Source organism: Conger conger, chromosome 2, assembly GCF_963514075.1.
Source record: "Conger conger chromosome 2, fConCon1.1, whole genome shotgun sequence".
Classification (NCBI taxonomy): domain Eukaryota; kingdom Metazoa; phylum Chordata; class Actinopteri; order Anguilliformes; family Congridae; genus Conger; species Conger conger.
In genome coordinates this window covers 29,311,914-29,432,510 of record NC_083761.1, presented here as the reverse complement: position 1 = coordinate 29,432,510, position 120,597 = coordinate 29,311,914, and the positions used below count along the sequence as shown (strand labels likewise).

Here is a 120,597-nt window from a genome sequence, read left to right as displayed (position 1 = left end):
ACAAATTTGGAATGATGGGATTGCAAAATAATTGTGTTCAATACATGGCACTATTAAAAAATCAATACAAATTTGAATCAAACTGTTTTCAAGAAGCACCAATAAAGTATTGAAGAGGACCATGCCAGGTATACACTCCGTGAGCACTTTATTAGAATGTTTTAGAATTATTGGTCTTCTGCTGTTGTACCCTGTCCACTTAAAGGTTTGACGTTGTGTGTTCAGAGATGCTCTTCTGCATAATGTGTGGTTATTTGCGTTACTGTCACCTTCCTGTCCACTTTGACCAGTCTGGCCCTTCTTCTCTGATCTCTCTCATTAACAACACGCTTCAGATTTTTGCACCATTCTGACTAAACTCTAGAGAATGTTATGCATGAAAATCCCAAGAGATCAGCAGTTTCTGACATACTCAAACCACCCTGTCTGATACTAATAATCATTCCACGGTCAAGGCACTTAGATACAATTTTCTTCCCATTCTCATGGTGGATGTGAACATTAACTGTAGCCCCTGACCCATATCGGCATAATTTTATGAACTGTACCGCTGCCGCACGATTGGCTGACTAGATATTCACATGAATAAGTAGGTGTACAGGTGTTCCTTATAAAGTTCTCAATGAGTGTTATGTCATTGATTGTGTAACTTTTTACTGTACAAATTTTGAATTAAGGGATTAAAAAATCCTTCAAAATGGCAATTGTGTTCAATACATGGCACGATTTAAAAATCCATGAAAAAAATTAATCAAACTGTTTTAAAGAATCACCGCTACAGACTTGAAGAGCACCAGGCCAGGTACATTTCCCTCCAAAAGTATTGGAACAACAAGGCCTATTCCTTTATTTTTCCAATACTTTGAATACATTTGGGGTTGAGATAAAAAGATGAACATGAGACAAGAGTTCAGAATTTCAGCTTTTATTTACTGGTATTTACACCTAGATGTGTTAGAACATAGCACATCTGCTATCAGACCAAACCTTTAGGTGAGCAAAAATATTGGAAAAGAGAATATTTAAATAAATTAAAGTAATTTCATATTTGGTAGCATAAACCTTGCTTGCAATAACCACATCAAGCCTGTGACCCATTGACATCAACAAACTGTTGCATTCTTCTTTAGTGATGCAGCTTCTTTCAGTTGTTGTTTCTTTTGGCTGGGTTTTCCCCTCAATCTCCTCTTCAGGAGGCACAAAATGCATGCTCAATTGCATTAAGGTTTTCTCCCTAATAAAGTCCTTTGTTGTGTTGCCAGTGTGTTTTGGGTCATTGCCTTGCTGCATGATGAAGTTCCTCCCAATTAGTTTGGACGCATGTGTCTGTAAGTTGGCAGACAGAATGTTTTTGTAGACTTTTAATTCATCCTGCTGCTACCATTATGAGTTAAATCATCAATAAAGATTAGTGAGGCCACTCCAGAAGCAGCCATGCAAGCCCAATTCATGACACTTCCTCCACCGTGCTTTGCAGATGAACTCATGTTTTGGATAATCAGTAGATCCCTTCTTTCTCCAAATTTGGGAATTTCCATCATTTTTTATAATCTTGGTCTCATCAGTCCATAAAACTTTGTTCCAAAACTTATGTGGCTCATCTCTGTACTTTTTGCAAATTGTAATCTCACATTCTGATTCTTACTACTGATGAGTGGTTTGCATTTTGTGGCATAGCCTCTATATTGCTGCTCTCTAAGTCTGAATGGTTGATTGAGATACCTTCACCTCTACCCTGCCACAATGTTTTGGGGGTTTTCTTCACACCTCTCACTATGTTTCTGTCATGAACTGCTGTTGTTTTCCTTGTTCAGCCTGTTTTAGGAAGACCAAGGCCATCTTCCACTTGTCACCCTAGCGGACACGCACAAAACCACAGGAACAAGGGGTGGCTTCATGACATAGAAGGCGACCTCTTCCTGGTAGTTCCCTGAGATCAGTAGGCTGACAAGTGAAGTGATGGTGTCGACTTCGGCCAAAGGAGCACCCGTGAGAGCGTTAGTTCATAGGGCTTATGTCAGGGAAGAAGTGGGTACTCCGAGACAACAGACCAGATTAGGGCACATGAAACTGGCGTCAGCTCCAGTATGGATGAGGGCTTGTACTCCCTTCCAGGAAACTGTGGGAAACAGGGTGGATTGGGAAGTTGAGGGGATGGCTCAATAGTGGTGCCTGCCAGAACCCCCTCGCCTACCAATGAGCGCTTTCTTTTACTGGAGAGTTGCAGACACGGTGACAAGGTCCAGCACAGTACAGACACAGTCGCTTTAACAACCGTCTCTCTCGTTCTTGGGGCGTCAGCCTGGTTTGGCCGACTTGCATGGGCTCAGGTTCAGGGTCTTACACCGGGAGCAGTCTGCTGGGATGTGGGGTGAGAGTTGTTCTGGGGTAACTGGATTCCCTCACTCGCCTCGCAGCTTGTCTCTCCATCAGGCCTGAGGTTGATAAGTCCATCAAGGGTGGCGGGCAGATCACAGTTTCTCAGTTCATCCAGGATCTAGTTTGACAGTGCATTGTAGAAGGCGCTGTGCAGCGCAAAATTGCCCATTGCTGCCATCCGGAATTCAATAGCGTAGTCCGTAACAGGTGGGCCTGATGGATCCAGAAGAGCTGATAACTGCTGGTCCGGAGGCGGAGCCGTCTAAGACCCTCTTCATGGCTCCAGCGATGAGGGCAAAACTGTGACACACAGGGGCGTCCAACTCCCACACTGCCATGCCGCACTCATTCAGCCCTCCCAGCCAGCAGAGTGATGTCGTAGGCTACCCTAGAGCATTTGGTAGGGAAAGAGGATGGTTGGAGCTTGAAAATCAAGAAGAACTGTGTCAGGAAGGATCTGCAGGACCCGTGTTCTCCAGCATAGCTTTCAGGTCGTGGCAGACTGGGTTCTGAAGAAGCTAGCCAGGCAGTCTCTGGACCAGGGGTCATCGTGGGGTGAGTGGTCTAGGAGTTCATCGCGGAGTCAGAGAGGTTAGTCAGGTGGACACGCAGACTTTCATTACATTACATTATATTAATGGCATTTGGCAGACGCTCTTATTCAGAGCAATGTACGACAAAGTGCAAATTCCATAACCAGGGATAAAAATGCTGAAAGACCCTTGAGTGAAGTACAATTTCAACTGCTAACAGTACCGCAAAGATAAGGGCTAGGGCCTATTTTTTACTTTCCATACACTGAGTTAGATGGCAAAGTTCAGACTTGTGTTGGCCCAGCCGTTGCCCCTGGAGTTGGAGGGCCTCTTGGGTCAGGGTCAGGTTTGGGTTTGCTGGTTTCATACCTGGCAAGATGCAGAACCCAGGAAGCAATTGCAAACTCAAAGATCTTTCAATAAAAGTCTTTATTGAATGACTTGCATGTCAAACAGGCAATGTGGAGAGAACAATGTAGAACAATGTAGAAGACAATGCATTTCATATTTGGTAATCCAGGCAGGGGTTTGGTAACCAAGCAAACAGGTACAACAGAGGTAATCCAAAACATGGCCATGGTCACATGCAAAAGTTCTTAAACAGGAAGGCTGTCAGAAACCACAAATCATGATATTAACATGGCGAGACACAATACTAACTTGAATGAAGCTAATTCAAAGTTCTAAATGAAAGTTCTAAACGTACTGTTAACATGAGACTGTTATGTTCAGCAAAGTTATTGTGTGCAGGTTGTCACTAGATGACATTACATAGCTCACAGATTGAAATACCCAAGTGGTAAGCAAGCACTCAATTTGTGAAAATGTCTCGGATACAGTAAAGCAAGGGCAGCCGCTCTGATGCCCCGATTATGCGTGATGTGGCCTGCCTCATGAAGGAGAAAGCAGCGATCATGATGTCTTGGGCCAGGAGGTGGCCATGAAGCTAACTCGCCACTGGCAAGGCAACAAAACCATCGCAGGGTTTTCTATCGCCTTTCGGGCCTTGGTAGGTGAGACGGGGTGGCCTGAGGGACCCCTAATGTCCCTATTCCGTAATGCTCTCGCAGAGTCGGTCAAAGATGTTTTAGGGCCTCTCGAACTGCCCACAACACTTGCCACTGTGATGTCCACTGCCATACATATCGGAATTGGCTTTGGGAGAGAGAGAGAGAGAAGTAGTAGGAGAGATTGCCCATCCCGGGTCCACTCTCCCATTTTAACCTCCCCACGCAACTGCACTACCCATGCGCAGCTCTTTGGCCTACGTGGAGCCCATGTACAGTACTGTGCAAAGGTCTTAGGCACCTGTATAACATTCTGTTCAGATAAGATTCTTTCAAAAGTAATTCAATGAAAGGTCCTAAATAAACATACCATACATTTTACATTACATTTTAGTAATTTGGCAGAATAGTTAAAAACTGAATCAAATCAATATTTTTTGTGACCGCTCCTCGGCATTAACACTGCATCACTGCTCTGAGATAGCCAACGCTGTCCTGCCGTTCTATAAGACAATCAGCAGGGAGGTTGTTCCAACCATGTTGGAGAACTTGCCACAGTTCTTCTGCAGACTTTGGTTGGCTCCTTGCTTCTGATCTCAGACAGCCTTGATCAAGTTTTTATGTAAAAAGCAGTCAATTGCGGCGGCACGGATGGTGCAGTGGGTAGCACTGCTGCCTCACAGCAAGGGGGTCCTGGGTTCGAATCCCCGTCGGCCGGGGCCTCTCTGTGCGGAGTTTCCCACAGTCCAAAGACATGCAGGTTAGGCTGATTGGAGAGTCTAAATTGCCCATAGGTATGGGTGTGTGTGTGCCCTGTGATGGACTGGCGACCTGTCCAGGGTGTATTCCTGCCTTTCGCCCAATGTATGCTGGCATAGGCTCCAGCCCCCCTGTGACCCTGTTCAGGATAAGTGGGTTAAGATAATGGATGGATGGATGGATGGATGGAAGTAGTCAATTGCTTACAGTAATATGTTACTTTTTTTAAATGAAATACAAAAATGTCTCTGTAAAATTAAATCTTTTGGAAAATTAATATTTGGAAATCTCAAACACACACAAAAAAATAAACATGTACTGTATATAATACAATACAATACATATAATAAAGTCTAGGGTGCCTCAGACTTCTGCACAGTACTGTAGGTGGACGGCTCGTGGCTGCACAGCCAACCCATTGATACTTGCATTGATTGTGAGAAGGAGGAACCGGATCAGGGGGGGTCACCTCCGTTCTCTGAGGGGCGAGAGGAGAGTTTGGCCTGGGATTCACTAGCGGACTGGGACCCTGGGACGACTGGGACCGTGGGACGTTTAATTAGAAAATTAATTCATTCTGTGAAAAAAACAAGTGTCATTAATTGTCCTTTATTAAGGAAGAAGGGAAGCAAATGTTTCACATTTTGTTATAAAATATATTTCCTTTTGAATTGCTAAGTAAAATGGGCCATTCCAAACATTGTTTGGAGTTTGAATACATCAAAATACTTGAAGAGATTAATTTGCCGTGTGCCGAAGAGGAAATGCCCCTGAAATGGGTGTTTCAACAAGACAATTACCCCAAACACACAAGTAAGCAAGGAACACCTTGGTTCCAGACAAAAAGGATTGAGGTAATGGCGTGGCCTGCTCAATCCCCTAACCTCAACCCCATTGAAAACTTGTGGGGTGACTTTAAAAATGCAGTTTCTAAAGAAAAGCCTAAAAATTCACAGGAACTGTGGAATGTAGTTAGTTCATCCTGGGCTGAAATACCTAGGTGCCAGAAGTTGGTTGACTCGATGCAACGCAGATGCGCAGCAGTTATCAAAAACAATGGTTATGCAACTAAAATCAACTTAAATCTTGTATTCAGTTTATACAGGTTGAAGAGAGTTTGAAGAGAAAAATGTCGACACTGCCATTTTTTTGAACAGATTAATATTCCTTTTCTTTGCTTTCTGTAAAAGAATAATGCAGACTTGATCAAATTTGCTAATGCTTTGATTTGGAATTGAATGTGTCATGTTTCCACTACATTTGAAATATTGAACTAAAAGCTATTAAAAAATATTTGCACTTTTTGTATGTGTGGTAGCTAGTTGTAACATAAAATGTACATGGAAATTGCTTGATGTATGGTTATTCAGGTAACAAAGTGCCAATGTCCTTCTGTTTTTTCCTTCATATAAAAATATACACAGATTTGAGAGATAGTTTACCTATGGCACAAAAATATCCATTTCAAGATTACATTTGCACATAATTTTCAATCAAGTAATATGACTTTTTTATTGAGTATCTTATTCTGTTTTAAACATATATTTTTATATATTTTATATACAATTTCACCACTCCATTGAATATAGCATCTATCAGAGTTAAAGCCTTTTTCTATAATGAGGCCCTGATAGTAAAGAATAATGCTTGCATTAATGACCTATGAGCCTACAGAAAACATGTATTTCTTTACTCTATAAAGTGCAAACACAGGGACAAGTGCAATGAAGACCCTAGAAGAAAGTATGGTATGGCGTGACCGCACAGATACAATTTGAACCCTTGAAGAATATATCAACTTGCTAACTACCATACCACGCTTGGCAGCTAGAATACCCCGAGTACAACAATAGTTCAGAGGCTGGGACACACATAAGTAGAGATAAACGGGAAGTCCCTGCTTCTTCATTATGGACATTCTTTTCCTAGAGGTAAAACAATGCCTTTAACTATGTGTATTTATCTATGAAGGGAACATTGAAGGACATTGGCACTTTGTACACAAAATGGCCATAGATTAAGCAATTTCCATGTACATTTTTATGTTTTATGTTTTATTATTATTAGCTACCCCACATACCATGTTGGTCCTATGACCAAAATATGCTTCTATGTCTTGTTTCATTCTTAATATATTCATGTCCAGTAGAAGGGTTACAGCTAGGCTATCTGTCCTGTCTGTAAGCACTGCTCAATATACTATAAATACCACAAAAAAATCAAACGTTACAAATTCCATGGTTCTAACTTTATCCAGTTATTTCTGTGTTTGGTCTAATCTTCTCGTCTTTAGTAACCATACCAACCTGTCTGTTTTATTTTTTCCACAGGTGAGTTCCTGAAACGGACTGAAACAGCGCAACAAAGTGAACCATTTAGAGGCCAGTAAAGGACAGTCTTGACCAATCAGTGTACAATATTAGCCTTGGAGGCGGGCGTGTGCGTCAGACAGTTTCAATTCTGTGAGGGACTTGAAGAATGTTTTAAAACAGCGTGATCAGATACTTGTGCCGGAACTTACACTGACCTCCAACTGTCATAGCTGAACTATCTATAAAGGTAACAAAACATTTTTATTTAAAAACAATCCTTTAATCGAATTGACCAATTGAGGGTAGCGACGGGTTGATGGCTTTGAATATGTGTTTTGAGGTTGGCGTTCCATGTAACCATAGCAATCGTATTTCACTTGACAACCGAAATACTGGCTAACACATTAGCTAGCTAGGGTCGATGGGCAACGTTACCTAACAAACTTGTTCTTGAACAATTGTCAGATATGTTGTATGCGAGCTTGGCAGTTGGACAAGTAACCATTAATCAAAATAGGCAAATTATTAACGCACTGTATTTCTAATTTACTGTTAGATACGTTAGCTAATATAACTTCGCTTTAGACTTGCTGCGCTATAGCTAACGTTACCTAATAACGCTTTGTTGTTGTGAAATGTATTCATGAACAATCCTTGACTTGTTTACATTTTGGGCACATGTGCCTGCAAAGCGAATCTACAGATGTTTTCGTCGCAGAACTTTGCTGGAAGCATTTAATTTAGCTACAGGTATTTATTTAGATGACGCCTTTTATCCAACACGATTTAACGTTACAGCTGATTAGACCAGGGGCTCTCAACCTTTTTGTCTCTGGGGACCGGCATGCAAGTTAGAATTTCTTTCGACGACCAGGACAGGAGGCAATAGGCTACAAGAGCAGTTTCACTGACAGACAGACCCCATCAAGTTATCAAATTCTAAATATTAAAATATTATATTGTCAAATATAGGCATGTTCTTGACTGAGATATGCACATCTTCTTTCAAAGTGACTTGCTGATATGGTAATAACAACCTTGCATTTGTGAACTTTGTACAAATAAAACAAACTGACGTGTCAATAACAAACAGTAAAACACAACCAAACATGAATTATCTTTATACCCTAATAATGTACTGTAGGCCTCAATGTGTATGACAATAAAAAGGAAAACCTCACCCCTCCCACACCTAGTTCTGCTTACAAAGAAGGCACACTCACTGAGCACTTTATTAGGTTCACCTGCTTAATCATGCGATTATCTAATCAGCCAATCGTGTGGCAGCAGTGCAATGTATAAAATCATGCAGACACAGGTCCGGAACATCAGTCAATATTCACATCAACCATCAGAACAGGGAAGAAATGTGATCTCAGTGATTTCAACCGTGGCATGACTGTTAGAGCCAGACAGGCTGGTTTGAGTATTTCTGTAACTCCTGGGATTTTCACACACAACAGTCTCTAGATTTTACTCAGAATGGTGCAAAAAAAAAAAAAAACATCAAATGAGCGGCAGTTCTGCAGACGGAAATGCCTTGCTGATGAGAGGGGTCAGAGGAGAATGTCCAGACTGGTCAAAGCTGACAGGAATAACCACCACAATTGTGGTGAGCAGAAAAGCATCTCAGAATGCACAACACTTCGAGCCTTGAGGCAGAGGGGCTACAACAGCAGAAGACCATGTCAGGTTCCATTTCTGTCAGCCAAGAACATAAAGCAGAGGCTGCAGTGGGCACAGGCTCACCTGGATATTTGAAGACTGGAAAAACGTAGCCTGGTCTGATGAATCTCGATTTCTGCTGAGGCATAAAGATGGTAGGGTCAGAATTTGGCGGCAACAGCATTAATCCATGGACCCAACCTGCCTTGTGTCAACAGTCCAGGCTGGTGGTGGTGTAATGGTGTGGGGAATGTTTTCTTGGCACACTTTTGGCCTGTTAATACCAATCAAGCATCGCTTGAATGCCACAGCCGATCGTGGTATAATGTTTTTTTTTGTAAGCGCAGTAACAGCTATCTACAGTATGCTGTGTTTGATTTTTTCAGTCTTTTTGGTGGTACTTCCGTTTTTTCCTTCATATAAAAATAGACACAGATTTGAGAGATAGTTTACCTATGGCATAAAAATGTCCATTTCAGGATTACATTTGCACATAATTTTCATTCAAGTTATATGACTTTTTTATTGAGTATCTTATTCTGTTTTAAACATATATTTTTATATATTTTATATATTTCACCACTCCATTGAATATAGCATCTATCAGAGTTAAAGCCTTTTTCTATAATGAGGCCCTGATAGTAAAGAATAATGCTTGCATTAATGACCTATGAGCCTACAGAAAACATGTATTTCTTTACTCATTACATTAAGGCATTTAGCAGACACTCTTATCCAGAGCGACATACAATAAAGTGCAAATCAAACACAGAGACAAGTGCGATGAAGACCCTAGAGGAAAGTATGAGACATAAAGATGGTAGGGTCAGAATTTGGCAGCAACAGCATTAATCCATGGACCCAACCTGCCTTGTGTCAACAGCCGATCGTGGTATAATGTTTTTTTTTTTGTAAACGCAGTAACAGCTATCTACAGTATGCTGTGTTTGATTTCTTTCAGTCTTTTTTCTAATGGTTTCTATCAGTCTCAATTTTCTGAACCAATGTGAAAGCCTTCCTGGGGAAAAAAACGTCACTTGTATGTTTTCAATGTTGATATGTCAGCAACAGGGCCATGCTGCTTGCTTGTGATAGATAAAAAACCTTTAGATTGGGGGAGACAGGATTAACAGGGTTGGTCCAGAATGCTGCAGCCCGCCTGATCACCAGTCAGCCCAGGTCGGCTCATGTCACCACGCTCCTCATTGGCCTCCACTGGCTTCCTATTGCTGCATGCATCCGATTCAAGGCCCTAGTGTTGGCATTTCAGGCTGCTAAGGGGACTGCCCCACCTTACATACAATCCTTAATCACTCCGGTCTGCCAGCTCTGGTCGCCTTATGGTTCCCTCTCTACGAGCACCTGGCGGTCGAGCTGCAGGGTTCACGCCTGTTTTCCGCTCTGGTTCCTCAGTGGTGGAATGACTTGCCTACCACTGTCAGGACAGCAGAATCCCTCCCCCTATTTCGACGCAGACTAAAAACACGCCTTTTCAAACTGTACCTTAGTCCTCCCTCCTGATTTCCCCTGCCCCCTTTCTGATATCCCTATCCCTCTTGTCTAACTAAAATACTTAGACAATACTTACGATGACTATATGTTTAGAACAACACTTCATGTGTATTTTACTAGTTATGGATGTGATGCTTTAACTTGTGGAAGAACCTATGCACTTGTAAGTCACTTTGGATTAAAAGCATCTGCTAAATGACAAAAATGTAAATGTAAAATGTACTAGTGGTAACTGTAAAATTAGACATTCGACCACTTTTGGGCAGTCAGCAATTTCAATAAAGGGTTTCTCACCTCCTCCTCCTTGCCAATAGAAATAAAAGCAATCAATAGCCTAATATAAAGGATTTTAGTATGAAGGTGAAATGTTGGCTGAAACTACCTTTTATTTGTAATATATAACACGCATGTATCATTTTTGTAACAATGTGATATGCGCGTTCCAAATTATTATGCAAATTGTATTTAAGTGTCATAAAGATTCAATTTTTTGTTTTTCAATTAAACTCATGGATGGTATTGTGTCTCAGGGCTCTTTGGATCACTGAAATCAATCTCAGACACCTGTGATAATTAGTTTGCCAGGTGAGCCCAATTAAAGGAAAAACTACTTAAGGACGTTCCACATTATTAAGCAGACCACCATTTTCAAGTAATATGGGAAAGAAAAAGGATCTCTGCTGCCGAAAAGCGTGAAATAGTTCAATGCCTTGGACAAGGTATGAAAACCTTAGATATTTCACGAAAACTTAAGCGTGATCATCGTACTGTTAAGAAATTTGTGGCTGATTCAGAGCACACACGGGTTTGTGCAGATAAAGGCACAATGAGGAAGGTTTCTGCCAGACAAAAACATTGGATTAAGAGAGCAGCTGCTAAAATGCCATTACAAAGCAACAAACAGGTATTTGAAGCTGCTGGTGCCTCTGGAGTCCCCCGAACATCAAGGTGTAGTTTCCTCCAGAGGCTTGCAGTTATGAATAAACCTTATATTCGGCCACCCCTAACCAATGCTCACAAGCAGAAACGGCTGCAGTGGGCCCAGAAATACATGAAGACTAATTTTCAAGTCTTGTTCACTGATGAGTGCCGTGCAACCCTGGATGGTCCAGATGGATGGAGTAGTGGATGGTTGGTGGACGGCCACCATGTCCCATGTGCTGTGACGTCAGGAAGGAGGTGGCGGAGTCATGTTTTGGGCCGGAATCATGGGGAGAGAGCTGGACGGCCCCTTTAGGGTCCCTGAAGGTGTGAAAATGACCTCTGAAAAGTATGTGGAGTTTCTGACTGACCACTTTTTTCCATGGTACAAAAAGAAGAACCGTGCTTTCCGTAACAAAATCATCTTCATGCATGACAACGCACCATCTCATGCTGCAAGGAATACCTCTGCATCATTGGCTGCTATGGGCATAAAAGGAGAGAAACTCATGGTGTGGCCCCCATCCTCCCCTGACCTCAACCCTATTGAGACCCTTTGGAGCATCCTCAAGCAAAAGATCTATGAGGGTGGGAGGCAGTTCACATCCAAACAGCAGCTCTGGGGGGCTATTCTGACATCCTGCAAAGAAATTAAAGCAGAAACTCTCCAAAAACTCACAAGTTCAATGGATGCAAGAATTGTGAAGCTGCTATCAAATAAGGGGTCCTATGTTAAAATGTAACTTGACCTGTTAAGATGTTTTTGATTGAAATAGCTTTTGATTTCAGTAAATATGACTTCCGAATGCTGCAAATTCAACAAATGACCATTTTCAGTTCATTACAACCTATAAAATGTTTTGAAACTCTGTTGTGCGTAATAATTTGGAACAGTGCATTTTAAGTTTTTATTTTTGAAAAAAATACTGTTATCATTGGGAGGTTTGTTCAATAACATTCAAATTATACCCTAACAGTTGATGACTTGAAAATTATGCTGACTGTCATTTGCATGGACTATTTAGGAAAATCAGAGAAAAATATCATTTGCATAATAATTTGGAACGCAGTGTATATATTCAAAATCTGTTGAAGGTTTGTATTTTATGTGTGTATATTTCTTAACATCTTCCATTTAAAACTTTGTCTTATTTTTAATATTTTTTCTTTTCATAAAAAAGCCTTGGGACGGGAGTTGGAAACTAGCAATAGCTATAATCTCTGAATGCAGCTACATGAACCTGGTGTGAACTGGCAGTAATGATCCTACTCAAATAAACATTAAATAAAATAAATAAAACATTACAAGGATAAAGAATGAAAAATATAAGCAATGTGTTTCTCAAAACTGATCGCTAAGTTAACCAACATTGAATAGATACAAGTGATGTTTTTACTCCCCCGGAAGCATTTCACTGAAGTTTGGAGATGTGTCAAGTATGAATAAAGATGAAAAGAAGGAGTGAAACCTACCGCCACCTGCCAGAGATAGTTCTTATTATGCAAAAAAAAACTATTCAATGTGGCGGCACGGTTGGTGCAGTGGGTAGCACTGCCGCCTCACAGCAAGGAGGTCCTGGGTTTGAAGCCCCGTCGGCCGGGGCCTCTCTGTGTGGAGTTTGCATGTTCTCCCTGTGTTTGCGTGGATTTCCTCTGGGTACTCCGGTTTCCTCCCACAGTCCGAAGACATGCAGGTTAGGCTGATTGGAGAGTCTAAATTGCCTATAGGTATGAGTGTGTGAGTGAATGGTGTGTGTGCCCTGCGATGGACTGGCGACCTGTCCAGGGTGTATTCCTGCCTTTCGCCCAATGTATGCTGGGATAGGCTCCAGCCCCCCTGCGACCCTGTTCAGGATAAGCGGGTTAGGATAATGAATTAATGAACTATTTGATGTACCGCGTGTAAGGAGGCGAGCGGGGCGGAGAGCCAGGGGTGACCAATGCTAGAACCGTTCTAGACTAGTAGACAGAGATAGGGGTACACAGCCACGGGAAGGACTTCTCCCGGAAAAGAAATTAACAACACAAATCTTATAAAAGGAAAACAGAAATAGCCCAAAAACGGTTATGGGAAACAGAAAACAACCCTTAACAAACAGGGCGAACCAATAACTCAGGATATGTGCCAATAGCTGGGCACAAATGGTCACAGACCGAGAAACAAAAATAAAATACAACCTGGCGAGAAAAATACCAGGCACGAAAATAGAAACCTCGAGGCGCAGCTCGGGACAAAACGCAAACCAAAATACATGTACCGGGGACACCGTCCCTCTACCGCCGACTCACACGAGTCCAAAGAAAAACAAAACCCTTAAGGAAGGTGACAGCACATACACACTCTCAGCTGAACGCCTTCCTTACCTTTTCTCATAAATTCTTTAAGTGAATAACCCACCAGCACCGAACCTGACTCGTATTAGTGCAGAGTCTACCAGGTGCTTTACCGGCTTTGTGTCAAGGGCGTACGGTTGAACACAAAAGCACTGAAAGATAGTGCCTGCTGGTCTTAAATACTCTCAGGGAGGTAATTCCCCTGCTGCTAACGAGGAACAGGTGGAACCAATGATCCTTGGCCCTCTCGTGGCAACAGCGGGAATAACCTCCCACCATGACAGGACCACCCTACTAAGGAGCGGCCCCAGACGCTCCTTCAGCCCCTTGCCTGTGAAACTCACAAATCAATTTGGGATCTAAAATATCCCTAGCGGGGACCCAACAGCGTTCCTCAGGCCCAAAGCCCTCCCAGTCTATGAGGTATTGTCTCCCTCTGCCCACGCAGCGTTCCGCCAGGATGCGACGTACGGTGTAGACCGGGCCCCCGTCAACCAATCGCGGAGATGGTGGAGGGACCTCCGCAGGTGCCAGTATGCTCATCGACACGGGCTTGAGACGTGGAATGTTGGGTGGATCCTCATAGAGCGGGGCAGCTGGAGGCGCACCGTGACGGGGTTGATCTTCCAAATGATTTTAAATGGTCCCACGTAACGAGGGGCGAGCTTACGTGACTCAACCCTCAATGGCAGGTCCCGCGTGGACAGCCATACCCGCTGCCCCACCCTATAGCAGGGCGCTGACCGGCGACGCCTATCGGCCAGCCTTTTCTGTTTAGCTATAGCCTTTAAAAGAGTCACTCGCACCTTCCTCCACGTGGCCCGACACCACCAAACAAAGGCCTCGGCAGAGGGCACCTCGCCCCTTTTCTCTAGCTCCGGGAACAGTGGCGGGGGGTAGCCAAACTGTACCTCGAACGGCGAGAGGCCTGTGGACGCATTCTGTAACGTATTGTGGGCGTACTCCGCCCACGTGAGCTGATGGCTCTATGACGTGGGGTTGTCACGTGACGAATGTGCTCAGAGATAGTGGCGGAGAAGATCAGGATATTGTCCAGGTAGACGAATACAAACTCTCTCTCTAGAGTCTCTAGCATCTCCCTGAGCACATCGTTGACTAATGCCTGAAACACCGCGGGAGCGTTGGTAAGGCCGAATGGCATGACTAGATACTCATAATGGCCAGAGTGCGTGTTAAATGCGGTTTTCCATTCGTCGTCCTCCCTTATGCGTACCAAATTGTACGCATTACGGAGATCTAGCTTTGTGAATACCGACGCCATCTGCAGGCGCTCGAACGCACAGTTCATCAGTGGCAATGGATATCTGTTTCTAACCGTGATAGAATTTAGTCCCCGGTAATCAATGCATGGCCTTAGACTTCCGTCTTTCTTTTTAACCAAAAAAAATCCCGCTCCAGCCGGAGACGAAGACGGTCTGATAAAACCATTCGCTAAGGCGTCGCAGATATATTCCTTCATTGCCTTGCTCTCAGGCACTGACAGAGAATAGAGTGCGCCCCGGGGTGGAACTGTACCTGGGTGTAAATCGATTGCACAATCGTACGGTCGAAGCGGAGGTAGCGTGGTCGCACGCTGCTTGCAGAATACTTCTGCCAACTCGCCATATACCCTAGGTGATAGGTAGCGAAAATTCAATAGTCCCTACTATCTGCTCTTCACCCCCACTCCCTGTGGTCATAAAAAGGCTCTCAGTGTCCCAATCAGAGCCCTCGCTGCCCTCCCCCTCGTCAATAGGACGATTCCAGTCATACACAGAGTCCCACTCTAGACTCCCCTCCTGCTCCTCCTCCTCCGGTGCCCTGACACTAGAATCAAGGGGCTCCCTAACCTCCTCCTCGTCCAATTTGGACCCTATGTCAGTTTCAAAAGGAGGCATCGAGGAGTTATATGTATGATCGGAGTGAGCAGCACATTTCGGACCCCACCGGGACACCGGGTTGCTCCGGTTACCCCAGTTTATTTGTGGCTGATGTTTTACTAACCATACATGTCGTAAGACTATCGGATAAACCGGGGATTCCACCAAATAAAAGTATATACGCTCCCGGTGCCCCTGAAATGGGATACGCATAACCACTCGCTCAGTCTTATGACGTACTACCCCGGACCCCAGTGGGCGGCCGTCAAGCGCCGTGATGGCTTGAGGCTGCGGAATCGACCGAACCGGCAGATGGTTTTGCTCAGCCCACTGACGGTCAATAAAGTTGGCCCCCTTCCACGTCAATTCGATTTCAGTTTCTTATTGAGTGCCCTGGCCGCTTACAAAAGAAGCACAGCCATTCTCTCCTGGGTCGCCCTCTAGGACGCACTAGAGTGGTAGTATCTAACTGCATAGGTTCCTCCTTGCTATGTACCCCCATCTTCCCCCAGTCTCCGTACCCTGACCTGGGGAGGGCGGAACTGGCCAATTAAAACCACCTATCCTGCCGGCTCTCTCTCACTCACATTCCCGAACCCGGTTGTCGATACGAATAGCCGTAGATATTAGCAAACCCAAATCCCCCGGTGGCTCCACTGTGGCCAGCGCGTCCCTGACCAGGTCTGACAACGCGCATGTAAATAATGTCATGAGTGGTTCGTCAGCCCACCCAGTCTCCCCTGCCAGAGCCTGAAATGCCACTGAGAACTCGGCCACACTCTGATCTCCCTGCCTCATCCACGTCAAGCGGGCTGCTGCCTTTTTGCCCGTGACGCTGTGGTCAAATACCCGTGTCATCTCCTGCATAAGGAGCTGGGAGTTGCTCATTAACGGGGATTGTGCCCTGATCAGCGGATCCGCCCAGGCCAGCGCGGCCCCGGTCAATAGGGATAAAATAAACGCTATTCGTGAATCTTCCATTGAGAACCGTAAGGGTTGGGCTTTAAAAAAAATTAGGCATTGGGAAAGAAACCCCCTACATTTACCCGCCTCTCCCCCATACCGCAACGGCAACTGTAATTTGGGTTCCCTTATTAGTTGTGTAATGGGCTGGGAAGCGGATCCCGTATGTGGGGAAGAAGGGAGTGGTTGGGGGTTGTCGGGGGTTGGCGCCTGTGCCTGCGCTGAGCGGAACTCGCTTGCCAGTTGCCGAAAACTATCGGTGAGCCCCATCAGCACATCTTGCTGCCTACCTAGCCTGGCCAGGATTTCATCCTGACGCTGAAATACCACCGTTTGCTGCTCTACAGTAGCAGCCTGCTGTGCGTGCAGCGCCTGCTCCTGCCTCGCTAAAGCAGCCTGTTGGGCGGCTATTACTGCTTCAAGCGGGGAACTTCCTATCTCGACCCCTGAACCGGTCGCTGGTCTCTCCATGGTGGCTTTTGTGTTCTGTAAGGAGGCGAGTGGGGCGGAGAGCCAGGGGCGACCAATGCTAGAACCCACCGCAACAACTACACTGCTCAAAAAAATTAAGGGAACACTTAAGGGACGCATCAGATCTTGATGAACGATTTATTCAAGTTGACTGATGTACATTGTATAATTTGTTGAGAAGAAAATTACATAACAGCGGTCAAAGAAAACCAAAAGCATCAACCCATTGAGGGCTGGATTCAAAACCACACTCAGTAGTGTGTATGGCCCCCACATGCCTGTATGCACTCCCGACAACGTCTGGACATGCTCCTGATGAGTCGGCGGATGGTGTCCTGGAGGATCTCGTAATGTATGCCACGTAATGTAATGTAATGTAATGTAATCTCCTCCCAGACCTGGATCAGGGCATCAGTGAGCTCCTGGACAGTCTGTGGCGGTACTTGGCGGCGTCGGACGCACAATACATAACGTCCCATAGGGGCTCAATTGGATTTAGGTCAGGGGAACGTGAGGGCCAGTCAATGTCATCATTGCCTTCCTCATACAGGAACTGCCTACACACTCTGGCCACATGAGTCCGGGCATTGTCCTCCACCAGGAGGAGCCCAGGGCCCACTGCACCAGCGTACGGTCTGACAATCGGTCTGATGATTTCATCCCGGTACCTAACGGCAGTCAGGATACTGTTGGCTATGACATGCAGGTCTGTGCGACCCTCCAAGGATATGCCTCCCCAGACCATCACTGACCCACCACCAAACCAGTCATGCTGGATGATGTTACAGGCAGCATAACAGTCACCACGGCGTCTCCAGACTCTTTCACGCCTATCACATGTGCTCAGTGTGAACCTGCTCTCATCTGTGAAGAGAACAGGGCGCCAATGGTGACCTGCCAATTCTGGCCAGTCTCTCGCGAATGCCAATCGAGCTGCACGGTGCAGGGCTGTGAGCACAGGTCCCACTAGAGGACGTCGGCCCTCATGCCACCCTCTTGGAGTCTGTTTATGACAGTTTGGTCAGAAACAGTAGCCTGCCGGAGGTCATTTTGTAGGGCCCTGGCAGTGCTCCTCCTGTTCCTTCTCGCACAAAGGAGCAGATACCGGTACTGCTGCTGGGTTGATGCCGTTCTACGGCCCTGTCCAGCTCTCCTTGTGTAATGGCTAGTCTCCTGGTATCTTCTCCATGCTCTTGGGACTGTGCTGGGAGACACAGCAAACCTTCTTGCGACCGCACGTATGGATGTGCCATCCTGGAGGAGCTGGAATACCTGTGCAACCTGATTGGCCTGCAGGTACCGCCTCATGTTACCAGTAGTGACAGGGACACTAGCAGAACACAAAACTATAGAAGAATCAGTCAAGAAGGATAAGGAGAGAGCAATTGTCTGTGGCCACCACATGCAAAACCATTACCTTTTTGGGGGTTATCTTGCTTTTGCATCTCCAATGCACCTGTTGTCACTTTCATTTGCATCAAAGCAGGTGAAATTGATTCACAATCACTTGTGCTTCGTAAATGGGCAGATTGATATCCCTGAAGTTTAACTCACTTGTTGTTACACTGTGATGATTAAGTGTTCCCTTCATTTTTTTTAGCAGTGTATATCCCGCTGCCCTAGTGCATCCCTTCATGGCGGCAATGTACCCATCTTCTAATGGCTGCTTCCAGCATCATAATGCATCATGTCACAAAGCAAACGTTGTCTCAAACTGATTTCATGAACATGACAATGAGTTCAATGTTCTTCAGTGGCCTTCCCAGTCACCGGATCTGAATCTAATAGAACCTTTGGGATGTGGTAGAATGGGAGATTCACAGCATGAATGTGCAATTGACAAATAAAAATAGCGTGATTCAATCATGTGAACATGGAACAGAATCTTAAAGAAATGTTTTCAACATCCATGCTCCATGCCACAAAGAATTGAGGCTGTTTTGAGAGCAAAGGAAGGCCCTGCCCAGTATTAGTATGATCCTTCTAATTGTGCTCATTGAGTGTATAAGAATAAGTTGTAACACTTTACTTGAATCCCTTGCCATAAGGCTGACATAACTCTGTCATACACATGACATTACAGCTGTCCCAAGATGACATAACAGATTATGTCAGTTGATGTCAAATTATATAAAACTGTCAGACATTTATTGGTATATTATGTCATGAAATGTACTGGTAAATTGGATGAGAGATGAATGGTACAGAATACTGCCCAGATCACCTAATTTGATGAAGATTATATTCTTAATAATAGATTTAATAATTTCCTCAAAATTCATGGTTTGCTAGTTGATGAACATAATTGTTTCAGGAAGAGCAGGGCATGTATTTATCATATTTATGCTGTATTATGGGAAGGGAAACCTACATTTGCATTGTTTTGTTGACTTTAAAAGGATCAAAAGAGACTTTTTATTTGATAACATTTTATAATGCCATCAAGGGTTTGTCCTGGCAGCATGTGTGCCAGAAAATAATGTCAGTACAGGTTGGTTCCCTAGATAAGGAGATGTGCTCTCCCCCACTTTATTTGCTCTTTTTGTGAATGCTTCTGGTATGGGCCTTTTTTATTTTTGTACTGTATTGAAAAGCATGTGTCCAATACACTGAACTATGCTCTATGATCCAACAGAAGAAGGGCAGGAGGAGACATGGATTGGCTACTACAGTAGTGAGCTGGGTTTGCGAGAGATTAGCTTTGGTGGCTAACCATTAATCACGTGGCTTGCCAGTGTTTGGTGACATGAATTAGCTGCCGCGTTATAAGCTAACAAGTTTTTGTGTGTCAGCTGGCTGGCCATGATAGCTGGGTCCCACTGCACAGCACTACTGCTTATATTTTCTGAACATTCTACCAGCATACTTCCTCTCCTGGGCAGAGAGCTTATGCCTAAATCCAAAAGACATGCGATGGCTGATAAAAATAAAAGCGATTAATTGATGCGTTTGAGTATGCATGGTTATATTAGAGAATTCCTTCTGCACAGGCTAGAGATCCACTGTTGTTAGCATCAGTGGGCAGTACTGGTTAGATAAAGACTAGCTACTAACTACAACTAAATACAAACACGAGTAATGTCAGTTAAATAGCTTGCTAAATAGTTGTGTAAAGACAGGAGTGAGAAATTGTGCATAGTTTGTTTAATAAAATTAATTAGGCTAGTCATTTTTTTAAAAATTAATTGTGTTCACTCGGGTTCCCTTTATCTAAAAATTATTTTATTGTATTTCAGGCTATAGCACATGAGAGTAGGCTGTAGATTCTGGCCTGTTTAGAATGCTACTGAAATCTCACCCCAGTGTAGACAGTGTGCCTATGTGGCCAAATTTATGTCCAGGATTATCCAGTTCACAGGCTCAGGATACTGTTACCCAAGCCTCCCACAGTCCTCAAGGATAATAATAATAATAATAATAAACTTTATTTATAAAGCACATTTAAAACAACCATGGTTGACCAAAGTGCTGTACAAAACCAGGCAATAAAATTAAAGATAAAATGAAATAAAATGAGATAAAATGAAATGAAATGAAATGAAATGAAATGAAATGAAATAAAATGAAATACATGTACATTATCTGGATTCCCCATTTATGTCTGACATAAAGGCCTCACTAAAAAGGTGGGTTTTTAACAAGGATTTAAAAACATCTATGTTTTGGGCAGATTTAATATGTGGCGGTAGGCTGTTCCACAACTTGGGGCCAGCTACCTCAAAGGCCCGGTCACCCCTCCTAGCTCTCCTCGACATAGGGACATCTAAAAGTACAAGTACGTAGGTGCTAGACCATTCATTGCCTTAAAAACAAATAATAAAATTTTAAAATTTATTCTGTAACGGACAGGAAGCCAATGTAGGGATGACAGTGTTGGTGTAATATGTTCCTGTTTCTTTTTGCCAGTCAGAAGGCGGGCAGCAGCGTTCTGCACTAGCTGCAGACGGCAGAGAGAGGACTGGTCTAAGCCTATATACAGAGAATTGCAGTAGTCCAGCCGAGATGTTATAAAAGCATGGACCACTCTTTCCAAATCTTTTTGAGAAAGATAGGCCTTGACCGTGGCTATTTGTCTTAACTGAAAAAAGGCAGCTTTGACAACAGCACTAATTTGCTTCTCAAGTTTAAAGGCACTGTCAATGGTGAAACCAAGGCTTTTCGCAGCAGGAACATTTTTGGGGGCCAGGGGGCCCAAAGCACCAACAATGTCCTCCAATTGAGCTGGATGTCCAAACATAATGACCTCTGTCTTATTTTCATTTAAATGCAGGAAGTTAGCATCCATCCAGTTTTTTAAGTCTTTAAGACATGCAAGTAAAGGCTGCAGTGATTTCTTGCATCTGTACATCATCAGCATAGCAATGGAAAGAAAGGTTATGCTTCCTGAAAATTGACCCCAGGGGCAGCATATATGAAGAAAATAATATAGGACCTAGAATAGAGCCCTGGGGGACTCCACAAGTGAGTGGGGCTGTATCTGAGGAGTAATCTCCCACATGGACAGAGAAACTCCTGTCCAATAGGTACGACCGAAACCACTCCAAGGCAGCCCCCTTAATACCCACACAGTGTTCAAGGCAAGATAAAAGAATCTCATGATTCACGGTGTCAAATGCCGCTGTCAAGTCTAAGAGCACCAGGATAGCAGGCTAACCAGAGTCTGTAGTTATTATCAGATCGTTAAAAACTCGTAAAAGGGCAGTTTCAGTACTGTGCCGAGGTTTAAAACCAGACTGAAACTTTTCGCAGATGTCATTTTTATCTAAAAATGATTGTAACTGAATAAAAACCGCTTTCTCCAATACTTTAGACAAAAAAGGTAACTTGGAGATAGGCCTAAAGTTAGAGAGAACCGAGGGGTCTTTTTGAGCAGTGGTTGCACTACAGCATGTTTGAATGCAGCTGGGACACATCCTGAACTGAGACAGGTATTGATTAGCAATAATACGCTAGCACCAACTGAATCAAAAACTTCTTTGAGAAGACGAGAGGGGATGCTGTCTGAGGAGCAATATGTAGGCCGCAGATGCTTAATTATATCTGAGAGGGAAGGGAGTGATATAGGCTCAAACTGGTCAAAAATGGCAGAGCACAGAGATGGAGGAGGGTCAATGGTAACACTTGTGTGGGCTAGCCTAAGAGTAGAGACCTTCTCAATGAAAAATTTTAGAAAATTTTCACAGAGTGTGGGTGAAGATATGATGGGGGATACATCACGGGGGTTAATAAGGGAATTAAAAACATTAAAAAGAACCCGAGGCTTGTGGGTGTTTTTGGAGACTAAGGTAGATATATACTCTGTTTTGGCAGTTTTAACAGCTCTCTGGTAGTCTGATAGGCAACTATGCAGGATTTCTAGAGAGACATGGAGTTTATCCTTTTTCCACTTTCTCTCAGCGCGCCTGCAAGCGCGCCTGAGAGAACGAGTGGAATCATTAAGCCACGGCTCTGAAAGTGCTTTGGTGCGTCTAAGCCTAAAAGGAGCAACAGAATCCAGTATTTCAGAACATGTAAAATTATTATTAGAGCCATGCGAAGGTTTACCTGTTGAGTAACAGTCGAATCGACACTGGGGGAGGGAGAATTTAAGATATGTGCAACTGGACAGAGCACTCGCATACCACGACAAGCCTGACTATCACGACGGTAGGGGTCAGACAATCTAGGCCTATTGGTCACACGAGTAAGTAAACATATTAGAACAGAAGGGAGGGATCACATCAATAGGCTGTGTTTTGACCCTGGAAGGGAAAGGATTGTCTCGATTTGATTGTCAGTCACGTGGGGCATAATCATTGGCACAGTGCACAGCATGTAGAATGTTTGCAGCAAGCACACGTGAGCCCAGCTTGTTTGGATAGATTCCGTCCGCCGTAAAAAAGGAGAACCGATTCCAAAATAGGTTAAAATTGTCGATAAAACCTATGTTATTTGTTCTGCAAGCGGACTGGAGCCAGGTATTAAGACCGAGGATTCGGCTGAAACGTTCTGCTCTCCCCCCAGCATAGGCAAAGGACCAGATATAAAGACGGACTTTCCACAGTCATTTAAAAACGTAAAATCTTTTTTCGTTAGCTCTGACTGTTGGCGAGCGGTGTCATTTGTCCCAACGTGTACAATAATCCGGCTAATAGATGACGGGAGCGATAGCATCAGGCCCGGTAGCTTACCCAGGATGATGGGGACCGTTGCTCCAGGAAAGCAGTGTGTAGCTGCATTCGCAAATCGAAGTTTCCGGGTAATCGAATCACCCACTATAAGGGTTGTTGGAGAGAAAAGGGGACGAGGTTGAGAAGGGACAGGCTCCTTCATAGGCCTGCAATGGGAAGTAGAGATCATCTCCCCGGGAGAGGGGCACTGACGAGATGAAGGGGCGAGGGATCTACGCGATCGCATCGGCGACTCTGGGGAGCGTGTCCGGGCAGGCAGAGGCTGCGGCAGGGCCGCAACATCAGACCTGGGAGGACTCCGCATTGGACCAGGGTCAGGAGAACCACCAGAGCGGCTGATCACCGCCTCCCTGAGGATCCTTCGTCGGGAAGCAGAGGTCGCTGCCTGGTGTGAAGACCGCCGGTCTGGTTTCTGAGTGGAGGGGAGTGTCACTTGAGCGGAGCCAGGCTCGCTCAAACCGCGAGCAACATGTAGGTCCGAAGTATTGTTTTCTTGGGGGTCTTCCCAGGGCTGAGTGAGTCCGTCCAGCACTTGGAAGGTGTTCGTCAGCCGCAACTCTTCTGGGACTGGGGGTAAGGAGGTGCGCCTTCCTTGTCGGCTGCCCGTCGGGACAGTAACCCAAGCAGCATTAGCTGTGGAAGCTGGAGTGCTGCAGTTCTTTGGCTTAGCCCCTAGCTGTGACCAATCCTTCGAAGCCGCCCCCGCCACGGGGAGCTCGGCCTCGGGGCGAAGCAGCGAAACAGCAGCATCAGTTCCACGGGGTTCCATAAATGAATCGAGGAACAGCTCGTCCTCTTTAATGGAGTGCAAGACGGAGATCCGTCCTTCCAGAACTGCAATCCTCTCATTTAAACTTTTACAACTTTCGCAGTGTAAAGAGGTCAGGATTGACATTTTATTATTCTGTAATACGGTAATACGTCTCTCGCCGCGGGGCAATCCGCCCGAGCCTCGGACTGGAGTACCGAAGGCCTTTTTGGAGCAAGAAGGTTGGTGGAAAATAAACTTGTGTGTCCGTGCTCTTCTGCTGGTAGTTTCTGCCGGAACTTCTCCGATGTTGTGTTGCCCCTTACAAATTTACTTTGTAATCCTTGTGATTGTGTGAATCATAAAGTCAGGAGAAACACTGACCTGTAGCCAGGAGCTGCTGTCAATAGGTCTAGTCTAGTCGCTACCTCTCTGTGTGTAGATCCGCGCGTTGTTATAGGACTTCAGACGCTGTTCTGCAATGTACAGCTGCCCGGAGGCTTAAGCTAGTGAAGGGTGATGTCCCTCCTCACCACTCCCTCCTGTCATTACTAACTCCTGTTGGTCACAGGGCGGCCTGTAGCGTAGTGGTTAAGGTAAATGACTGGGACAGGCAAGGTCGTTGGTTCTAATCCCAGTGTAGCCACAATAATATCCGCACAGCCGTTGGGCCCTTGAGCAAGGCCTTACATTGCTCCAGGGGAGGATTGTCTCCTGCTTAGTCTAATCAACTGTAGGACGCTCTGGATAAGAGTGTCTGCCAAAATGCCAATAATGTAATTTGTGTGTCTAACTATCTGTCTGTGTGAATATGAATAATTATGATTTGCAAGAAAGTATTTTTCAAAATCTACATTCTAGAAGGCTACAGTACTCTCGCCATATGAAATAGCATGCTGACACAACTTGAAATATACTATTTTATAGTTCAGCATACTCAAACTATGAAATGAAATGTAATATATCATTTTCTCACATGGGATACTCTAGCCAATATCCTGGCCTGACCTTCAAAATGGTGTTAAAATGAAAGTTTTAAGTACACCATGTATTGAGTCGCAGTGTCCTAGACTAAGTCAAATACAAGTTATCAAACACACGTGCCACCCATGTGAAAAGTTAATTGTTCCCCTTTTCACACTACTGTAGTATTTCCAAGACCTGGCCGTGTACAGCTACAGTAGAGATGGCAGTGCTTTTATATACACACAAATTGAACAGTTTTATTTATTGAAGTATTTATTATTTTTTAGACTTAAGTTTTCTGCTGGTGTAGCCTATCCACTTAGAGTTTTGATGTGTTGTGTGTTCTTCTGCATACCACTGTTGTAATGCATGGTTATTTGCTTACTGTCACCTTCCTGTCAGCTTCCACCAGTCTTGCCCTTCTCCTCTGACCTCTCTCATTAACAACACATTTCTGCCTGCAGAACTGCTGCTCAATCAATGTTTTTTGTTTTTCGCACCATTCCCTGCGAACTCTAGAGAATGTTCTATGCGAAAATTCCAGGACATCAGCAGTTTCTGAGATAATCAAACCACCCTATCTGGCACCAACGTCGGTCAAAGTCACTTGGATCACATTTCTTCCCCATTCTCACATTTGGTCTGAAAAACAGCTGAACCTATGGACCACCTCCGCATGCTTTCATGCATTTAGTTGCTGCCAGATGATTGGCTGATTAAGTATATGCATTAACATGCTGGTGTACAGGTCTACCTAATAAAGTAATTACTGAGTATACATAGCACATTTGGTTAACAATCAGGGATACTATTTATAATTACTCTGGTTTTTCAAGTGAACAATAAGTATATGGTTGAACTAAAACAGGAAATGTCATATTTCCTGACATGGTTCAGTCAAAATGTGGTGCAATTTATGTATGAACCTGCCCCTGTATATTGTAATATTTCTGTGCACTGTTTTTCCGAACAGGTCATGATCGTGACGCCCTGAGGGTCTCGTAGGATGGGAACACCCACAGAGATTAATGTCAGTGATTTGGAGGACGAGGCCTTGCAATATAGACATGAGGTTGTGGATGAAGGTGAGGGGTGGGACAGTGAATCCTGCACACCCATTCAGTCCCCGCACACAATAGGAAAGAGGAAGAAGAAGAAGAAGAAAAAGAGGTACTGCAGTTATCTCAATTCCTGACAATCACAACTCATGTGTTTTTGAGTGGGGCTCAGCATCCAGGAATTATTGGTCAAGGGGCTACCCAATCCAATAAAAATCTTGGAAATGCAAGACATACGTGTGAGTCACAAGCAAGGGACGGGTAATCAATCAGCGAATTGCATGACAGATAAAACTAAAGTAAATGCTGTTGCATGCCTGGGAGAATGTGCAGGACTGCTCTGGTGTTGCAGTAGCACAACGTGTTTTCAGGAGAGGTAATTGTGTGGAGAGGGCCATGGGGCTTTGTTGTAAAGACAGTGGGACAATGCTGCTGATGCCAAGCTCACTGTTATCTGTTGCACTAATAAGCAGCCCTTCTCTACCAGATGGATGTGTACAGGCCTACGCTGCACACACTGTAACTGCAATGATTTAACGAAAGCTAGACAGGGCCATACTCCCACAAACTGAGAGGAAATATACATGGGCTGCCTTGAATGTCTGCACTGGCCCATCGTTTACACACTGGTCCCAAAGTTTGGATGGTGGGGCAGTATTTTAGGTGTTACATGGGGGAACTATTGGAATATGCCTTTCCAAACATGTATTTATTTGTTTATTTAGTTGTAGTAGTTGTAGCACTAATAGTGCCAGTATTAATATAATTACTTCTGTTATTTCATATTTCATGTATGTTATTTCATATATTAGTCAGGCCTGCATGATGTGCCCTTGACATTTATTTACTGAAGTACAGGTTTGTCTGGATTTGTGTCAGACGTTCATGGGCAAATGAAAGTTTGAACATGGATTTCTTTGTAAGGGGTGCAATTTCTGTCTCTTTTTCTCAGAATGCGGACAACCCTTGCAAAATCCCACTATGACCAGTTTGAAATTATGAACTATCTGTTTCAAAATATAGCTTGAGCTGGTCAAATCATGTAGAGTATGGAGCTGGGGGTTGTACGAAGCGAGATTACGGGGCTGTTGAGCTAATCTAAGCTTTAACCCTGGGTTTTCTGTACTACGAAGCTTAGTTACTTTAAATCATGGTACATTGCTGGGGCAGTCAATTTTTACTGAACTGCTAACCCGGTCCAGGGCAGTCACCTGGTTCATGGAGGCTTCAAGTAATTCCAAACAAAACCTGGCAGGCCATTGACTGCATGTATTCCTATTAGCAACATAAGATAAAACGGCAATTTATGGTGACTAGTAAACAATATGTATGCATCGATTTGCTGTGTTTGCATTCTGATATACACTCACTGAACACCTGTAAACCTACTTTTGGGTCAATGACAAATAAAGCTTCCAAAAAGGTATTTTTGAAAAGTCTTTTCAAAATGGATGTAATACACATCTGGAACAATGTGTTTAAACAAGTCTCATTTGTTAAATAACATTTCAAAGTGTTTAAATCGATTAACTGTATTTTTACAGTCTTTGGCAAGTATCCTTTAGAGCAGGGGTCACCAACCTTTTTGAAACTGAGAGCTACTTCATGGGTACTGAGTCATACTCAGGGCTACCAGTTTGATACACTCTTCTGAAATAACAAATTTGCTCAGTTTGCCTTTAGTTATACATTATTAATAATTATTAATGATACTCATCTATGTGAAGACACTGATCACGTTAACGATTTCTCACAATAATTACAAGGTGGGAAACAGATATAATATTCAGCACTTTATTTCTATTAATCTCAGTAATTGTTAAATTTTCAGATGATCACTTGCATACTACATTTCATAGGAAAATGTCCCATTTTCACTAGCCACTGACAAACCCTTTTAACAAATCATGAACTATGTTGCACCATGTTTCAAAAAGTCATCAGTTATGTATTGTTAAAGAAAAATCAACTTACATATTTTTAAATAAATCTTGTCACATTTTTAACTAATTACCAAATCTACAGCATTTTTAACATTTTAAAATTATAACTGTTACATGTCATGAACACACTTTTAAATTGAACACAATTCTTCAATATTTTAATTCAACTTTGCCATGGCACTGCCATGTTGCCACTGACAACATCTGGTATCTGTTTCTTTGATCACTTTTGGGTCAATGACATGACGTGCAAATTTCTGTGTCCGAGTGCATTATTTCCTTGTAAAATAATGAGATAAATTCATGACATATATCACGTCCTTCTATAAAACATATTTAGTCTGAATACATATCAAATAATTTCATTTTTTTCATGTTTTGGCATCTCAAACCCACAAAATGTCAGGTGGCGCAACTGTCCGAGCAAAGGTACAGACTAAGAAAACTATTAAAAATAGTATTTTAATGATAATAATTTCAAAATAAAATGCTATGGCATGATTTTATGTTTGAAACCTTTCAAATAAACCAGTTTTACAAGTACCAATAGTTTTAAAGCTATTGAGATAATTGGAAAACTTTTGTCCGGCATTTCTTTGTTCTCAAATGTCAGGGTGGCACAACCGTCAATATGGGGCTTTTATTATGAAATGAAGAGGTAATAACAGTGAACAGGATATAGCATCATCAAGAGGACCCCAAATGACAGTTATACCTGAGTGAAAAGGTTTGTAGATCTCTCTCAAATATTGATAAAAATAGCTAGTTTTAATACGTAGGCAGGCTGGCAACACTTTCCATGTCAGGTGGTACAACCAGTGTAAAACTAGGAAAATGTAATTTCATCACAAAACTCTTTATTACATTTTTAAATTATACGTATGAATTTGATAGCAATGGCAAAAGCTAATACAGGCGTCCAAGTAGAAGCCTGTTTAATTTGAAATTAGTTGCAAAAGTCAGGTGGCGCAACCAATAAATCAGGTGGCGCAACCAATAAGTCAGGTGGCGCAACTGCCTGGAATCTCATTATATGAAATAAATAATGTTATTAAAAGCTCTAAGATTATCTATTACATTACTAACAAATGTTTATTAGTTTTTGCAATTGCAATTGCAATTATTGAACATAGTTCCTGTCATTACTAATGTTGTCAGGTGGCACAACTGTTAATCGTCAGGTGGTGTGACCAGGTAAAATATATATTTAAACCAATAAATAATAGGTTAACATGAACAAATGGTTGATAACTATGATGTCAATAGCTATTGTATTTAATGCATTAATTCGTAATTTTAGAAATTATTTTTCTGTCTTTAAATGTAAAATAGGATGCTAAAGATACCAAATACCTGGCTACTAGAATGCAATAGTCTTAAATTATTATAGATACAAAACACAACCACAAAAGAATAATGTGTTCGGCACTGTAGACACTCTAAAGGATACTTGCCAAAGTTTTACTTAAAATAAATAGTGGGAAAATATATTGACAAATATTTGGTTGCGCCACCTGACATTTTTTGGACGGTGAAGTTAAAAATACAGTTAAAAAAATTATTTAAACATTTTGAAATGTTATACAACAAGTGAGACTTGTTTAGACACATTGTTCCAGATTCAAAAATATGCATTACATCCAATTTGAACAAACTTAAAAAAAAAAAACTTTTTAGAAGCTTTATTCGTCATTGACCCACTTGCACATAACGCCTGCTGGTGGTAATGCAGAAATTTTGGGAAGTCTAGGTCACCTTTACAGTGAGCGATGAAACCTGTATGTCGGCCGATCGTAGCAGGAGCCCCGTCTGTAGTCACCGCTACCAGCTTTTCCAATGGTACCTTTTTCTGCACGAAAAACTCCTTCACCGTGTTATAAATGTCAACTCCCCTCGTAGTTGTCTTTAAGGGCAGTAGTATCAGGAGTTCTTCTCTTGTGGAGAAGTCTTCAAACACCATCCAGATAAAAACCAACAGCTGCGCTGTACTGCTGCTGTCCACGGACTCGTCGCACTGGATGCTAAACCACATGCACTTCGCCAGATCCCGGTCCAACTGATCGGCCAAGTTACCGGACATAGCTGACACTCGTCTAGCCATCGTAGATGCCCCCAGTTGGACGTCGGAGAGAGTGGAGATTAGATCGGTTCCATTTTTCTCGTCTTTAAGTACAGTGTTAGCAATTACCATCATTGCTTCTTTGACAACTTCTCCGTCTGAAAATCCCTTCTTCTTCTTGATCAGAAAATGTGTAGCTCTAAACGAGGCTTCAGTTGCTTTTTGTGACTTTTTCGCCGGCCTCGTTAAAAAAAGACTGTTGCTTACCCAAAGCTGCCTTTAGCTCACAGGCTTTTTCTGCCCGTAGTGCGCTTCCCGGTGGGTAGTTAGCATGGTAGCTTTTGTGACACGTCGTGAAGTGTCTCTCCACATTGTGCCGCTTTGCTGTCGCCACAGTCGCCCCGCAAATGAGACACACGCAAGTCGTAAAAAAGAACTCCTCCTCTCATTCGTTGTGAAAGTGATAATTTTTCTTTCTTTTTTCTGCCATGTTTTTGGGGTAAGAAACTGCATTCAGCACCCATCTAAGCTGCGCCCGCTAGCTTACTCTCCACAAGCACTGAAGTTTTGTCACGCGCACAATAGTGACCTTTGAACTAGAGTAGGTCAGAGTTCACCTAAACTTATCTAAACTTCATGTATAATAAACATATTTTTAAGATATTGTAATTTTTAAATCTATATAAATGCAAGTGTGATTAAAAAAAAATAGCAACAGAATAAAATTAAATTTTACTAGTGAGTTGTGCTATTTTTAGAACAGGCCTGCGGGCGACTCATGTGGTCCTTGGGGGCGACCTGGTGCCCGCGGGCACCGTGTTGGTGACCCCTGCTTTAGAGTGTCTACAGTGCCTAACACATTATTATTTTGTGGTTGTGTTTTGTATTTATAATAATTTAAGACTATTGCATTCTAGTGGCCAGGTATTTGGTATCTTTAGCATCCAATTTTACATTTAAAGACTTTCCAAAAATATACGAATGATTGCATTCCATACAATAGCTATTCATAGTTATCAACCATTTGTTCACAATATATATCTTACCTGGTCATGTCATGTTTTAGTTTGATACACTTCAGGGAAGAACCATCATGGATTTTAAAACATGAAATGCATAGCAACTGGAATGAAACACTATATAAGAACTATATACAAAAAAAGGATTGTGATTTAACAACAATGAATTAATGTTTGACAAAATATAAAAAAACATTTCAAAATGTTTGTAAACACTGGCAGAGGGCAAATATCCCATTTTAGGTGTGTACTAAAGCAGTCCCAGTCAGCATGGGTTAGGTGTGTGTGCTGTGATTTAAGAGGCTCTGGCTCTCAGATCACCTTTAGCACATCGGTTGTGTAGTAAAATATGTCAGCAGGATGGGGCCAAGTGAACATATTTTTTTCTCCCAGCAGTTGCATGCAGCTCACCTCAATCTGATCACCAATTACCTGAAGAACCTGTCCCACGAACGGCCAAACTTCATATTTCACTAAGATGAACTTCCCATTCAGATCATTGTCATCATGGGCACTGGCTTGGGCACTGGCTGTTTGCAAGTTCACCATTGTGGTATTGTGGCATAAGCAGATATGAGGTCTGCTGCAGAAGCAGGAGATCTCTCTGTGCATGATTTTCCCTGGTTCAGTGGAGATGACCTGGTGAATCACAGGGGGCACAACCTCAGGGACCACTTCATCAAATTTTCTGATGTCCTCCTCACTCACCCAGAAGAACTTGATGTCAGATTTTCTCTCCATTAGGAGGCTGTAAAAATCTTCTGGGTTCTGGACATCTGCACCCCTTTGGACCGCAGAGTCAGCAGTGCGCTTGACTGCACCACAAACTCCATCAGGGGCGCCTTTTCTGTGGGATTTCTCAGAGAAGATCCAGGTCACCTGCTGGAAGCCTTTGAGGAAGGGGATGGTGCTGAGCAAATAGAAATAGAAAACAGGACTGTCACTCATCACATGTAAAGTTGTGGGAGATGGATTGCAATTCTCCATTACATCCCTAAGCACTGGCTCCAAGTGGGCCCACACAGCTCTCTCATCATGCAGAAGAGATGCGGAGATGGTGGCATAGGACTGTGATCCAGCTGCTGTATAAGCCATACGTGTGGATTGTGGCCTGCTTCTGACTCCCTCCAAAATGAAAAGGTTGCACATCACTATTAAGTTCTCTGAAAAATCCACATGGAGGGCAACTTCATCTTTTCTTAGCCTTTCTTTTAGAGCCCTGCACTCTTTGGCTTGGTACAACCAATTGTAGTGGTGTTTGGCTAGGCTGTCCAGCTTCTGATTTAAATGGTTTAATAGTTCAGCACATGTACCAGTTTGTGCTTCTTTCACAAAATTCCTGTAGGTCTTATGCCCCTCTCACACAGGTTTTCTTATCCATTCATGCCAGGTGACGGTCTCTTCCGCCTGGGGTGTTGCAACTTCTACCTCATTGTAACAGCATTTTACACAGACTCGATACATCGATACATACATGACTTGTTGTTTGGACTGCACACAATTGAGGACAACAGCTGAGATTCTAGCAGTTTTCCGAAGACCTTTCTGCTGCAGTTTTCCAGTCAAGAGTTTGACATTCTCATGGTCTAAGCATGCACACGTGTTCCTGTCTGAAACTTTTGGCTGCGTTACAAAGAAAGGACAATATCGAACATATTGTCTGTAAGACAGCCAGTGGGACTTCAGCATTTCAGAATTATACTGCAGATGGAGTTCAGTCAAGGGTTTAAGTAACACATGCTTGTTGTTTGTTTTTGTTTTTTGTGACCGTATCCTTTCTCCCTGGCAGTAAGCGACTGTTCTCATCTCGACTGAGGAAGTCAACAACTTTTTCTCTGGATGGCCAATTTCTTTTCAAAGCTTCAATTGTTCTCCTTTAGTTGTAGATTTTGCCTTTTGCTTCTCAGACTTTTGTTCCCGTAATCTTTCTAAGCGCTTTTGTAATTTTTCAGAATCTCTTTTGGCAGCTTCCATTTCTTTTTTCATTTTGTGAATTCTACTGCGCAACTTTGCTTTCTCTCTTTGCGCCATTTCATGTTACTGCTTGCTACTCTCTGTGGTGTTGAGGATGCTCTGGGTTGCTGTACATCCACACTGACAATATTGTCTCTATCAATGTTGGGAGAGTTGGGTGGAAGCTCTGCTGGGTGATCTATGGGAGTTCAGGTGTGAAATTCAAAATTTCCACCATAGCCCTTTTCCTTTCCCTATGCTTTCTCTGGTCTTGCTTCCACTGTTGTCTCACTTTTTCCTTTTCTGTTCTAGACAGCTGTCTAATGGGGGGTTTCATAATTTTTCCCTTTCTCTTCCTCCTCTGATAACTATAAAACATGAGAACAAATAAACAGGAATATTCCCCATTTAAAAATCTGAAAAGTCTGACTACTATATAAAAGTAATACCTAAATTAACTGTAATTCAGATTTGCAATATAGTTCATCGATATGTATTACCTCTCTTTTCTTTTTGCAAGATATGCTTCTTCATTTTGAATGCGCTTTCTGTGTCGTCCTGATTTTTCTTTAGTTGATAGTGACATCTAATATTTAAAAAATTAGAATCATGAAAAAGGTTTGAACGTGTATAACATCTTTCATTTAAAATGAATAAACATGTTTTAATGTAATGTAATAGATAATCTTAGAGCTTTAAATAACATTATTTATTTCATATAGTGAGATTCCTTGCAGTTGAGCCACCTGACTTTTGCAACTAATTTCAAATTAAACAGGCTTCTACTTGGATGCCTGTATTAGCTTTTGCCATTGCTATCAAATTCATACATATCATTTAAAAATGTAATAAAGAGTTTTATGATTAAATAACATTTTCCTAGTTTTACACTGGTTGTACCACCTGACATGGAAAGTGTTGCCAGCCTACCTACGAATTAAAAGTAGCTATTTTTATTAATATTTGAGAGAGATCTACAAACCTTTTCACTCAGGTATAACTGTCACTTGGGGTCCTCTTGATGATGCAGTACCCTGCTTACTGTTATTACCTCTTCATTTCATAATAAAAGCTCCATATTGACTGTTGTGCCACCCTGACATTTGAGAACATACAAATGCCAGACAAAAGTTTTTCAATTTTCTCAATAGCTTTAAAACTATTGGTATTTGTAAAATTTGGTTTATTTGAAAGGTTTCAAACATAAAATCCTGACATAGCATTTTATTTTGAATTTATTATCATTAAAATAATATTTTTAATAGTTTTCTCAGTCTGTACCTTTGCTCGAACGGTTGCGCCGCCTGACATTTTGGGGGTTTGAGATGCCAAAACATGAAAAAAAAATATATTATTTGAATGTACTGAATATGTATTCAGAATAAATAGGTTTTATAGAAGGAAGTGATATATGTCATGAATTTATCTAATTATTTTACAAGGAAATAATGCACTCGGACACAGAAATTTGCACGTCATGTCATTGACCCATTTGTAAAATTTGGTTTATTTGAAAGGTTTCAAATATAAAATCATGACATAGCATTTTATTTTGAATTTATTATCATTAAAATACAATTTTTAATAGTTTTCTTAGTTTGTACATTTGCATGGACGGTTGCACCGCCTGACATTTTGGGGGTTTGAGATGCCAAAACATAAAAAAATATATATTATTTGAATGTACTGAATATGTATTCAGACTAAATTCACCATTGTGGTGAATTTTATAGAAGGAAGTGATATATGTCACGAATTTATCGCCTTGGTAGCTAGTTGAAGATGAACTGCCAATGAAACGGCTTATATCCTTAATTTAGTTTTTACCCCTTGGTTTTATTGTGTAAATCTGTCAGTCGGTGAACATCGTATCATGTTTTGGTTGGTCTTGGAAGTGGTGGTCTTGACAATGTGAACTCCATTATCTTACTTTGCAAGCTAGCTAGGTTGTCTTGAATAGTTTAGCTTGAGACCCTCAATCTCTGGTTTGGATATCAAACATGATCTAAAACCTCACTTTGTCCCTCCCGCAAGCTCCCAAGACAGTAAAGCCACAGCCAAAAATGAACATGATCATTGTTTTCTGGTTACCAGATTACCCACTGCAACAGGAAAATGGTCAAAAGGCCAGGGGTTTCTTTCTTTTTTTGCGCTGAGAAACGGAAAAATGAAAGAAAATGGCCCGTTTTTTTATTTTTTATTATTTGTTACCAGCGTAAAAGAAATTGAATGAAAATGAATGATAGGCTACAGGGACCTGTCATACAGCAAAATCTGTTATGGATGTAAATGGATGTCAAACATCTCACCAATGTTGTTAGTTAGCTGGTTAGGGCAAATTGAGAGCTAGATGTGAGCACAGTTAAGAATTAATGTTACTGTTATATTATTTCAAGTGGTAATTTTTCATTAACAATTTTGCAAATCAATGCATAAAACAGATGGAAAATTAAGTCCATCACTCCGGAGTTGTTGGATATATGTTGGATATATAATGTGGAGTAGAGTTCTCACATTATAAACAGGTATGAAAAGAAAAGAGAGAAAGAGCCAAGGGGGGGGGGGGGGGGTACTAAAATGAGCTGATGGCTCTTGTTTGAACCATTGGGTGGCAGCAGAGATGCAGTGTTCTATTCTGCATGGCTCAGTCCCCTTTTCATTGGGCTGTGAATTACATTCAGAGAATGCAGAGACATGCAGAGACAGTCAGTGATTCAACAGCTTGTAGATTATTAGTATTGTATTGGCAATATACTGCTGATGTGTGGTCAAGCTAATTTGAATTGATAGACAATGAGTTACTGAGGCTTTGTTTGCTTATGGAACTGAATGTTGATAAACTATCCTACAATATTTTCTCTAAGGATGGGTGACCAGGAATCATAATAAATTGGCGTCTATCACAGCCACAGTTTTGATGGAGTTAAAATGTATTAGAAAATTAAGTTAATTATTGCTAATTTCAAAGTAATATTTTGCGGAATCTGTCTGAGATTAATTGTAAAATTACCCTGGGGTGTGTAGTTTAATAGCATGCACAGTTTACTGGAAGTCATCTCGGAAGACACAGAAAGTTTTCTTCCAATAGAGCAGAGGCTCAATTCAGTACACGTTCTGTACACAGTTGCATTTGTGATCTTGATGAAATCATTACATGGTTGAATTATTTTACAAGACAAAATTTCTGAAGAACACACATTCATTACATTCAGTACTAACACTGTCATTTAGCATGATAAGCAGTTTGGAACACCATAGAAACTATAAAAGTTATATAATGGACAAGACATAAGATTACATTTTCTTTGTTGTTCCATTGTTGTCTTGTCTCTGGAGTACATTAAAACTTAAAGAATGAGTACGGACCTTGATGCAGGCATCAACTTGTTGCAGTTGCATACAGAAGACCGGGGTTCACGCCTCGGTCCTGCCAAAGCCAATGTTGGTCGGCACATGTGGACGGCAGAATTGGCTTGCCGCTCTGAGTTTGGGGGAAGGGGCTTGGCAGGAGCTGTAGGATCGGCGTATATTCGTCTTGGAGTCACAGTCACGGGAACTTGAGAGATAGATAGACACAGCTTGTAGAAGGTGTATCCTTCTCTTCAAATCCTGAATCTCTGGAATCCCGTGCCGCTGAGCGATGGAGCTGTTGCAGTGTATCCATAGCAACATAGGCAATTGGAACAGATAGGGTACAATTGGCTACCAAATTGGGAGAAAATGGGGGGGAAATCTGAAACGAAAATACAATGTATTTTCTTTTTACTATTATGTTTTATATTTGTATTATTATGTAGGCTACTATTTGGCATAGTATTTTTCAACTACAGTATTGAGACTACTTCCAACTCCCCTCTACACACCCTTTGAGTGGATGAGAAGGTATGATGAATTGACAGGGCATCCCAGCAAGACACACGTCTGTCCCTTTTTTTGTCTTCTTTTTCAGATCACTGTGGATCAACCTCACCAACTGCAAGTATGAGAGCGGTGAGTCTCCCCCATTACCTATTTGTTTGAGTCTTGGCTCAAATAATCTGCTCGAGGGGTGTCTCGGTGGCGCAGCCTGTAGAGCACTGACCGCATGCTCATTGCGAGCCGCGACGTCGACAGTTCGAATCCGACCGTCCGACAATTTGTCGCATGTCTTCCCCTCTCTCTCGCTCCCATTCTTCCTGTCTCTCTGTACTATACTGTCCAATAAAGCTGAAAAAGGCCTAAAAAATATCTTTAAAAAAAAAAATAATAATAATAATCTGCTCGAAAAACACACACACAGACGCATACACAAACATGGAGGAAAAGTCTCATTGTCATCAATAGGCCTTGGAAGTCTGATGTAACCCAGAGCAAAACCTTGTCTTTGTCTATGGATTTCCAGATCAAAGCAAAATTTCTGGGAGTTTCAAATAACCATCTCTGTCACAGTCTTTGATTTAAGCTGCCGCTAAATTTTTGGATGATTTTATCAGGACTGATGGAGCTTTCCAACCAAAATAATTATTTTTCTATCTAAAAGCGAACACTGCTGCCCATGTTATATACATCACCTATATCGGTTCTGTGAGAATGGTTTCCAGGCTAGTCAGAGCTCCTGTTAGCCAGCAAAGAAACTTAAAGAAACCACTCAAATAATGTAAGGCAATTTCTAACGAGAACACCAACAATAACAAAAATAAAATATGTACATCAATATATATTACTGTACGAAGAAGAAACGTGTCATTTATTACAATAACTGATGATAGCCAAAGGCAATGCGCATGAATGGTAACTGAAAATTCAGCTAGATACAGCCCTGTGCATGGTGATGTTATTATGCGACAGGTTGCTAACCACTTAGCCATAGCAATTTGTTTTTTTAGAACATAGCACCTCTGCTATCAGGCCACCCAATTTTTAGGTGACCAAAAGTATTGGAACAGAGAGTATTTAAGTAAATGAAAGTAAATAACACTTAATATTTGGTAGCATATCCCTTGCTTGCAAAAACTGCATTAAGCATTGGATTTAGATCAGGACTTTATGATGGAAAAGTGGCAAAAAAGTGGGTGTGTCAAAACGGTGTGCTCCAGAATTATTGGTACCCTTAATAAAAATTGAGAAAAAAGGCAATAAACAACATGGATAATGATCTTTGGGCCAGATTTACGTACATGAAACTTGCAGTGCAGATTGCCTAGCTCACACACACACTGTGGTTCCAGCCCCGTGTGCCAGTTTGACACATGCAACGCATGTTTACTGGGACAATGCATCATATGTGGGCCTGGAAATCTGGCCCTATGTGTCATGTTCAAACATAAGGGAAAACTATATACTTTGAATTCAATACATTTACTGTCATTTTTCAATGCTTATTTAGTAATATATTTTTTAAGAAAAACACAGATGGCAAAATGATTGGCACCCCTAACAATTATTATCTAATTCAACTTATTTTGTATAGCGCTTTTCACAAAAGACTGTCACAAAGACACTTTACAGAGTGAATTAAACATATCAGCCTCCAATAGCATATGAGGTAAACGACTCCCTTAGGACAAGCCAATTGTCAATTTAGTCAATTTAGAAGACACAGATGCTAATTGACCATCACAAGTCCAGTAATGGGAAAAAAATATATATATATATACAAAAATGGTTAAACATGCCACTTAGCAATTATGAAAAGAGAAGAGCATGAACAAGGCATGTTCTGTAATTTCAAAAAGTGAAACTTTCATATATTCTAGATTCATTACTCATGAAGTGAAATATTTATTGATGATTATGGCTGACAGCTCATGAAAATCAAAAATCCAGTATCTCAAAATATTAGAATATTACATAAGACCAATCAAAAAAAGGATTTCTAATAAGAAATGTCGACCTTCTGAAAAGTATGTTCATTTATGCACTCAATACTTGGTCGGGGCTCTTTTTGCAAAATTACTGCATCAATGCGGTGTGACATGGAGGCAATCAGCCTGTGGCACTTCTGAGGTGTTATGGAAGCCCAGGTTGCTTTGATAGCAGCCTTCAGCTCATCTGTATTGTTGGGTCTGGTGTCTCATCTTCCTCTTGACAATACCCCATAGAGAATCAATGTATTGTAGGTTCAGGTCAGGCGAGTTGGCTGGCCAATCAAGCACAGTAATACCATGGTCAGCAAACCAGTTACTAGTAGTTTTGGCACCGTGGTCAGGTGCCAAGTCCTGCTGGAAAAGGATATCAGCATCTCCATAAAGCTTGTCAGCAGACAAAAGCATGAAGTGCTCTAAAATCTCCTGGTAGACAGCTGCGTTGACTCTGGACTTGATAAAACACAGTGGACAAACATGGCACCCCAAATCATCACTGACTGTGGAAACTTCACCCTGGACTTTAAGCAACTTGGATTCTGTACCTCTCCACTCTTTCTTAAGACTCAGGGACCTTGATTTCCAAATGAAATGCAAAATTTACTTTCATCTGAAAAGAGGACTTTGGACCAGTGAGCAACGGTCCAGTTCTTTTTCTCCTTAGCCCAGGTACGCTTCTGACGTTGTCTCTGGTTCAGGAGTGGCTTGACACTAGGAATGCGACACTTGTAGCCTATTTCCTGGACACACCTGTGCGTGGTGGTTCTTGATGCACTGACTCCAGCCTCAGTCCACTCCTTCTGAAGCTCTCCCAAGTTCTGGAATCGGCTTTGCTTGACAATCCGCTCAAGGCTGCGGTCTTCCCTGTTGCTTGTGAACCTTTTCCTATCACACTTTTCCCTTCCAGTCAACTTTCCATGAATATGCTTTGATACAGCACTCTGCGAACAGCCAGCCCTTTCAGCAATGACCTTCTGTGGCTTACCCTTCTTGTGGAGGGTGTCAAAGAGTCAGCAGTCTTCCCCATGATTGCCCGACCAAGTATTAAGTGCAGTGTTCTGAGGTGCAGCTAGCAGGCACAGCTGGAAACCAGACACCGGCGTCAGATTCCGGGATTTTGGGGTCGCTGGTTTGGATCGGCTCCATTCGATGCGGGGCTGGTTCCTCGCTCTCGCTCTCGCTCGCTCTGGATAGCCACTGCTTGTAGCCGTGACCGCACCTTAAATATCTTCCCCTGCTCATTAGGGAAAAGGGTTGCAGCTGTGTCAGTACTTTTCCACAGGGTTCACTCACGTGTGCTGTCCGGGGTTCTGGACTGCAGGTAGAGGGATTCGGTCTGGCCGGTAGGGTTATCGCTCTCCAGGGTGCTGATCTCTCCATCACCTCTCTGGGGAAGATACACCTTTGCATACCTCTCCCAATGCTTGTGTGGCTGTGTTGCACTCGCCCTTCCGGGGTTTCTCCATCCACGTGGTGCAACATGCAGGAGCAGGGGCGCCACAATATATACACATATATATATATATATATATATATATATATATATAAAAAAAGAGTGCATATTATCCCCACAGACGGTAAGGAAGATGGTGAGGGAGGCCATAAGTAATCCATGGATCGCAGTTTAAGAATTGCAGAGATTGGTTGTGTCTTAAAGTCATCAAGTCTAAATACAAACATAAAATGGCACCTGCATACCAACAAACTCTTTGGGAGGGTGGCACAAAGACAGCCCTTACTGAGCACAATAAACAAAACCAACCATCTGGAGTTTGTCAAACCTCATTGGACTGGAAGAGAGTGCAGTGGTCAGATGAGACCAAAATTATAGAATGTTTTGGCCTTACACACCATTCACATGTTTGGCGGCAAAATGGAATGCATACAAGGAGAAGCACCTCATACCTCCGGTCAAATATGCCAGTGGATCATTGATGTTTTGGAGATGTTTTGCTGCCAGTGGTCCAGGGTTGTAGGTAGACAAAAAGGGGACAATGACTCAAACATACATCAAAATTCATGCATAAATGGTTAAATAAAAACAACCATGTTCTGTAATGGCCATCTCAGTCTCCAGACTTAAATTCCATGAAAAATGGTAAATGGTTGGAATTTATATAGCGCCTTTATCCAAAGCGCTGTACAATTAATGCTTCTCATTCACCCATTCATACACATACTCACACAGCAACGGCGATTGGCTGCCATGCAGGGCGCCGACCAGCTCGTCAGGAGCATTTAGGGGTTAGGTGTCTTACTCAGGGACACTTCGACACAGCCCGGGCGGGGGAATCGAACCGGCAACCCTCCGACTGCCAGACGACTGCTCTTACTGCCTGAGCCATGTCACCCCTATCCCAAGTATATCAATGATTCTGAAAAGTTCTGCATGGAGGAATGGTCAAAAATCCCTCCACATGTGTTCTCAAACCTTATCACAAATTATAGGAAACAACTCATAACTTTTCAAGACTTTGAATGAAAGCATTAACAATTGTTTTCTTATATTTCCAAGAGGTATTTCCAAGAGACAAAAGGTCTCACATTCAGCTTTTGATCTCAAATCTCAAGTATATAGCAGAAATAACCAATTTCACTCTACAGTTCCCATACTTTTGGAGGGTGCTGTTTAGACTGACATTCAATTCAATTGTATTTGCATTGCACTTTTCACGGTAGACTGTCACAAAGACTCTTTACATCGTAAACTGAAGGAAATAAAAATGGGAAATATCAGCCCTAAGCCTCCAAATAGAATATGAGGTAAACGACTCCCTCAGAGGAAAACCCTCAGTGACGAGAAAAAACTCCCCGATGGGAAGAAATCTTGAGAGGAACTCAGCTATAGGGGCATGCCAATCCTCCGCTGGTCTATAGGATAGGTTAAGATGGTAACAGTTCAGGTATTAAGCAAGCAGGTAATCTAGAAAGTCCACAGGATGGATGTGGAGTATGCAGAGTAGAGTAGACATAGTAATTGCTTCAGTGCCCACATGCAGATTGAGGAAGGAATCTAGTCCTCAGGTCTGGTGCATAGTACAGTGTGCTGTAGGGCACATAAAATGAAGGTTCTTGTACAAATAAAGTGCCTCTGTCCATTGATCCAGTGCGACGGGCAGCTCGCAAGTATGGCTTAAGAGAAGCTCCAGAAGGAGAGGAATGGACACTGTACTGGACCGACTGCTCCGTCTCGCTAGACCGCGTCATGGACATGAAGCGCTACCAGGTAGCACAGGAGACCTTCTCTTCTCCACGGCCAGCTAGTGACTTTTCACTGTACGTCTGTAGACTTTGTCAAGGATAGATGTCTGGACCCAGTAGTAGGAGAGACAATGAGATTTTCTTTATATATATATATATATCCCGCTGCAGTTAAATTCAGACTGTATCTACCTTCTAATCTGAAATAAGTAATATGTTATTTGTTAGATGTGAATTCAGTTTTGTGTTCCATGTCCTTTTGAGGTGTTTTAGACTTAATATGTTTTTCCAACAATAGTCTCTGTATTTTCAATAGTTCAAAAGCGATTTTGAATAGCAAACTAAACTAAAAGTGACACAGTAAAGTAAAGGAGATTTATTTAAATGTCATATGCTACCAGGTTTTGCTTTCTGCTTGTAGAAGATCAACCATTTCCCAGGAATGAGTGAGATTTGCAGGAAAGACCTGCTGGCCAGAAACATGAACCGGATGCTAAAGCTGTTTCCAAAGGAGTACAACATCTTCCCCCGGACCTGGTGTCTCCCAGCAGAGTAAGTACAGAGAGAAAGCATAACTACATTGCCCTGCACATCGTGTCCTCACATTAATGTAAGGCCGTAGAAATTTGACTTCACTTTTTTTTTCATGACTCATTAGTGTTCTTTGCTTTTTAGACTGCATATGCCATGCTTTGTGTGGCCATGCAGTGTTTGCTTTCTTGATTACTTGAGTGGGCATGGCAGACCATCCTCCCCTTGTGCAGCTATTTTCAAGATTTGTTGCTTTAAGAACAGCAATATTGCTGAATCCAGTAAAAATTAATAAAATAGGACCCCCCACTGGTGCTCCCACTTTCACTTTTTGTCTTCTTGATTCTTATAAGTTGATGCGATTGACATCAATCAACCATCAAACAGAACTCCTTTTCTAGCTGAATAAAGAGTGCTAAAATCCCAGCCACTGAAAGTGACTGGACCTCGGAGTTTTCTTGAAAGAATGTGTTTTGCATATCTGTTGATTGTAAAAAAAATAATAATAATAAAATGAAATAAAATGTTTTTAAATGTTATCCCCAGATTTATGATATTGTTAAAAGAGAAATTGATGAAGTGTGCTGACATCATCAATCTCTCACTAGCCAACAATGGTTATCTTTCTGTTGTGCTGTTTTGTAACTATATCTTAAATTTGAGGATAACATTTCAAAAATATATACAATCAACTGATGTGTGAAACACGCCGTTTGGAGAAAGTGGTTTGGTTGTGTAATTTCTTGTTCTTGAGAAGATATCATTTTGAAGTTTTTCTCAATGGGAATTCCCATGACTCAATGTTTTGAGCAGGACTTCAACACTTTATTAGTGTTATGCAGGGGTTTTGCTAATTAAAACCAACAGTTCTGAACTCAACCAACAATTTTGAATGTAGCATTTTAAGAATGCACCATACTTTTATTTATTTGTTTTCTGCTTGAAAAATGTAGACTCCTGTGTTAATGCAACCTCTATAGAACAACTTAATTGTCATAATGACTGTTGTTGAAGTAAACATGTCACTTGTCGGCAACTGTCCAATTTCAATTAATGTACTTGACAATTAACCTTTTTGATGAAATTATTTAATGTATTTTTATGGATCCCCATCTGGAGAGGTCCAAAGAGTGGGGCTCTGCTATACCAGAGTATTGGGGTTGCCAGCCATCTAAAACCATATTTTTACAACTGATCTGATTTTTTCCAGCTTGCACACCTCACTTCTGGAAATAAAATACTTTTAACTAGTAATCAAATTTGTATGGCCTAATAATTTTGTAATGTAACTTCAACTTCATTCCTCAATGCTCACTAGGAAATCTTCTGGCCCATCATGGGCCTGTGATCTGCTTCTGACTTCATTTGAGCACTGTTGTCCTCTGAAGCTATACTTTGGGTGGCTTCACTGCCAGTTTGCAGAATGAAAGGCCGTGGTCACACCCGCTAATTTTTGGTCTTCAGAAGGGATAGAAGATCAAAAGGCCAATAATAGGTTGTCCGTATTTACGACTGGGCCTTCAAAATTGGGGAGAGTTATCTACATTATGTTTTGTACCTTGGAACTAATTTCATTTTTCCCCTCAAGGGTTGATGTCATGCAACAGCTCTTCCTATGGTCTATGCTTTTCATGCTATTTTTTAATACTGAAGTATCATTAACATCAGAAAAAGGAGATGCCTGAATGTAATAAGAAGAAATAAGTTGAAATTGCCACCCTTCCCTGTACAATACACAAAGCACCTCTTCTAAATTGAATTTAATCGGTAGAATCGTTCCAGTAAAGTTTGTAAAACATTGTTAACAGAGACTTAACTTTCAAATGAGAGGAAATTTGAATACAAGAGGATCATGCTTTCTCTCCCTTTTTTGTCAGTTATAGTGACTTCCAGACTTATGCCAGGGCCAAAAAACACAAGTCATACATCTGCAAGCCAGACTCTGGCTGCCAGGGCCGTGGCATCTTTATCACCAAGTCCAACAGAGATATTCGGCCTGGAGAGCACATGATCTGTCAAGTGTACATCTCTAGGGTGAGACTCTGCCACATGGCAAGATGCTGTCTGACTGCAACCAGTGTTCCACTCACTCATTCAGTCACTCACTCCCTGACTGACCACTGACATCCTCGTGACACCCATACAAACCAATCTTCTGACATGCACAGTTCTCCATCGACTTACCTCTGGCAGGCCCAACTACATTACATTACATCCCATTACATTTTATTTAGCAGACGCTTTTATCCAAAATGAGGTACAAAATAGTGCATGTCAAGGTCATACAACAAACAGCTGAACATGCCAGATAAGGTACAATTCATATAGGATTGGTTATAAAGCCATGAACATATATCCATAAGGTAGAGAGGCAAAGTCTAACTACCATATCAACTACAACTTGGTACAAAAGTCCTGGATTTAGTTATGAAATACAAGGGTCTTCAGACTGCAGCAGAAAATGGGCCTTTCTTATAAGGATGGGGAGGTCATTTCACCACTGGGGAGCTATGGCAGAGGCCTGTGGTAGCAGAGTGGAGTGGTCAAGTTGGTGTGTAGGGCTGAATTATGTCCTGTTGGTAGGGGGGGCTGTCTTGTTGGTGCAGCATAGGCTAGAGTCAGAACTTTGAATCTGATCCTAGCAGCAACTAGCCGTGGAGTGAGTTGATTCGCAATGTTCTGGATGAGCTGTAGTGGCTGGATGGCGTAGGCTGGCAGATTTGCAAGTAGTGAGTTATAATCTAGTCAAGGGATTACCGTAGATGGATCAAGTATAGATCTAGTCAGGAGATTACCACTTCAACCTTTAGAAAGTAGTGATACTGGTCGATAGTTCCAAACATCATAGGGGTCTAACATCTAAGGATGGTTTCTTAAGGAGTGGGGTAACACCAGTTTGTGTTGCCCCACTGGCAAGGGAGCCATTACCACACAAACCAGTTTGTGTTACCCCACTGGCAAGGGAGCCATTAATAATAGAGGACAGATAAGGATACCAGCCACCTCAAAGTGGGATGCAAGTGACGTGCCACGTACTCACAAATGACAGACTAGTCCTGACACATGCAATATAGCTCCCAGTCATCCATTCACCCACTCATCTAACCCTGATAAATTAAAACTCATGTAGTTATCCACTCACATTTACTGTACCCATACTGTACAATTGCCATGCTTTCACTGACACCACCACTTCCAGTTCCAGTGAGAATACACAAGTGTACTCACCAATTCCAAAGGCATCACATTGAAAATGTATTGTCAAAACGAGAAAAAGGCAAAAAAGAAATTACCCTGCTTCCAGTCAATGCAGTTGAATTCTTGTTGCTATTCCCCCCCATTAAAAACTAACAACTTTATTCCCCAGCCTTTCATCATTGATGGTTTCAAGTTCGACCTGCGAATCTATGTGCTGGTGACATCCTGTGACCCCTTCCGCATCTTCTTGTATGATGAAGGGCTGGCACGGTTCTGCACTACCCAATACAACGAGCCAACGAACAGCAACATGGTGAGGGGGTAGGAAGAAGACCACTTACCCAGAACCAGCACACGCACAGTCATCAAATGCTCACTATAAAGTGTGACACCCTGGCACAGAGTAGGCTGTCAGGAAGTTACAGAAATAAATCAGGAATTTGAAATCTACCAGGTAGCCAGGCTCCTTGATTGCTATTGTGGCTAGACTCAACTGATTAAACCCAGCCTAGCTTATCTGTCAGAACATGTATACACTGCTGTGAAAATAGTATTTTCCCCCTTCCCGATTTCCTCAACTATTTTCGCACTGAATGGTTTCACATCTTTAGAAAAAATAGAATATTGGACAAAGGGAACCTGAGTAAACACAAAACACATTTTTGAAATTATATTTTGATAACTTTATTATTTTATCAAATACCTTATACCTTATATAATTTATACTTTTTAAATTATAGTTTATAGTTACTTCTGACCAGACATGGTTCAGGATAAAAGAACTGTCTAATCTAATGGTCTTCTTATCATAGTTAGAAAGGAAGCTCCACACCTGCAGTTGGTGCCAGAGACCATTGATTAATGCAAAGCCAGTCATCATTTGTAGAATGCAACCGGGAGTGGGCAATGGGCATCCACCACAGACAAAGGTGGCTAAATTCCATTAGCGTCAAGAGCAAACATCTGATTGGCACTGGCAGTTTAGGTTTGTTTGTAATACTGTAAACCTATTCTCTGCTGTCATTTGTTCAATGGTAGAAAAGGTTAAAACTTCTTTAAGTTAAAACATTGCCAGATTCCATTGCAATGAAACAAAAACTTTAAGGAGTGGATTCAGTTAGGCTAATGTAATGTGGGAGACCTCACAACATCTCCAAAGACAATTCTGTTGACTGATAACTATTAATTTAAAAGACTTCTGCCATTTGACAACATTTGCAAAGCATTATTTGATTGTTTTGACTCTCGCTACAGTATAAGCCGACATAAGCTTGTCAGCCTGTTAATGTTGGAGAGACTACATTACATTACATTACATTACAAGGCATTTAGCAGAAGCTCCAGAGCAATGTACAATGAAGTGCAGAACAACAAGATTAGTCATTTGGATGACTTTCTATTGTTTGCATGTTACCGCTGTATTTGCCCAAGCTGATAACTTCCCAGTCTAAAGGTGACACTAGTGACTGGATTGCAAAGATTTGCTCTGTACAGTCCCCCAGACAGGCTAATGACAAGTGTCAATGAAGTATAGTGTTGAAGTAATGTAAACAAAGCTGGCTAATGGCAGCTAACGTTAGATTCAAGAGAAGTCTGAAACTTCATACTACACAATGAGTTAATAGATGAGAGTGAATTTCTGTAATTTTAAGTGATACTCCTTACCAGTAGGTAGCCAGAATCTTGACTTGTCTAGAGAAGTGGACATCTAGATTGAGAGCCATTTTGACATGCACAGATTATATCCCAATAATGTTTGATAATTTTTTTCATGAACACAGTAACCAGAATTCTAAGCAGGTTAGTGATTTTTCACGCCCAGACAGCCTTTTAAATAAACCTGAGTGAAACAACCAATATGTGCGTTGCTGGGGCTTTTCGATGTTATTGACAAATTGAGACATTAAGGGTACAATGTATTCAAAAAGGCTCACTGACGTGTTAACTCACCCTCTGCCTGTGTTTATAGTTCAAAATATACAATTGACTGCCCGACACTCTGTACCAAAACATTGTATAACTGTACAATAATTAAAGCTCATTGGTTAAAAATTGTTTCTAATTGCCACAGCCAATGGCATTTCAACGTCAGCATGTTTACAGAGAAGGGGGAGGGATAAACAGTGTTGTGGTTTGAAGGTGTTTGTTGCTGCTATTCCTCTCTTGACCGTTAGAAGTCAGAAATTACCTATTGTACCTTTAAATCAGTTTACATTAAAGGTTCAATAGGTAATATCAGACATCTAATGGTCAAGAGAGGAATTGCAGCAACAAAAACCCTCAAACCACCATAGAACCAACCAATGAGCTTGAATTATTGCACAACTATACAATGTACAGTGTCTGTCCGTGAACTGCATATTTAAAAACCCAAATTTAAATACAGGAAGAGGGTGAGTCTTTTTCAATGATAGGAACGGATTTACAATGGTCTTGTAACAATGTTTTAACACTTACCTATTGTACCTTTTTCAAACAGTTTTTTTTATGTTTCATTTGTAGTAGCTCACAATCAATTATTTTACGGCATGTACATTAAATGTTATATTTATTTGATCAATTATAAGTTTTAAAACCTTAAAAACATGTATGGGGAAAGATTCCAATGTTTCTCAAAGCTGACTGATTTAACCTGCTTTCACATGATCAGTGTCAAAGCGCTCGACATGGTGTGAAGCCATTAGATTTCTATGGAGGGAGCATTGATGCTCGACTTGGCAGCAACGCTAAGCCTGGCATAGCGCGCAGCTAAAAATAAAGCCAAGTTAAGAACCATCTTGGTTAAAATATTTTAAACATTGACCTTGTTTGAATGCTTTCCTAGCATGTCCTATCACCATCACGGCTTTGTATCAAGCAGGCAGATGTAGGAACACAGAGCCCTGGCAAAACCTAAGGCTTTATAACTCCAAACTGAGCAACACAGAGACTTGAATAATGGATTAAATGAAGCGAGAGCAAGATACTTGTACCATTAACAATACAATCTTAAAGGGTAAGCACCACAAAATGACTAGGCACACAGATATTAGACCAATTATTGTTATTATAGAGGTTGTAAGAGGTATAAAATGAATTGTTGTTAGTGTAGCTAAAATGATCGCTGCTGATGGAAATACCCAGAGTCACTAAGGAAAATTACTTCTCTGATGCGCGATGTCTGGAACACACGCAGGTCTGTTGTATAGCTTCAGGTTTCAAATATGACAGAAATTGACTGCATTGAAATATTTTATTCTGAACCTGCTAGACCCCCATCAGTCTGGCTTCAGATCGGGCCACTCGACAGAGACTGCGCTCCTCTCCGTCAGTGAGTCACTTCATGCCGCACGAGCAGCCTCCCTCTCCTCTATCCTCATTCTTCTAGATCTCTCTGCTGCCTTCGACACTGTGGATCACTCCATCCTCCTGTCTGCCCTGTCAGCAACGGGCATCTGTGGCACAGCCCTGGACTGGATTGAGTCCTACCTCTCTGGTCGCTCCTTCCAGGTTGCCTGGGCTGGTTCGGTATCGACACCTCGGCCCCTCGCCACAGGAGTTCCCCAGGGCTCAGTCCTTGGCCCACTTCTTTTTTCTCTCTACACTCGCTCCCTTGGCCCTGTGATCACTGCACATGGGCTATCCTACCACTGCTATGCGGACGATACCCAACTCTTCGTCTCGTTCCCGCCGTCTGATACGCAGGTTTCAGCCCGTATCTCTGCTTGCCTGAGGGACATCCAGAGCTGGATGGACAACCACCATCTAAAGCTCAACCCAGGTAAAACTGAAATGATATTCATCCCTGCTAATACCTCTCCCCATCTGGATCTCTCCATTTCTCTCGGGGATACCACACTCACGCCGTCACCCAGTGCAAGGAACCTCGGCGTGGTGATGGACAGCAGACTGTCCCTTTCCGAGAACATTGCGGCGGTGACCCGGTCTTGCAGGTTCTTCCTATACAACATACGGAGAATCCGCCCCTTTCTCACCCCCTACTCGACCCAGCTCCTGGTCCAAGCGATGGTTCTGTCCCGCCTGGACTACTGCAATTCCCTCTTGGCTGGCCTCCCAGCGTCCGCCATCAGACCCCTCCAACTCATCCAGAATGCAGCAGCTCGTCTGGTCTTCAACCTTCCCAAATACTCACACGTCACCCCCCTGCTTACTTCCCTCCACTGGCTGCCTGTCATGGCTCGCATCAAATTCAAAACATTGGTGCTAGCCTTCCAAGCAGTTAAAGGGTCTTCCCCAGCTTATCTGCAAAAAATCATCAGACCCTACACCCCTGCCAGACCTCTTCGTTCAGCCTCCACAGGCCGCTTGGCACCTCCCCCTCTCAGAACCTCCACCTCACGCTCACGACTACTGTCTGTTCTGGCTCCACGGTGGTGGAACGAACTCCCCGTTGAGGTCAGAACTATAGAATATCTCCCCACCTTCAAGCGCAAGCTGAAGACGCACCTCTTCAAGCAGCACCTCTCCCTCCCTGTGAACCTTAATTGTTGTCTCTGTGACTTGCCTTGTGTATCGGTATTTTTAGTTGGCTAGGTAAGCAGTGTTTGGATAGTTAACTTTGGTGACTTTTGCTCTTGTTTGTTTGTTTGTTCAAAAAAAAAAAAAAAAAAAAAAAAAAAACCCTTGTCCTTATCTTTGTTGTACAGGTAGCAGTTGAAATTGTACTTACCTCTAGGGTCTTTCAGCGAACTTATCCCTGGTTATGGGTATGCACTTTGTTGTACGTCGCTCTGGATAAGAGCGTCTGCCAAATGCCAATAATGTAATGTAATGTAATGAATAAAATGAAATTTTCAATAACCTTGATGGCTCGGATTCTGATGAGTCAAAAGAAGACATAATCTGTGATCCTGATACGGCAATTCATACGTTCAGGTTTGAGCCAGAGGTAACGTTACATGGATCAGAATTAGAGGAGCCCCAAGTCCATATTGGCAATACCGACTGGTCAACCTTTTATTTTCACTAATATCATCTCTGCTTGTGTTGCCACGCTGTCTAATTATGGTATTCACTATATAACTATGACAGTCCTATGAAGTACTGTAACAATTCTATGATGGCATAGGCAACGGGACACCTCAAGTGTATGGCAAGCTAACGTTAGCTTATAGTTAGCTACTGACAATAGCCATCTCGTTGATTCGTCAACTATTCAGCATTTCAGGCATGTTTGATAAGTGTAACTAAGTGTGTCACTGTAAGATTCTTGCATAACTTTACCCTACAACTCCAATGTTTGCATCTAACATTACATTTAAGAAATATCATACCCCAAACATAAGGCTATGAGTAACTGGAGGCTAGTTGGCTAATGGTGTGGTTGCATATACTTGGGTTTCCAGGTAAAGCTATCAAACTAAAATAATAAAGGCAAAGTAAACCAATACGTGAGCGGTCACTTTTCAGCTTTGCTTGCAGCTCGGTCAGCATGGTCAGCTCGAACAGCTCTCTCTCATACGGAGACTGTTCCCCGGTCTTAGCCGCTTACTGTGGAAAGAAGCACACCTTATAAACTGGACTGATTCGTAACGTAGTAAGTTGTGTGCCTACTTACTACTTAACCAGTAGGGGTGGCCCGTGGATTGCCCTGTTTCCTTCCCGCATTCAGCTTCACTGACTCACCCCTGAAATTTGGGCTGATGTAACTGACCAGTCACTCCTTCCCATCCACCTCCTGGGACAACATCGCCCTCAGTCCTCTTTCCGAGGCATCGTCCGCAGCAGAAAAGGTTTCGAGAAAGAGGACCACCACACAAGCACGTTTTTATTTTCAGAAATGCCTCCCTTTAGAGTGAAGTCAGTCAAGGGACTAGAGAGACTGGACAAATCCATGATAAACCAGCAATAGTAATTTGCTAGGCCCAGGAATGAGCGTCACTTGTTTTTTGTTCAAATTGTTCAAAATGGCCACGGTTTTATTGACCAGAGGACTGACTCGCCTCTGCCCCAAGAGGAACCCCAGATACCGCACTTCTCTCTCTCCAATTGCACACTTCCGTGGGTTTGCAGTTAGGCCCTCCCTTTGCAGAGTCTTCAGGACAGCTTGCAAATGCTGCATATGTCTCTTCCAGTCGTTACTATGGATAATGTAAAACAGATAGGCAGTGGCATATGCAGCATGCGGTCTTAAGAACATCAGTATCCAGTGTCTGATGGACTTCTTAAACCTGCAAGGAAAGCTGCACTCACAAGGCCAAATTGCATGTGAACATTTGCTCCTGGCTCAAGAACGTCAGAGAAAGTAATGTGAATTGCGAACATTCAAACCGGGAGACAAAGTCCTAGTGTTTCTCCCGTCCTATGCAGCATTTGCTAGCCATCCTGAACACTCTGCAAAGGATGAGGCTCACTGCAAACCCAGGGAAGTGTGCCACTGGACGAAGGGGAGTAGATTAACTGGGGTTCATCTTGGGGCCAGGGCGAGTCAGTACTCTGGTCAATAAAACTGCAAGCATTTCGGCGTGTCTCCAACCCATGTCCAAAAAGCACTGGGGGCAGTGTTGTCCCAGGAGGTGGATGAGTAGGAGCCCTACTTAGCTGCAAGCTGAGCCCCAGGGAGAATCAGTACAGTACCATCAAGTAGGAATGTCTCAACATAAAATGGTCTGTACTGACCCTCCGGCACTACCTCTTAGGGAAACAGTTTTTCCTCTATTCAGATCATGCCCCGCTCCAGTGGCTCCAGTGGATGAAGGACACCAACACCAGGATTACCCGGTGGTATCTAGCCCTCCAGCTATTCCACTTCTGGGTAATCCATCGGCCGGGGGGGTGGGGACAGTCGGACCACTGTCTGAGAGAGGGTTGTTGGTAGTGGTAGAGCTGGCTACCGGGCTGAAAGGCTACAGTTTTGTTTGATTTATCTTGTCTTTGGGCTGCGCCATTTAAACAACCAGGCAATTCTCATGATTGGGCATGGGACACAAGCTCAGGCTTGATCATCCTGTAGCTGGCCACCTTTGATGAGGGCGTCTAGTGTTGAAAGGCCGAAACACCCCCTGATTCAAAGGTACACTACTGAGGATGTGTCCCCAAATTTACATCCTTCCCATGTCTGAGATACAGCTCCCATGCCACTCTCAACTTCAAGGCAAACCTCATGTGAATACCATCCATTGGCACAATGGACAGTTTACCATCACGTGCCGTGTTTCATGATTCTGAGTATCCGGACTCGTCTGGTGACCGCTGTGAAAGGACAGCTGACAACATAGGAAAGTCTGTGTGACAGCTTGGAGAGACAGCTGACTGGAGGGATAGACCCCACTGGGGCTGTCATGGGCTAGCTACCCATGGAGGCAGTCTCTGACGCTGCTTCAGTTTGTTGGAGACACCCGCCAAGTGCTACAGAAAGTAAACAAAGGAACATACCCCTAGAGCCTGCGAGAGCGGGGGCGCAAGATGGCTCGACGATTGACAACACGGTTACAGACCCAGGAACGGGCATGACTACGAGCAAGAACACGGCACATGAGACAACCACAGCAGCAGCAGGACACTCACTTCAGGTGTGCACCTGTGGCTGTTCGAAAATAACATCATTCAGGGGGTTGAGGACCCACCAAGGAAAGAGAGGGTGCTTGAGAGAGCAGAGACAAGGGCCTCGCATTGACCAGTACTTCTTATGAAGCAACCAGTCAAATCAGTCGATTGAAGCACAGCGACGGGGACAAAAACCAAAGTTCGCAGAGCATCAGCACCCCTGTCACTGAGGAGGATAATACAAGCACAGAAATGCCGGTGGAGGAACCCATCCAACCACAGAGACCTCCAAAGGAGGAAAAGATCAAAGGGCACAGACCGAGTGTGAAGTGGCCCAAAGCTGTTGAAAAGAGGGAGTGGGAAACAGTCAACAACGACCTGACAAAGATCCTGGAGCAACAAGTGGGCACAGCAGAGAAAAAGCTGGAAAGGATGGGTGACATCATTTACCATTACGGAGAAGAGCGCTTTGGAGTGAACATAAGGAGAAGTGACAAAGCAACACCAGCACCAGCCAAATCCAGGAGGCAGCAAGAGATCGAAAGTCTGGTCAGAGAGATAAGGCAGCTGAGAAAGCAGTGGAAGAAGGTCTCTGATGCAGAGAGAGATGGTCTCATGCTACTCCAGGGGGACATCAAATGTCGGTTGGCAACCTTGCGAAGAGCAGAGAACTTGAGGAAACTTCGCAAGAGGAAGGAACACACAAGAACACGGTTCTATAAAAACCCCTTCAAGTTCGTCAATGACCTTTTCACTAAGGAAAAAAGCGGAACTCTGAAAATTCCAAAGCAGGAACTGGAAGAGCATCTGGAAAAGGTCCACCATGACACGAAAAGGCATGAACAGCTAGTTATCCCACATGACATCCCACCTACCCAACCTCCTGAATTCAACCTGGAGACTGGTCCTCCAAAATCGAAGGAAGTAGAGAATACAGTACGACGCGCAAGATCAGCATCAGCCCCTGGGCCGAATGGTACCGTATAAGCTCTACAAGAATGCACCAGACGTTCTACGCTATATTTGGAGGTTCATGAGGATAGTGTGGCAGAAGGGAGTAATACCTAAGGCGTGGCGAAGGGCTGGAGGTGTGCTAATTCCCAAGGAGAAGGATGCGACAGACATCAGTCAATTCCAGCCAATCTGCCTTCTCAACGTTGAGGGGAAAATCTTTTTCAGCGTGATAGCACAGAGGCTGTCCACCTACCTGGAGAAGAACAATTACGTTGATACATCCGTACAGAAGGCTGGCATTCCTGGGTTCTCTGGTTGCTTGGAGCATACCAGTATGATCTGGCACCAGATCCAAGCACCGAAGAAGGACAAAAGAGACCTCCATGTCATCTTCCTTGACCTAGCCAATGCCTTTGGATCAGTTCCCCATAACCTCCTCTGGGAATCCTTCAACTTCTTCCACATTCCATCATCCGTCACGAGTCTGGTAAAAGCCTACTTCGAAGACCTGCAATTGTGCTTTACAACAGCCGACTTTGCAACATCATGGCAGCGCGTAGAAGTAGGCATCATGGCAGGCTGTACAATCTCACCCTTGGCCTTCACAATGGCCATGGAGGTCATCATCAGGGCCTCAAGATGGGTGGTGGGGGGTGAGCGAACTAAGAACGGGATCCGCCTTCCACCTATCCGAGAATACATGGATGACATGACCACTCTGACCACTACTGCAGCATGCACTAGGCGGCTACTTGCAAAACTGCAGGAGAAGTGGGCCCGGATGAAACTCAAGCCGAACAAGTCACAAAGCATCTCAATAGTCAAGGGAGAGCTTAAAAACGTGAAGTTCTGCATTGGTGACGACCCAATACCAACAGTGTCTGAGCAACCTGTCAGAAGCCTGGGCAGATGGTATAACGCAAGCCTCAGGGACAAAGACCAAGTGCAGCAACTAAGGCAGGACATCACCAATAGTCTGGAAAACATAAACAAGACCCTACTGCCAGGGAAGCTCAAGCTCTGGTGCCTGCAATTTGGACTTCTCCCTCGGGTAATGTGGCCACTCAGTATCTACAAGGTCCCAATAACAACTGTGGAGAAGATGGAGCGAACCATGACTTCTTACATGAAGAAATAGCTTGGGGTCCCACACTGTCTGACTAACATCAGCCTCTACGGCAAAGGGGTCCTTGAACTGCCATTCACGAGCCTCACAGAAGAGTACAAGTGCTCTAAAGTAAGACTCCAGATGACTTTGAAGGACTTCAGAAACCAGACCATCAGCAATGCTGCACCACCCCTGTTAACTAGACGGAAATGGACACCATCCGATGCGGTGCAGCATGCTACGTCAGCCCTGAGGCACAACGACATCGTGGGGCATGTCCAGCTGGGAAGAGGAGGCTTTGGCTTTGCAGTAAACCAACTTGGCGTAAGGCCTCAACATCAGAGAGGAGGAAAATAGTGGTCGAGGAAGTACACCGTCGGGAGGAGGCTGAAAGAAGCGCAAAGGCCGTCTCTCTTGCCAAGCAGGGACAATGGATGAGGTGGGAAGGCCTGGAGAGGAGAAAGATCAGCTGGAGGGAGCTCTGGGAAATGGAGGCAAGCAACATCAGCTTCATCATCAGAGCTACCTATGATGTGCTCCCATCTCCAAAAAACCTCCACCAGTGGTATGACGAGGACACAACCTGTGCTCTCTGCCCATCTCCAGCAACTCTCAAACACATCTTGACCAGTTGTAAGACCAGCCTCACACAAGGCCGCTACACCTGGAGGCACAACCAGGTCCTTAAGAGTCTGGCAGCAGCTCTTGAGAGCAAGAGGAATACCACCAACTCCTTGCCCCTGAGAGCAACCAATTCCATCATGGCACCATCATTCATCCGAGCCCAACCATCCCCCTACCAAACCAGAAGCTGGACAGCTAGCCATGGCCCGGGATTGGAAGATGCTAGGCGATATAGGCCAGCAACTGATCTTTCCACCTGAGATTGCAGCCACCACCCTTAGGCCAGACTTGGTACTCTGGTCCCCTTCACTGAAGTCTGTTTACATCACAGAGCTCACAGTCCCATGGGAGAATTCAACCGAAGAGGCCTATGAGCGCAAGAAACTGCGCTACACAGAACTAGCAGCGGATGCTCAACAACGAGGATGGAATGCGAAAGTCTATCCGGTTGAAGTGGGATGCAGAGGTTTTGTGGCTGCTTCCACCATCAGGCTGCTGAAGGACCTTGGAATCCATGGACAGGCTCTGCGACAGACAATTAGATCAGTCTCTGAAGCGGCCGAAAGAAACAGCCAGTGGATATGGATCAAGCGGAAGGACCTTTACTGGGCTCAAAGAACACCAACATGACCTGCTCACTAATCCCCCCCACCCCACCCCCCACTTGAGAACCCAGGTCAGAACCCTCCAGGAGGAGAGTGAACAAGGTATGCGGTCAGCTTTAGGCTTGACTCAGGGAAGAGGACGCCCCCTGCCTTGCATAGTCCTGTGGGCTGCGCCATTTAAACAACCAGGCAATTCTCATGATTGGGCATGGGACACAAGCTCAGGCTTGATCATCCTGTAGCTGGCAACCTTTGATGAGGGTGTCTAGTGTTGAAAGGCCAAAACACCCCCTGATTCAAAGGTACACTACTGAGGATGTGTCCCGAAATTTACATCCTTCCCATGTCTGAGATACAGCTCCCATGCCACTCTCAACTTCAAGGCAAACCTCATGTGAATACCATCCATTGGCACAATGGACAGTTTACCATCACGTCCCATGTTTCATGATTCTTTGTTATTTTGCCTTTATTATTTTTACCTGGAAGGGCAAAGACTTTATGTGTATTTTGTAAGTGAACACTCTCGCTGCTTCATAAACAACGCTGGTGCAATCCGGAATTTCCGTATCCCCTTGTGTCCTGCTCTTCTTTCCTCCCAGGGGTGTGTCACGGCTTGTGACAGTCCAATAAACCCCTATACAATTGCCCCTTGTGATGCTTTAAGATTAAACATTGATTGCATGTTAAATAAATAATGCAAATATATTGTGACACATTGTGGTGCACATATCTAAATACAATATATATGTACATCTTACAAACCGTCTTATCTTACAAACTGCCTTAACTGTACAAATATGGTATACACAAATATGTACTGCTAAAACATTACACTTTCCTTTCTTGACTCCCGGAGCAAGAAATCTTCAAACAGATTATTAATATTAATTATTAATTGATGATTGCAGCCAAGCAATAATTAACGCTGGGTGTTTTTCACAGAAAATATTTACTAAATAATGTATTCAATTAAACAATCTCTCATGCGAAGCAGTAGGAAATAACTGAAATAATGTACTCAACCATTGTGACAGTAAGTGTTTTGAAGTTTAAAAAAAACAGTGTTGCCATAAAAATGTGAGTAGAACATTGTTAGAAACAGGTTATTGTTAGAAAATGGCATTGCCAAAATAAAAATGTTTGTTTTGATTATACTCCAAAACAATCACGGAAAAGAAACAGGGAAAGACTTCTTTGAAGCCCAGTCATACAAATAATTGCATGTCTGGAAGAAATAAAAGATGTCCTGGAACCCGTCCAGTGTTTCCATCAGTGGTGTTGTCTTAAGAAAAAAAGTGGGTATACTATACAGTAAATGGTCACCCAAGGGGAAATGTAAGAGATATTAGAAGTTCTTATTGTAACAATCAATGTATTGTTCATGAGTTAGCTACCTAATTGCATATTGTAATTCGCAGGTGAACAGGGCATGTAACAATTACGTTATACCAGTGGTTTCCAATCAGTGTACCAATACATATAATTATAATACACAAAATGTCACTGATCTTTGCAAATGTTTTGTGGCCGTTTTAGATACTAAAACCAGGGAGAGTGCTGATGCATTTGGGCATTTAACTGATCTAATTAAATTAATCTGGGATTAATCAATAGGATCCTAATTGGTGAAAGTGTGGACACCTGGCCATTAAAACTAACTTGGAAGATAATGCAGAATTCACAGAGAAATGATAATGAGGCAAATCTGTATTGTGTCAAGGAAGCACTAATTGAACCCTGTCATAGTGTTGGGCCACCATGTGTGGCCAGGATAGCCTTCATGTACTGTTAGATAGAGTCAACCATTGGATGGAATTCTGAACGAGGATCAGCTCACCTTTAATTGATGGAAATGCTCAACGCTATTTCTGGTGTATTCCAGGATATTACATAAATGTGTGATTGAGTTCACAGCTGGTGACCGAGAAGGCTATGATGTCATTCATATGATGACAATGCAGTCCTAACAAAAAATCTAAAGGTGAGGGGAAAAACTTTCCCATTTAAATGAGGATCCCTTCTGTCTCACATTTGAGCTTAGGCATAATAACGCACAATTTTTTTGTGCCCCTCCCTATGGGTCTGTTGAGAACAGACACTGAATGGCAAGATTACAGTGAGTGTGATGTGTTACCCTTTTCCTGTCAAAATCCATGTTATTACTGAGGAAGTGACCATACTTTAATCTGCATGCATATGAGTGGCCAAGGTTGCAGATTTAATTGTGATAGCACAACCCTGCTGGATGAAAATCTTGTCGCTAGGCTACTTTTCATGAGGCTTTCTTTCCGTTCTCACTCTCCCTCCATCCAGGAAGACGTTTGCATGCATTTGACCAACTACGCCATCAACAAACACAGCGAGAACTTTGTCCGTGACGATGACACTGGTAGCAAAAGGTAGGCCCTGGTCCCTATTGCTTTGGGACATAGTCCTGTCATGCTGCCCACTAAAGAGTGAATGGTCTCATTATATGTAAAGTTGATGGGCTCTGTCTACCTGGTAAAGTAATATATCACAGCACTGTTAACACGAGAAAGGCTTCAAACCACCAAGCCTGGTGCTGCCTGTCTAGCATTAAAGCATTGATTTCTGCACCCACAGAGGCGTACAGATTATGAAAGCGAATGTTACAGAATGATTTCCTTTAAATAGCCTAAAGGACACAATCAATTTCAGCATTTTTACTTCTAAATTATAGCGGTGTTATTTTGTTGTATAGGCTATGGGAAAAAAAGTGTCAAGGCGTAAAAGACTACAGGCACACTGAGAATAAGTGAAACAAGATAAAACGCAACGGAGAACATAGTTAAAGAAACACAAATAAAACAAATAATTGCAATAATTTATTTTAAGTAATTCAGCACGCCTCTCCATTCAGAACAGTACGCCTTTATGCATGTACTGTCTCTCTCTATCTCCCCTTGTACATCAATTCCACAGAGAACGCATAGGTTTATTGTTTTTGTGAGCAGACCGGTCTCAAATTGGTCACATTTCTTGCATTTGTCATGTAGTGTATTCATTTTTTGACCTCAAACTCAATTGTCTTCAGTGTATAGCAAAATCAAAGGAATTGACATTGCTGTTCCAATACTTTAATACAATGACTGAATAACTGTATTTCCATTCTTGGACGCTTTTTATTTTACTCAGCTACATTTCAAAGTAAAATATCCTACTTTTCACTCCACTACTTTCACGTTGTTACTTGTTACTTCTAAGTGTGGAAAAAATGTGTTGCCTAAAGTATCTCAAATAAATCCCAAAGAATAATGATGCACTTTTAAACTGAATATATTGATCTTCACGCCTCAGTTATCCAGCCAACTCACTCCTTCAACACACAGGTTTTTGATGGGATTTAAATAATAATAATTTAAATAGGCACAATAGGTCATTATAGACTCCTAACGGTCAAGAGAGGAATTTGCAGCAACAAACAACCTCAAACCAGAACACTGTTCCTACAGTCTCTGAATATAACACTTAATATAAAGCGTTATTATACATTCCAGTGTTCTTGTGCACAGTTTTGGAAAGCTGACAGCGACCAACACGACAGAGCCTGCCGTTTTTTCGTAGTGTTCTAGTAAGAAACTAGAACAGGTGACTTGACTTCACTATTTATATTTTTTGTCTTTTTAAAGTTTTCAATGTAGCTAACCAACTATATTATGAGGAAGCAACTTATTTGGCTGTATTTTCCCATATGAAAAGTCTGTAAAGTCTGTATTTTCCCATATGATTGAACATTTTTCTCAAGCGTTCCATTCTGGAAAATGTATATGGGTCAAATGGTAAATGGTAAATGGCAGGCATTTATATAGCGCCTTTATCCAAAGCGCTGTACAATTGATGCTTCTCCATTCACCCATTCATACACACACTCACACACTCACACAATGTTTGAGATAAATTAACATAACTTAAAATAAAAGTCATTTTTGTATTTGATTGCATATCCTTCAGGTTGTCCTACAAGCAATACTAAAACTCTTTGCATTTGAATGGATCTCTTGGTAATTGGAGGGTGGGACTAGATTCAGCTGTATATTATGCTGATAGAGAATGGAACTCACACATATATATATATATACGTTAAATTGCTGTAAGTGATCAAGGGTCCAAGATATCAAATGAGCCTCAAACCATCATGTTGCTGCCAAATATGCAGTAGAAACAAGCAGGAACTTAGCTGCAGCACAGGCTTGGCAGAGCATCACCAGGGAAGATACTGGCATCTGGTGATGTCTATGCTTCACAGACTTCAAGCAGTCATTTCATGCAAAGGATAGGCAATCAAATATCAAAGATGATTACTTTATTCTACATTATGTTAAGCTGTCAAATATTTTTTGATCCCTGAAGATTGTCATTGTCATTGTATCCTTTCAAACAAAATAACAAATATGTCACTGTCCAATGATTAAAAAAATAAATAAATCCTGCTTCCTTGTAGGTGCTTACAGTGCATCCGGAAAGTATTCACAGCGCTTCACTTTTCCCACATTGTGTTATGTTACAGCCTTATTCCAAAATGAAAAAAAAAAAAAAGATTTCCTCAAAATTCTACACACAACACCCCATAATGACAACATGAAAGAAGTTTTTTTTTAATCTTTGCAAATTTATTAAAAATAAGAAACTAAGAAATCTCATGTACATAAGTATTCACAGCCTTTGCCATGAAGCTCAAAATTGAGCTCAGGTGCATCCTGTTTCCACTGATCAACCTTGAGATGTTTCTACAGCTTAATTGGAGTCCACCTGTGGTAAATTCAGTTGATTGGACATGATTTGGAAAGGCACACACCTGTCTATATAAGGTCCCACAGTTGACAATGCATGTCGGAGCACAAACCAAGCATGAAGTCAAAAGAATTGTCTGTAGACCTCCGAGATAGGATTGTCTCGAGGCACACATCTGGGGAAGGGTACAGAAAGTTTTCTGCTGCTTTGAAGGTCCCAACGAGCACAGTGGCCTCCATCATCCGTAAATGGAAGAAGTTCGGCACCACCAGGACTCTTCCTAGAGCTGGTCGCCCGTCTAAACTGAGCAATCGGGGGAGAAGGGCCTTAGTCAGGGAGGTGACCAAGAACCCGATGGTCACTCTGTCAGAGTTCCAGTGTTCCTCTGTGGAGAGAGGAGAACCTTCCAGCAGGACAACCATCTCTGCAGCAATCCACCAATCAGGCCTGTATGGTAGAGTGGCCAGACGGAAGCCACTCCTTAGTAAAAGGCACATGGCAGCCCGCCTGGAGTTTGCCAAAAGGCACATGAAGGACTCCCAGACCACGAGAAACAAAATTCTCTGGTCTGATGAGACAAAGATTGAACTCTTTGGCGTGAATGCCAGGCGTCATGTTTGGAGGAAACCAGGCACCACTCATCACCTGGCCAATACCATCCCTACAGTGAAGCATGGTGGTGGCAGCATCATGCTGTGGGGATGTTTTTCAGCGGCAGGAACTGGGAGACTAGTCAGGATTGAGGGAAAGATGAATGCAGCAATGTACAGAGACATCCTGGATGAAAACCTGCTCCAGAGCGCTCTTGACCTCAGACTGGGGTGACGGTTCATCTTTCAGCAGGACAACGACCCTAAGCACACAGCCAAGATATCAAAGGAGTGGCTTCAGGACAACTCTGTGAATGTCCTTCAGTGGCCCAGCCAGAGCCCAGACTTGAATCCGATTGAACATCTCTGGAGAGATCTGAAAATGGCTGTGCACCGACGCTCGCCATCCAACCTGATGGAGCTTGAGAGGTGCTGCAAAGAGGAATGGGCGAAACTGCCCAAAGATGGATGTGCAAAGCTTGTGGCATCATATTCAAAAAGACTTGAGGCTGCAATTGCTCCCAAAGGTGCATCAACAAAGTATTGAGCAAAGGCTGTGAATACTTATGTACATGTGATTTCTTAGTTTTTTATTTTTAATAAATTTGCAAAAATTAAAAAAAAAACTTCTTTCATGTTGTCATTATGGGGTGTTGTGTGTAGAATTTTGAGGGAAAAAATGAATTTATTCCATTTTGGAATAAGGCTGTAACATACCAAAATGTTGGAAATGTGAAGCGCTGTGAATACTTTCCGGATGCACTGTATATGCACTGTATATGTTAATTACGTAATCGACCATTCACACATCACTGTTTTATCCTGAAGCTGATTTCTTCACTGTAATATGCTGTAAAAACGTATCCTTTAAATTATTTTTACCATGGAAAACTAAGTCTGGTGAGAAAATAAAGATTTCCTCTTACACCCCTCTGCCAAAAAGGAAACTGTCCACCTTCAACAATTACCTGGAGGTCATGCGGTATGACAAAGAGAAGATATGGGCTGCTATTGAGGATGTGATCATCAAAACACTAATCTCAGCCCACCCAATCCTGAAGCACAACTATCATACCTGTTTTCCCAACCATGCATCTGGGAGTGCTTGCTTTGAGATCCTGGGCTTTGATGTGTTGCTGGACCATCGGCTGAAGCCCTGGCTGCTGGAGGTAAGGTCACTCTTCAGTTCTACGTTAGTGTTATTACACTTAGGCAGATGTCACAGTCAATGTTCCTGTTCCCTTTTTGAGTTTGCTTTGTATTGAATTATTTCGGTTATTGTTTTGGACAAATGTGTGGTTGGACAAATTTCCCAATGATGAGGCACAATGTCACCCAAATTTATTTTTGTGAAATTTCACATCAACAAGTTCTGGTTTATAAATGTTGTGTCAGATACTGAAGACTACAGCATCCCAGTGTTGCAAAGTGTTCACTTTTTGGAAAGAAAAATTTTAATTTGGAGGACAAAACAACATGCATACAGCATAGACTACTTTCAGAATGCGATTTCGATTTTAAAAAGACAATGGAGATCACACAGGGAGCAGAAGTAGCAACTAAGAATGCGCTGGACATGCAAGTAACAGTTAGTGAGGGCGTGTCAAAACCAAGAGAGGAAGCAGTGTACTTACTACAAAACAAAGAACTCCATGATGTAAACAGCCATTTAAGCCTCCAGTTTCAAGGGGGAGGGGGCTAAGATGAATGCTGTTTCAAAATGGCTGAATGCCAAAAATGCCAAGGGAAAGGACACATTGCCGAGGCTTGTTGGACAAGCTGGTTGCACAGTCAACAAAAGCCAATTAATTTGGTGATTGAGGAGGAGGAGAATGGCCAGGAGGGCAGAGTGGCTTATCGGTTTAATGTCATATCCTGAAATTTTCAACAACCAGACATTAGAAATGCAAATTGACACCGGTGCATTAATGTTTATGTCAGCTACCACAGATTTGGGGAACAATTTAAGTCAGTGTGCAATAGGAGTATCAACAGGCATCTGTCCCTCTGGTGGTGGTGGAAGATAATGGTCCAAATTTGGTGGGATGGAATTGGTTAAAGGTCTCAATTGAAATTAGCTGACATTTGCCTCCTCATCAATCCTCTCACTCACAGGCCCATATTAGAGAAGTAGCCTGTGGATTCCCTAGCACAGCCAAAGTTCTTTAGACCACGCCCTGCTCCCTATGCCAAGAGGGAGAAAATGGAGGGGGAGCTGAACCGCCTACAACAAGCTGGCATCATAGAGCCTGTGGAGTTCTCAGACTGGGCTGCTCCCGTGTTGCCTGTGTTGAAGAGGAATGGCGAGATACTGAGATGTGGAGACTACAAAATGATAATTAACCAGATGGCCAAGCTGGATACTTCAATTCCACAAATCAAAGACCTGTACACAGCACTGAGAGGGGGAAAAACTTTTACAAAGCTGGATTTCAGCAATGCCTACCTTCAGCTACCATTGGAAGATGGTTCTCAGCCATACACCACTATCAATACACACAGATGGCTATTTTGTTACAATCGCTTCCCCTTTGGAATCAGCTCCTCCCCTGCCATTTTCCAAAGGTCTATGGATAGTCTGCTTCAAAACATCCCTCATGTTTCCAGCTACTTGGACGATATTCTTATTATGGGGGAAACTGAGGAGGAGCATTTGAGAAACTTAGACCAGGTATTAGCCCGCAGAGCAGAGGCTGGCACGCAAGTACGACACAAAAAAATGTGTCTTCCCGGTGAAGGAAGTATACTATTTGGGCTAGAAAATAGATACGACTGGGCTGCATGTGCTGGAAGAGGCCAGGGCTATAAAGCAAGACCCACCTCGTATTTCGGACAGTCCTGGCCCCTTTGCATGTGCTCTTAATGAAGAACCACAAGTGGAGTTGGGGTGAGGCACAAGAGAAGGCACTCTCGTCACCCTATGGGATTGGAGCAGTTTTCTCCTATAGAATGCCAGATGGGTCTGGAAAGCCAGTAGCTTTCACCTCTTAGACCCGGCCGAGAAGACCTACTCACAATTGGAAAAGGAAGGCCTGGCGGTGGTGTTCCAAGGTGCCAAAGCCCATGGACTCAGTGTCGCTCATGGAATTCCTGGATTCAACTCCAATCACAACTGGTGTAATTAGAAGTTGGACAGACCCTGACCCAGTAGTCTCTTATGTCCCTCTACTCTGGCTGGCCTCAGGTGCTTGGCCAAGAGTTTCATGCATTTGCTTCACAGTGGGCCAAGTGTACAGGATGGTATGGTTCTGTGCCCCCTCAAGGGAGATCACGAGCACTGCAGATGCTTCACCAATCGCACACAGGCATTGTATTGATGTTTGCCTGAAACTGTGTGTGGTGGCCTCATTCGGACCGAAACATTGAGGACAAGACAGGAAATTCAAGCACCGAGACCATTATCTTGATTTATGCAATGACATATGACAAGACTTCCAACACACAATGCGTTAATACCAGCTATGGGTACTGGGTAATGGTAACTATGGTGGTCTACTTCAAACAACATGTACCAATGGGTACACTGCTGAGGATTCAATCAAATGTTCTCATTGAATCAACAGCCAAATAAGATTGTTTTCAGAGGTATGCAGGATTTAAAGTGTTCATTCATTTCGAGAAATCTGTATTTTGTTTCTATATGTAATTAAAATGTACCCCTTTCTAGTGAGTGCTCTGTAAAATAAACTAAAAGAGGTAATGACTGCCAGATTACATAAGTACATAGTGTATATCTGAACTAATGGAAGCATAAATATTATTATGTCTATCATCATTATAACATTATTATACAAGGGTGGTATGATTTAGCAGTGCAACCCACAGGAAACAAGTCGTTCTTGAGACGTGTGCGTGGGGGTTGGACCCAAAATGCACGACTCAGAAACAATGGTTAGATAAAGTCCCGGCAGGGCTTTATTCGGGACGAATCCCAGGAGCGTAGTCAAAACAAGCAAAGTCCATACACGTAGATCCAGCCAAACAAACACTAAACAAACAAAAAGCACGGTGCCGAGGGAAGAGGCAAGCACGTAGTCGGTAGACGTGCAGGAAGGTCCGGTAGCAGGAGAGCCGTCAGCGGGGCAGAAGTACAGGCGGACGGCAGGCAGATTCGTAGTCGAGGGCAATGCGGAAGTCGAAACCATGAAACAATCAGCGAGGCAAAGGTACAAAAATGGTAAACAATGGTCAACGAAACAGAAGTCAATAAACGATGGTCGGTAAAACAGGCTTGGATCTTAACGTGAATCAATCGGTAATAATGCTCAAGAGTTGCGTAGTAAACTAGAGGCAGACAATTTCGCAGTGAACAGTAGCGCGACTGGGATATAAATGCAGGTGTAGACAGGTGTAGACAATTAGTTAGAGCGTAGCAAGGAAATGGAAAACAGGTGCGATGGATGACAAGTTTAACAAGGCAATTAGTAATCGTTAGTAATATCCTATCCTGCCCTAGCATTAGTAAATTAGTAAATGACATGCACGAGAAACGTAAGGTAACATGAACACATGATTAGTTTGTTAGTTTCTACCCAATCCTGATCTAGCGTTAGTAGTTTTAGTAAATAGACAAATGGAAACAATTAGGGAGTGAATGACAGAAAGAGAGAGAGAGAAAAGGCAGAACGCAAGGTTTGCGGAAAGACATGTAAAAGTGTATGTTAAAAACAGTAACCAGTCTCCGTAACGATAAACATAAATCAAAACATAACACAAAACGAAACTAAGACGATAACCACTCAACATAACAAGGTAATATAATCGTAACAAAACATAACTAGACATGACGAGAAAATAAATCGTAACAAGAAATAAACTAAACAACATGACGAACCTAGACTAACATAATACTGTACATGATAAGATACTACAAGACTAAGACAAAATGAATAAACATAAAACATGGCGAGACAGACCTGAAACGTGACAGTTCTGTCATTTGGCTCCATATGGCTCTGGCAATGTATAATTGTATGTTCCGTGTGTCGCGTGGCTTGCAGCTGCAAGCATGTCTTACATTAAGAGTCACTGGCTAACCAACAAGAAAACTTTTCACTGTTCATTTTCAATGGCGTCTCATTTTCAAAAATATCTATTTTAATAACAATCGTAGCACATGAAAAAGGCACTAGTCCATTTACAAGTAGGATGTGTTCTAATTGGGTGAGAAACTGAAATGCTGTAAAAAGTTTGGAGAAGAGCGCAAAAAAAAGCTACGTGAGGTTAAGGGCCTTGCTTAAGGGCCAAACAGCTGGCTTCAACCACCAACCCTCCAGGTCCCAGTAAAGCACCTTAGGCACAAGGCTATAAGGTGCCACTATACAGTGGTGTGAAAAAGTGTTTGCCCCCTTCCTGATTTCTTATTTTTTTGCATGTTTGTCACACTTAAATGTTTCAGATCATCAAACAAATTTAAATATTAGTCAAAGACAACACAAGTAAACACAAAATGCAGTTTTGAAATGATTATTACATTATTATTAAGGGAGAAAAAAATCCAAACCTACATGGCCCTGTGTGAAAAAGTGATTGCCCCCCCCTGTTAAAACATAACTTGAAGGTTTGATAAACCACAGTTAATTTCTCTAGCCACAGCCAGGCCTGATTATTGCCACACCTGTTCTCAATCAAGAAATCACTTAAATAGGACCTGCCTGACAAAGTTAAGTAGACCAAATGATCCTCAAAAGCTAGACATCATGCTGAGATCTAAAGAAATTCAGGAACAGTAATTGAGATCTGTCAGTCTGGAAAAGGTTATAAAGCCAAAAATGGAGTTCCAAGACGAAAACCACTGCTGACCAAAAAGAACATTAAGGCTTGTCTCAATTTTGCCAGAAAACATCTTGATGATCCCAAAGACTTTTGGGAAAATAATCTGTGGTCTGACGAGACAAAAGTTGAACTTTTTGGAAGGTGTGTGTCCCATTACATCTGGCGTAAAAGTAACACCGCATTTCAGAAAAAGAACATCATACCAACAGTAAAATATGGTGGTGGTAGTGTGATGGTCCGGGGCTGTTTTGCTGCTTCAGGACCTGGAAGACTTGCTGTGATAAATGGAACCATGAATTCTGCTCTCTACCAAAAAATCCTGAAGGAGAATGTCCGGCCATCTGTTCGTGACCTCAAGCTGAAACGAACTTGGGTTCTGCAGCAGGACAATGATCCAAAACACACCAGCAAGTCCACCTCTGAATGGCTGAAGAAAAACAAAATGAAGACTTTGGAGTGGCCTATTGAAAGTCCTGACCTGAATCCTATTGAGATGCTGTGGCATGACCTTAAAAAGGCGGTTCATGCTCGAAAACCCTCCAATGTGGCTGAATTACAATAATTCTGCAAAGATGAGTGGGCCAAAATTCCTCCACAGCGCTGTAAGAGACTCATTGCAAGTTATCGCAAACGCTTGATTGCAGTTGTTGCTGCTAAGGGTGGCCCAACCAGTTATTAGGTTTAGGGGGCAATCACTTTTTCACACAGGGCCATGTAGGTTTGGATTTTTTTTCTCCCTTAATAATAAAAACCTTCATTTAAAAACTGCATTTTGTGTTTACTTGTGTTGTCTTTGACTAATATTTAAATTTGTTTGATGATTTGAAACATTTAAGTGTGACAAACATGCAAAAAAAATAAGAAATCAGGAAGGGGACAAACACTTTTTCACACCACTGTATGTATAATTGTCTCCTTATGTGTATAATCTGTTTGCTCTATATTTACTGTATAATGTGCATGTTTACATGTCTGCATGTTTGTGTGCATTTGTTTGTGTGTATCTGCCTTTGTATTCCTTTATGCACACATGTTGAGTATTTAGGACTAGGCATTACTCCGTATTTGTATGCAAGGTGAACCATTCTCCGAGCTTCACCACGGACTCGCGGCTAGACCGGGAGGTGAAGGACAAGCTGTTGTATGATACACTGGTCCTTATCAACCTTGGGGCCTGCGACCGGCGCAAGATCACAGAGGAAGAGAGGCGGAGGGTCAAAGAGAGGCTGCAGCAGAACCGCTCCAGAGAGGCCAGGTACAGTACCGCAGGCCGATACCACAGACACAAAGCAATAACTAAATGCTGGGATCATGGTACAAACTGGAATGGTATAGAGGTTTATCAACTAGTACAGTGTCCACAATGCACAAACGGACCTACAGACTTACAAGTACTTTAAATGTCAGCACAGGCATGGCATGAAGCATATAGTCTATATTTGTAACCGGCAAGAGTGTTTGTTTCCCTCAATGCGTCCTGTCTCCTGCCAGGAGCCAGGAGCTGCGTCAGTCACAGGCTGCCAGCATTGAGCAAATGCAGAGATACGAGGCAAAGAACCTGGGTGGGTTCCGGAGGATCTTTCCCCGGGAGGGCGGAGAGAAGTACGAGAGGTTCTTTAAGCACAGCAGTTCCCTTTTCCAGGAGACTGCTGCGTCCAAAGCCAGGGAGGAGTGTGCAAGGTAGAATCACCAATCACCTGAATACATCGGAGCACTATCGGGTGTATAACAGAACCTCAACTTGCAACATAGGAGTTACAGAACAAACTGTCAAAACATGTATGAACCCAGAATGAGCCTATTCTGTTATCTTACGGCATAATGTACAGGTACTCAAAACGCAGTGCAAAAAACTGTCAGTTAATAAAACTGCAAAACGGCAATTCCAGATTGTTCAAGACTATCTGCTAGCAAGAACAGCAGTTTAGATTCATATCAGTTAATTGTTTGCAATGCAGGGCAATAAAACAGCAGGCTCCCCCATGCCATGCTAAGGGTTTACAACCCTGACCTGGTCACAGACTCAGAATGTAAGTCATTAAAACGGTTGTGCCTCTGTTGGATAATGTCCAAACCATATTTGCATGCAAAACCCGAAAATTGCCAGCCTCGTCATTTCTTCTCTCATCACTTGTAACGTTACATCCCTGTCCAGCTTCGCAAGTGAATATCAACCCCTGCTGAAAAAGACACCTTGAGCTAGGTTTTGAAACAGCTGGTTGACCAGTTGGACCAGCTCTGTAGGCTAATCCCAGAATACTAATGTGTCCGATCTCAACACCATGTACTGTCACAGTTTTATGTTCTTGGCTATTGTCGGTTGCATCTCACATACGCTAATTCAGAAACATTTCTCTACATTAGTGAAACATTACCTTTGCCATATGCCATATGTCAGTTATCGCTAGTGTTCGCATTGGTAAACAATTATTTCCCACTGTACCATCTGTAACTAATGTATTGGTAATAAATATGCCATCTGGAAATGATTGGTTGAATAAATTCACATATGCATGAATTTACATAGGCTGCTTAAATAACTGTAGCTGCCCTGCTTGTTAACAGTCACACTGGTTTTATGTAGGCGACAACCAGTGGCATAATTTTTAAAACAACAGCTAGGAAATGTTCATTTCTGGTGAATTTTGAGGGGAAAATATGACTGATTACTGAGATTATACTGATCATTAATGCTGGGTGTTATATATAGCAGACAATACTCGCTGAAGTGGCGGAGTAGTCACACAAATAAATCAGTTTTTTAAATACCTAGAATAAAATTATTAGCGTGTAATTAACAATAACAACATGCACAACTGTAGCAACAGTAGGCTAATAAGTGCTTGAATTTTCTAATTGACCCGTTTTCAGGTCCCCTTGCAAAAGACATTTCGACCTCATTTGGGTATTCCTGGTTAAATAAAAATAGAAAAAATAAAAGAATTGCCTAAATAAAGAAAACCATGGGGAAGTTGTCTTATGAGATGCTATAGGAACAGCCTTCGAGTGAATTACATGGTTGCATTCTAATTGCTTAATTATGTGCATCACAGAATGAAAAGAATGTGCTTGTTTGCTTTTAATTCAACTGAACACTGCTCAAGCTCAAATGGCAAATTCCATTACTAAACCAGGGTTACCGTGTGTCCGTTTTTATTTCAAAGTTTGTTTTGGTAGGCGTGCAGTATGTTGTAACCTAATTTGTGTCCACTACGTCAGTGACTACAACCAAATACGTAAATCCACTTGTTCCCTGTTTTAAATTGCTGTATTTGTTTTGGCTAAATATTTTTGGATGGCCTAATTGGGGGAATTCAAGTTCCCTGCCATCTCCCCTTTCTGGATCTGGACAGTGCCAGATTTTGTGGGTTGGGTTTACATAGTAGCCTATGTGGGTGTGAGCATGATGAAGTCACCCAGAAATGTGAAAAGACTTCCGCTGAAAGATACAACATTGTACACTACACTGGGGGAGTGGAAGAGGGCGGAGTTGTAGCCGTTTTGTTCCTACACTTCGAAAAAAGGGACAGTGGAGGGAGGGAGTCCACAAAGATCAGTTTCCTGGGCACAGAGTGGAGGAGGGTGGTAGTGGAGTTAAGGAGTATGCATCTTCCGGCTAATGGGACACATTCATTGTCATGACAGGCTATTTTATTTACATCAACTGACGTGCTACTTACCTAGCTATCAATCTATCTATACTTAAGGCTTATGTTGCCCTGCTGCTCTAGGATATGCTTTTGTGAAATAACTAAGAAACATTATGTCTGACCCTGGATCAATGGGTAACTTTACCCCATCTCTGGTTAGTCTGTAGCTATCCTAGCCATCGAATGTCTATCGGTGTATCTTGTTGGGATAGGTACCTAGCTCTATGCTTCTATGCTTAACTAGCTAGTCTATATTGGCTTGGTGGTAAAATAACATTAGCATTAGTAGCTAATTGCATTAGCTAGCTAGCTGTGTAACGTTAAATAGGACAATTTAGCTATGCTGCCAACTTCTAGCTAGCTAGCTGTGTTATTAAGTCCTGAAAAGCTTAAAAATGGTGCAAAACCTCCATGTTAATGAGAGAGGTCAGAGGAGAATGGCCAGACTGGTCAAAGCTGACCGGAAGGTGACAGTGACCTATCCCCTACATCAGACAGCAGCTTCTGGAGCTGATGTAGTCCTTATCTCTGTGTCTGGATAGGCAGCAGCTTCAAACAGCTTCAGAAGCTAATTGAGTCCCTGTCTCTGTGTGTTTGCACAGACAGCAGCTTCAGGATCTACGTGTGAAGCAGGAGCAGAAGGACTTTAAGAGCAACCGCAGACGTGACCTCCAGGGGGAGTCTGCAGGAGAGCGGGCCAAACCCTGCCGGGTCCCATTACGCCCTGCCTGCTTGAGCCCCAAAAACTACACTGTAAGTCCTGTTTCTCCACCTGCTTTCACTGTGTTCTGCCCCTAGTCTGTACCAGGGGTGGAGTTGGCCTATCATGCATATGGGCTCAAGACACTAGCTGCTTTTTATCACTACAGTCCAGTAACAATACAATGCTGATCACTCAATGAATGTTCTAAAAGAAACAGTGGGATGGCCAGTAACTATATATACGTATACTGGCCACACAAAAGACTTAAACAAGTAGCACATGTAATTAATAATCCTTGTCAAATATGTGCCAAAACAACAGGAAAATTATTTTGGGTCAAATTGCAGCATAAAACCTGAACATTGCATCTATAGGCTGGAAAGAGGCTGGTCTATTTGTATAGTGCCTTTGACAATACAATATTGTCACAAAGCAGCTTTACAAAGAACCCAGGCCTGAAACCCCCTCAGAGCAAGCCTAGGGCGACAGTGGCCAGGAAAAACTCCCCGACTAAAAGGAAACCTTGAGCAGAACCGAGCTCAGAGGGGGAGCCCATCTGCTTCTTGCCAGCACTATGCAAACCGTGAGTTTAACAGTTGTGTTTTACACTCAGTGAGCACTTCATTAGCTAGACCTGTACATCAGCTTGTTAATGCAAATATTGAATCAGTCAATCATGTGGCAGCAACAAAAGGCATAAAAGCATGCAGACATGGTCAAGAGGTTCAGCTGTTTTTCAGACCAAATGTCAGAATGGGGAAGAAATGTGATCCAAGTGACTTTCACGGTCGAATGATTGTCGGTGCCAGACAGGGTGGTTTGAATATCTTCAGAAATGGCTGATCACCTGGAATTTTCATGCACAACAGTCTCTAGTTTGCAGAGACTGGTTCAAAAAACAAAAAACATCCAATGAGCAGCAGTTCTGCGGGCAAAAACACCTTTTTAATGAGAGGGGTCAGAGGAGAAGGGCCAGACTGCTCAAAGCTGACAGGAAGGTGACAGTAACGCAAATAACTACACATTACAACAGTGTTATGCAGAAGAGCATCTCTTAACACACAACACGTCAAACCTCTTAAGTGGATAGGCTACAACAGCAGAAGACCAATAAGTCTAAATTAGACTTAAGTGTTTTTGATGAGATATTTTCGATAATATAAATTTTATGAGACTGATTACTTTTTGCAGTTAAACTACTACACCACAAAATTGGAGCCATACGGAAGCATCTCAATTATTACATTAATTACATTCATGCATTGGGCAGACACTCTTATCCAGAGCAACGTACAGTTGATAAGACTTAGCAGGAGACAATCCTCCCCTGGAGCAATGCAGGGTTAAGGCCCTTCCTCAAGGGCCCAATGGCTCTGCAGATCTTATTGTGGCTATACCGGGGATCGAACCACCGACCTTGCGTGTCCCAGTCATGTACAGCCTAGAGCTGATGTAGTCATTGTCTCTGTCTGCACAGGCATCAACTTCAGGACCTAATTTAGCCCTTTGTCTTTGTGTGTCTGCATTGGCAGCAGCTTCAAACTGCTTCAGAAGTTAATTGACCAATAAATCTAAAAATAAGTATAATAAATACTTAATAAAGTGATCACTGAGTGTATATCCTAACTGGTTATATCCTAATTAGCCTACTAAGACAAGTGGATAATCAATGAGAAAAATGTTATCTCCTCGCAGTTGCCGACTTCCCCTTGGTACCGTAGCTGGCTCGATCGTTACTGAAATATCATATCCATACAGTAAACCTCTACTTGATTACCGAGTTGCAAAATGCTGTGTGGAGAGACTTTTAGGACTAGGCTTTTAATAGTTTATTGTGTTGTAAATTATTTGCGTGGTGTCACCACTTTTGCATAGATATAAATCAGATTATTAGTAGGAATCAAAGTTGAACTCACAAAGTCACACAAGATGGCTATTCTATTTTTGAGGTTGTGCCTCTTTTTTTGGAGAAGCAAACAATGTGACAACTTACCCCACTCTCTCCTACTGTACTGGTCTTTGTGTGTTCACGTATAATGTTCTTGTCCGTGTGTTCACCTGGACTGTGCTGGTGTCTGCTCGTACTGTATTGGGCAACCTGTAGCGGAGTGGTTAAGGTAAATGACTGGGACACGCAAGGTTGGTGGTTCTAATCCCGGTGTAGCCACAATAAGATCCGCACAGCCATTGGGCCGTTGAGCAAGGCCCTTAACCCTGAATTGCTCCGGTGGAGGACTGTTACCTGCTTAGTCTAATCAACTGTTCGTCGCTCTGGATAAGAGCGTCTGCCAAATACCAATAATGTAATGTAATGTGTGTGATCGCATGTACTGTACTCATTTGCATGTTCACCTGTTATGTATCTACTCTAGCTTTTGGCAATCCCTGCCATATCCAACCCGAGGAAGGACATGGTCGTGGCAGCAGACCTAATGGATGAGGAGGAGGAGGTGGAGCGAGTGAATGGGCTTCTGCAGCGGACCAGTCTCTTGCATGATCTGGGGGTGGTGGATCAGGTGCACCAGATGCTTCAGTGCACAGCTTCACAGCGAGATAATGCACTGCCACAACGCACCCAAATCAACTCCCAGCAGCATGTACATGGGCAGGCTATCAAAGTAAAAGAGAGGGACCTGGACGGCAATCAAATAAATCGCAAGGTACGACGTTCAAGTTGAACTTCAAACCAATAGACTCTATTATCATAAAAAGCCATCCAAATGATTAATAATAAATAATACAGGTATTTACCTCTGTGTGCTCCTAAAATTTGTTATCTCAGAGAAAAAGATTTCTTTAACAAATAAAATATGCATTGAGCTCCATACAACAAAAAAGAGAGCCACTGAGCCAGTGAACTGCTTCGTAACCAAAAGGAGCCAGTGGACGAGAGACCCAAATGAGCCATTGAATGAGAGAGCCAAATGAGCCACTGAACGACCGGGCCATGAGCTGGTGTTGAACTGAAAGCACAGCACAGTTACGCCTTGACATAACATTAATTCCGAAGCATGCAGCTGTATATTCCGCGAACCAGCTGAATAGTTAGGATATCGCAGATAATATTTCAAGAAATCATGTTGTCTTTTAATTTTCTGTAATAAAGTCAGCTCGGCTATGCAATAAAACTGATGAATGGTTTTGCAAAGACCACATCGTGTAATTTTTGTAGGTAGTGTATTAAACGTAGCTAGCTACAGTTGTGTTCAAGAAAATAGCAGTACAACATCAGTGACCTGATGAACTACTGTTATTAGTAGTAGTGATATTCCTGCATGGCAAATACTTGTAGATGTAGTAGTGTAATAGAAAAACAACAGACCCAACTGTCATGACATGCACACTGCTTGTTCTGAGTAATTGACTCATTAATTGAAAGGGGCGTGTTCAAAATAATAGCAGTGTGGAGTTTAATTAGACAATTAATTCATTCTGTGAAAAAAACAGGCGTCATTAATTGTCCTTTATTAAGGAAGAAGGGAAGCAAATTCACACATTGTTATAAAATATATTTCCTTCTGAATTGCTAAGTAAAATGGGCCGTTCCAAACATTGTTCGGAGGAACAACGTAATTTCTTTAAAAAGTTGATTGGAGAGGGGGAAACGTAGAAAGAAGTACAGCTATTTATAGGATGCTCAGCTAAAATGATCTCAAATTCTGTAAAATGGCAACAAAAACCCGAAACAAGCGGAGGAAACCGAGAAAATACTGTTAAAACGGATTGAAGAATAGTCAGAATGGCTATTCATCAGCTCCAGAAAAATCAAAGATGATCTACAATTACCTGTAAGTGCTGTTACAGTCAGAAGAAGTTTGAAGCTAAGCTATCAGCAAGAAGCCCCCGTGAAGCACCATTGTTGAAAAAAGGGCATGTGCAGAATTGGTTAAAATTTGCCAAGAAACACATCGATTAGCCCAAAGAAATGGAGTAACATTCTGTGGACTGATGAGAGTAAAATTGGTATTTTCGGGTCTAGCGGTTGTGACGACCCCTGAGTACTGAATTCAAGCCACAGTACACTGTAAAGACAGTGAAGCATGGTGGCACAAAAAACATGGTATGGGGATGTTTTTCATACTAAGGTGTTGGGTTCGTATACCAGGGCTCATGGATCAGTTTGAATACATCAAAATACTTGAAGAGATTATGTTGCCGTATGCCAAAGAGGAAGTGCCCCTGAAATGGGTGTTTCAACAAGACAAAGACCGCAAACATACGAGTAAGCGAGCAACATCTTGGTTCCAGACAAAAACGAATGAGGTAATGGAGTGGCCAGCTCAATCCCCCGTCCTCAACCCCATTGAAAATTTGTGGGGTGACATTAAAAATGTTTCTGAAGCGAAACCTAAAAATTCACAGGAACTGTGGAATGTATTTCATCCTGGGCTGAAATACCTGTTTCTAGGTGCCATAAGTTGGTTGACTCAATGCAATGCAGATGCACAGCAGTTGTCAAAAACAATGGTTATGCGACGAAATATTAGTTCTGGAATTTAAAGTGAAGTTCCATCCATCCAACCATTATCACCCGCTTATCCGGAGTCAGGTCGCTGTGGCAGTAGGCTAAGCAGGGTATTCCAGGCGTCCCTCTCCCCAGCAACACATTCCAGCTCCTCCTGGGGGATCCCAAGGCGTTCCCAGGCAAGGAGAGATATATAATTTCTCCAGCGAGTTCTGGGTCTACCTCAGGGTCTCCGCCCAGTTGGCCGTGCCCAGAAAAACTCCAAAGGGAGGCGCCCAGGAGGTATCCTGATCAGATGCCCAAACCACCTGAATTGGCTCCTTTCAACGTGAAGGAGCAGTGCCTCTACCCCAAGCTCCCTCTGGATGGCTGAGTCCAGCCACCCTATGGAGGAAGCTCATTTCGGCCGCTTGTATCCGCGATCTCGTTCTTTCGGTCACTACCCAAAGCTTGTGACCATAGGGTTGGGACGTAGATTGACTGGTAAATCGCCTCTTCACCATGGCGGTCTGGCACAACGCCCGCATTACTGCTGATGCTGCACCGATCCGCCTGTTGATCTCACACTCCCTTTTACCCTCACTCGTGAACAAGACCCCGAGATACCTGAACTCCTTCACTTGGGGCAGTGGCTCATTCCCAACCCGGAGGGAGCAATCCACCATTTTCCGGCAGAGAACCATGGCCTCGGGCTTGGAGGTGCTGACTCTCATCCCGGCCGCTTCACACTCGGCTGCAAACCACTCCAGCGTGCGCTGAAGGTAACGGTACAATGAAGCCAGCAGAACCACATCGTCCACAAAAAGCAGAGACGCAAGTCACCAAAACGGACACTCTCCTCACCTGGGCTGCGCCTTGAGATCTTGTCCATGAATATTACAAACAGGACCGGTGTCAAGGGGTAACCTTGACACCCAAACCCACTGGAAACTTGCTTGACTTTGTGCCGAGATGCGGACACAGCTCTCACTTTGGTCGAAAGCCTTCTCCAAGTCCACAAAGTACATGTGGACTGGATGAGCAAACTCCCATGACCCCCCCAGCAACCCCGCCAAGGTAAAGAGCTGGTCTACTGTTCCACGACCAGGACGGAAGCCACATTGCTCCTCCTGAATCCGAGGTTCGACCATCAGTCGGAGCCTCCTTTCCAGCACCCTAGAGTAAACTTTCCCGGGGAGGCTGAGAAGTGTGATACCCTGATAATTGGAGCACACCCTCCGATCCCCCTTCTTGAAAATGGGGACCACCTCCCTGGTCTGCCACTCTGCAGGTACTGTCCCCGACCTCCACGCGACACTGAAGAGGTGTGTCAGCCAAGACAGCCCAACAATGTCCAGAGCCTTCAGCATCTCAGGGCGAATCTCATCCACACTTGGTGACTTGCTGCTGAGGAGCTTTTTGACTACCTCAGCAACTTCCGCCAGGGATATAGGTGCTGATTCCCCCGAGTCTTCGGGCTCTGCCTCTTCCACAGAGGATGTGTTGGTCGGGTTCAGGAGCTCCCCACAGCTCTTTCCACAGCCCGACAACATCCCCAGTCCAGGTCAGCAGTTCTCCTCCCCTGCTGAAAACAGCCTGAGACAAGCCCTACTTTCCCAGATGGTTTGCCAGAACTTCCTTGAGGCCAACCGAAAGTCCTTCTCTATAGCCTCCCCAAACTCCCCCTATGCCCGGGTTTTTGCTTCATCGACTGCCAAAGCCGCAGCCCTTCTGGCTCCCTGGTACCTGTCTGCTGCTTCAGGGGACCCCCAGGCCAGCCAAGCCCGAAAGGCCTCCTTCTTCAGTTTAACAGCCTCCCTCTGGTCTGGCCACAGCTTCTGCTTGCCGCCTCTGTAATGTAGACTTTGAACATGGCCCACTCTGACACTGTCTTCATAAAATTAGCTAACGCTTTGATTTGGAATTGAATGTGCAATATTTCCACTACATTTGAAATATTTACAGTGGGGCAAAAAAGTATTTAGTCAGCCACCAATTGTGCAAGTTCTCCCACTTAAAAAGATGAGAGGCCTGTAATTTTCATCATAGGTATACCTCAACTATGACAGACAAAATGAGAAAAAAAAATCCAGAAAATCACATTGTCTGATTTTTAAAGAATTTATTTGCAAATTATGGTGGAAAATAAGTATTTGGTCAATAACAAAAGTTCATCTCAATACTTTGTTATATACCCTTTGTTGGCAATGACAGAGGTCAAACGTTTTCTGTAAGTCTTCACAAGGTTTTCACACACTGTTGCTGGTATTTTGGCCCATTCCTCCATGCAGATCTCCTCTAGAGCAGTGATGTTTTGGGGCTGTCGCTGGGCAACACGGACTTTCAACTCCCTCCAAAGATTTTCTCCAGGACCTTGAAATGCTTCTTATGAAGCCACTCCTTCGTTGCCCGGGCGGTGTGTTTGGGATCATTGTCATGCTGAAAGACCCAGCCACGTTTCATCTTCAATGCCCTTGCTGATGGAAGGAGGTTTTCACTCAAAATCTCACGATACATGGCCCCATTCATTCTTTCCTTTACACGGATCAGTCGTCCTGGTCCCTTTGCAGAAAAACAGCCCCAAAGCATGATGTTTCCACCCCCATGCTTCACAGTAGGTATGGTGTTCTTTGGATACAACTCAGCATTCTTTCTCCTCCAAACACAACAAGTTGAGTTTTTACCAAAAAGTTCTATTTTGGTTTCATCTGACCATATGACATTCTCCCAATCCTCTTCTGGATCATCCAAATGCTCTCTAGCAAACTTCAGACGGGCCTGGACATGTACTGGCTTAAGCACAGGGACACGTCTGGCACTGCAGGATTTGAGTCCCTGGCGGCATAGTGTGTTACTGATGGTAGCCGTTGTTACTTTGGTCCCAGCTCTCTGCAGGTCATTCACTAGGTCCCCCCGTGTGGTTCTGGGATTTTTGCTCACCGTTCTTATGATCATTTTGACCCCACGGGGTGAGATCTTGCGTGGAGCCCCAGATTGAGGGAGATTATCAGTGGTCTTGTATGTCTTCCATTTTCTAATAATTGCTCCCACAGTTGATTTCTTCACACCAAGCTGCTTACCTATTGCAGATTCAGGCTTCCCAGCCTGGTGCAGGTCTACAATTTTGTTTCTGGTGTCCTTTGACAGCTCTTTGGTCTTGGCCATAGTGGAGTTTGGAGTGTGACTGTTTGAGGTTGTGGACAGGTGTCTTTTATACTGATAACGAGTTCAAACAGGTGCCATTAATACAGGTAACGAGTGGAGGACAGAGGAGCCTCTTCAAGAAGAAGTTACAGGTCTGTGAGAGCCAGAAATCTTGCTTGTTTGTAGGTGACCAAATACTTATTTTACCGAGGAATTTACCAATTAATTCATAAAAAATCCTACAATGTGATTTCCTGGATTCTTACCACCCATTCTGTCTCTCACAGTTGAAGTGTACCTATGATGGAAATTACAGGCCTCTCTCATCTTTTTAAGTGGGAGAACTTGCACAATTGGTGGCTGACTAAATACTTTTTTGCCCCACTGTAATTAAAAGTTATAAAAAAAAATGTTTTACTTTATTCACTTTTTTTAACGCATTGCTATTTATTTGAACACAACTGTATGTGTAGGCTGCAATAATATATTTCAGGTATTGTCTTAGTTGCATTAAAGTTTAATTTTAGCTAATGTTACATTATAGATTATGTAATTGTAGCCTATGTAATTTAACTGTCCGGAGGGAGCTCGGTGTAGAGCCGCTGCTCCTTCGCGTCAAAAGGAGCCAATTGAGGTGGTTTGGGCATCTGATCTGACCCAGAACCCGCTGGAGAGATTATATATCTCACCTGGGAACACCTTGGGATCCCCCAGGAGGAGCTGGAATGCGTTGCTGGGGAGAGGGACGCCTGGAATACCCTGCTTAGCCTACTGCCACCGTGACCCGACTCCGGATAAGCGGGTGCAATCCAAAAATTTTTAAATATTGTGTTTGTTTTATTTTCCTCTGATTAGTAGGCTAGCCTACAACAGGGCAATAAGTGGCATCAACGAATGTTGCCTTAAAGAGGAGTAATGATTATGGTTATTTAACCAATTACACTTTGGTTTCAGTTCACTTGATATACTAAAAAAGGGGAAATGATAAATCAATTCCATAACTGTACTGGGTGATATGCTGCGAATGAACGATGAGCTGAGTAACATATGAGACTCATGCGGCTACTGTCAAGAAGTGCAAGTGAACGAACGAGTGAGCCAAACAAACAAATCTTTTTAACTAACTCCTTCTGCCACAAACTCAATTGCGTGTTTCACTTTTGTCTAAAATAGCCAATAGGATTGGGTAGATAATTTAGTTGGCAAAAAAGACCAAGTTAACTGTTACCCAAGAAAACCAATTGTTCCTCTGTAAATTCTGGTTAAAACTGTAAGGTTGTATTTCTTCATCAAAATGGAAAAGCTTGTCCTTTAACGGCACGGCTCCACTGCAGGCTTCAACGTCAGCTGTTGCCATCAGCCGTCATTTTGACATTCTACTGGCTTTACTGCAACCACCAAACTTCAGCTATCCCCATCATCAATAAATCTCTACACTTAAAAGTCTACACTTGTGCTTTGCTAGCTCAATTCACATTGGATATCATGCTGTAACTTGACGAAGTCAGAGCTGTCGGTCATACCACCAAGTTAGGTTCCATGGTATTTGTATGCTAATGTTACTGTATTTTCATAGGAGTGTTATGTGATCGCCTGGATGGGTGGCCATCCATAAACCAGTTTCTGCATTCAAGGATGGAGTTTGAGTGCCCATTACCTTCTGGGAAACACAGGCTGGAGATTCAAGGCAAACTTAGACGTTTTGCCCCATATTTAGGAAACGGCCTAACAGTGCTCCTTTAATCACAAAAATGTTTTAAGCTGTTTGAAACAGCATGAAAATATGCGTTTAGGAAGCCATAAGCAGAACCGATACCCAGTTCTTAGAATTTTGGATCCAGTTCTAATTTGTCACAGGTTCTCGGTTCCCAACCCGACCCCATTGTATTCAGTATGGTCATGAGAACTGCATTGTAGCTATGGTTGTGGGTCTGATGGGGTGTGTGGTAAGAGGAATCAGTTCTGCAGGTATTGTAAAAATGGAGACCATTTCTTTGAAGGGTTTGGTATTGTCTGATTTATGAGTTTTTGTTGATGATTTTGTTCTGTCTTTCCATTTCTGTAGTATGTTTTTTTTTTTTATCTTGTTAGTCCTATTCATATAAATGGTTTCAGGTGTTTGGTTATTTTTAATGAGTATTTGAGTAATGCGTTTATGGGACAGATTGGGATGCTGAGGTCGCGGATCTCTGATAGCTTGCTCATGACCTCCGACCAGTATGAAAGCATGAAAGTAGTTATTTGTGTTGTTGGGACAGTATGGACAGGTGTTATTTTGTATGAATCCCATATGATGTAGCTTGTCAGTGGTGAAAACAGTCCTATGAATGACCTTTTGGCGTTGTAATCAGCGAGATATATAAAAACTGGAGAGAGTATCTGTTGTTGTTCCAATAACGATACCAGTATTGGAAATGTATCCGATACAGCCCAAAATGCTGATCGGATATCGCCGAATAAGCGAGTCTATGAACCGATCTGATACCACATAGCCTAATAACGTGATGATAGCTCATTCAAGCCACTCAGACAAACAGCAACACAGGCAGTGCTAGGAGAGTCAAAGCTAGAAAAATTGGCAATATGCCGGACGATTTGGCAGTATTTTACACTGGAAAATCCCACCAGTAAAACGGCGATGTACACAGAAGGCTATGCATGGCTTTAGTTTTGAGGGGTGGCACAGTGTTGCCAATTTCAACACCAGCAATCTTATAAAGCATTTGAAGGCACATCACGTGAAATAGCATAATGAGTTCACCGAGGCAAAGGGAAACTGAGTTGTAAAGGTTTACAAAAAATTGCTAACCGATCATTTTTCTATGAAGCTGAAATAATAAACTCAGTTTAAAATAAATGTGCGTTCACCACCGTATTATTGCGGTTTATATTCTAAACAATTGACAAGCTACAGTAGTTCTAGGAAACAATCTGCCCATTTCAGGGGGTTTAAAATACAAGCACCACAGGGAATTGAATGCTCCAGTATTATAGTTATCAAATAATTTCTGTAGCTGGTTGATGTATGGCTTATTGTAATGTTATGTTGTTTTTTATTCTTATTTGTTGACACGCAAATTCAAACTACCGGCAGACTGAACGCAGCTTTCCACTATGTGGTATCTGCATAAAAATAAATAAATAAAGCAATACATTATCAATAGGCTAGTTATCCGTCAGATATTGAAAGCGAAAAATGGACCACGTTAATCCCACCACCACAATTGTCCCGCGCCATACAAGATGCATTGCCAAGGTTTACCGTTACATAAAAATCCAATTGTACAGATACCTGTATTGGCATTAAAGTAAAATAATTTCCTATGGTAAAATAGACCAGGTGGTATCATATGATATCAGGCAAATATTGCATGACCACAACATTTTGAGTGCACAACAAAGTAACAAAGTTCTTAATAGCAGCATATTTACAGATTTCATGGCAATCAAGTCATAAGGGAAGAGGGATGTAAACATGAAGAATTATAATTTTAACTTGACACGATTGACCAGCATGCCTGGATTTAAACTTCCGGGATTTAACTACAGATTTCTGCAACTGTGAGTTTACACTGCAATTAGGCTTTAAATTTATTTATTTATTATTAATTCATACTTTTTTTAAGGCACAGATAACGAATCGGTACTCAGTATCAGCCGATATGCAAGTTCAGGTATCAGAATCGGTATGCTAGGAAGAAAATGCTAGTGGAACATTTCCAGTACCACTAGATATTCATGGAGCCAGCCATGTTGGACGATGGCACCAGAACACTGAGTACCTTATTGTGAAGGCTCATTGTAAATGCAGAGCAATGACGTGAGAAAGTAGAACTGGAAGTGAAATTGAATTGAAGCCGTCTGAGGAATTGCATTGCCACATAGCAGCATCTGCCAGCTAACACAACTAAATTACAGCCAGACATTGTTGGTGGTTATAGCTAACTGTTGTGTTTGACCAGCTAACTATTGAGCTGTAGTTTACGCTACAAAATAGTCTCCTGCATATAGCAGCAGGAGGTTAGTAGGATTTTATGGGAGAAAACAAATGACTCACTGTGACAAGGACATTTTAATGTGGTTTCTACATTTCTGCAAGTTAAATAAATACCGTGGATATTCTTATAGAAGCATTCAGTGACAATTAACTGTAACATTACATTAGCTATACTTCCGGAGAAGCTAATGTTAGCTGGTAATTACAGTCAGGAAATTGTGAGCAGCTATAGCTAACTGTTTATTTGACAAGCTAGCTAATTAGATAGACAGTAGAATGTTGTAGCTGGCTAAGTTAACCAAGTTTTCCGAACAAACATTCTGTGGCACTCAACTGTAAAATAAGTCATTATAGCTGGCTAGCAACAACGTCTGACTGAAATCATAGGTTTGAATAGTTGGATCAAGGATTGAATAGTTGAGTTTATTCATTATTAATATTATTTTTCCTCCCATGACAGATTTAGCAGTTTCCCATAATGCGCATGCTGTTATTCCAGGAGTGTTATTAATCTTGCCAAAGGATGCCCATTCATCCTTAAAGAAATCAAGAAGTTAAACCAGAGGTGTTGGGGGTGACCACCCCAATTTTCTGGTAAATTGAAGTCCTGCTTGAACTGATTAAAAGATGCTAAGGCATTGAAGTGTCAACTACGTTTTTGGCAATTTTTCTACATTACCATCTACTTGGTTGAATATCTAACACTTTTTGGTAATTCTACCCAACTTTAGCATTGCATAATTTTTTAAAATAAATTATCTACTTTACAAATATAGTGGATTATACTTCCAAAACCATCTAATTTCTTGCCGTAATTCACTAATCAGATGCTGCCAACTGAGGAGGGCGGGACTTGTGTATCGTATTTTGCTAACGGTTAATTGACCTACTTGTTTCTTAATTTCATAACTAACATAATGATGTGTAATAAACTGATTACGTCAGTATTTTTATTACATATCCTGAAGAGTGGTTGTTAAGCCTAAAATGTTGTTGTAACGTTGTTAATGATGTTTGAAATGTCTACCTATTCATTGCAGCTTGTTGTCGAGCTTAAAACAACTGTTCGTCTTGATTGTATTTCATGAAACTTGAAAATGTAAAAAATCATCATCCCTTTAGGCTTTTATAAATTACACTGCAAAATCTTTGATGTAAATACCCTCAAAGCTGACAGTCTGGACTTTAGCCTGATATTCATTGTTTTATTTAAAAATATGCCACTGCCTCAATACTTTTGCAATACTTAAATAATACAAGCACTTGGAGGGCACTGTATGTCTCCGTGATGAGTTTATCACTTTTTTGTTGAAAAATATATGAACAAAATCGCTTTGTCCTGCAGCAAGAAAAAACATTTGGTGAGAAATTGACAGGATCACAGTGTATAAGTCCAAGTTTTCTAAGCGTAATTCTCTGTATTTATTTGTATTAATTTCTTGTGATGTATTTTATTACATTATCCTTGCTGTAAGCAAAATTTCCCTTGGGACAATCAAGTTTAAAAAGTTGAAGTTGATTTCTGCATGACCACACCTGACTTTGGTTCTGTCCATGCTGTCTTTGCAGCTGGACTCCACAGCAGAAGACTCTCGGAGGCCGCGGCACCAGTGCCCAGCGGTTCAAGAACACCTCTCTCATGGAGCCATGCCTAGTCCCCATCCAGTACAGCAGCGCTGGCCCTGGCTTGGGCTACACAGGGGCCTCCGGGACCCCATGCGGACCGAGTCGCTGGACGAGTTGCACCATGTTTCCAAAGCAGCTTTAGTAGATATGGAATGCCAGAGGCCCATTCAGCTAAAAAGATCCTTCAGTGCACAGCGCATCCCCAGGACAAGTGAGTGCACCTCCACATCTGTGATATTAACATTATCATGCTTTATTTCTGAAAATCCAGGCACTAATGATTGTGTAATTATATATATTTTATGCTTTCAAAATATAAATATAAAATATAAATATAAAGCCTGTGTGCTTTCGGATATACACTCACCAAGCACTTTATTAGGAACATTTTTACTGTATTACACCTACTTATTCATGTGATTATCTAATCAGCCAACTGTGTGGCAGCAGTGCAGTGCATATAATCATGTAGATACAGGTCAGGAGCTTTAGTTAATGTTCACATTAACCATCAGAATATGGAAAAAATGTGATCTTAGTGACTTTGACCGTGGAATGTTTTTTGGTGGCAGACAGGGTGGTTGAATATCTCAGAAACTGCTGATCTCCTGGGATTTTCACGCACACTAGTATCTAGAGTCTGCAAAGACGCAAATAACCACACATTACACACACAACACATCATAACTTTAAGTGGATAGGCTACAGCAGTAGAAGTCTAAAAAATATGTCTAATAAATGCCTAATAAAGTGCTCACTGAGTATATTTCTAATATGCCTATTTCTTTAGAATATTTTTTTAATGTGTTTTATGCATATTTCTTTTTGGTATGGGATAATATAAATGAGCTAAAAACCCCGAGCATCATTTTACCTTCATTTCCAGGGCCTGTCACTGCCCTTGTTTTTGTCTCTTTTTGGTTGTCAATAGCTTTCAGTTCCTTTTCTCAATTTCTCTCCTTACTTTATTCTGAAGTTAGGCCTTTTGCAACTCTATAGTTAGACCTATTTTCACAAACTCTACTGAACACTATTGTTTCCTGTACTTAAAAACAGCTTTTTCCTAAGAGAGTATGTACTTTTAAGGATTTTACCCTCTCTCCTTCCCTCACTCCCTCTCTCCCTTAGTCAGTGCATCTCTCAACGCCTTGTACCGGCAGGACAGTATGAGTTCATCCGTCACTGAGACTCGGCTACGTGCCCAAATGTCCAGTACTGTGCGGATTCCCTGCCACCAGCCAATGTGTACACGGATATCCACCGACTGCAATGCATTGCAGAGCCTCTTGGTCATCTCCACCCCAGCCCCTCTCATTCGGCGCCCAGACCTCCTGCAGCCACCCTGCAAGACCCACCAAAAAATTCCCACAGGGCAAGCCAGAATGCTGGGAAGCATAGTACCTTGGCAGTCTAACAACTCACATCAACTGGCAGGAGAGGAGGACATCCTACCGCTTTATTATAGAAACCCCTGTATTATGAATTTGAGAGGAAGAAAAAAATAGTGCATGTGGTAGGTGGGACTTCATGGGATTTCAATGTTATGTTTGTGCAAGACTCCTGTGGGATCTTACCAGTCAGAGCACCAAACATGTGTGCCAGGGCAGTGAATCTGTTTTTCAGGAACACTCTCCACCGCAAATCACCTCATATGCCATGCTTATGAGGTGAGAGGAGCTTGTCAGCAAACACACAATTACTATACCTGTGTATAGCAGAACAGAAGCCAGAACTTTGTTCTGCTTTCATGTGACTGCTGTATTTGTAGAAGTCGTTGGCACTGTCAGTTCCTGTTTCCTCTGTTTGAGTCACTGTGTTTGTACCATCTCAGACACCTCCAAGTCTAATATTCACACTCAAAAGGAAGTTATAAATATACCTGAAACTGTATATATTTATTTGCATCGAATGTTGATTTACTGAAGGTTCCTGCTTCCTGTCTAGCCAAAAGCAGCTATTTTCCAGCCATGAGAAATAGATCAGACGCTAAATGGGTGTCAGCAGTTCCAATTTATTTACCTACTCCCGTCTTCTGATGTGAAAAAGTGCTTTCCATGCATTACTGAATCGGTGGTAACCAGTGAAACGTCGCTGATACTCTACCACATGACTAATGAGAGAGGTGTTTCTGTTCGATTGACCTTTTTCACTTCCTCATATAATTCCCCTATGCAGCAGCATGGACAGAAAACAGTCTATCCTATCGACTGTATTCATCATCCATGTGAAATGTTCAACAAAGCATTACAGCAGTCTCATAAATTGAATTTTGAAGATAAAACCAGTTATTTCAGATTTTTGGAACCTTGTTGTCACTCATTTTGACATATTCCTCAATAAAATATATATTTTTTTTTTACAGTGATGATTTTGCTATCCATTGTTTTTTGTTAATGCGATTCAGTGACAAACAGACTGGGTGCTGTTTACAGTGTGCCGTACTTTAAACATAGACACTACTTAGACATGGTGCTTCATTTTTTTTACCTACTATTCACATACACTTGGACAGAAGGAATTCCATTAGCTCTGTTATGGAACATTATTTAGCCCAAAATGGAAATAAACATTGAAAATTAAAATGACCCAAGAATCTTTCATAATGCTCCAAGCCATCCCACTCGCAGTTCATGGACAACACTGAGAGTTCCAAGACGGTCGATTTTGGCTCACAACAAATTCTTTAACAATTTGTACATTTGGTCTGTGCCGGCAAAAACGTGGCAAAAATCGTGTTAAAACATTGTTACAAGACCATCAACAATCCCTTCCTATTATTGAAAAAGACTCACTGACATGTCTCACCCTCTGCCTGTGTTTATAATCCTTAAATTTGTGTTACTAAATGTACAGTTGACAGCCCAACACTGTACCAAAACATTGTATAACTGTACAATAATTTAAGCTCATTGGTTGAAAATTGGTTCTAATTGCCACAGCCAATGGTGTTTCAACATCAACGCGTTACAGAGAAGGGGGAGGGATAAACACTGTTGTGTGATCTCTGTTGTGTGAGCCTGTGATCTCTCAGTCCTTATACATTTACTGAAAGTACAAATTTTTTCAGTATTTTCAAATACTTACCAAAATACTTTTCGAATACTATTTAAAATACATTTTAAATACTTCCATCTAATACAGAGCCCAAGAATGTATCAGCTGTTGTGTATGGGCTCCACCCACAGCCAGGGGTGGAGTCATAGCCTGATGGTGACTGAACACACCTGATATCAATCAGGCAATTAAATTATATAGCTACATAAATTGCAGGTTCATGCTGAACTGCCTTGTATTTTGACCCCTGCTTGTCTGAGAATCTGCCCTTGTCACTGACAATGGAAACAATGATGGCATAAAATCAGCTGATTACTTTAACCAAGCCATTTCAAAAGCATAAAACATCTCTCACCACTGCCAATCTACAGTCGCACACAATATCTTGGAGGAGGAAAATCAACTGCAGCCTGGCACTGTCTAAAAATGTAACTGTAATTAGATGGAAGCTAAAAATCACTTCCATGTGCAATGGTAAACTGAAAAACAACCTGTAAGCATCAATTGACAAGCGTCTTACCAGGTATGAAGATCGCTCATTACTAATTGCCTCAGGTTTAGGCCCATGCTACCAACTACTGCGGTGTACTACCTCTGAGAAGATCACACTCACCACGTTAATCTTGCTATCAAGCTCGCCAACTCAGACAAAGAAGATGAGCAACCCATTGAAGCACCAGCCAAGAGTATTTGATTATGCGTACTTTTCGATTATATGTAGCAGCCAATCTCCTGCACTAAGAGGGGATGCCATCGAAAGGGTGATTGAGGAATATTTCCCAGGTATGCACCAAACAGCTGATCCTTAGAAATTCTGGAAAAGCCACACTACTATCTTAACACAATCTAAAAATCAATTTAAAAAATTAAATTAAATCCACAAGTGACCCTAATCAGAAAAGATGTATTTCTTCTTTTAAGAATTGGGCCATGTTTGTTTTAAATGTTAAACCCTTTCCACCTTTTTTGTACTAGTCCTATAAAAGTGTCAATATAACAATTTACGGCACACACATGGTTGAAGACTTAAAATAAAGTAGAGGCTTGTACCATTCAGAAATTTTAGACTGAACAAATTTTACTACTTTATATTTGTGCACACACTTGATGTCAACGTGTTTACAAGATTCGCTTAATATATCTACAGGCATTCAAATTCAACAGTTTTCCAAAAACCGCACCCAGATGTCCTCAAGTGTCCTCAAATCTCTCCAAATACATATCTTTTTGTCTAGACACATGAAAAGCTTATTTTTCTATTAATACCATTTATATACAAAATAAAGAAAATTAACCTTCATGTGTGTTTTATTCACATACATATATGAGAATATGTTTTTATAAATCTCTCCAAAGCTCTCAGAAAAGGATTACTCAACCTAACACTTTCTAACAAATTTGCATCACATTTAAAATTGAACTTTATTTCAAAATTAAGTTAATCAGAGCCCTGTTAGCCCCGTTAATGATTACAATTACAGGTCAATCTATAAGAAGTCCAATGCAAACACTGAATATTCATTCTGCTATGCGAACGCGGTGATGTGTCCTAAAATGTCTGTCACCTAAGTATGACAAATTATACCTTGTTGGACAGGGTAGGGAATCCCTTACAAGATGATTACAATTTTTTAAATGAGTTCAGTACTGAAATGACCTAGCAATATACATGTATGCGACAGCAAGAAGTAGTTCAAGACGAAATTTGCTTAGACCTAGATTAAAAAAAGATTTTTTAAATGGCTGAATGGATTACGAAATAAACAGTAACGTTTGTCAGAAAACAGTCGTAATTGCATAACCAGGTGGGATATTTGGTTCCATGAATATGTCTCTATCGAATAATTGGCATATACAGTTTTGTATATCTACCAAACTGAATTTGTTGGCCGGACAAAAGTGAGATAAAAAAACGAACAATGTGTTTATCCATGCAACTTCTGAATTGTATATCTTTGTTCTTAGATTGGAACATGATTTTTTGATGTACATAAATGGTATCAAGGATTATTAGAATATGCCTTTTACTGTATGAGTTTGTGGAGAGGTCAGGGTTGTAAACCGTGAGCATGGCAAGGGGGAGGCTGGAGTTTTATTGCCCTGTTTGTAAGCTTTTTATTACGTCAGTTTTTTTCAGTAATTTTGGACGTTGATGACTGAACATGAATGGAGTAAACCTAAATATTGGTGATGTGTATTTAATGATACAATAGATGTCCATTACGTACAGTGGGCTCCAGAATTATTGGCACCCCTGACTGCAATGCGACATGGCTCAAGCAGTAAGAGCAGTTGCCTGGCAGTCGGAGGGTTGCCGGTTCGATCCCCGGCCCGGGCTGTGTCGAAGTGTCCCTGAGCAAGACACCTAACCCCTAAATGCTCCTGATGAGCTGGTCGGTGCCTTGCATGGCAGCCAATTGCCGTCAGTGTGTGAATGTGTGTATGAATGGCTGAATGAGAAGCATCAATTGTACAGTGCTTTGGATAAAGGCGCTATATAAATGCCAACCATTTACCAATGCACAAAAAAATACAATGGAACCAACAAAATTCTGAATTTAACAGGGGGCCAGTGGTGGTTGTGGAGAACTGCAATAATGTGGTCATGTGGTTTCGTGTGGGTTAACAATCCAGTTAAAGTTTTGGATTAGTTGTAGCTTGTTGATAGAACGATTTGGAGTGTCTGAAGTGAATTGCAATATTTGGTTGATTCCACTGAATTATTAATAAAGCACACTACTTTACACATGTTGGGAAATATGTCAATAACTATAATTTTTTAGTTCACAGTATTTTTGTGCATATTTATCAAGAGTGCCAATAATTCAGGAGCCCACCATATATACTGTATAGCCCCTCGGAAACTGTTCTCTATTTTTTCCTCTCTCCTCAGCACTCCTCCTCCTCTACCTCAGTCCTCCTTCGCTGCTGATGACTGCAGATTTATTTTTGTTCGCAGACATCCGCAGATCCTTTGCAACCACCAATATCTCTGTGTCCCTCCCCCCCTCAAGGCCCATCCCTTCCTTTTTTATTTTCTCTCCCCTTACAGAATCTGATGTTTCTCAACTCCTGCTCTCCCACCACCCTACAACCTGTGCCCTTGACCCTATCCCCTCTTCTCTTCTCCAGACTATCACATCTGACATCCTCCCATTTGTCACCTCCCTTGTGAACTCCTCCCTGTATTCTGGCTGTTTTTCATCATCCTCCAAGAGGGCCCACATTACCCCTCCCACCCTGGATCCCTCCATCATCCAGAACTACCGCTCTCTTCTTCCTTTTTTATTGAATGAGCTGCTTCTAATCAACTCTTTCTTTTCTAAGAACAACCTGCTAGACCCCCATCAGTCTGACTTCAGACCTGGCCAATCGAGGGAGACCGCATTCTTCTTCATCAGTAAATCACTCCATGCTGCACAAGGAACCTCCCTCTCATCTGTCCTGATTCTTCTAGTCCTCTCTGCTGCCTTTGACACTGTGGATCACTCCATCCTTTGTCCTCCCTGGATGGAGTCCTACCTCTCTGGTCGCTCCTTCCAGGTTGCCTGGGCTGGTAACGTATCGACACCTCGGCCCCTTGCCACAGGAGTTCCTCAGGGCTTAGTCCTGGCCTGCTTCTTTTCTCCCTTTACACTAGATCCCTTGGCCCTGTTATCACTGCACATGGTCTATCCTACCACTGCTATGTGGATGATACCCAACTCTTCTTCCTATTCCCATCATCTGACACACAGGTTTCAGCCCGCATCTCTGCTTGCCTGAGTGACATCCAGAGGTGGATCGACAACCACCATCTAAAGCTCAACCCAGGTAAGACTGAAAGGATCTTCATTCCTGCTCTAACCTCTCGCAATTTCCCTAGTGGATACCTCACTGACACCATCACCCTGTGCAAGGAACCTTGGCGTGGTGATGGACAACAGACTGTCCCTCTCTGAGAACATTGTGGCAGTGACCCGGTCATGCAGGTTCCTCCTATACAACATCAGGAGAATCTGCCCCTTTCTCATCCCCTACTCAACCCAGCTCCTGGTCCAAGCGATGGTTTTGTCCCTCCTGGACTGCTGCAACTCTCTCCTGGCTGGCCTCCCAGAATCCACCATCAGATGCCTCCAACTTATCCAGAATGCAGTAGCTCTACTACAGTCTGGTCTTCAGCCTTCCCAAACACTCTCATATAACCCCCCTGCTTACTTCCCTCCACTGGCTACCTGTCATGGCTCACACCAAATTCAAAACATTGGTGCTAGCTTTCCGAACAGTTAAGCCCCAGCTTACCTCCAAAAGATCATTAGACCCTACATGCCTGCCAGACCTCTCTGTTCGGCCACTAAAGGACGCCTGGCACCTCCCCCTCTCCGCACTTCCACCTCCCGCTCACGACTACTGTCTGTTCTGGCTCAGAACTGCAGAATCTCTTGCCACCTTCAAGCGCAGACTGAAGACGCACCTCTTCAAGCTGCACCTCTCCCAATCCTTCCCTACCTCCCTGTAAATTGTTGTCGTTACCTGTGTTATTTACTTGTGTCATTAAGATGATACCTTTACTAGTTTTGTTTGGCTAGGTAAGCAGTTTATTCATACATTTGCGTGTTGCAGTATTATTATTTAATAAATAAAATCAGATGAAGAAATAGGCCCAAGTCCTTATCTCTGTTGTGCAGGTAGTCATGTAAAGGCCTAATTAGGGAAGATGAACTCTTAACAGTAATTAATTCATTCAAACTTGGAAAATCACCAGGCCTTGATGGAATTCCTATCAAAGTATATCAAGTTTTCTACAATGTAATAAAATTATTGGCATTTTTTTAGCTATGCTTATGAAATAAGAAACCTGTCAGGTACGCAACAAGAGGGTCTCCTCTCTACTATTGAAACAAGTCCCAGGTGGTCAATATAAGGACCCTGTCTTTTTTTTAAATTGGAGATTTCTTACCGTACAATATTGTGATGCTAAAATATTAGCGAAATGCATCACTTATAAGTTTAAAAATGCTATTTCAGACATTATACATACAGTGATCAAATGGGTTTCATTGGAGATAACATAATTGAGACCGTAGAGTATTAAAATACAAAGAAATTTATAGCTGACTTTGAGAAGGCATTCAATAGGGTAAGATTGGATTTTATTTATAAATGTTTTTCTTTTATTTTATTTATCCTTAATAAGATGGGTTAAAGTTATGTATACAGTAATGCAATAATTTGGGCACCCTTGGTTAAAAAGCCTTTTACAGTTAATATCTAAGTGAACAGACGTGAACCTGACCTCTAAATGGTACAATGTTAAACATAACACATTTCTTCACATTTTAAAGCAAGATTGCTTTTTATTTAAATGTTTTATAGTTTCAAAATTAATTTAAAAAAAGGAAAAAAGCCCTGTTCAAAAGTTTGGGAGCCCAGTCAGTTAGTACATCCATCCATCCATCATCTTAACCCTCTTATACTGAACAGGGTTGCAGGGGGGCTGGAGCCTATCGCAGCATACATAAGGCGGAAGGCAGGAATACACCCTGGACAAGCTGCCAGTCCATCGCATCACTTCCTGTTTCCCTAGGGTATAAAGATGAGGTAACACACATGTAAAATCCCTTTGTCATCCATCACCATTGCGAAAGTCAAAGAACTGTCAAATCAAAAGAGACAGATGGTTGTTGACCTACACAAGTCAGGTAATGGGTACAAAAATGGTTAAACATACCACTAACCACTGTTAGGGCAATAATCAAAAAGTTCAAACATCTGGAACAATTCCAAACTTGCCAGGAAGAGGATGCAAGTGCATGTTGGAGGCAAAGAAGAACCCAAGGACCACAGTTCAAGAACTTAGTTGCGTCTTGGGGTCACAAAGTCTCGAAATCCACCATAAATCAATCCATACCAACAGGCTCTTTGGAAAGGTTGCAAGAAGAAGGCCCTTACTGAGAGCAACCAACAAATTCAAGCATCTGGAGTTTGCAAAACGTCATTGGAACTATGACTGGAAAAGGGTGCTATGATCAGATGAGAACAAAATTGAACTTTCTGGCCATGTACTCCGTCGGCATGTTTGGCGTCAAAAAAGAGATGCATTCAAGGAAAAGCACCTCATACCTACCGTCAAATATGGTGGTGGATCATTGATGCTTTGGGGCTGTCTTGCTGCCAGTGGTCAAGGGACTCTTGTTCATTATACAATGGCATAATGAATTCCACCAAGTACCAGGACATTTTAGCCAAAAACCTGGTTGCCTCTGCCAGGAAGCTGAGACTTGGCCGTAGGTGGAGCTTCCAACAAGACAATGACCCCCAAATCAACACAGAAATTCAGTTTTCCCACAAATTTGTTTTCCGGTTCCGTGAAAACAAAATCAGTGTTTTGCAATGGCCATCTCAGTCTCCGGACTTAAACCCTATAGAAAACATGTGGTCTGAATTGTAGAGGGCAGTCCATAAGCATAAACCTACAGATATGAAGGATCTTGAAAGGTTCTGCATGGAGGAATGGTCCAAGATCCCTCCAAATGTGTTCCCAAACCTTATTAAACATTATAGAAATAGGCTCAGGGGAGGCTACACCAAGTACTGAAAACAGTGGTTGATTCCATTGAATCATTAATAAAGTCGGAAAATTACGATATATCTGAGTAATGGTATTATTTGTTTTCAAATTTTTTCATTCATGGGTGCCAATAATTCTGGACCTGACTGTGTGTGTATATATATATATATATATATATATATATATATACATAGAGAGAGAGAGAGAGAGTGTGTCGGATCGTCAGGAGCAGCACTTGGCAGCGCAGATGCAATGTCCAACGGGGACTCCCTGTGGGTGTCACACACGCCTCCCTCCCGGTCAGGGCTGAAGAGGGGGGTGTGGCAAAACCAGGGGACTGATATTTGAGGGGTTCTTTGTCTCTGGCTCCATCCCCTGGTCAATTATGGGTATGGCACAATACTCCTGGGGTAGTATGCTGTACACCTGAGGGCGAGTAGGCAATGAACTGCCTATGAAAACCACCAGAGCTGGTGTGAGTACCAGTGTGGGAAAGTGTGGAGGGCAAGTGGAAAAGGGGAAGACAAAGGGACGTTTTGGTGCAGACTCTTTTTTGGACTAGGATTACAATTTTCTGGATTAAGGATTTGTCTTTTGTTTGTGATGCGGTAACCAGTTCAGCTGGCCGCTTATAGAGAATGGATGCATACATATTGTAATGTTTTTGTATTTGTTCTGTATGTTTTCATGTTTATTCTTATTTATCATTCAGTTCTCATAGTACCTGATTTATGTTTTCCCATTACAGTTCTCTATTGCCCTCCCCTGTTATGTCTACGTCTGAATGTTTATCAGTCTAGTCACTCCCCTGTCTGCGTGTCCCACTATTCGGGTGGTTACGGTAGTTTTCGGGGTTCAACATTTTTTCTAAACTCGCGATTCTTACTTCCTGCTTTTTCTTCATAGTTAAATGTTGTAAAGCACGATTCTTACTAACTACTACTAATCTAGGTTTTGTACAGTACTAATCCGATTAATACACTTACTGTCTGTCTAACTAACTAACTAACAATCACTTTTATTGGGTAGTTTAGAAATATTCACGTAACTAACTCACTAACGCTATCTCTTAGTATTTCTGCACTGTTCTATAACTCCGCCTCCCTATGCTATCCCTGATTACTCGTTTAGTTTCAGCAAAGTGTTCGCACCTGTCTCTAACTATCACCACGTCTTCTAACTATGCAAATGTCTACTCCCTAATCCGGAGCCGTATGTTTTACATGTTTTGTTTCGTGCATCCAGTCCGCGTTTTCGTCTCCCTCCCGTTATTATGTTATTAGGGCCCAAGCACCGTAGGGTGCGAAGGACCCTATTGTTATTGTAAAGATTATTATTATTATTATTATTATTATTATTATTATTATTATTATTAGGGCCCAAGCACCGTAGGGTGCGAAGGACCCTATTGTTATTGGAAGGATTATTATTATTATTAGGGCCCAAGCACCGTAGGGTGCGAAGGACCCTATTGTTATTGTAAAGATTATTATTAGGGCCCAAGCACCGTAGGGTGCGAAGGACCCTATTGTTATTGGAAGGATTATTATTATTATTATTATTATTATTATTATTCTTTCTCTTCCGTCAAATGGGCATTTTTGAGGGCCTTGCCCTGGCTAAAAAGTCTTGATATTTTGCAGACACATCAGAAGTGGTGGCCGTCAGGATGTATCAGATGCTCAGACCTGGGTTTAGCCGAGGGACTCCACAGCGCCCCCTATTGCGCTGACCCCCCCCCCCCCCCCCCCCCCCCCCCTCTGCATTGTTGTCTATTGTGGGCAGGCACTTTGAGCTACCTTCACCAAATTTAGTCCGCATATAGCACTCCTCGGACCAAACACATTTCTAATTCGCATTGATGCAAATATGCGAACAGGAAGTCAGCCATTTTAAATTTTGTGCGTTTTCACATGTACTACACTTTTAAGTACTCCTCCTAGGCGGTTCATCGCATTCACACCAAATGGGGTCAGAATGGTCTCAAGATAGTCATGATTCTAAATTGCCAGGATATTTTTGATATCTCAAACGGTATGGTCATGGCGAGGCGTACAATTTTTATGTCACGCCGCGCCAAAAGGAAGTGGCCATAATTTTGTGGTTTACATCGTCTGATCTGGCTGATATTTTACAAATATGTTCACTGTGTGAGTATACTCACATCCATGTCCCAAGAAGAAGTCAATGTTATAGCGCCACCATCTGGCAACAGGAAGTGAGGTTTTTATCATATTTGTATGTGTTCCTGCTAGGGTATTCATCACATTCACACCAAATGAAGTCAGCATGATCTTAGGATAGTCCTGACCCTAAAAGCCAAACGGCTTTTTGATATCTCAAATGGTTTGGCAATGGCGAGGCGTACAATACACACGTTACGAGCGAAAACAGGAAGTGGGCTTAATTCCGTTCTACATTGTCTGATTGGGCTGAAATTTTACAGATATATTCACTGTTGGAGTGCAATCACATCCATATCCACATACATCTGGGCGTGGCTACGCAGCGCCCCCTATGGTTCTTTTCTAATATTGTGGACATATACTTTCACGTAAATTCACCGAATATGGTATGCATATGGGTCTCCTCAAGACACACACATTTCTCATTTGCATCCCTTAACTTTTCCAAACAGGAAGTGAGCTATTCTGGATTTTGTGTGTTTTTAAGTGTTTTTACACGTACCAAACTCTGAAATACTCCTCCTAGGGGGTTCATCACATTCACACCACCTGTGGTCAGAATGGTCTCAGGATATTCATGATGCTAAATTGCCAGGATATTTTTGATAGCTCAAACGGGACGGTCCTGGGGAGGCGTAGAATTTTTATGTCACGCCACGCCAACAGGAAGTGGCCGTAATTTCATGGTCTACATCGTCTGATCTGGCTGATATTTTAGAAATACGTTTATTGTTGGAGTATAATCACATCCATATCCCAAGAACGGGTCAATGTTATAGCGCCACCATCTGGCAACGGGAAGTGTGGTCTTTATAATATTTGTATGCCTTCCTGCTAGAGCATTCATCACATTCACACGAAATGTGGTCCGCATGATCTTAGGATAGTCATGACCATAAGCTGTGAAGGGATTTTTGATATCTCAAACGGTATGGAAATGGCGAGTCGTACAGTACACATATTGCGTGCAAAAAAATGACTTTTTTTTTGACATCGTTCGATCTGGCTGATATTTTACAAATATGTTCACTGTTGGAGTACAATATGAAATATATACATATCAATCGGGGCGTGGCTAGACAGCGCCCCCTATAATTATTATTCTCTTTTTTTTCAATGTATTTTGCATTTTTGAGGTGCTTGCCATGGATGAAAACTCACAGAACTTTGCACACACATGAGAAGTGTTGGCTGTCAGAACGTATCAGATGCTCAGACCTGGGCGTGGCCGAGGGACTCCACAGCGCCCCCTAATGCTTTGTCTTCTATTGTGGACAGGCACTTTGAGCTACCTTCACCTAATTTGGTATGCCTGTGGGCCTCCTCGGGACAAACACATTTTTCATTCGCATCGAATGAAATATGTGAACAGGAAGTCAGCCATTTTGAATTTTGTGCATTTTACACGTACTACACTTTTAAGTACTCCTCCTAGGGGGTTCATTGCATTCACACGAAATATGGTCAAAGTGGTCTCAGGATAGTCATGATACTAATTCCAAAGGATATTTTTGATATCTCAAACGGTATGGTCATGGCGAGGCGTAAAATTTTCATGTCACGCCGCGCCAACAGGAAGTTGCCATAAATTCATGGTCTACATTGTCTGATCTGGCTGATATTTTACAAATATGTTCACTGTTAGAGTGTAATCACATCCAAATACCAAGAAGAAATCAATGTTATAGCGCCACCATCTGGCAACGGAAGTGAGGTTTTTATCATGTTTGTATGCGTTACTGCTAGGGTATTCATCACATTCACACCAAATGTAGTCATCATGATCTTAGAATAGTCCTGACCCTAAATGACGAAAGGATTTTTGATATCTCAAACGGTTTGGCAATGGCGAGGCGTATAATACACACGTTACGCCCAAAAACAGGAAGTGGGCTTAATTCCGTTCTACATCATCTGATCGGGCTGATATTTTACAAATATATTCACTTTTAGAGTGCAATCACATCCATATCCACATTCATCTGGGCGTGGCTACACAGCGCCCCCTATGGCTTTTTTCTAATATTGTGGACATATACTTTCACGTAAATGCACCACGTCTGGTAGGCATAAGGGTCTCCTCAAGACACACACATTTCTCATTTGCATCCCTTAACTTTTCCCAACAGGAAGTGAGCTATTTTAGATTTTGTGTGTTTTTAAGTGTTTTTTCACGTACCAAACTTTGAAATACTCTTCCTAGGGGGTTCATCACATTCACACAAAATGTGGTCAGCATGATATTATAGCCCTGACACACAACTATGAACTGATTTTTAATATCTTGGAATGGTATGGCTATGGTCAGCCTTAAAATTAACTTGTAATGCTGCCCAAACAGTTCATGTTTTAATACAATTATGTATTAAATAATTTCAAAAAGGTATTAAATTCTACATTGCCTGATTTTGAGGCTACAACTTTTCACATATGTTCATTGTTGGAGTGTCATCACATCCATTAAGCAATAATAGTTCACTATTTTCGCTGGAGACTCATTATATCCAGTCTTAAAACTTCAACGCAAGTCGCAAATGACTCTCCCATTTCTAATACGCGACTGCCATCTACTGGCAAAAGTTGGTATTGTTTCTCAAGTTATTACTCAATGACAAGTTTTGTTTCTTTTTGCGAGCCAGTAACCATAACGATGTATGAGTAACAGCGGCAGCCTACGTTACAAAATGTACTGACAAGACCCAGCCCACAGCAACGTTTTTTCTCATCCACCTTAATTATATGGATTGAATAACTAAAATAAAAGACAGGCTTTTACTGGCAGGAAAGTATCATATATTTCAAAGATTAACACATATAATGCATATCTTGCAATGACGTTCAATGTTATTTGGTTTTAAAAAAACCGTGTTGTAGCATTTTAAGGACTCAATACAAAACAGCTGTTCGGAAAGTTAGCTTGAAAACCAAGAAGCCTTATTAAGGATTTCGAGCCGTTTCTATTTGACTTCATTCGATTGAAGTGAATGCCGTAACCCAATTAAATGTAATTCGCGTCGGAATACACATAATAGCCTACACTGTCAACGTGAAATAAAAATATATAGAGGTTTAAATCGATCCTATATTGGGACATTTGTTATGATGGCTGGTGCAACGGGCATTTTCGGTACCGTTGACCATAATCGAATGCTAGCATTTATATCATTACACTGACCTGTTAAAAAGCACATTTTTGGTTCCTTTGTGGAAACAGTGAAGTTGTCTACACAATCTATTCTACTCACAGACTAACTGCGTCGCTGTAACTTCCCCCCATTTCTGATACGGGGATTCCATTTATTGGCAGAAAGTGGAACTTTTATATTTTTCTTCCTTCAACTGATTTTTCAACGATAGGTTTTTGTTTTTTTTCTAGCGAGCCAGTAGGCATAACGATGTATGATTTACAGATGCAGCCTACGTGACAAAATGTATTGACAACACCCAGCCCGACGTTTCTTTGCATCTATTTTCATTATATGAATTGAATAACTAAAATAAATATTATAGACATTTAAAGACTTAAAGACAGGCTTTAACTGGCAGGAGAGTATTATATTTTTAAAAGATTAACACATGAAGTCAAAAAGAAACTTTAGCGTCTGAGGTGGTTCTGCTCGAACGCTGTGTTAACATGAGACCGTTTTGTTCAACAAAGGTATCACATGCAGGTCGTTGCGAGATGACACGCACAGCCAGCCAGTCCACTGTCTGTGTGAGTCAAAAAACAGGTCAGCTACGTTGGTTTACATGAATAGAAAACTTTCAGTTAAATCGCCAGCTATGTTAGTTTATTAGGCTTGTCATTAAACACGAATTAAGAGAACATACAATTTCGCTAGGAATGGTAAATTAATATGAAAATACTGTATTGAGGGCAGAGAGTTGGCATCTCTTTTAGATTTGGCTGAACAAATGCGTTTCAGGCAGCATAATTACCAGTGAAATGGAAAAGAATGATGCTGGTTAACTAGACGTTTCGTGCAATATTATCCGACACTTCGTAGAGAAATTATTAAACCAAGATAAAAGGAGACATTTGGCCAATAGATGGCACCCGTGTATAAGCGGGCAGTATAGCGTAATGGTTAGGGCGGTGGATTAAGGCACGCAAATTCATCCGTTTGATCCCCGCTGCAGCCACGATGAATTTGAACAGTTTCTTGAAGGTAATGGTTTCATTTTGAGTGCATATCTATAGCCTAATGACTTTTCAAGCATAAATTGTGCCTCCCCGTGTAAAAACTATAGAAATTAATTAATCTCTGCTCTCCATACAGGACTGTAGCATGTTATCACAATGTTCAAGCTGGAAGTTATTTTTGTTTCATTCTACATTGTCTCATGTGGCTGAAACTTCACTCATGTTCATTTTTGGAATGTAATCTCATCCATATCCCAATAAAGGCTCAATGGCATAGCACCACCTCCTGGGAACAGGAAGTGTGGCTTCATTTCATTTCACATCGTCTGATTTTGCTGACGCTTTAGAGCAGGGATCACCAACCTTTTTGAAACTGAGAGCTACTTCATGGGTACTGAGTCATACTAAGCGCTACCAGTTTGTTTTGTCACGCGCACAATACTGACCTTTGAACTAGAGTAGGTCAGAGTTCACCTAAACTTTTCAACTTCATGGATAGTCAACATATTTTTAAGATATTGTCATTTTTAAATCAATATAAATGCAAGTGTGATTAAAAAAAAATAGCAACAGAATAAAATAAAATTTTAGATGCAGCTCACTAGTGAGTTGTGCTATTTTTAGAACAGGCCTGCGGGCGACTCATGTGGTCCTTGGGGGCGACCTGGTGCCCGCGGGCACCGTGTTGGTGACCCCTGCTTTAGAGATATGTTCCATGTTGGATTATAATCACATCCATGTTCCAATAAATGCTCAATGTCACATCGCCACCTGCTGGCAACAGGAAGCGGCCTTAATTTCACTCGACATCTACTGATGTGGCTTAGAATTTAGAAATAGGTTTATTATTGGAGTGTCATGAAATTCAAAAACCATACATGGTTCAATATTATAGCGCCAGCATCTGGCAACAGGAAGTGAGGCTTATATCATTGATGCATTCCAATAGCAGCACCAACATCTTCATTGATCAAAGGGGAATTCCTGTGCACACTATACGTTGTCCAGGAAGGTGATTATTTCCAAAGTGTGTACATGTTGTGAAACATGTCATTGGCACAACTATGCCACCAAGGCGGATGCGCCCATGGTGCTTGGGCCCGTTCATTGCTGCTTGCAGCTATATTTAGGGCCCAAGCACCGTAGGGTGCGAAGGACCCTATTGTTATTGTAAAGATTATTATTAGGGCCCAAGCACCGTAGGGTGCGAAGGACCCTATTGTTATTGGAAGGATTATTATTATTAGGGCCCAAGCACCGTAGGGTGCGAAGGACCCTATTGTTATTGGAAGGATTATTATTATTATTATTATTAGGGCCCAAGCACCGTAGGGTGCGAAGGACCCTATTGTTATTGGAAGGATTATTATTATTATTATTATTATTATTAGGGCCCAAGCACCGTAGGGTGCGAAGGACCCTATTGTTATTGTAAAGATTATTATTAGGGCCCAAGCACCGTAGGGTGCGAAGGACCCTATTGTTATTGGAAGGATTATTATTATTATTATTATTATTATTATTATTATTATTATTATTATTATTATTCTTTCTCTTCCGTCAAATGGGCATTTTTGAGGGCCTTGCCATGGCTAAAAAGTCTTGAAATTTTTCAGACACATCAGAAGTGGTGGCCGTCAGGGTCTATCAGATGCTCAGACCTGGGTGTGGCCGAGGGACTCCACAGCGCCCCCTATTGCGCTGACCCCCCCCCCCCATTGCATTGTTGTCTATTGTGGGCAGGCACTTTGAGCTACATGAACCTAATTTGGTATGCATGTGTGGCTCCTCAATTGAAACACATTTTTCATTGGCATTAATGCAAATATGCGAACAGGAAGTGAGCTATTTTGGATTTTGTGTGTTTTACACGTACTACACTTTTACATACTCCTCCTAGGCGGTTCATCGCATTCACACAAAATGCGGTAAGAATGGTCTCAAGATAGTCATGATTCTAAATTGCCAGGATATTTTTGATATCTCAAACGGGACGGTCCTGGGGAGGCGTAGAATTTTTATGTCACGCCACGCCAACAGGAAGTGGCCGTAATTTCATGGTTTACATCGTCTGATCTGGCTGATATTTTAGAAATACGTTTACTGTGTGAGTATACTCACACTCATGTCCCAAGAAGAAGTCAATGTTATAGCGCCACCATCTGGCAACAGGAAGTGAGGTTTTTATCATATTTGTATGCGTTCCTGCTAGGGTATTCATCACATTCACACAAAATGCAGTCAGCATGATCTTAGGATAGTCCTGAACCTAAAAGCCAAACGGATTTTTGATATCTCAAACGGTTTGGCAATGGCGAGGCGTACAATACACACGTTACAAGCGAAAACAGGAAGTGGGCTTAATTCCGTTCTACATCATCTGATTGGGCTGATATTTTACAGATATATTCACTGTTGGAGTGCAATCACATCCATATCCACATACATCTGGGCGTGGCTACGCAGCGCCCCCTATGGTTCTTTTCTAATATTGTGGACATATACTTTCACGTAAATTCACCGAATATTTTATGCATATGGGTCTCCTCAAGACACACACATTTCTCATTTGCATCCCTTAACTTTTCCAAACAGGAAGTGAGCTATTCTGGATTTTGTGTGTTTTTAAGTGTTTTTACACGTACCAAACTCTGAAATACTCCTCCTAGGGGGTTCGTCACATTCACACCAAATGTGGTGAGAATGGTCTCAGGATAATCCTGATGCTAAATTGAAAGGATATTTCTGATATGTCAAACGGTACGGCTATGGCGAGGCGTACAATTTGAGGTCTCGCTGCGGGAACAGGAAGTGGTCTTAATTTCATTCCAGATGGTCTGATCTGGTTGATATTACACAGATATGTTTGTTGTGGGAGTGTAATCACATCCATATCCCAAAAATGACTCAATGTTATAGCGCCACCATCTGGCAACAGGAAGTGGCCTTAATTTCACTCGACATCTTCCGATGTGGCCGAAAATTTAGAAATATGTATATTGTTGGAGGGTAATTAAATCCATATTCCAAAAACGACTCAATGTTATAGCGCCACCATCTGGAAACTAGAACATTGAATTGACCTTAATTTCACTCAACATCTTCCAATGTGGCTAAAAATTTAGAAATAGGTTTATTATTGGAGTGTAATCAAATTCAAAAACCATACACGGCTCAATAATATAGCGCCACCATCTGGCAACAGGAAGTGAGTCTCATATCATTGATGCATTCCAATAGCAACACCAACATCTTAATTGATCAAAGGGGAATTCCTGTGCACACTATACGTTGCCAAGGAAGGTGATTATTTCCAAAGTGTGTACATATTGTTAAACATGTCATTGGCACAACTGTGCCACCAAGGCGGTTGCGCCCATGGGGCTTGGGCCCGTTCATTGCTGCTTGCAGCTATATTTATTATTATTATTCTTTTTCTTCAGGCAAATGGGCTTTTTTGAGGGCCTTGCCATGCGTAAAAAGTCTTGACATTTTGCCCACACATCAGAAGTGGTTGCTGTCAGGAGCTCTCAGATGCTCAGACCTGGGCGTCGCCGAGGGACTCCACAGCGCCCCCTATCGCATTGTCTTCTATTGTGGGCAGGCACTTTGAGCTACCTGCACCTAATTTGGTGGCCATATAGCGCTCCTCGGTCCAAACACATTTCTCATTCGGATCTAATCAAATATCCAAACAGGAAGTCAGCCATTTTGGATTTTCTGAGTTTTACACGTACTACACTTTTAAGTACTCCTCCTAGGGGGTTCATCGCATTCACACCACCTGTGGTCAGAATGGTCTCAGGATAGTCATGATGCTAAATTGTCAGGATATTTTTGATAGCTCAAACGGGACGGTCATGGGGAGGAGTACAATTTTTATGTCACGCCGCGCCAACAGGAAGTGGCCATAATTTCATGGTCTACATCGTCTGATCTGGCTGATATTTTAGAAATACGTTTATTGTTGGACTTTAATCACATCCATATCCCAAGAACAGGTCAATGTTATAGCGCCACCATCTGGCAACAGGAAGTGAGGTCTTTAACATATTTGTATGCATTCCTGCTAGGGCATTAAGCACATTCACACCAAATGCGGTCAGCATGATCTTAAGATAGTCCTTACGCTAAGTTGTGAAGGGATTTTTGATTTCTCAAACGGTATGGAAATGGCGAGTCGTACAGTACACATATTGCGTGCAAAAAAATGACTTTTTTTTCGACATCGTCCGATCTGGCTGATATTTTACAAATATGTTCACTGTAGCAGTACAATATCAGATATATACATATCAATCGGGGCGTGGCTAGACAGCGCCCCCTATAATTATTATTCTCTTTTTTTTCAATGTATTTTGCATTTTTCAGGTGCTTACCATGGATGGAAACTCACAGAATTTTGCACACACATGAGAAGTGTTGGCTGTCAGGATGTATCAGATGCTCAGACCTGGGCGTGGCCAAGGGACTCCACAGCGCCCCCTAATGCTTTGTCTTCTATTGTGGACAGGCACTTTGAGCTACCTTCACCTAATTTGGTATGCATGTGGGGCTCCTCTGAACAAACACATTTCTCATTCGCATCGAATCAAATATGTAAACAGGAAGTCAGCCATTTTGAATTTTGTGCATTTTACACGTACTACACTTTTAAGTACTCCTCCTAGGGGGTTCATTGCATTCACACGAAATGTGGTCAAAGTGGTCTCAGGATAGTCCTGATACTAATTCCATAGGATATTTTTGATATCTCAAACGGTATGGTCATGGCGAGGCGTACAATTTTCATGTCACGCCGCGCCAACAGGAAGTTGCCATAAATTCATGGTCTACATTGTCTGATCTGGCTGATATTTTACAAATATGTTCACTGTTAGAGTGTAATCACATCCAAATACCAAGAAGAAATCAATGTTATAGCGCCACCATCTGGCAACGGACGTGAGGTTTTTATCATGTTTGTATGCGTTCCTGCTAAGGTATTCATCACATTCACACCAAATGTAGTCGTCATGATCTTAGAATAGTTCCGACCCTAAATGACGAAAGGATTTTTGATATCTCAAACGATTTGGCAATGGCGAGGCGTATAATACACACGTTACGCCCAAAAACAGGAAGTGGGCTTAATTCCGTTCTACATCATCTGATCGGGCTGATATTTTACAAATATATTCACTTTTGGAGTGCAATCACATCCAGATCCACATTCATCTGGGCGTGGCTACACAGCGCCCCCTATGGCTTTTTTCTAATATTGTGGACATATACTTTCACGTAAATGCACCACGTCTGGTACGCATAAGGGTCTCCTCAAGACACACACATTTCTCATTTGCATCCCTTAACTTTTCCCAACAGGAAGTGAGCTATTTTGGATTTTGTGTGTTTTTAAGTGTTTTTTCACTTACCAAACTTTGAAATACTCTTCTTAGGGGGTTCATCACATTCACACAAAATGTGGTCAGCATGATATTATAGCCCTGACACACAACTATGAACTGATTTTTAATATCTTGGAATGGTATGGCTATGGTCAGCCTTAAAATTAACTTGAAATGCTGCCCAAACAGTTCATGTTTTAATACAATTATGTATTAAATAATTTCATAAAGGTATTAAATTCTACATTGCCTGATTTTGAGGCTACAACTTTTCACATATGTTCATTGTTGGAGTGTCATCACATCCATTAAGCAATAATAGTTCACTATTTTCGCTGGAGACTCATTATATCCAGTCTTAAAACTTCAACGCAAGTCGCAAATGACTCTCCCATTTCTAATACGCGACTGCCATCTACTGGCAAAAGTTGGTATTGCATATATCTTCCAATGACGTTCATTACATTACATTACATTATTGGCATTTGGCAGACGCTCTTATCCAGAGCGACGTACAACAAGGCATACCCATAACCAGGGATAAGTTCGCTGAAAGACCCTAGAGGGAAGTACAATTTCAACTGCATGTGAATGTAATGTAATGTTCATTACGGAAAATGGCGCAGATGAGTGGACGTCATGATTAAGTGCATTTATTCTGTGTGTACTTCAACTTCTCCAGTTCGTTTCAATAATCAGCAATATGCGCTTTAGTAAATTCCCGTACTCTAACCATTGCATCTCAAAATGATACATACGTGATGTGTAGTGGCGTAGCCAGGATTCTAAAACTGGGTGTCCTCGTACAATCGATATTAGTATACTGTATCTACGTTCGAGGAAAAAGCAGAAATAACTTGGCTAAACAGACCAACTCCAGGAGCAAGTGTATTTCTTACAATCATATTGGTAAATACATATGCTGTATTGACACTTCTCTTTGTGTTCGTCTGAATATTCAGTGGAGTTTGCATGTTCTCCCCGTGTCTGCGTGGGTTTCCTCCGGGTACTCCGGTTTCCTCCCACAGTCCAAAGACATGCACGTTAGGCTGATTGGAGAGTATAAATTGCACGTTCAATGTTATTTGGTTTAAAAAAAACCGTGTTGTAGCATTTTAAGGACTCAATACAAAACAGCTGTTCGGAAAGTTAGCTTGAAAATCAAGAAGCCTTATTAAGGAATTCGAGCCGTTTCTATTTGACTTCATTCGGTTGAAGTGAATGCCGTAACCCAATTAAATGTAATTCGCGTCGGAATACACATAATAGCCTACACTGTCAACGTGAAATAAAAATATATAGAGGTTTAAATCGATCCTATATTGGGACATTTGTTATGATGGCTGGTGCAACGGGCATTTTCGGTACCGTTGACCATAATCGAATGCTAGCATTTATATCATTACACTGACCAAGTCCTGTTAAAAAGCACATCACCTTTGTGGAAACAGTGAAGTTGTCTACACAATCTATTCTACTCACAGACTAACTGCGTCGCTGTAACTTCCCCCATTTCTGATACGGGGATTCCATTCATTGGCAAAAAATGGTACTTTCATTTTTTTCTTCCTTCAAGTGATTTTTCAACGAAAGGTTTTTTTTATTTTCATAGCGTGCCAGTATGCATAACGATGTATGATTTACAGCTGCAGCCTACGTGACAAAATGTAATGACAACACCCAGCCCGACGTTTCTTTGCATCTATTTTCATTATATGAATTGAATAACTAAAATAAATATTAAACACATTTAAAGACTTAAAGACAGGCTTTAACTGGCACGAAAGTATCATATATTTAAAACATGAACACATGAAGTCAAAAAGAAACGTCAGCCTTTGAGGTGTCTCTGCTCGAACGCTGTGTTAACATGAGACCGTTATGTTCAACAAAGGTATCGCATGCAGGTCGTTGCCAGATGACACGCACGGGGTAACAGCAGCCAACCTGTCCACTGTTTGTGTGAGTCAAAAAACAGGTCAACTACGTTGGTTTACATGAATATAAAACTTTGAGTTAAATCGCCAGCTATGTTAGTTTATTAGATTGTCATTAAACACGAATTAAGAGAAGATACAATTTCGCTAGGAATGGTAACTTAATATGAAAATACTGTATTGAGGGCAGAGAGTTGGCATCTCTTTTAGATTTGGCTGAACAAATGCGTTTCAGGCAGCATAATTACCAGTGAAATGGAAAAGAATGATGCTGGCTAACTAGACGTTTCATGCAATATTATCCGACACTTCGGAGAGAAATTATTTTACCAAGATAAAAGGAAACATACAACTTTTGGCCAATAGATGGCACCCGTGTATCAGCGTGCAGTGCAGCGTAATGGTTCGGGCGGTGGATTAAGGCACGCAAATTCAGCGGTTCCATCCCCGGTGCAGCCACAATAAAATTGAACAGTTTCTTGAAGGTAATGGTTTTATTTTGAGTACATATCTATAGCCTAATGACTTTTCAAGCATAAATTGTGCCTCCCTGTGTAAAAACTATGGAAATTAATTAATCTCTGCTCTCCATACAGGACTGTAGCATGTTCTCACAATGTTCAAGCTAGAAGTTATTTTTGTTTCATTCTACATTGTCTCATGTGGCTGAAACTTCACTCATGTTCATTTTTGGAATGTAATCTCATCCATATCCCAATAAAGGCTCAATGGCATAGCACCACCTCCTGGGAACAGGAAGTGTGGCTTCATTTAATTTCACATCGTCTGATTTTGCTGACGCTTTAGAGCAGGGGTCACCAACCTTTTTGAAACTGAGAGCTACTTCATGGGTACTGAGTCATACTAAGCGCTACCAGTTTCTTTTGTCACGTGCACAATACTGACCTTTGAACTAGAGTAGGTCAGAGTTCACCTAAACTTTTCAACTTCATGGATAGTAAACATATTTTTAAGATATTGTCATTTTTAAATCTATATAAATGCAAGTGTGATTAAAAATAAATAGCAACAGAATAAAATTAAATTTTAGATGCAGCTCACTAGTGAGTTGTGCTATTTTTAGAACAGGCCTGCGGGCGACTCATGTGGTCCTTGGGGGCGACCTGGTGCCCGCGGGCACCGTGTTGGTGACCCCTGCTTTAGAGATATGTTCCATGTTGGATTATAATCACATCCATGTTCCAATAAATGCTCAATGTCACATCGCCACCTGCTGGCAACAGGAAGCGGCCTTAATTTCACTCAACATCTTCTGATGTGGCTTAGAATTTAGAAATAGGTTTATTATTGGAGTGTAATCAAATTCAAAAACCATACATGGTTCAATATTATAGCGCCAGCATCTGGCAACAGGAAGTGAGGCTTATATCATTGATGCATTCCAATAGCAGCACCAACATCTTCATTGATCAAAGGGGAATTCCTGTGCACACTATACGTTGTCCAGGAAGGTGATTATTTCCAAAGTGTGTACATGTTGTGAAACATGTCACTGGCACAACTATGCCACCAAGGCGGATGCGCCCATGGTGCTTGGGCCCGTTCATTGCTGCTTGCAGCTATATTTAGGGCCCAAGCACCGTAGGGTGCGAAGGACCCTATTGTTATTGGAAGGATTATTATTATTATTATTATTATTATTCTTTTTTTTTCAATGTTTTGTGCATTTTTGAGGTGCTTGCCATGAATGAAAACTCACAGAATTTTGCACACACATCAGAAGTGGTGGCTGTCAGGATCTTTCAGATGCTCAGATCTGGTCGTCGCTGAGGGACTCCACAGCGCCCCCTATCGCATTGTTATCTATTGTGGGCAGGCACTTTGAGCTACCTGCACCTCATTTAGCATGCATATAGCACTTCTCAGGCCAAACACATTTCTAATTCACATCTAATCAAATATGCAAACAGGAAGTCAGCCATTTTGGATTTTGTGCGTTTTACACGTACTACACTTTTAAGTACTCCTCCTAGGGGGTTCATCGCATTCACACCAACTGTGGTCAGAATGGTCTCAGGATAGTCATGATACTAAATTGCCAGGATATTTTTGATAGCTCAAACGGGACAGTCATGGGGAGGAGTACAATTTTTATGTCACGCCACGCCAACAGGAAGTGGCCGTAATTTCAGGGTCTACATCGTCTGATCTGGCTGATATTTCAGAAATACGTTTATTGTTGGAGTATAATCACATCCATATTCCAAGAACGGGTCAATGTTATAGCGCCACCATCTGGCAACAGGAAGTGAGGTCTTTATCATATTTGTATGCCTTCCTGCTATGGCATTCATCACATTCACACGAAATGTGGTCAGCATGATCTTAGGATAGTCTTGACCATAAGCTGTGAAGGGATTTTTGATATCTCAAAAGGTATGGAAATGGCGAGTCGTACAGTACACATATTGCGTGAAAAAAAATGACTTTTTTTCCGACATCGTCCGATCTGGCTGATATTTTACAAATATGTTCACTGTTGGAGTACAATATTAAATATATACATATCAATCGGGGCGTGGCTAGACAGCGCCCCCTATAATTATTATTCTCTTTATTTTCAATGTATTTTACATTTTTGAGGTTCTTGCCATGGATGAAAACTCACAGAATTTTGCACACACATGAGAAGTGTTGGCTGTCAGGATGTATCAGATGCTCAGACCTGGGCGTGGCCGAGGGACTCTACAGCGCCCCCTAATGCTTTGTCTTCTATTGTGGACAGGCACTTTGAGCTACCTTCACCTAATTTGGTATGCATGTGAGGCTCCTCTGGACAAACACATTTCTCATTCGCATCGAAGGAAATATGTAAACAGGAAGTCAGCCATTTTGAATTTTGTGCATTTTATACGTACTACACTTTTAAGTACTCCTCCTAGGGGGTTCATTGCATTCACAGGAAATGTGGTCAAAGTGGTCTCAGGATAGTCATGATACTAATTCCAAAGGATATTTTTGATATCTCAAACGGTATGGTCATGGCGAGGCGTACAATTTTCATGTCACGCCGCGCCAACAGGAAGTTGCCATAAATTCATGGTCTACATTGTCTGATCTTGCTGATATTTTACAAATATGTTCACTGTTAGAGTGTAATCACATCCAAATACCAAGAAGAAATCAATGTTATAGCGCCACCATCTGGCAACGGACGTGAGGTTTTTATCATGTTTGTATGCGTTCCTGCTAAGGTATTCATCACATTCACACCAAATGTAGTCATCATGATCTTAGAATAGTCCTGACCCTAAATGACGAAAGGATTTTTGATATCTCAAACGGTTTGGCAATGGCGAGGCGTATAATACACACGTTACGCCCAAAAACAGGAAATGGGCTTAATTCCGTTCTACATCATCTGATCGGGCTGATATTTTACAAATATATTCACTTTTGGAGTGCAATCACATCCATATCCACATTCATCTGGGCGTGGCTACACAGCGCCCCCTATGGCTTTTTTCTAATATTGTGGACACATACTTTCACGTAAATGCACCACGTCTGGTAGGCATAAGGGTCTCCTCAAGACACACACATTTCTCATTTGCATCCCTTAACTTTTCCCAACAGGAAGTGAGCTATTTTGGATTTTGTGTGTTTTTAAGTGTTTTTTCACGTACCAAACTTTGAAATACTCTTCCTAGGGGGTTCATCACATTCACACAAAATGTGGTCAGCAAGATGTTATAGCCCTGACATACAACTATGAACTGATTTTTAATATCTTGGAATGGTATGGCTATGGTCAGCCTTAAAATTAACTTGTAATGCTGCCCAAACAGGAAGATTATGTATTAAATAATTTCAAAAAGGTATTAAATTCTACATTGCCTGATTTTGAGGCTACAACTTTTCACATATGTTCATTGTTGGAGTGTCATCACATCCATTAAGCAATAATAGTTCACGATTTTCGCTGGAGACTCATTATATCCAGTCTTAAAACTTCAACGCAAGTCGCAACTGACTCTCCCATTTCTAATACGCGACTGCCATCTACTGGCAAAAAAAAGGTATTGTTTCTCGTATTCTGGGATAAAGTGATTTCTCAACGACAGGTTTTATTAATTTTTGCGAGCCAGTAACCATAACGATGTATGAGTAACAGCGGCAGCCTACATGACAAAATGTACTGAAAACACCCAGCCCACAGCAACGTTTTTTCTCATCTATCTTAATTAACTCGATTGAATAACTAAAATAAAAACAGGCTTTTACTGGCAGGAAAGTATCACATATGTAAAAGATTAACACATATAATGCATATATTGCATTGACGTTAAATGGTGTTAAAAAATCGTATTGTAGCATTTTAAGGACTCAATACAAAACGGCTGTTCGGAAAGTTAGTTTGAAAACCAAGAAGCCTTATTAAGGAATTCGAGCCGTTTCTATTTGACTTCATTCGATTGAAGTGAATGCCGTAACCCAATTAGTAATTCGCGTCGGAATACACATAATAGCCTACACTATCAACGTGAAATAAAAATATATAGAGGTTTAAATCGATCCTATATTGGTACTTTTGTTATGATGGCTGGTGCAACGGGCATATGGTCAGCCTTAAAATTAACTTGTAATGCTGCCCAAACAGGAAAATTATGTATTAAATCATTTCAAAAAGGTATTAAATTCTACATTGCCTGATTTTGAGACTACAACTTTTCACATCTGTTCATTGTTGGAGTGTCATCACATCCATTGAGCAATAATAGTTCACGATTTTCGCTGGAGACTCATTATATCCAGTCTTAAAACTTCAACGCAAGTCGCAACTGACTCTCCCATTTCTAATACGCGACTTCCATCTATTGGCAAAAAAAAGGTATTGTTTCTCGTATTCTGGGATAAAGTGATTTCTCAACGACAGGTTTTATTAATTTTTGCGAGCCAGTAACCATAACGATGTATGAGTAACAGCGGCAGCCTACGTGACTAAATGTACTGACAACACCCAGCCCACAGCAACGTTTTTTCTCATCTATCTTAATTAACTCGATTGAATAACTAAAATATAAAACAGGCTTTTACTGGCAGGAAAGTATCATATATGTAAAAGATTAACACATATAATGCATATATTGCATTGACGTTAAATGGTGTTAAAAAATCGTATTGTAGCATTTTAAGGACTCAATACAAAACGGCTGTTCGGAAAGTTAGTTTGAAAACCAAGAAGCCTTATTAAGGAATTCGAGCCGTTTCTATTTGACTTCATTCGATTGAAGTGAATGCCATAACCCAATTAGTAATTCGCGTCGGAATACAAATAATAGCCTACACTGTCAACGTGAAATAAAAATATATAGAGGTTTAAATCGATCCTATATTGGCACTTTTGTTATGATGGCTGGTGCAACGGGCATTTTCGGTAATGTTGACCATAATCGAATGCTAGCATTTATATCATTACACTGACCAAGTACCGTTAAAAAGCATATTTTAAGCTCCCTTCTGGAAACAGTGAAGTTGTCTACACGGTCTACTCTAATCACAGACTAACTGCGTCGCTGTAACTTCCCCCATTTCTGATACGGGGATTCCATTCATTGGCAAAAAATGGTACTTTCATTTTTTTCTTCCTTCAAGTGATTTTTCAACGATAGGTTTTTTTATTTTTATAGCGTGCCAGTATGCATAACGATGTATGATTTACAGCTGCAGCCTACGTGACAAAATGTAATGACAACACCCAGCCCGACGTTTCTTTGCATCTATTTTCATTATATGAATTGAATAACTAAAATAAATATTAAACACATTTAAAGACTTAAAGACAGGCTTTAACTGGCACGAAAGTATCATATATTTAAAACATGAACACATGAAGTCAAAAAGAAACGTCAGCCTTTGAGGTGTCTCTGCTCGAACGCTGTGTTAACATGAGACCGTTATGTTCAACAAAGGTATCGCATGCAGGTCGTTGCCAGATGACACGCACGGGGTAACAGCAGCCAACCTGTCCACTGTTTGTGTGAGTCAAAAAACAGGTCAACTACGTTGGTTTACATGAATATAAAACTTTCAGTTAAATCGCCAGCTATGTTAGTTTATTAGATTGTCATTAAACACGAATTAAGAGAAGATACAATTTCGCTAGGAATGGTGACTTAATATGAAAATACTGTATTGAGGGCAGAGAGTTGGCATCTCTTTTAGATTTGGCTGAACAAATGCGTTTCAGGCAGCATAATTACCAGTGAAATGGAAAAGAATGATGCTGGCTAACTAGACGTTTCATGCAATATTATCCGACACTTCGGAGAGAAATTATTTAACCAAGATAAAAGGAAACATACAACTTTTGGCCAATAGATGGCACCCGTGTATCAGCGTGCAGTGCAGCCTAATGGTTCGGGCGGTGGATTAAGGCACGCAAATTCAGCGGTTCCATCCCCGGTGCAGCCACAATAAAATTGAACAGTTTCTTGAAGGTAATGGTTTTATTTTGAGTACATATCTATAGCCTAATGACTTTTCAAGCATAAATTGTGCCTCCCCGTGTAAAAACTATGGAAATTAATTAATCTCTGCTCTCCATACAGGACTGTAGCATGTTCTCACAATGTTCAAGCTAGAAGTTATTTTTGTTTCATTCTACATTGTCTCATGTGGCTGAAACTTCACTCATGTTCATTTTTGGAATGTAATCTCATCCATATCCCAATAAAGGCTCAATGGCATAGCACCACCTCCTGGGAACAGGAAGTGTGGCTTCATTTCATTTCACATCGTCTGATTTTGCTGACGCTTTAGAGCAGGAGTCACCAACCTTTTTGAAACTGAGAGCTACTTCATGGGTACTGAGTCATACTAAGCGCTACCAGTTTCTTTTGTCACGTGCACAATACTGACCTTTGAACTAGAGTAGGTCAGAGTTCACCTTTTCAACTTCATGGATAGTAAACATATTTTTAAGATATTGTCATTTTTAAATCTATATAAATGCAAGTGTGATTAAAAATAAATAGCAACAGAATAAAATTAAATTTTAGATGCAGCTCACTAGTGAGTTGTGCTATTTTTAGAACAGGCCTGCGGGCGACTCATGTGGTCCTTGGGGGCGACCTGGTGCCCGCGGGCACCGTGTTGGTGACCCCTGCTTTAGAGATATGTTCCATGTTGGATTATAATCACATCCATATACCAAGAAAGGCTCAATGGCATAGCGCCACCATCTGGCAACAGGAAGTGGCTTAAATTTTACTCGACATCTTCCAATTTGGCTGAAAATGTACAAATATGTTAATTATTGGAGTGTAATCAAATCCATGAACCATACTCGGCTCAATATTATAGCGCCACCATCTGGCAATAGGAAGTGAGGCTTATATCATTGATGCATTCCAATAGCAGCAGCAACATCTTCATTGATCAAAGGGGAATTCCTGTGCACATTATACGTTGTCCAGGAAGGTGATTATTTCCAAAGTGTGTACATATTGTGAAACATGTCATTGGCACAACTATGCCACCAAGGCGGTTGCGCCCATGGTGCTTGGGCCCGTTCATTGCTGCTTGCAGCTATATTTATTATTATTATTCTTTTTCATCAGGCAAATGGGCTTTTTTGAGGGCCTTGCCATGCGTAAAAAGTCTTGACATTTTGCACACACATCAGAAGTGGTTGCTGTCAGGAGCTCTCAGATGCTCAGACCTGGGCGTGGCCGAGGGACTCCACAGCGCCCCCTATCGCATTGTCTTCTATTGTGGGCAGGCACTTTGAGCTACCTGCACCTAATTTGGTGGCCAAATAGCGCTCCTCGGTCCAAACACATTTCTCATTCGGATCTAATCAAATATCCAAACAGGAAGTCAGCCATTTTGGATTTTCTGAGTTTTACACGTACTACACTTTTAAGTACTCCTCCTAGGGGGTTCATCGCATTCACACCAACTGTGGTCAGAATGGTCTCAGGATAGTCATGATGCTAAATTGCCAGGATATTTTTGATAGCTCAAACGGGACAGTCACGGGGAGGATTACAATTTTTATGTCACGCCACGCCAACAGGAAGTGGCCATAATTTCATGGTCTACATTGTCTGATCTGGCTGATATTTTAGAAATTTGTTTATTGTTGGAGTGTAATCACATCCATATCCCAAGAAAAGGTCAGTGTTATAGCGCCACCATCTGGCAATAGGAAGTGAGGTCTTTAACATATTTGTATGCCTTCCTGCTAGGGCATTCAGCACATTCACACCAAATGCGGTCAGCATGATCGTAAGATAGTCCTTACGCTGAGTTGTGAAGGGATTTTTGATATCTCAAACGGTATGGAAATGGCGAGTCGTACAGTACACATATTGCGTGCAAAAAAATGACTTTTTTTTCGACATCGTCCGATCTGGCTGATATTTTACAAATATGTTCATTGTAGCAGTACAATATCAGATATATACATATCAATCGGGGCGTGGCTAGACAGCGCCCCCTATAATTATTATTCTCTTTTTTTTCAATGTATTTTGCATTTTTGAGGTGCTTGCCATGGATGGAAACTCACAGAATTTTGCACACACATGAGAAGTGTTGGCTTTCAGGACGTATCAGATGCTCAGACCTGGGCGTGGCCAAGAGAGTCCACAGCGCCCCCTAATGCTTTGTCTTCTATTGTGGACAGGCACTTTGAGCTACCTTCACCTAATTTGGTATGCATGTGGGACTCCTCTGGACAAACACATTTCTCATTCGCATCGCATCAAATATGTAAACAGGAAGTCAGCCATTTTGAATTTTGTGCATTTTACACGTACTACACTTTTAAGTACTCCTCCTAGGGGGTTCATTGCATTCACACGAAATGTGGTCAAATTGGTCTCAGGATAGTCATGATACTAATTCCAAAGGATATTTTTGATATCTCAAACGGTATGGTCATGGCGAGGCGTACAATTTTCATGTCACGCCGCGCCAACAGGAAGTTGCCATAAATTCATGGTCTACATTGTCTGATCTGGCTGATATTTTACAAATATGTTCACTGTTAGAGTGTAATCACATCCAAATACCAAGAAGAAATCAATGTTATAGCGCCACCATCTGGCAACGGACGTGAGGTTTTTATCATGTTTGTATGCGTTCCTGCTAAGGTATTCATCACATTCACACCAAATGTAGAGATCATGATCGTAGAATAGTCCTGACCCTAAATGACGAAAGGATTTTTGATATCTCAAACGGTTTGGCAATGGCGAGGCGTATAATACACACGTTACGCCCAAAAACAGGAAGTGGGCTTAATTCCGTTCTACATCATCTGATCGGGCTGATATTTTACAAATATATTCACTTTTGGAGTGCAATCACATCCATATCCACATTCATCTGGGCGTGGCTACACAGCGCCCCCTATGGCTTTTTTCTAATATTGTGGACATATACTTTCACGTAAATGCACCACGTCTGGAAGGCATAAGGGTCTCCTCAAGACACACACATTTCTCATTTGCATCCCTTAACTTTTCCCAACAGGAAGTGAGCTATTTTGGATTTTGTGTGTTTTTAAGTGTTTTTTCACGTACCAAACTTTGAAATACTCTTCCTAGGGGGTTCATCACATTCACACAAAATGTGGTCAGCATGATATTATAGCCCTGACACACAACTATGAACTGATTTTTAATATCTTGGAATGGTATGGCTATGGTCAGCCTTAAAATTAACTTGTAATGCTGCCCAAATAGGAAAATTATATATTAAATAATTTCAAAAAGGTATTAAATTCTACATTGCCTGATTTTGAGGCTACATCTTTTCACATATGTTCATTGTTGGAGTGTCATCACATCCATTAAGCAATAATAGTTTACTATTTTCGCTGGAGACTCATTATCTCCAGTCTTAAAACTTCAACTCAAGTCGCAACTGACTCTCCCATTTCTAATACGCGACTGCCATCTAGTGGCAAAGGTTAGTATTCTTTCTAATTTTCGGTATGGTTTCTCTTTTTCTTGGATAAAGTGATTTCTCAACGACAAGTTTTGTTTCTTTTTGCGAGCCAGTAACCATAACGATGTATGAGTAACAGCGGCAGCCTACATGACAAAATGTACTGCAACACCCAGCCCACAGCAACGTTTTTTCTCATCTATCTTAATTAACTCGATTGAATAACAAAAATAAAAAACAGGCTTTTACTGGCAGGAAAGTATCATATATTTAAAAGATTAACACATATAATGCATATATTGCTTTAACGTTCAATGTTATTTGGATTTTAAAAAAACCGTATTGTAGCATTTTAAGGACTCAATACAAAACAGCTGTTCGGAAAGTTGGCTTGAAAACCAAGAAGCCTTATTAAGGAATTCGAGCCGTTTCTATTTGACTTCATTCGATTGAAGTGAATGCCGTAAGCCAATTAAATGTAATTCGCGTCGGAATACACATAATAGCCTACACTGTCAACGTGAAATAAAAATATATAGAGGTTTAAATCGATCCTGTATTGGGACATTTGTTATGATGGCTGGTGCAACGGGCATTTTCGGTACCGTTGACCATAATCGAATGCTAGCATTTATATCATTACACTGACCAAGTCCTGTTAAAAAGCACATTTTTGGTTCCTTTGTGGAAACAGTGAAGTTGTCTACACAATCTGTTCTACTCACAGACTAACTGCGTCGCTGTAACTTCCCCCCATTTCTGATACGGCGATTCAATTTATTGGCAGAAAGTGGTACTTTCATTTTTTTCTTCCTTCAAGTGATTTTTCAACGATAGGTTTTTGTTTTTTTCTAGCGAGCCAGTAGGCATAACGATGTATGATTTACAGCTGCAGCCTACGTGACAAAATGTATTGACAACACCCAGCCCGACGTTTCTTTGCATCTATTTTCATTACATGAATTGAATAACTAAAATAAATATTAAAGACATTTAAAGACTTAAAGACAGGCTTTAACTGGCAGGAGAGTATCATATTTTTAAAAGATTAACACATGAAGTCAAAAAGAAACTTTAGCGTCTGAGGTGGCTCTGCTCGAACGCTGTGTTAACATGAGACCGTTTTGTTCAACAAAGGTATCACATGCAGGTCGTTGCGAGATGACACGCACGGGCTAACAGCACCCAGCCAGTCCACTGTCTGTGTGAGTCAAAAAACAGGTCAGCTACGTTGGTTTACATGAATAGAAAACTTTCAGTTAAATCGCCAGCTATGTTAGTTTATTAGGCTTGTCATTAAACACGAATTAAGAGAACATACAATTTCGCTAGGAATGGTAAATTAATATGAAAATACTGTATTGAGGGCAGAGAGTTGGCATCTCTTTTAGATTTGGCTGAACAAATGCGTTTCAGGCAGCATAATTACCAGTGAAATGGAAAAGAATGATGCTGGTTAACTAGACGTTTCGTGCAATATTATCCGACACTTCGTAGAGAAATTATTAAACCAAGATAAAAGGAGACATTTGGCCAATAGATGGCACCCGTGTATAAGCGGGCAGTATAGCGTAATGGTTAGGGCGGTGGATTAAGGCACGCAAATTCAGCCGTTCGATCCCCGCTGCAGCCACAATGAATTTGAATAGTTTCTTGAAGCCAATTGTTTTCATTTTGAGTGCATGTTTATGGCCTAATGACTTTTCAAGCATAAATTGTGCCTCCCCGTGTAAAAACTATGGAAATTAATTAATCTCTGCTCTCCATACAGGACTGTAGCATGTTATCACAATGTGCAAGCAAGACGTTATTTTTATTTCATTCTACATTGTCTGATGTGGCTGAAACTTCACACGTTCATTTTTGGAGTGTAATCTCATCCATTTTCCAATAAAGGCTAAATGGCAAAGCGCCACCCGCTGGCAACAGGAAGTGAGCCTTATATTGCATTCTTAAGCATTATTTTTCAATGGGTTCATGACATTCACGGTAAATGTGGTCAGCATGATGTTAGGATGGTCCTGACAAAACAGATTTTTGATTTACTGGGATGATATAGCTATGGTCAGGCACATAAAAAACACATCATGCCAGACAAACAGGAAGTGGTCATACTTAAATTCTCCAATGTCTGTTGTGACTGCAACTTTACACAGATGCTCAGTGTTGGAGTGTAATCAAATCCATATTCCAAAAACGACTCAATGTTATAGCAGCATCATCTGGAAACAGGAATTGACCTTAATTTCGCTGAACATCTTCCGATGTGGCTGAAAATGTACAAATATGTTTATTTCTGGAGTGTAATCAAATTCAAAAAACATACACGGATCAATAATATAGCGCCACCATCTGGCAACAGGAAGTGAGGCTTATATCATTGATGCATTCCAATAGCAGCGCCAACATCTTCATTGATCAAATGGAAATTCCTGTGCACACTATACGTTGTCCAGGAAGGTGATTATTTCCAAAGTGTGTACATGTTGTGAAACATGTCATTGGCAGAACTATGCCACCAAGGCGGTTGCCC

At 41.8% G+C, this 120,597-nt stretch overlaps 1 protein-coding gene across 2 annotated transcripts; it reads left to right on the top strand.

Moving 5' to 3' along the window:
• The first annotated feature begins 7,123 nt into the window (after window positions 1-7,123).
• Window positions 7,124-87,214, top strand: ttll6 (tubulin tyrosine ligase-like family, member 6). 2 transcript variants are annotated; one of them, XM_061229440.1, is made up of 15 exons: window positions 7,124-7,237; window positions 25,594-25,790; window positions 36,602-36,642; window positions 41,603-41,721; window positions 42,118-42,248; window positions 44,105-44,261; window positions 45,595-45,738; window positions 58,518-58,603; window positions 62,490-62,715; window positions 68,398-68,576; window positions 68,813-69,001; window positions 71,574-71,724; window positions 74,047-74,334; window positions 84,829-85,096; window positions 86,014-87,214. In XM_061229440.1, exons 2-15 carry the CDS (start codon window positions 25,627-25,629, stop codon window positions 86,388-86,390), a joined length of 2,520 nt encoding a protein of 839 aa, XP_061085424.1. In that variant the 5' UTR covers window positions 7,124-7,237; window positions 25,594-25,626; the 3' UTR covers window positions 86,391-87,214. The 2 variants fall into 2 exon arrangements, with proteins under 2 accessions (XP_061085424.1, XP_061085433.1); XM_061229449.1 differs by lacking the exon at window positions 68,813-69,001.
• Window positions 87,215-120,597: the final 33,383 nt, after the last annotated feature.

Excerpts from the sequence above, each read along its gene's own strand:
- ttll6 (XM_061229440.1), top strand. The coding sequence starts at position 25,627 with ATGGGAACACCCACAGAGATTAATGTCAGTGATTTGGAGGACGAGGCC. Across the intron at positions 58,604-62,489 it reads GATGACACTGGTAGCAAAAG|GAAACTGTCCACCTTCAACA; the intron begins GTAGGCCCTGGT and ends TCTGCCAAAAAG. Across the intron at positions 68,577-68,812 it reads AACCGCTCCAGAGAGGCCAG|GAGCCAGGAGCTGCGTCAGT; the intron begins GTACAGTACCGC and ends GTCTCCTGCCAG.